The sequence below is a fragment of the Moschus berezovskii genome, chromosome 21, assembly GCF_049115385.1.
Source record: "Moschus berezovskii isolate FMDL1 chromosome 21, NW_MosBer_1.0, whole genome shotgun sequence".
Taxonomy (NCBI): Eukaryota; Metazoa; Chordata; class Mammalia; order Artiodactyla; family Moschidae; genus Moschus; species Moschus berezovskii.
The window spans coordinates 50,303,431-50,410,859 of record NC_142480.1 but is presented as its reverse complement, the minus strand read 5'-3'; the positions used below and the strand labels follow the sequence as shown (position 1 = coordinate 50,410,859).

At 47.9% G+C, this 107,429-nt stretch overlaps 3 protein-coding genes and 1 pseudogene across 6 annotated transcripts; 3 read left to right on the top strand and 1 right to left on the bottom strand.

Moving 5' to 3' along the window:
- Positions 1-18,962: 18,962 nt before the first annotated feature.
- Positions 18,963-56,356, top strand: LOC129550050 (exonuclease 1-like). The gene is made up of 7 exons (XM_088829719.1): positions 18,963-20,083; positions 34,208-34,459; positions 34,574-34,731; positions 34,873-35,014; positions 35,430-35,506; positions 51,415-51,774; positions 56,299-56,356. The coding sequence occupies exons 1-7, from the start codon at positions 19,043-19,045 to the stop codon at positions 56,354-56,356; spliced, it is 2,088 nt and encodes a 695-aa protein (XP_088685845.1). The 5' UTR covers positions 18,963-19,042.
- On the top strand, positions 51,350-66,810 carry AEN (apoptosis enhancing nuclease). 4 transcript variants are annotated; one of them, XM_055417768.2, is made up of 5 exons: positions 51,397-51,472; positions 55,332-55,452; positions 56,299-56,902; positions 63,380-63,580; positions 64,417-66,810. In XM_055417768.2, the coding sequence occupies exons 3-5, from the start codon at positions 56,357-56,359 to the stop codon at positions 64,651-64,653; spliced, it is 984 nt and encodes a 327-aa protein (XP_055273743.1). In that variant the 5' UTR covers positions 51,397-51,472; positions 55,332-55,452; positions 56,299-56,356; the 3' UTR covers positions 64,654-66,810. The 4 variants fall into 4 exon arrangements, with proteins under 4 accessions (XP_055273742.1, XP_055273743.1, XP_055273741.1 ...); XM_055417766.2 differs by having other exon boundaries at positions 63,314-63,580; XM_088829666.1 differs by lacking the exon at positions 51,397-51,472 and adding an exon at positions 51,600-52,565 and having other exon boundaries at positions 63,314-63,580.
- A 6,676-nt stretch (positions 66,811-73,486) lies between these two features.
- On the top strand, positions 73,487-91,113 carry ISG20 (interferon stimulated exonuclease gene 20). Its single transcript, XM_055417769.2, has 4 exons — positions 73,487-73,728; positions 74,026-74,277; positions 89,481-89,681; positions 90,900-91,113. Exons 2-4 carry the CDS (start codon positions 74,050-74,052, stop codon positions 90,984-90,986), a joined length of 516 nt encoding a protein of 171 aa, XP_055273744.2. The 5' UTR covers positions 73,487-73,728; positions 74,026-74,049; the 3' UTR covers positions 90,987-91,113.
- Positions 91,114-98,632: 7,519 nt separating this feature from the next.
- On the bottom strand, positions 98,633-99,569 carry LOC129550262 (myeloid-associated differentiation marker-like; annotated as a pseudogene).
- Positions 99,570-107,429: the final 7,860 nt, after the last annotated feature.

Genomic DNA, 107,429 nt, shown 5'->3' with positions numbered 1-107,429 from the left:
CCCTAAACTGGGCAACTGAGTAATATCCTATGGCAATGTCTCTGCACCCTCTGGGCACATTTGCAAAAATATGAATTAAAAATTGTCACCTCTTGATTATATGCACCATTTCATCAGCTGAGAAACTATCAGTTTTCTGTTGTTTCCTCCTCAATAATGAGTGCTTTACAGACTGGGGCTGTACTGATCTCTATGCCTAAGATACTTACTCGCACACAGCAGATGTATAGTAAAAATGTCTTGCGCTAAATTAACCCTGTAACCTTTACTTGACTTTCATTTAGGTTATCTCATTATCTCTTTGGAGAAGGAAATGGTAGTCCACTCCAGTATTCTTGCCTGGAAAATCCCATGGACAAAGGAGCCTGGTGGGCTACAGTCCATGGATTCGCAAAAGAGTCGGACACCACTGAAGGACTGTCTCCCCAGAAGCCTCTGCTTTGTCCTATTTATGGAGAGTCTACCCCTGAACTTCCTGGTGTCAGCCTCTTCCAGACAATTCAGATCTCAGAGCAAATGCCACCCCCTCAGAAGGCTTGTCTGACCGTTCTCATTTCACTTCCATCGTGCTATTTCTTAATAGCACTCATCTCTATCTGATAGTACCCTTTTTGGTTTTTTGTTTTGTTTTCTTTCTTTGTTCTGTTTTCTTTGCCCCCACTAGAATGTAAATTCCATGACAGCAGGGGTTTAGTTCTGTATTCTCATCTACCTTCACCTTGGCATCTTGCTGGCACTCAAGGAAGATTCAGTCCATGAAAGAATGGCTCTGTCCACAAGGCTTACAGCATCTCAGTGAGTAAGGAATGTTTATTGGTTTTTACAGATGAGGAACATCCCCCACCAGGAAACCAATCCATGCCCTCTGCAGTGGAATCTTAACCACTGAACCACCAGGGAAGTCAGGCATTTAAAAAGTTTTTTTTTTTCTATTTTAAATAACTATTTATTTATTTGTTGGCTGCGCTGGGTCTTCGTTGCTATGCGGGATTTTCTCTAGTTGTGGCAAGCAGGGCTGCTGTCTTAACTGTAGTGCGTGGGCTCCTCATTTCAGTTGCTTCTCTTGTTGCAGAACCTGGGCCCTGGAGCTCAGCTTCAGTAGTTACGGCACCAGCCTTAGTTGCTCTGTGGCATGTGGGACCTTCCTGGATCAGGAATTGAACCCGTGACTGCTGCATTGGCAGGCGGATTCTTTACAACTGAGCCACCAGGGAAGCCTTTAAAAAGTTCTGAGATAGAGAATGCTCATTACAGAAAGGTTGTACTAATTTGCACTCTTATTTCTTCACACCCTTGCTCGTATCATCAATCTTTCTTATTTATGCCAGGTATTTCCTTGTTCTAACTTGAGTTTTCCTGATTATGATGAGGTTGACTATTTTTTCAGGTGTTTATTGGCCATTTACAGTTTTACTATGAGTTGTCTTTACATATCCTTTGCCCATTTTCCTACTGGGATATTATTTCTTATTGATATATAGAAACTATCTCTATATTCTGGATATTGATCCTTTGTTAGGACTGTAAGTATTTTCTCCCTGTGTGAGACTTGTCTTTAATTTTTAACTTTACTCACAGCAATGCCTTGAAAATACCCTGACCTTCCATGACTTTTCTTGCTATTTGTCTATTTACTGCAGAGTCTCATGTGGGGAGGGCATGACACTGTGCTTCCTGGAAAATCTGCCAGTGCCAGAGGAGGCCTAAGGTTATCTTTTCTCCCTGCCTTTTCTAGGAAGTGGATTCTGTTTCATTTTTCCAGCTACTGTTGCTATCGGAGTTTGTGGTTAAAGAAGCAACTGGAAGCAGGACCATACCTACTTTGTAGGTCTTTGCAAGGACTTTGTCTTCAATTCTGAATGAAATCAAGAGCACAAAAGGATTTGAACAGAGGACTAGCGTAACTAGACTTATGTTTTAGAAATTTCACCCTGACTGCCACAGGGAAAGGAGGGCTATTAAGAGACCAGCCAGGAGTCTACTGTCAGTCTGGACAAGAGATGTCAATGGTAATCTGGACTGATGTCAGAGAGGTGGAGGTGGTGATATACATATGCAGATGGAGTCAATAGAACTTGCCAATGTATCGGTGTGAAAGGCAGAGAAAAGGCAAAAATATGCCAAGGTATTGGGCCTAAGTAACTGAATGCTTTTGCTCAGAAAGGAACAGAATATTTAGACTGGGCTACATTTGAAGCCAGCTCAGAAGAGCCTGGCGGGCTAGAGTTCATGGGGTCACAAAGAGTCAGACCGGACTGCACGCACATGCAACGGGAGGACCATTTCTGATTTGTATCTCCTGTTTTGCAGGGCTGCGCCTCAGTGCTGCAGTCTTCAAGCTCAGTGGATGCCACTCTCTGTTTCCACAGGTCTTCAGAACTGCCTCTTCCAGACGTTCTAACTTCTGATTCCCCTCCACTCCCCCCCTTCACTGTCCTCTCACCCCGGGAAGAACAGGAAGACCTGTGCCCCCACTGCAGCCCAGGTCCCTGCCTCCTTTGTCCTTCTCTGGAGTCTCCATACACACAGGGTCCCCGGGGGGTGGGATGCTGGAGTGAGGGGGGTGCTGAAGGGCTGGAGAGCCTCTCTCCTTTCACTCCGTCCTCCCGTGGCCCTTCTGCCAAGGCTTTTAGCAGCTCTGCTTGCTTTCTGCATTAGCCATGAGAGTAAAAGGGAACAAAAAGCAGGACAAGAGGCTCTTGTTCTTTCTCCCTTTCTAGCGGAGGCTGGTGAACTCTCTTCACTTCTGTTTTCAGTGGCAGACATTTCTTATCCTGAGAATTACATCACCACCACCACCACCCCCATCACCATCATCATCATCATTGTCATCATCAATCTTTAATCAAAATAATTGAAACTGTGGAACTTCCCTGGTGGTCTAGTGGTTAAGACTTTGTGCTTTCACTGCAGAGGGGGTAGGCGGGCTGTGCAGGTTCCACCCATGGTCTGGGAACTAAGATCCCACATGCCACGTGGCGGGGCCAAAAAACAATTGAAATTGTCATTTAGTGCATATTTACTGTACACCAGACCACATGATTGTCATTTTGCTTAGGTGATCTCGTCTACTCCCCTGGGTAACCTTGTGTGTTTGGTATTATCCCCACTTTACAGGCACAGAAACCGAGACTAAGCCTCACTCCACCCTCTTGTGGAAACCTCACCCTACTCTTGCTTTATGAGGCTCACTTCTTCATAAGTCTTACTTTATTGTAAGGCCTTTATTTTACCTTACTTTATTGATATTTGCAAGAAATGTTCAGTTTCTGCCTGCAGTTCCTCAGCTTTCAGATTTCAAACCCAAACTCTTGTCAACTGTGTGAAGACGTACCTTCCCCCACGCTCTTGGTTAAATGCTTCCTGCCCCAGGAAGCTTTTTTTTTTCCTTAACCTTCAGTGAGTCTGCAACCTTCAGTCTTTCTCAGTCATTTTCCCACCGCCTCTTACACTTAAGACTCGGTGCTCAGACAGCTGGATGAGTTTTGTTCTGTTCGGTTCCGAGGTGGAGTCGGGGGATAATAGCTTTCCAAATTGGGGTCAAGAGGAACATGGCAGCAGCTGTTTGAGCTTTTACTGTTTTACTCCTTTCTTACCAAAAATCTCTCTGTGTGTCTCTTACACACACACACACAGAGCTTTCTCTTGACTTGAACATGTTTGGGGAGGATTGCTCTTGTCTGAGTGGCAGAAAAGAAAAATACAGTTTTCGGAATGCAGCTGATATGGGTTTAAACAGGCCATCCCTCACTCTGCCCAGGCTGGAAACCATTGGGAGCGAGAAGGGGCTAAAATCTAGCTCTTCTGCCTCAGCCAAGCCCTGAGACCCTGGGACCCAGGGACCCTGGCACAGGGCTGCATCTACTAGGAAAGGAGTATCTTTTTCTCGCTGGTCCAGAGGTCTTGCCTTTTTTGCAGACAATCCCCTTAGAAAGAGAGCCTTGTCCTAATTCACACAAAGGTGCCTTCTGGTAGCAGAAACCCATGGTTCACATCTCATTTTTATCCTATGCTCAAAGTGTGACTTTAGACAAGTGACTTCACCAATCTCTTCTTGTTTAGCTAATCTTTCTGGAACACTGGCTCTGTACTAGGTGCTGTGATGAGTGTGGCAGAACCAAGATGAATAAGCCATGCTTCCTGCTTCAAAGAAGCCTGCTGTCTAATTGGAAGGATGTGTGTGTGCTCAGTGGTTTCTGACTCTGTGAGCCTATAGACTATAGCCCACCAGGTTCCTCTGCCCGTGGAAATACTAAAGTGGGTTGCCATTTCCTCCTGCAGGCGATCTTCCCAACCCAGGGATCAAACCCAGGTCTCTTGCCTCTCCTGCACTGCAGGCAGATTCTTTACCGTCTGAGCCACCAGGGAAGCTGAGAGCAGAGTCTGTGTTAAATAAGAAGTTTTTGACTGTCTGGTGCCTTGCACATATTAGAATCTTAATGAGTAGGGGTTGAATGAGTGAGTGAATGGGTGGATGAGTTAAGCCAAAGTTGAAGTCCTGGGTGTTCCTGAGATGGGAGGTTTGAGGACGGTCTCTGGAGAGGAGGAGAAAATGGGAAATACATCAGCCCCTCCCTTTCACTGTGCATGTAGCTGCTTCGACCACAGAGCAGAGCCCTGTGGAGCGTGTCCCTTAAACCAGGGGTCCCCAGAGGGCCTCCCGGCCACCCTGTTCCACCTTCTCAGGAGCAGGACAGGGGAGGATGGCTGGGGTGTGAGTGGGGGTGGGGGGGTACAGGAAGAGATCCCAGAAGAGGATTTCTCATGTTACTTGCTGGAAATGAAAGGAAGAATCTGGGTCCCCGCCTCCCCCCAGGAGGCAAAAAACATTTAAAAAAAACAAACAAAAAAAGGGAACATAAAAAAAACTTAGCTGCAAGGAAAACACTCTTCTTCCCATGAAGGCAATGAAATTAGAGGCAATTGTGAGACACAGAGATTCGATCAAACCTAGAGAGGCTTTCAGGTCAGGGGACCAGGACTAGCTTTGGAGATGAAACAGCTGGTCCTCCCCTCCAGCACCCAGTAATAGCCCCTCTGTTGTGACAATTGAGCAAACAGTCCTTCCTGGCCCCACACCGGGCTGCCCTGTAATGGGGGCACCTGGAACAGGAGGAGGAGAGAGGTGGCCTGGCCACCCACAAGGCACGAGCCTCTCCGTAGCCACCATCCCCTGTCTGGGGTCCTGGAGCCCATGAACTGTGGGGTTGCGAGGGCAGAGGTGAATAAAGGTGCCTAAGCCAGGGCTCTGATCAGCTTAATAGACCAAGGGCCACTAGAGGAGCTGGGAGGAGCCAGGGAGCAATCTGTTGGGGAGGGGCTGGCACCCCTTCCCTCGCGTTCCCTGTTGCACCCGTGGAGGATCCAGATAAGTAACTCACACAGGAAAACAGGAAGTGGACCAGTGATGGTGCTGCTTTAGGGCAGCACCAGGCCAGGAGGATACACACAGCAGGTGACAGCCATTCCTGCTGTTCCTTAGCCGGGAAAGAGGAAGGGATCTCTAACCAGGTCTGGAGCACGGCTATCCAGGGAGCGGGCAGCAGAGGGGACAGTAGGTGAGAAAGCACAAGACAAGACATACCTTCTAATGTCTTTCATTTTTCACATTTTACACTTTATGTTTTCACTACTAAAAATGTTATAGGTAAAACTGGGAACAGCGACCAAGAGAATGCTGGTTATAAAAAAAGAAGGCTGGAAGATCAGGCAGTGATTAAAAGGTCTCGGACGAGTCTGTGTTGACTGGAAAGAATGTTCATTACTGTCCTTAGGCGAGGGAATTCTACACTTTTCCTCTATTTCTTTGTATTGTTCACTTAAGAACAGTAGAATTCCTCACTTAAGAACAAAAGAAGGTATTTTACTGGAAAAGCCCCTGATGCTGGGAAAGATTAAGGGCTGGAGGAGAAGGGGGAGACAGAGGATGGGATGCTGGGATGGCATCAGCGACTCAGTGGACATGAATTTGAGCAAACTCTGGGAGATAGTGAAGGACAGGGAAGCCTGGCATGTCAGGGAAGCCTTCCCTAACAGGGAAACCATGGGGTCGCAAAGAGTCAGACATGACTGAGCGACTGACGCTTTCACTTTCAGGATTAATACATACACATTACTAAGTATAAAATAATCAGCAAGGTCCTACCATACGGTACAGGGAACTCTACTCCATATCTTTTAATAACTATAATGGTAAGGAATCTGAAAAGGTATATATATATGTATATAAAACCAAATCACTTTGCCATACACCTGAAACTAACACAACATTGTAAATCAACTATATTTAATAATTTTTAAAAAATTCAGCTTGACAAGCTCTTTATTCGAGCATCTCTCTGCATGGTGCCTGGCTAGGCATTGAGGGTGGGGGAAGCAACACAAGAATAAGATGAACTCGCTCCTCAGTGTGATTAGAGCACAGGGCTGGTGGAAGAATGGAAGGAAAAGCATGGGGATCTTTGAAGGGTCTCCACTGCCTGGACTTGTTCTGTAGGAAGAAGGGAAAGCAGGTGACAGAATTAGCATTGATCCTTAGGAAGATCACTCAAAGGGCCATGAGACAAAGAGGGTGGGAACAGGGACCAGAGTGACGGGAGATTCTGGGCCATCCTTCCAGGTGATGAGGGCCCAGGCCAGGAGGTGTGTTCAGGGACCGCCTCTTATGAATCAGCAGCCAGGGAGCAAGATGAATCATTCCCTTCTCAATGCCCTGAAAGAAGAGTGTCCCCTGGACCAATAGTTCTCAACCATGGCTGCCTGATAAACACAACCAGGGAACTTCAGAAATGCTGAACTCTGGGTACCCTCCCGTAAATATTCTCTTTTGTTTTGCTTTGTTTTTGGCCACACTGCATGCATGCGGGATCATATTTCCCTCAGTTCAGTTCAATCACTCTGTCGTGTCCAAATCTTTGCAGTGTGGACTGCAGCACGCCAGGCCTCCCTGTCCATCACCAACTCCCGGAGTTTACTCAAACTCATGTCCATCGAGTCAGTGATGTCATCCAACCATCTCATCCTCTGTCAACCCTTCTCCTCCTGACTTCAATCTTTCCCAGCATCAGGGTCTTTTCCAGTGAGTCAGTTCGCATCAGATGGCCAAAGTATTGGAACTTCAGCTTCAGCATCAGTTCTTCCAAAGAATATTCAGGGTTGATTTCCTTTAGGATGGACTAGTTGGAACTTCTTGCAGTCCAAGGGACTCTCAAGAGTCTTCTCCAACACCACAGTTCAAAAGCGTCAGTTCTTCAGTGCTCAGCCTTCTTTATGGTCCAACTCTCACATCCATACATGACTAATGGAAAAACCATAGCTTTGACTAGACAGACCTTTGTCGGCAAAGTAATGTCTCTGCTCTTGAATATGCTGTCTAGGTTGGTCATAGCGTTTCTTCCAAGAGCAAGTGTCTTTTAATTTCATGGCTGCAGTCAGCATCTGCAGTGATTTTGGAGCCCAAGAAAATAAACTATCAGGGACCAAACCTGCACCCCCTGCTGGGAAAGCGCAGAGTCGAGTCTCAACCATGGGACTGCCAGCAAAGTGCCGGTTTGCAAGCATTCTGATTTAACTGATCTGCTATGCAGCCTGGGCTTGGGGATATTTCAGAGTTTTGGAGGCATTTTAAAGTGCAGTAGAGTTTGAGAGCAACTGTTCTAAGCATCATCCAACACAGCAGGAGACAAAGGGGTCTGTGCCCAGACAAGTGCTCCCACCTCCTCCTGGAATAGATGCTAAGTAACCACACTGATGCTAAGTAATTTCCCTGTTGACTCAGAAGATAAAACGTCTGCCTGCAATTCGAGAGACCTGGGTTCTATCGCTGGGTCAGGAAGATCCCCTGGAGAAGGAAATGGCAACCCACTCCAGTACTCTTGCTTGGAAAATTCCATGGATGTAGCAGCCTGGTAGGCTACAGTCCACGGGGCCGCAAAGAATCAGACACGACTGAGCGACTTCACTCTCTTTCTCTTTCTTTAACCACACCGACCACTCTCTTTATCAGACTCTTAATTTGGCAGTTTTCTTGGGAAAGTGACAACTGTGTCCTATGAGAGATGAGAGTATTCAGCTGTTTGGGCTCAGTATTGCCCACTACTTTCTGCCTTCCAGAAACTTGTCAATCTCTTAATCTATTGTGGGTCCCTCTTCCTGTTCTCCTCATCATTATGGCGAGAAGAAAACATAAGCATGCAAGGAGCCACGCTGACCTGGAGGCTCCTTTCTGTCATTTACAGGAGCAGAGGTTCTGGGAAAGATTGTGGCCCTGCAGACATTCACCCTCCCTGGTCCCCAGAGGTTGAATGTAAGAAAAGGACCACTTTAGGTATATTCATAAAGAAGCTGGGTTCTGTCCCAAGATGCTGGGCTGGGCATTCAGAATTGGAAATTGATATTTGCGATCTGTAACCAAAACCACAGAGTTTCCCAGGTGGTACACTGGCTAAAAAAAAAAAAAAAACTTGCCTCCCAATGCAGGAGATGTAGGCTCGATCCCTGGTTGGGGAAGATCTCCTAGGGAAGGGCTACCCACTCCAGTATTCTTGCCTGGGAAATCCCATGGACAGAGGAGCCTGGTGGGCTACAGTCCACGGGGTCACAAAGAGTCAGAAAAAACCGAGCCACTGAACACACACACACACACATGGCCAATAACCACAGTAGTTGGATGTGAGGCTGGCCACCCCATCCATGGGTGAGGCCACCCAGAGTTACACTCTTCTTCCTTCCACCCCATTGATGAAAACTAAAGACTAGAAGTCTTGGCTCAGCTCAGGCAGGCAGAGGAGATAGAGGATGACCTCTGCAGATGTCCAATCCCCCCATCGTGACCGCAGTAAGACCAATCACCCTCTACTCCAACTGGAATCTCCCCTATAGGCAGCCAGGGAGGGAGTTTTATAGCCCATCCCCCTGGCAGTCTACAAATGGTGTTTCGGAGGCAGCCAATGTCCTTCTAGGGACCTAGCCAGCAGCCTCTGTCAGGGATCTGGTTCAATGGGGACCGAATGACAGCCAGCAGCTAAGGACTAGTGGACGGCCTTCTGACCAAATGGGGCAGGTTGAAGAGATGGGAGGAGGAGATGGTGGAATGGGGACGCCTTCTCCTGCCACCTTCCGAAAACATTACTGTCCATTGGGGGCTGGACCCCTCGGGGCATCTGATAAGTGGTTAAGTCCGCTGGAGCACCTGCCCTGCCATCTGGCACTTGCGTCCTCCAGACAGGGTCACCCGGGCCTCCTTGATCACTTTCTCGAGGCCAGTGGGCTGCAGGGGTCCTGAACAACTGCCAGGGGGGAATGAAAACCCCCAAAGCCCCCAGAGCTGTAAGGCAGAGTTCTGGGTTCTCAGGTAACACTTCAGGAACACCGCTTTAATTTCATTAAGAGATGGATTTTTAGCAATGATGCGCCCTCCCTGAGGCTCCTGGGAGTTTAAACACAGGTTAATTCTAGCCTCAGTGGGATAACAGGGCAGCATGGTTGGATAACAGGGGCTGGAACAGGGAGAGTTTAAACAAAACTGTCCTCTCTCCATTATCAGACAAAATGGGAACTGCTGCCCAGAGACGATCAATCATCTCAGATGCTGGGCTTGAGGATCTTATCTATTGACTGATAGCCTCATTTCCACCTCTCCTGGGCTCTGGGAACCGTAGCATTTGGGGAGAAAACAGTGCTTGTGTTAGCAAACCTTGTTAGGCTCTGTCTAGTAGCGTATGACCCATTGATGTATATGCTTAGCTGTTCCAATAGAGTTCCGATTTGTGTTAAGAAAAACACAAGTGGAGCTGCTGGAAATATCCTGTATCTTGCCTTGTTGTTATTTAGTCACTCAGTCGTGTCCGACTCTTTTGCGACCCCATGGACTGTAGCTCGCTACATTCCTCTGTCCTTGGGATTTCCCAGGCAAGAATACTGGACTGGGTTGTTGTTTCCTTCTCCAGGGGATCTTTCCGCCCCAGGGATTGAAACTACGTCCCCTGCTGGACAGTCAGATTATTATTCACTGAGCCACCAGAAAAGTCCCTGGATGATTGGATGTTTTACAAATGCATAGTCTGTATCCTGCCTTGGTGATGATTATACAGACGTATGCATTTGTAAAACATCATCCAGCTGTATGCCTAAATGTCTCTTATACACGTGCTGTCTCTGTGTTATCCTTCTACTTTAGAATGTAAAAGAAAAGGATCTATTTAAAAAAAGGAATGCACAACTGCATGTTGCTGAGCTCTTAGGTTTAACACATACCCCCATCCCACAATCAAGGAGCCCAGGCTCTGTGTACACAACTGGAGCCTTAATGCTTGGATCTCTGCTTGCTGATGGGGGCCGCGGGGGTGGGTTGCGGGTCGATCAGTAGCAAAGATGACATTGGGAGGAGGCGTATCTGTATTTGCATCTTGACTCCTCTCCTTGTAAGTCACTCTGGGCAAGTCACTTGGCCCCTCCATGCCTCAGTTTCCACACCTGTAAAGTGGGGATATTATTGCCTGCCTTGCCAGTTGTAACTGATCAAAGACAGTTCAATGCAAAGACCCTGGCACGTGGCAGATATGTGGGAAATGGGAGCGCTGGTCAGGGTGTAGCAGCTTGCGCCTCGGGAGCCTGCTTTTCCTGCTTCCCTGTTCTTATCTCAGTTTGACACACCCAGCATCTGAAGTGAATTTTGATGTTGCGTGGCACCCACTTCTCTCTCTCTCCACCTCCTCTCTTGCACTCCATGGTTTTCTGGTTCTGACTCCAACTTTACAAGTCCTTCTCACAACCTTTGACCTGTCCCCTGTTCTTACAGCCACCTGCTCCAGCAAGAGTGTGTCAATCTTTTTACCATCCAATCCACAAGATCACCCAAACCCCACTGCCACGCTCAGTGTTCCCAGCAGCAGCCCTGGTCACACCAGCCTTGGTCCCCACCCCATCTGTGCGTTCAGGAGCCCCTGGGCTGGCATTTCCATGGTGTATGAGGAGGAGGTCAACAGCATACCCAGCACTTGCCAATGGAGACTAGAGGGTGTCTGGTTCTTAGGACCCAGGATATGGATGAGACAGACTCAGTGCCTACAGGCTGAGCTACTTGCAACCATTCAGGAATGCTGACCTGTCCAAGATGAGGTGCTGTGGATGTACATGGACACATCAAGGGCATCAGTGTCCATCTGAGCACATCCTTCCCCAGCAAGCACGCCTGTGCTGCAGAGAATTCACCAACTCCCCAAGACTAGCCCCTTCCTCTAGGAAACATGTAGTTTTCAAAACCACTCCATCGTGTATGTACTGCTATATTTAAAATGTATAACCAACAAGGTCCTACTGTATGGCACAGGGAACTCTGCTCAGTGTTATGTGGCAACCTGGCTAGAGGGGAGTTTGGGGGAGAATGGATACATGTGTATGTGTGACTGAGTCCCTTTGTAGTCCACCTGAAACTATCACAACATTGTTAATTGGCTATATTACAATAGAAAATATAAAGTGAAAAAAAACACTACCTCATAATGGGCCCACATTTGCTTCTCCCTCTTGCTACACCCAGGACCAGACTAATCCCTTTTTTACACTCTCAGATTCCAAATATTTAAAGACAACCACGTCTCCAGTTCTCTAAAGGAATCTTCTCCAGATTAAAGATTCCTTCAATTCCTTCAATAGTAGCTCAGACACAAGTCTGGCTACCATCCACCTTGCTATGCCCCGTCCTGGTTCCATCATGCAGACAGCAAGGGGTAAAATTAAGATACGATGGCTATTTTCACACCAGCTCCCAGGCGCCCATCACAGACCCTCCTCTGTGCTCTTTACACCCTTTTACAGCCCCCACCCCCCCATGATTGATTCCCGGTTCACACTAATTAGGCCTTGCTGGGTCTGCGTCAGGAGCAAGTGCTTTGCCATTTTCTTTAAGGAAACCATGTGATAGGCCAATGGGCTTGTGGTTGCTAGGCAACCTTGATGATCCTACAGAAAAGACCAAGAGAGCAGCACGGTCAGAGAGCCTAGTTAGCAGCTATTGAATGTGAGTCTCTGCTCCACTGAGAGGTACAAGAAAGGCCTGGCTGGCATTGACTCACATTGCTCCAGCTGTCTTTTTAAATGGAGTATGTGTGTTTGTGTGTGTGTGTGTGTTGGGGGTACATACGCAAAGCGAGCTGGGAAAGAAGAAAGGAGTATTAAGCTTTAAGATGGAATCACCATGAAAGGATATTGTGCCAGGATTATTTATGAAATATCACACTTTATCTGTTTACACTTTAATTTTCTTTTCTGTCTCCTTAATTCTAGTAACTGAGCAGGATTTGAAATTCCTTAATCAGAACAGGACAGAAAGCAGAAACAGCCTATTGGCAAAGGCCTTTCCCCTCTAGGAAAGTATTAAGCTACAGAACAAGGGATAATGTGAGGAGTCCTGGAAGGGGCGGGGTGGGGGTAGAGTCTGTCCCTGGGAGAGTCCCTCAGGGTCCTGCTTAGATTTAATTTCAGGTGGGTTGAGGCACCTGGGCTCCCAACCTACCAAAGGGTTCCTTAAGCCATGTGGTGAGAAGTAACCACGTGGGCGACCAGTGATCCTTGGCTTCAGGGAAACCTAGGTGAGCTGGGGAGCTACAGAGGCGCCACCCAATGCCTTAGCATCTCCAGCAACCCAGAACCTTTACAAAAGCCTGATGGTAGGAGGGGAAACAATGATTTTTATAGGATTTCCCTCACTGAAGCCAGATGGGGATTTGGCAGAGTGGGTTTGATGTTAAGTGGGTAAAGCTCTTTAGGTGGACAACTTGGTGGTATCACACTTAGTAATTTCACTTGTCACAAGAGGTCACATTCACTGTACATTTAACACATGCCAGGCAATGCTATAAGGACTCTCCTAGTTACACGCTAACCAGCAATACGAGACTGTGCATATGTTCTACATGCTTGCCATCAGAGAATGTTAACAGTCTTTAAAAGTTTTGCCAATCTATTATTGGGAAAATGGTATCTCATTGTTGTTTTCATGTATATAATACTGAGTAGTGATCTTTCACTTCCATTTCTGTATTGTTTGCATTTTAAAAATGAGGATGCATTTGTGTACTAACTTGTGTATGTGAAACTGAAAGTTGCTCAGTCATGTCCGACTCTTTGTGACCCCATGGACTTTAGTCTGCCAGGCTCCTCTGTCCATGGAATTCTCCAGGGCAGAATACTGGAGTGGGTAGCCTATCCCTTCTCCAGCGGATCTTCCCCACCCAGGAATCAAACCAGGGCCTCCTGCATTGCAGGCAGATTCTTTACCAGTTTAGCTACAAACGTAAATAAAAATCATGATTCTTTATGCACTTAAGAGCATGACTGAAATATAAGACCAAAAAATGGATAGAAAAATAAAGTAAAATCAATAAACCCACATGGTAGAAGGTTTTGACCATATTTATTAGATACTATGTAAAAATAAGAGACCTGATAACACAATTACTTAGGGAATAGCTCAGATGATAAAGAATTCACCTGCAGTGCAGGAGACACGGTTTCAGTCCTGTGTTGGGAAAATCCTCTGGAGAAGGGAATGGCAATCCACTCCAGTGTTCTTGCCTGGAGAATTCCATAGACAGATGAGCCTGGTGGGCTACAGTCCATGAGATCACAGAGTCAGACATGACTGAGAGACTAATACTTTCACTTAACATAATTAAATTTGATAATATATAAGTATATTTCATTTATATGTACATGCATATATACACACAAAGACATACAAAATGTAATAAAATGATGTATATATACACAGCATGTAGGGAGCAGTCTCAAAATATTGACTCTGCCTTAGGCTACAAAGGAAAACTGGACAAATTCTAAAATTCAAAAATCAAACAGAGTACAAAACCTCTGAACAAAATGAAATAATATTCAAGATTAATAATTTTAAAGGGATAACCAAAATATTATCTGCCTAGAAAAATTAAATATTCCCTTAAATAATTCTTTCCTGGTGGCTCAGCAGTAAAGAATCCATCTGCCATGCAAGAGACTCAGGTTCAATCCCTAGGTCGGGAAGAGTCCCTGGAGAAGGGCATGGCAACCCACTCCAGTATTCTCGCCTGGAGAATCCCCATGGACAGAGGAGCCTGGAGGGGTACATGGGGTCGCAAAGGGTCGAACATGCCTGAGCGACTTTCACTTCACTTCAAATAATTCTTAGGTTAAGAAAAAAAATCAAATGATGATTTATACAGGAATGAAAGATAACAAATTAGTTTGAAGATTTAAATGTAAACAAAACTAGACAAACTATGGATAATTAAAAAATAATCTTAGCATAGGAAAGGCCTTTCTAAATATGACATAAACCTCAGATATCCCAAAAGACTAATTTTTTAAAAAATTCTATGTGACAAAGACCACAATAAGCAAAAGCAAATGATAAACTGGAAAAAAAAATTTGCAACTTATATCACAGACAAAGTGATTATTTCTTTATGTGTGAAGATCTCCTGGACTTCCATGGTGGTCCAGTGGTTAAGAATACAACTGCCAATGCAGGGGACACGGGTTCTATCCCTGGTCTGGGGAGATTCCACATGCTGCAGGGCAGTTAAGCCTGTGCACTACAATTACTGAGCCCAACCTCTGGGATCTGCCCGCCACAACCAAGAATAGCCCCTGCTCTCTGCAGCTAGTGAAAGCCCATGCACTGCAGTGAAGACCCAGTACAGTCATAAAAAGCTAACATCACCAGCCGTAAGATGATACCACTGGGGTCCCCCCGATAGGATGCAATCAGAACACAGGATCTCCTCTGTCTGGAGAGTCACAGAAGTCCCCACTTGTTTTTGTAGGCCAACTAAGAGGGTGTGTGTGTGTTTGACATAAATTGCAAACCTCCAGTTCACCTCTGGGTCCCCTGGAGTCAAAAGCTCAGGAAGGCCATTGAGCCGCAGAGCCTGGAGCAATAAAACATTCTTTACCAAAAGGAAATGTTATTTTAGAATGAAATCCTAGCCAAGGCTGCCAGGGGCTGTGGAGCACAAACCTATAAAACCAAGGTCCTTGGAGCACTTAATGAGATTTCCTACCTGATGAGAGGACAGCAATAATTTTACTGAAATTTCCCCAGGAAACTGGTTTCTCCCAATCCAGCTGAAGGGCTGAGCTCATTTTAGCAATAACAGTAAGGATCAGCAGTAGTCCGTCAGCCACGGTGCATCTCCTGTGCATATTAATTAATTCATCAATTTCCTTCCCAAGGGCAAGAGAAGACAGAGGCCCAGAGGCAAGTCTCCCGAGCTTTCCTGCCTCAAGGATGCCGGGAACTCACTAGTATTCTCTCTGGAACAGTCTGCCTCCTAAACAAACTAACTGATCACTTCTACCTGCTTCTTTCTGTTGCAGCCTCTGGCATTTTCCACTAAAAGGCTCCCCTGATGGATAACACAGAAGACTGCCAAAGGAGTGATTTATGGCCACTGTTAAACCCAGGACCTTCTCACCCACCTCCTTAGGCAAAGCACCTTTATCTGCACTGCTTGGAACACCCTGGGGACACATGAAGGGGGAAATTAAGTGTGGTCTCTTTGTCTATAACCTAATTTAAAATTAGTGTATGTTCTAGTTGTAAATCTTAGATTAAGCTGTTCTTAGCTCATTATATTTTTGCCATTTCATTTTATGTGATAACAATAGTATCAGCATTAAGCAGAATTTATAGTTTTCAAAGTGCTCTCTTGTGTGTAAGTGTATTTGATGCTCAGTGAAGAAAGCTGATCACCAAAGAATTGATGCTGTGGTGCTGGAGAAGACTCTTGAGAGTCCCTTGGACTGCAAGGAAATCCAACCAGTCCATTCTAAAGGAGATCAATCCTGGGTGTTCATTGGAAGGACTGATGCTAAAGCTGAAACTCCAATACTTTGGCCACCTCATGCGACGAGCTGACTCTCTGGAAAAGACTCTGATGCTGGGAGGTATTGGGGGTGGGAGGAGACAGGGACGACAGAGAATGAGATGGCTGGATGGCATCACCGACTCGATGGACATGAGTTTGAGTGAACTCCGGGAGTTGGTGATGGACAGGGAGGCCTGGCATGCTGTGATTCATGGGGTCGCAAAGAGTTGGACACGACTGAGCGACTGAACTGAACTGAACTGAACTGAAAATGCTATTAGAGAGAAAAGGAAGGGTTGTCAGTCCTATTTGAGTAAAGAGAACCTGTGACACAGAGGTTAAAGGGCTCTCCAAGGTCAAATATCAATTTCTACCATGAAGCAACCTTGTGCAAGGATTGTGTCTACTTGTAAAAATACATTATTAAGTATTTCAAAGGAATGTAAAATATAGAAAATGTAAAAGCCACGTTATCTATCTTCCAGCTGTTAGCATATTTCCTTCAGAGTCTTTTAAAAAAGTAGATTAAAGGATACAGATAACAGTTTTTACCAGCCCATTTCCTCTCTTCCTTGCTAGAGGTGATTGCTGTCTTAAAGTTTCTATCTATCTGTCCTTGTTATTAACCATTTACTACTCTGTATACTCATGAAACATATATTAAGAGTATGTGTGCAGTCTTTTTATTATTCATGTTATAGTTTTTTAATCTTTTTGTAACTTGCTTTTCTCACTAACAGATGCCCAAGTTAATGAATGCAGAGCTGCAAGTTGATTGATCTATGTATTCTTCCCCTGAACTACAGTATTTAATTGCATTAATAGACTACAGTTTATTTATCTATTCATCTGTGCTGTGCTGTGCTTAGTCACTCAGTCGTATCCGACTCTTATGCAACTTCATGGATTGTAGCCCGCCAGGCTCCTCTGTCCATGGGATTCTCCAGGAAAGAATACTGGAGTGAGTAGCCTATCCCTTCTCCACGGGATCTTCCTGACCCAGGGATCAAACCTGGGTCTCCTGCATTGCAGGCAGATTCTTTCCCAGCTGAGCTGCCAGGGAAGCCCTATCTATTCTCCTACTGATGGTTATTTAAGCTGTTTCCATGTCTTTCTACTTTCAAACACTGCTGCAGTGAATATTTTCCCCATGCTTCCTGGTGACCACCTATAAGAACTTCTTCAGAGTATGTACCTGGTGTTCCAGTGGCTAAGGTTCAACACTCCCAATGCAAGGGAATGGGGTTCAACCCTTGGTAAGGGAACCAGATTCCACATGCCCCAGTGTTTAAATTGATTTCTGCAAGTTCCTTAGGGATTCTAGATATTAATTCTTTGTTGATGAGATGCTTTCCAAATATCTTTTCCCAGTTTTTATCTTGATTTTAGCTTAGTTTATGTCAGTTGCTTCCACTGAAGTCTTAAAGTTTAGTGTTATTGAATTTATCTTTTTATTTTGCATCTTGTTTAATAAATCACTCACTGTTCTAAGATCGTCCTCCTGTATATTTTCCTTTTCTTTCTATAAGTTTTTCACATTTTTGTTTTAATCCTAAATGTAAATTATTTTTGGATATGATATAAGGTTAGAAACTAATTTTATTTGATTTTCCTTATAAATGTTTCCATATAAATGTTTCAGTTGTCAAACATTCACATATCAGTTTCCTGTATTATCCATGGGTCTGTTTCTGAGCTCTCTACTTAAGTTTGTCAGCATTTTAATATCTCTATGGCTTTTTCATCTCGTAGTAATTAGTATAGCTTTATGATAAACTTAGATACTTCATAGGGAAGTCTCCCTCCCTAATACTCATAATTCTTTTTCATATTCTTGGCTCTTTGTCTTCATATAAATTTTAAGATCAGTTTTTTAAGTTCATGCAAGAAACCTTTTTATTAGAATTGTCATAAATTTATAAACTAACTTAGGAAAGTTTAACATTATAACGTTCTGTCATAATCCACAAATATGCTATGTCTCTCCATTTATTAGGTCTTCTTTTAAGACTTTCAATAACATTTTAGAATATCTTCAATGAGTAACACATCATGATTAGATTTATCCCTAGGTATCTAAGAATTTTTCTTGTTATTCTGCATAAGTTAATTTATTAAATTATCTTTTAAAATAAGCTGTTATGCCAGAATGCTATTGATTCTTTAAAATTGAGAAATAGGATCTTCCCTGGTGGTGCTGTGGATAGGAATCTGCCTGCCAATGGAGGAGACAGGCGTTTGATCCCTGATCTGGGGAGATCCCATACACTACAGAGCAACTAAGCCTGTGCACCGCAACTACTCAGCCTGTGCTGTAGAGCCGGGGACCGCAGCTACTGAGCCCACACGCTGCAACTACTGAAGCTGTGCGCCTGGAGCCGGGGCCCCATAACAAGAGGAACCACTGCAATGAGGAGCCCAAGCACTGCAGCAAAAAGTAGCCCCGGCCCGCTACATCTAGAGAAAGCCCACACATAGCAACGAAGACCCAGCGTGGCCAAAAATAAATAAATAAATATTTTTTTAAAATTGAGAACTATTTCACATGAAGTGAAATTCACCCTTTTAGGGTATACAATTCAGTGGTTTTAGAATATTCACAATGTTTGTAATTCCAGAATATTTTCATCACAACAAAAGGAAACACTGTACCCAATGTGATGGCTGATAGTCACATTGATTGATTCCTAGATTTTAAATCAATCTTGCATTCCTGGAATCAATCCCTCTTGATCATGGTGTATAATTCTTTTAAAATGCTTCTGATTGCCGGCGCGCTGCGGCCCAGGTGAGTGGGGGCCGTGGCCTTGGGCTTCTGAGTCCGCACCTGGTTGCCATCGGACTGACGAGCGAGGAGGGACCTCCCCGGGAAGCAAGCGGAGCCGGCTGTACGGAGCACGCGGTGGATCCGGGCTGGTCCCCGCCCCTGCCCTGGGGATCCCGGGTCTTAGGGGCAGAAGAGGAGGATCTGGCCAAAGGAACGTGTCTTCTGGAAAGGGCGTGTGGGCCCCCCTTCCAGTCCGTGAGAGAGGGGATGGAGCGATGACGCTGTGCTGTCAGTACTACCTGGTGCCGCCGGCGGTCCCCTGAGGACGCTTTGTGCCGAAAACCCCCGACCCCCTCCATTGTTTCATTGTGCTAAAAAGGAAACATTTAGGAGAAACTTTTAACTTGGCCCTATGAGGATACACGGATTGCTGCAATTTATCAAAGAAGCTTCTGAACCCATCCACATGAGGAAGTATAAAGGGCAGGTGGTAGCTGTGGATACATATTGCTGGCTTCACAAAGGAGCTGTTCCTTGTGCAGAAAAGCTAGCCAAAGGTGAACCTACTGAGAAGTATGTAGGATTTTGTATTAAATTTGTAAATATGTTACTATCTCATGGGATCAAGCCTATCCTGGTATTTGATGGATGTACTTTACCTTCTAAAAAGGAAGAGGAAAAGTCTAGAAGAGAAAGACGACAAGCCAATCTCCTTAAGGGAAAGCAGCTTCTTCGTGAAGGGAAGGTCTCAGAAGCCAGAGAATGTTTCACACGTTCTATCAATATCACACATATTATGGCCCACAACGTAATTAAAGCTGCTCGGTCTCAGGGAGTAGATTGTCTTGTGGCTCCATATGAAGCAGATGCGCAGCTGGCCTATCTTAACAAGGCTGGCATTGTACAAGCTGTAATTACGGAGGACTCTGATCTCCTCGCTTTTGGCTGTAAAAAGGTTATTTTAAAAATGGACCAGTTTGGAAATGGACTAGAAGTTGATCAGGCTCGTCTGGGAATGTGCAAACAGCTTGGGGATGTATTCACAGAAGAGAAGTTCCGTTATATGTGCATTCTTTCAGGCTGTGACTATCTTTCATCACTGCGTGGGATTGGATTAGCCAAGGCCTGCAAACTACTAAGACTAGCCAACAATCCAGATATTTTAAAGGTCATCAGGAAAATTGGACATTATCTCAAGATGAACATAACAGTACCAGAAGATTACATCAAAGGATTTATTCGGGCCAACAATACCTTCCTCTATCAGCTAGTTTTTGATCCCATCAAAAGGAAGCTCATCCCTCTGAATGCCTATGAAAATGACGTTGATCCCAAAACACTAAGCTATGCTGGGCAGTATGTTGATGATTCTATAGCTCTTCATATAGCACTTGGGAATAAAGATATAAATACTCTCAAGCAGATCGATGACTATAATCCAGACACTGCCATGGTAACATATTAAAGACTTCTTTATAAAAGCAAAAAAAAATAATAAAAAATAAAATGCTTCTGATTTTGATTTTCCAATATTTTGTTGAGGATTTTTGCTTCTGTACTCACAAGGACTGTTAATGTGTAGTTTTCTTTTCTTAGGGTGTCTGTGTCTGTTTTGATAGGAGGGTAATATTGGCTTCAGAGAATGACTTTGAAAGTGTTCCCTCTTCTTCCATTTTTTTGGAAGAATTTGCAAAGGATTGGTGCTAATTCTTCTTCAAACAGCAGAACTCAAAAATGAAGCCACTTGGTTCTGGTCTTATCTTTGTAAGAAGTTTTTTGATTACTGATTTGATCTCTTCACTTGTTGGGGTCTATTCAGATTTTCTATTTCTTCTTGAGTCAATTTTTAAACATTTGTGTATTCTTAGGAATTTTCCATTCCATTTATGTTATCTAATTTTTTGGCATGCAATTGTTCATAGAATTCTCTTATAATGTTTTCTATTTCTGTAAGATTAGTAGTAATGTCTCCTCTTTCACTCCTGATTTTAGTCATTTGAGTCTTCTCTTTTTCTTGGTAACCTACTGAGAGAATTGTTAATTTCTATGATCTTTTAAAATAACCGCTTTCAGTTTCACTGATTTTTCTCAGTTATCCTACTGATTTTTGATATTGATATTTTATCAAATAGTCTTATTAGTTCATAGCATTTGTCTGTAGACTCTCTTACATTTACTACAAAGATGATCCTGTATTCTGAAATGAGGAAAATTTGGCATCCTCATGGTTCAATCTAGTACCATATTGATTACAAATAGTCACATTCCTGACTTTAAAGAGAATGCTTCTTTAATTTCAATATTAAATGTGATGTTAGCTATGAATAGATACCCTTTATTAAGGAGTAGCAATTTCCTTTCATTCCAGATTGATCGGCTAAAATGCTTTATCTTAAATCAATATTTAATTTTATCAGATGTTTCAAGATACATTCAGTTGCTCGTAAGAGTTTTTCCTTTACTCTATTAAAAATGAATTAATTTACGTAGATTTTCCCAAATGTTAAAAATTATAACTCTCCTTGAATAAGCTTGACTTATATGAATTTGGCTTACTAAAAATTTATTTAGGATCCTCTACACTTGTGTTTATGGATTTGGAGGGCCTCTACCTTTATTCCCCATATATCTTGTGGTTTGTTGTTGGTTTCTTTCTGTCTTTCCTTCCTTCCTTTGGTTCTCTCTCTTCCTTGTTTTCTTTCTCCTTCTTTCTTTCCTTCCTTCCTTCCTATTTCCTTTCCTTCCTTCCTTCCTTACTTTCTTTTCTGGTAAGAGTGGTTCTATAATACAGAGATATCCTGTTCCTCCATGTTATGGTAGAATTTGGTATAAAACCACCTGAAGCTGATGGTTTATGTGTTTTAGGGCAGAGCATGCTGGATTTTTGTTAAAGATTCACCAATTCAATTATATCTTCCTGGCCAATTACTTAATCATTAAAATCATTGTCATGCCTCATTTAGTGCTTTTTGCTTTAAATTCTACGGTAGTTATTACACCAGGCTTGTTTCGGCTGCTGCTGCTAAGTCACTTCAGTCGTGTCTGACTCTGTGCGACCCCATAGACGGCAGCCCACCAGGCTCCCCTGTCCCTGGGATTCTCCAGGCAAGAACACTGGAGTGGATTGCCATTTCCTTCTCCATTGTTTTGTTTTTTTTTTTTTTTTTCCAGCTGGATTTATTTATTTATTTTTTTTTTTAAAAAAAGAATTTTATTAAAAAAGCACAAATGCAAAGAAATGAACAGAGGAAAATTTATGCGTCGAACCTGGACTGGTCACTTATGATAATATACATGCTACAATTCCATTCTCTCCAATCATTCCACCTTCACCCTCTCCCACAGAGTCCCAAAGACTGTTCTAAATGCCTATGTTTCTTTTGCAGTCTCTTATACAGGGTTCAGGTTACCATTTTTCTAAATTCCATATATATGCGTTAATATACGGTATTGATGTTCTTCTTTCTGGCTTACTTCACTCTGTATAATTGGCTCCAATTTCATCCACCTCATTAAAACTGATTCAAATGCATTCTTTTTGATGGCTGAGAAATACTCCATTGTGTATATGTACCAAAGCTTTCTTATCCATTCATCTGCAGATGGACATCTAGGTTGCTTCCATGTCCTGGCTATTATAAACAGTGCTGCAATGAACATTGGAGTACATGTGTCTCTTTCAATTCTGGTTTCCTCGGTGTGTATGCCCAGGAGTGCGATCGCTGGATCATATGGCAGTTCTATTTCCAGTTTTCTGAGGAATCTCCACACTGTTCTCCATAGTGGCTGTACTAGTTTGCATTCCCACCAACAGTGTAAGAGGGTTCCCTTCTCTCCACACCCTCTCCAGCACTTATTGCATGTAGACTTTTGGATAGCAGCCATTCTGACTGGTGTGAAATGGTATCTCATTGTGGTTTTGATTTGCATTTCTCTGATGATGAGGGATGTTGAGCATTTTTTCATGTGTTTATTAGCCATCTTTATGTCTTCTTTGGAGAAATGTCTGTTTAGTTCTTTGGCCCATTTTTTGATTGGGTCACTTAGTTTTCTGGAATTAAGCTGCAGGAGCTGCTTGTATAATTTGGAGATTAATCCTTTATCAGTTGCTTCATTTGCTATTATTGTCTTCCATTCTGAAGGTTGTCTTCTCACCTTGCTTAGAGTTTCCTTTGCTGTGCAGAAGCTTTTGATTTTAATTAGGTCCCATTTGTTTATTTTTGCTTTTATTTCCAATATTCTGGGAGGTGGGTCTTGGAGGATCCTGCTGTGATTTATGTCGGAGAGTGTTTTGCCTACGTTCTCCTCTAGGAGTTTTATAGTTTCTGGTCTTACATTTAGATCTTTAATCCATTTTGAGTTTATTTTGGTGTATGGTGTTAGGAAGTGTTCTAGTTTCATTCTTTTACAAGTGGCTGACCAGTTTTCCCAGCACCACTTGTTAAAGAGACTGTCTTTTCTCCATTTTATATTCTTGCCTCCTTTGTCGAAGATAAGGTGTCCATAGGAGCGTGGGTTTATATCTGGGCTTTCTATTTTGTTCCATTGATCTATATTTCTGTCTTTATGCCAGTACCATACTGTCTTGATGACTGTGGCTTTGTAATAGAGCCTGAAGTCCGGCAGGTTAATTCCCCCAGTTCCATTCTTCTTCCTCAAGATTGCTTTGGCTATTCGAGGTTTTTTGTATTTCCATTGCCATTTCCTTCTCCATTGTTTTGGTTAGTATTGTCCAAATATACTTTTTCTTAACTCTTGATGTTCAAAGTTTCTATATCCTTGTGATTATGAATGTCTCATAATTTGATTATAGCTGGAATTTTTAGAAGCTGTCTGAAAGTTTCTGTCTCTTAATAGGAGGATATAATAGGAAGATATAATACATTTATTGTGGTTAAAAATATTAAAATTACTTCTACCATCTTATTTATTGTTTTTGATTCATCTTGGATTTTTTCTTCTTCTTTTCTTTTTCTAACTTTCTACTGATCAATCTAATTTTCTTCATTCTTTCTTTTCCCTCCACTAGTTTGGAAGTTAAACTTATCATTTCTATAATTTAAGGTGTTTTCTTAACATACCTGATTTAGCACAATACAAAGTTAATAAATAAGATATACTGAAATAAAACAAGAAATTTGAGCTCTTAAACTCTATAAGCACCCTCCTGTTTTTCATGTGGTCTGTATGATACTTATTTTTCATAATTTCTTGAGCTATTCTCATATTTTGGTCCCACCCATTTGAAATTAGAAATTTTTATTGTTATATTTTATATGTAATGTTGGATTTATGAACACACTTTCTAATTTCTTTTTCTTTTTGGCTGCCATGAGGCAGGCAGGATCTTAGTTTCCTGACCAGGGATCAAACCTGTGCACCATGAAATGAAAGCTCACAGGCTTAACCACTGAAAGTCTTAACCAAGGAAGTCCTCATACTTTCTAATTCCTATTGTCATTATTACAACTTTCATCTCATTCCTTCTTTTGACCCTCAATAGTTTCATTATCAAAGCCCATCCTTCGACTTCCCTGGTGGTTCAGTAGTAGAGACTACTTCTGCCAATTCCAGGACACAGGTTCGATCCATGGTCTGAGAAGACACCACATGCCTCAGGGCCCCACAGCTACTAAGCCGGTGTTCTATAGCCCACGGACCATATCAAGAAAAGCCACTGCAATGAGAAGTCCATGCACCCGAGCTAGAGAGTAGCCCCTGCTTGCTGCAACTAGAGAAAGCCCACACACAGAAACAAGGACATAGCACAGCCCAAAGTCAAAAAACAAAAGAGCCCATCCTTTTGTGGCTCTTGTAATGAAGAAAGTCTATTAAGCTCTATAGTTTCAGGTTCTTTAAAATATTCTTTATTTCAAATTTACTCTTGAATAATTGTTTAGTTGCGTATTGATTTCTAGATGACATTTATTTTTCTCCAGCACTTTGAAAATGTCATTTTGACCTCAATTATAAGCACTAGTTAAAAATACTAACAATTCACACACTGTTGTTTATTATTAATGTGTCTTTCATCTTTAATTACCCTTACGATTTTCTTTTTGTGTTTGATGTTCTATGGGCTTACAATTAAGTGTCTCTGTGTGAATTTATTTTTTATTTATTATTCTCAGGACTTGGGGATTCTTTAACTTGAAGAGTCATATTTTTTGTTGTTGTTTTTAAAATCAATTCTGGAACAGTCTTAGCTATTGTCCCTCTAATATTGTTTCTCTTTCTCTATTTTCTTCTCCTGGAATAGCTAATAGAAATACTTTAGGCTTTCTCATTTATTCATTCTTACCCCTTAATATTTCTTTCCTATTTTGTATCAATTTATTCCTCGGCTAAATTCAAAATAATTTCTTTCACTATCATTCGGTTCACTAATTCTCTCTCTCCAGCACAAACTAATCTGCTGCTTAATCTATCCATTAAAGAAGTTTCATTTATTCAAATTCTGTTTCTCTGTAATATATTTCTTCATTTAAAAAATGATTGCCCACCCTTTCAGCATGGTTTCTATTCCTTCTTTTTAAGACCTTAAAAACTGTATATTTTTACACCTCATTTTATATTTTAATTTTTTAAAGCTTACCGATTGTCCCACTATCTTTGAATGCGGTGACTGGCTTATTACACTTGGCATAATGTCCTCAAGGTTTATCCATGTTACAGCGTGTGTCAGAATTTTCTTCATTTTTAAGGCTGACTAATATTCCATTGATGTATATGCCACATTTTTTATTCATTCATGTATTGAAGGATACTTAGGCTGCTCCATTGGTAGCTCAGACAGTAAAGAATCTACCTGCAATGTGGGAGACCCGGGTTCGACACCTGAGTCAGGAAGATTCCCCTGTAGGAGGGAATGGCTACCCACTCCAGTATTCTTGCCTGGACAATCCCATGGGCAGAGGCTATAGTCCATGGAGTATCAAAGAGATGGACAGGACTGAGCAGCTAATACTTTGGGTTGCTTCTACCTCTTGGCTTTTATGAGTAATGCTGCCATAAACATGGGCATATCAGTATATAATCACTTCCTTTTCAATTAAAAAATAAACACCTGGTCTTGCACAGTTTTCCACACTTGGGGAAAATGATTAATTTTTCATTCTTTACAGTGTCTCTGTGGTACTTTTAGAATTGCCCAGATTAGCTGAACCATCAAATTATAACATATATTTATTAATATATTTATAATTCTCCATTATTGGATTTGAATGTCCCACAGGTAAGTATAATCTACATTTTAGAACTGCCTTTCAAAGGACCAGTGTTCATTGCCAATGTTATATTCATTTTCTCTTTATAGAATAATGGTCTGTCATCTTTAGATATGATGCCATCCCACTAAGTGTTGGGTTAATCCTTGAAATTAAATTTTCACTCTTTTGGGATCTGGGAAGTGTTGAGAAATACTTGCTACTCATTTGGGATGAACACTGAGAGAGCCTAGTTCACTGTGACGCCCACCGTGTGTGTACAGCTGAGATAACTGTGTTTGTTGCACTTGTTCTCTGATTCCGCATTTGAGATGTGTGGTTTCTGTCATGGAACGGGGGCCTTCTTAGTTACCAACAGCAGGTGAGCCTCTCAGATGCTGAAATCTAATTTCATTAGCTTACAAGGTAGAAAAGCTTCATTCTGAAATGTTAACCCACCTAGAAACTCAGTAACACCTTCAGAATGCCTGACCTTTCCATAATCTTTTTTTTTTTCCCCACCACGGAATGTGGCACTTCTGGACCAGGGTTTGAACCTGCATCCCCCGCGCCCCCTCCAGCAGAGGAAGTGCTGAGTCTTAACACTTGGGCTGCCAGGAGAGTCCGCCCATAATATTTTGACTTTTGGGCTAAGATTTGTATGGTGGCTCAGATGGCAAAGAACCTGCCTGCAGTGCAGAAGACCCGGGTTTGATCCCTGGGTCAAGAAGATCCCCTGGAGTAGGGAAAGGCTACCCACTCCAGTATTCTTGCCTGGAGAAGTCTATGAGCAGAAAAGCCTGGCAGGTTACAATCCATGGAGCTGAAAAGAGTTGGACACGACTGAGCGACTAACACAGACGCAGACACACACACAGACACACACACACACACACAAACACACTAAGGTTGCAAATTCCAAGGAATAAATGGATGAGGACGTTGAGGAAACTAGCAGTACCCAAGGTTATCTTTATTCGGCTAGAGGTGATGGAACTCAACTCAGCTGAGCTTCCAATCTGTCCTCCGGTTAAAATTTACTCTAAAGAAGAATTTTTATCCAAAGCAAAGATGTATATTTCCTATGAAGAGGGAATGTCTAAAAGTCATGTTGTAGATGGAACCATCACTAATCAGCTGTGTGGTTCCTGGCAAGTTACTTAAACAGAGGTTCAACAAAACTAGAGAACAGAATACCTAATCTAAGAGGGTTATTGTGATAATTAAATATTGCAATATTTAAGTTTGTTTTTTATTAATAGCTATTCTAAAGGAGATCAATCCTGGGTGTTCATTGGAAGGACTGATGCTGAAGCTGAAACTCCAATACTTTGGCCACCTCATGCGATGAGTTGACTCACTGGAAGAGTCTGATGCTAGGAGGGATTGGGGGTGGGAGGAGACAGGGACGACAGAGAATGAGATGATTGGATGGCATCACCGACTTGATGGACATGAGTTTGAGTGAACTCCCGGAGTTGGTGATGGACAGGGAGGCCTGGTGTGCTGTGATTCATGGGGTCGCAAAGAGTCGGACACGACTCAGCAACTGAACTTAACTGAACTGAATTTTAAATTTATGTAAAATATTAAATGTGAGAGCACTAAAAATTGTGAGTTCAGTTCAGTTCAGTCGCTCAGTTGTGTCCGACTCTCCGCGACCCCATGAATCACAGCACGCCAGACCTCCCTGTCCATCACCAACGCCCGGAGCTCACTCAAACTCATGTCCACAGAGTCAGTGATGCCATCCAGCCATCTCATTCTCGGTCGTCCCCTTCTCCTCCTGCCCCCAACCTTTCCCATCATCAGAGTCTTTTCCAGTGAGTCAACTCTTCGCATGAGGTGGCCAAAGTATTGCAGTTTCAGCTTTAGCATCAGTCCTTCCAATGAACACCCAGGATTGATCTCCTTTAGAATGGACTGGTTGGATCTCCTTGCAGTATAAAGGACTCTCAAGAGTCTTCTCCAACACCACAGTTCAAAAGCATCGATTCTTCGGCGATCAGCTTTCTTCACAGTCCAACTCTCACATCCATACATGACCATGGGAAAAACCATTGCCTTGACTAGACAGACCTTTGTTGGCAAAGTAATGTCTCTGCTTTTTAATATACTATCAAGGTTGGTCATAACTTTGCTTCCAAGGAGCAAGCGTCTTTTAATTTCATGGCTGCAATCAGCATCTGCAGTGATTTTGGAGCCCAAAAAAATAAAGTCTGACACTGTTTCCACTGTTTTTCCATCTATTTCCCATGAAGTGATGGGACCAGATGCCATGATCTTTGTTTTCTGAATGTTGAGCTTCAAGCCAACCTTTTCACTCTCCTCTTTCACTTTCATCAAGAGGCTTTTGAGTTCCTCTTCACTTTCTGCCATAAGGGTAGTGTCATCTGCATATCTGAGGTTATTGATAGTTCTCCCAGCAATCTTGATTCCAGCTTCTGCTTCTTCCAGCCCAGCGTTCCTCATGATGTACTCTCCATATAAGTTAAATAAGCAAGGTGACAATATACAACCTTGACGTACTCCTTTTCCTATTTGGAACCAGTCTGTTCCATGTACAGTTCTGACTGTTGCTTCCTGACCTGCATACAGGTTTCTCAAGAGGCAGGTCAGGTGGTCTGGGATTCCCATCTCTTTCAGAATGTTCCACAGTTTATTGTGATCCACACAGTCAAAGGCTTTGGCATAGTCAATGAAGCAGAAATAGATGTTTTTCTGAAACTCTCTTGCTTTCTCCATGATCCAGCGGACGTTGGCAATTTGATCTCTGGTGCCTCTGCCTTTTCTAAAACCTGCTTGAACATCTGGGAGTTCACGGTTCACATACTGCTGAAGCCTGGCTTGGAGAATTTTGAGCATGACTTTACCAGCGTGTGAGATGAGTGCAATTGTGCGGTAGTTTGAGCATTCTTTGGCATTGCCTTTCTTTGGGATTGGAATGAAGACTGACCTCTTTCAGTCCTGTGGCCACTGCTGAGTTTTCCAAATCTGCTGGCATATTGAGTGCAGCACTTTCACAGCATCATCTTTCAAGACTTGAAATAGCTCAACTGGAATTCCATCACCTCCACTAGCTTTGTTAGTAGTGATGCTTTCTAAGGCCCACTTGACTTCACATTCCAAGATGTCTGGCTCTAGGTCAGTGATCACGTTATCATGACTATCTTGGTTGTGAAGATCTTTTTTGTACAGTTCTTCTGTGTATTCTTGCCACCTCTTCTTAATATCTTCTGCTTCTGTTAGGTCCATACCATTTCTGTCCTTTATCGAGCCCATCTTTGCATGAAATGTTCCCTTGGAATCTCTAATTTTCTTGAAGAGGTCTCTTGTTTTTCCTATTCTGTTGTTTTCCTCTATTTCTTTGCACTGATCACTGAGGAAGTCTTTCTTATCTCTCCTTGCTATTCTTTGGAACTCTGCATTCAGACGCTTATATCTTTCCTTTTCTCCTTTGCTTTTCGCTTCTCTTCGTTTCACAGCTATTTGTAAGGCCTCCTCAGACAGCCATTTCGCTCTTTTGCATTTCTTTTCCATGGGGATGGTCTTGGTCCCTGTCTCCTGTACAATGTCACGAACCTCTGTCCAGAGTTCATCAGGCACTCTATCAATCAGATCGAGTCCCTTAAATCTATTTCTCACTTCCACTGTATAATCATAAGGGATTTGATTGAGGTCATATCTGAATGGTCTAGTGGTTTTCCCTACTTTCTTCGATTTAAGTCTGAACTTCGCAATAAGAAGTTCATGATCTGAGCCACAGTCAGCTCCTGGTCTTGTTTTTGCTAACTGTATAGCGTTTCTCCATCTTTGGTTGCAAAGAATATAATCAATCTGATTTCGGTGTTGACCATCTGGTGATGTCCATGTGTAGAGTCTTCTCTTGTGTTGTTGGAAGAGGGTGTTTGCTATGACCAGGGCATTCTCTTGGCAAAACTCTATTAGGCTTTGCCCTGCTTCATTCCGTGCTCCAAGGCCAAATTTGCCTGTTACTCCAGGTGTTTCTTGACTTCCTACTTTTGCATTCCAGTCCCCTATAATGAAAAGGACATCTTTTTTGGGTGTTCTAAAAGGTCTTGTAGGTCTTCATAGAACCGATTAACTTCGGCTTTTTCAGCATTACTGGTTGGGGCAGTGAAGTACAGCTTAAAATATAAGGAAAATGTAATTATCATCATCACTATTACTTCAGGTTTGGAAGGATGCATAGTCAAGAAGTAGATACTAGGAGCAGAACCAAGCTTACTGGGAAGGAGTATGAGACCAGTCTGCTGGGCTGATGACACATCTGAATCTACTAACAACCAAATGTCCAGTATCAGCACTTGAATGATAAGGTCAGACCCTCTTGTGGTCACCAAATAACCTGGGCAAACTCTGAAGTGACCTACAGAATCTGAGATCCAGTCTCCACACTTGTCCCAACTAGGCCCACCTGGAACAGTGCTAGATAAGTAACAGATCCCAAAGAAATGTCATCTATTCCTATATTTGTATCATATTACATTTTAATTATAGAAACTACATAGTCACACTTTAGATAATTTAGAAAAAATGATAAAAGAAAAAAAATTCTAAAGCCACCTACAGTCTCTTCACTTTAGCAGAAACTTTACCACACTTTGATGTACTCTGTTCCATATTTTCTGAATGTAGGAAGCCATGAGTTTAATCATAACCGTAAAGGCAGTTTTACATTCTACTTACTTCCCTCCTTAAAATTATATCATGAGCATTTTCTTTGCTTATGTTTCAACATTAGCATAGGTTTTTAGAATTCTAAAACATTCTATCCATTCTATAGACAACTGCCAGTCTCCCACTGTTGGATATCTATGTTCCTTCCATTTTTAAAAAATTACATAATGCTATAATGGACAATTTTATGCATTTAGATTACCTTATAGTTAAGATTATTTTATTAGAATTGATTCACAGAAAAATTCCTGATCCAAAGGGAATCAAGATGTTTATGGATCTTAATACAACTTGCGAAATTACCTTCCTATGAATTCAAGCAACTTAAAACCTCCAAAAGTTATTAGTGCTCATTTCACCTTACCCTCTCCAGCACTGGGAAGTAGATATCTTTATTTTTTGTTAACATTATATGTGAAAAATGGTATCCCATATTGTCATAATTTATATTTCTATTTTAGATAAAGCAGAAAAAAATTTCCCAACTATTGGTATATTCATTGTTTTTCCACTTTTGTACATTGTCTGTTTAATCCTCTTAACTGTTGAATAAATAATTTTAATGATGCATATAAGGGAGACAATTGGTTCTGTCCAGAAAAAAAGAGTACTGATAACTCAGGGTGAATTCAGTGATTTGACCTCTGTTTCTTCATCTATAAAACAAGCGGTTTCTACATATATACTACCATATGTAAAATAGATAGCCAATAGGCATTTACTGTATGACTCAGGAACTCAAACCAGGTCTCTGTAACAACGTAGAGGGATAGGAAGGGGTGGGAGGTGGGAAGGAGGTTCCAGAGGGAGAGGACATATGTATACCTATGACTGATTTGTGTTGATATATGGCAGAGACCAACGTGATATTGTAAAGCAATTATCGTTCAATTAAAATTAATAAATTTAATTAAGAAAACAAGAAGTTTCTAGAATCAACAGAGATACACCATGTGAAATGGTTGGTGAACTCTCAAGTGGTTTAGAAAAACAATGAATGGAACATTAATATTGTTACTCTAAATGCTTCGACAGCCTAGAGTTCTAAAATTCACAGAGAATGGCTCTAAGAAAAATATGCTGGGTGAAGGAACAAAATCAGGCCAGATGATGAGATGCTGGAGGACTCCACGTACTAACCAGCAACCTACCAGTTTCCCACCAAGACAGTGACGCAGAATCTATTCCGGCCCTCTTTTTCCTGAATAAGCTAGAAGTAATCCATATTGGGCAAGACTGGGAGTTGACCTAGTACAAAGTTACCTTTGCTTTCAACTAGAATTGCCTGGATAGTAAGTACATATAAATAAAAACTTCTTTCTCCTTTGGGGGGGAAAAGATAATTGATTCCCAATTGTTGCATATATTCAAAATGCACATTAAATGGTTGTCCCAATAAGTGTGGCTGTGTGAGAACGAATATGTGAGACTCGACTATATGGCTGTATTGTTGATGGTGGCGGGTTTTGTTCATTTGTTTGCAGATTAGTTGGTTGGTTGTATTCACAATTTTTTTTATAGTTATATTTAAACTGCCAATCAGAAAATGTAAAACATTGCTTAGGGGATGAGTGATAAAATTTTTTTCTTCTATTTTTCTCTATTTTTATTAATGAGATGTTATTCCTGCAATACGGAAATGCAAATAATGTCTTATGTAAACAAATCTCTAGGTGTTCAATGAAAAAGGTTTTTTAAATGTTTCCAAAAGCTGCATAATTGAAATGTGCAAATGGAAGGTGGGGAGAAAAGACAGCTTTACTAGCAGGAAATATCATGCTCTGTGTTATCTGACAGATGTCCAAGTGTCAGCCAAAGGTTGGACCTGCAGGGCAGGTAGTGAAGCAAAAATTTCAGCTTGAGTGAAGCCATTACCAGTTCCTGTCAGACATGGGGGTGGGAGCTGGGGACTAGGTGGGCAGAAAACTCATGACTTCAGGGCCTGACGGGTAACATTAACTGAGCAGGTCAGACACCTTGACTACAACCAGCTAAGAACCACCCAGTTTAGGCTCTCCCCAACCCTTGAGCCTCAGAAACATAGGACAATTGACTGTTATTTTAAGCTGCTAAATTTGAGGGTAATTTATTAGGCAGTAATAGATAACTAAATGGTTACTGACCAAATTGTACAGAATCATTCATGATAATAAGTGATAATAACTAAATCCGTTTTTTAAAAAGTGAGCAGGTGAGGTGGGGACAAAAATATTTCACTTTCCTCTCTACTGTTAAAAAAAAAAAGAAGAAGAAGATAACATTGGTGACACTGACAAGAAGAGGTGGGAACTTCTGGCCCAGTGGTTGGGTGTCTGCTTGCCAGTGCAGGGGAGTACTCCCTGGCCTGGGAGTATTCCACATGCCTCCGGGAAATTAAGCCGGTGCACCACACCTACAGAGTAGCCTGTGTGCAGCAGTGAAGACTCAGCACAGCCAAAATTATTTAATTAACTATGTTTTTTGTTTTTTTTTTTAAAGGAGAGATGGGCCTAGGCTGGATTGGATTTCAGCCCTTACTACAGGGTCAGTGTTTTTTCATGGCATGCACCATGCCAGCTCCCCTGTTCAAGAGACAGAAATCCCAGATTTCTGTATGAACCTTTTCAATCTTGAAGACAAGTACTTCACATTTTAAAAAATTCTGAGAGCCCAGTAAACACTTCTGTGCCCCCATTTGCCCCCCTGGCCACCAGTTTGCGAACCCTAGATCCGTGGCTGTTTTCTCGTGGGTTTGGTTGTTTTCCGGACCAATAAGGTAAGCTCGGAGCCTCGGTTTACCCGCATACACAGGCGGTGATTGGGGCAGATGGTTCCGTGCGGCCGCTGCCTGGGTGTGCTGGCTCGGGCACAGCGCATCCCCGAAGAGTGAATACGAAGGGTAAGCGTTTGCATATTTGAATTCAGGGAGAAGTAGTCCAGTACTCTTGCCTGGAGAATCCCATGGATGGAGGAGCCTGGTAGGCTGCAGTCTGTGGGGTCGCTAAGGGTCGGACACGACTGAGCGACTTCACTTTCACTTTTCACTTTCACACATTGGAGAAGGAAATGGCAACCCACTCCAGTGTTCTTGCCTGGAGAATCCCAGGGACGGGGGAGCCTGGTGGGCTGCCGTCTATGGGGTCACACAGAGTCGGACACGACTGGAGTGACTTAGCAGCAGCAGCAGCAGCAGTCTCTGTGTGTGGTGAGGTGACCCGGGTCTGATCTGCTCAGGCGCGGGCGATTTGGGGGAAGTGAAGCTATAGGAGATGCCCCTGTGGAAATGCAAGTTTCTGCGTTATCCCCCTTCCAGCGTATCCTGGGGGTTAGGCAGCCCTTCTGCTGTCCTCACCCGGGGCCAGGACAGAGAGGTACACCCGAGTCTAGCTCTAGTGCCTGTCCTGTTGGGGGAAAGTTGGCTTGGAACCCTCCTCTAGCATTCAGGCATACAGGGGCTTGGAATCCCGGAGCCCAGACGCGCTACAGAAGAGAGAAAAGGCGGCGAGCTGCTGGCCCGCGAACTCCGCGAGCTGTTGCCATGGCCACAGGGGACTTTTGATGTGAAGTGCGGGGACCAACCCCTCCTCCACTTCCCTTCTCCGCTCGCCTTCTGGATGACGTCATGGGCGTCCTCGGCGCTGACTGGCTGCCTGTAGGTCGGTCTCGCCTTTAAAGCAGCTGTTCTCCCCCAGCCCCCGCCGCTGCAGCGAAGGTGTCGGCACCGAGGGCACCCTGCCGGGACACTGAATCCGCCTCTCACCCGGTCGGAGCGGCCACTGCTCCGGACGGAACCGATTACCGAAGAGAGGCAAGTATTCAAGGATGCTTCACAGGTTTTCTTCCTTAAGCTCCAGCTCCCTCCCGAGTTCTCCCCACTCCTACCCGCATCCCCGCCCCCAGATCTGCAGCTCTTAGGGGAGAAGCGAGGAGCCGGCGGCGGGGTGGTGAGGGGATTTCTTCCAGAGAGGAGTGGGGAGCAGCGATCTTTCTTCCAGGCCGTGGCGACCCAAGCCAGGTAAAATCCCCACCGGGATCACCGGTCCAGTTCTCTGCCTCAGGGCAAGAGCGTGGGGTTGGAGGAACAGCAGAGCGGAACTGAGGTTCCCCAGGATGAGTCTGGGGCTGCCTTGGGGGGCCGAAAGGGGGCAACCGGGCTTGGCATCTGCCAAAGGTACCGCGGCTGCCGCCAGATTCACGAAGCGGGACGGGGAAGACGGTAAGAACGCTTGGAAAGCAGGAAGCGGCTCCTAAACCTGGCACCCCAGCGCTCCAAAGGGGGTGCTCGACCCGCTCGGAGCTGTGGGGGCGTTTAGTTCTCGTACCCACTCGCGGGGCGACGCTGAAACCCGGTCTGCAGTCTGTTTGGCTGGGCCCGGCGCCCCATCCGAGATGCGCAGCACCCCCAGACCCCGGAGTGCGCGGTCTCCGGCCACAACCTTCCCAAGCCCACCGTGGCCGCCGCTCGGTCTCCCACGCTCCTCGCTTTTCAGAATCCGGAAGCAAGCCGACTTGTTGCATGCAGAAAAGCGACGGGGTGAGGTGTTCCAGGCCTCTCCTCCCCGCCTTGCCGGCCTCCGCCCGCCACGAGATCTGAGAGCCAGGAGCCCCCGGGACCTTGCGTGGAGACGCCGAGAGCCTAGTGCCGAAAGAGAAAATGTGTAAGTGCTGGGAGGCCATCAGGTAATCATCCTACTGCAAATTGCCGCACTGTGATTGTGGCAAATCACCTTGCTAACCCGGGGAAGGAAAAGGAGAGGCGCGGGGGATTGAACCGGGCAGGGAGTCGGGTCTACTGCAAAAAGCGCATCCGGTGCAGACAAGTCCTAGTCTCGCCTTTTACCCTGGCGGCGGACGGAGCACCTGCACTTTAGGTCCCTACCTCGGAGTTAAAACGGGTCGGCCGATGGTCCCCAGAGCCCCTCCACAGCGAGTCCGGGACTTCAGCTTCAGCACCAGAGGGTGGACAGCGCCCTGCCGGTCTTCGCCCAAAGGTGGGTTCCCGCCGGTACTCTGCTTCCTAGCCCAGTTCACCAGATCCCTCGCGAGGGAGGCCAAGAGGCGAGACAGGGTTCACCGAGAAAAGGAGGGGAAGGGTTTCATCTGCCTTATTTTCAGGAGTTTAAGTATCACATTCTGGGAGGGCATTCTATCGTCCCTCCTCTAAAAGCATTTGGAATAACTTGGTGCCAAGCACAGGCAGGATGTCGAAGAGGAAAGATGCGCTCCTGTGAGTGGTGAGCTTAGGCACAAGTGGGACAGTGGTTTACCGGGGACTCCAGCACTGGTATCCTGTGGAAAGTCGCCACATCCAAGTCACATTCTCTCTACTGCGAACCCCTCTTCTCTCCCACTCTCCCCGAAGTCTCCATAGACCTTAACGCCGGTAAATGAAGAGAAAAGCGTGGGATGGTGGAAGAAGATATCGAGATATGGAGGCCAAGGTAAAAACCACATTTTGTCAGGGCTGCAACAACTTAGTGAAGATGAAATCTGTCCAAATGGCACGTTGAGGTCCGTTTAGCCAAAGGAGCACAGAGTGCCCTTTGTGTTAGGAGGTGAATGACTATTTTGCCAAGAAGGAAAAAAGCCACCCAGGGGAAGATGTTATCACAAAAGGGCTAACAGAGGTGGGGGAGGAAGAGAGAGGGACAGGACCCCCCAAATTAGAGTGTGGTTACCAGGCAACCAGCCCCAGCCTCTTGTTTCCATGGTTACAGTGAGTGGAGGGGCTTTGGCTATTGATTTATCTGTAAGCACCTTTATTCTTGAAAATATCTGCTTTGGTGCTCCTGCCTTCCCTGGTCTGGATGTGAGTCAGCCATTGCTTCCTCAAAATTCCTGGGGGTTAAGAGTAAATCCTGGAAGATAATTTTTTTTCTTTTAAATCAAGTTGCCTGGCGAAGCACCTCAGTCCTTCCTTTCCTCTCTCCCACCTCCTTCAGAAAGGTAATCATATCCTACCCTGTCCTTTCTCTGGGGTTTACTGGGGCTTTTCTTTTTCTCCTGTGATCCTTTAGACAGAAGGGCTCATCCCCTGCTACCCCAGCCCTGTGTGCTTTGCTTTTTTCCCTTTACATGAGAAAGACACATTTGGTCTTCATGAACTGGAGGGCGAGAGGAAACTGTCCTACAGTGTCTCCAGTAGAGAGAGGCTTTTTCCTCCTAAACATACCGTATTCTGGACAGGGTGAATTCTTGATCACCCCCCTCTTTTCACGTCTTCCCACAGACCACACAGGAAGCACAGGTGGTAAAAAATGGGACTCGCTTAGCAAAAGCCATTTGCATCACCAGCATCAGATTCCTCAAAATTCTATTTTCTTTCTCTTCAGCTCTGCCTTCATAATTAGGAAATGAAGCACTTAAAGCTTCTAATCTTCTGAGCTTTTCCTTTTCCCTGATTGAAAAACACTGATTCTGCTTTTCACCTATCAGACTAGTCTGCCTGCATTCATTAGCAGTATCCGGGTAGAAAATCACTTTACCCATAATTTCTCAAAGGCAGAGGTAACATTCTCAGGATGACTTAAGGGGAAATTGCCAGTAAGTTAACAGACAATCTGAGCTCTGTGCATTACTTTACTCAGAATACTTCTTAAGAGCCATGAACTTTCTTTTTCTACAACAAAACCTTGTTTTAAACTGAGCTATCACTTGACAACAGAGGAATAGAGGAACTCTCTCTTCTAGGCAGTAACTCATTTTTATCTTTGTTGCTCTGCATTACAGACACACATATCTTTTACTTTTCACCTTTTCTTTCACTCATTGCTAATGTAAAAAAAATTTTAAAAAGATCATTATAATTCCAGACTAAGTTGAACACCAAAATTATCCTCCATTGGCTGGCTAGATATAATTTTGGGGACATTTACATTAAAATGCTTTCCCCTCACACGTTACTATAGAAACTTCTTTTTCGTTCAGACCAGACAGCTGGTCTGCTTTTTGTACTTTTCTTCCCAAAGAAGTGCCTTCCTTTATGAATTCTCTGGGGCATCTATCATTGATCACATCAATAAGGTCCCATAGCAACAGTGGTTTTTTTTTTTTTAATTATTATTCCCTTTCTGCTCATTTTCTTTATGGACAAAGCGTCTACTTTCCTTTCAAGAAGAGAACTGAGATCTTACTGGCCAGAAGGGAAGAAGTGTTCTTTCATTGGTTGGTGTATGTTGCCTTGTCAACCAATCAGAGGATGCCATTTATCCTTTTCTGACTAGCTAAGTGAGCAGGGTACCCAGAATGATTGAATCTGTTTTAGTACCATCCAGTAGCAAAGGATGGAACTCAGAGTTCTGAGACCCAGGATGTGCTATTTGCTTTGGTCAATTCAGATTCATTTGACTTGCAAAGATGAATTTTGCTACCTAGTTATTTGTAGCTTACTCGAACACATCTGGATTACATATTATTCTTTTTAAAAATTTTTATTTATTTTATTTTTGGTTGAGCTGGGTCTTCATTGCTGCCTGGGCTTTCTCTAGTTGTGATGAGCAGAGGCCACTCTCTAGTTGCGATTTGGACGCAGCTCAGTATGTCGGCTTCTCTTGTTGCGGGGCATGGGCTCTAGAGCTCAGGCTTAGTTGCTCCACAGCACGCGGAATCTTCCCGGACTGAGGATCAAACCCCTGTTCCCTGCATTGGACAAGCAGATTCTTAACCACTGGACCATGAGGAAGTCCTGAATTACATTATTCTGTGAAGTTTTTTCATTTTAAAGTATATTACGATCATTCTTCCAAGTTCATGCAGATTATGAGTATCAGCACACCAATGGTCCAGGGATCTTTGTGATTTCCCTTAGAAGTATAGAATTGGTCCTCACCCTAAGGGATTTGGTGAATATTTGGGGAGTTGAGGTTGGGAAGCTAGAAGAGGAAAGAGCTTTGTTCCTTATGATGAACATATATCTCAGCATTTGGATTCATTCTGTCCAACTTTGATGTCCCTGGTAGTTTTATTTGTTTTTCTATTTTAATTCTTCACAGCTGTCTTCTGGCCTGCATTTTCAGTGATGAAAAGGTAGATAGATGGAAACAATGACCCTCTAATTTGGTGTAAGAGAAGACATAAATTTCCAGGAAGGCTGTGACAGGTATGTGGTAGAGATCCCTGGGACTGGAGATTACTCAAATCTCTCACAGTGCTAGAGTTGGGCAGGTCTTTTTTTTTTTTTCTTTCACCCTCTTCCAAATAGTCTTGCTTAGGGATGCTTACATTAGTCTCCACTTCTCAAAAAGGAAGGGCGTGTCAAAGTTCCTTCTCTTCCAAAACAGAAATCATCTGACAACAGCCTGAGAAACATTAATGTAAGTACAGAACCCATTGGCCAGTCTTTTCTTGTTCTTGGCTGGAGGGGATACTGGGAGTGGACAGAATCTCGACCATGATGGTGCTATCAAGAGCCACCTCCTTTAGCGACTCCATCTATGCCAGAGTCTGACTGGGGCAATGACGACCAAACTCTAAGCCCTTCAATAATAGGGGCTATGTCACGTATACCTTTGATTCCCTGGAGCTTAGTCACGATTAAAGTAGGGACTCAGCAAGTATTTGAACTGAATCCTACAGGCTAGTGTCAGGACAAGTCCCTCAACTTCATATTTATGACAATGGCAGCAGGAGCCTGCACCCTCCCCCGCCCCTCTCTTCCCATATTCCTTAGCTCCCTTCACAAAAAGATAAATGAAGACTCAGTTAATTGTTTCCATGGTTACGTGGAATGGCCACCCTGAGGATCCCTATCACCCCTCACCGTCTGAAGGAAAAAGAGAGGAGGGGTTTGGGGATCTTTGTCAAGGAGGAAACCATGGAAACAAGCGTTGCTAAGGGGATGGCTCTAAATTCAGAGGAAAGAAACTGAAAGTGGGGAGAGGGAGTTGATGGGCTCAAGGGCAGGTCAGTTTTTCAAGGTACATTCCTCTGAGGCTTCAGCAGCCTCTTTCACTTCTTGCATCTTCCCCCCAACCCAGACGGAGCCCAGAGTTTAAAGATTTTAGAAAACTGGGGTCACTGTCAGGTTCAAATCCATCTCCATTGGTCCTGCAAGGAAAAAGCCAATGACAGTGGATTTATTGTGTTCACAACTCATGATTATACTCTTATCTCTGAACTCTGCTTCACTGCTGATCAGTTTCATCTAATATGAGCCAGGCTCTTGCTAGGCTTTGGAAAATAATCATCAGCAAAATAGTCCCTGCTTGAATGGTGAGCTGATAGCAGGACAGTCCCTTGGTGGCTTTAGGGCCAGGATTTGCTCACATGCGCTGGACTGGACAGTGCTGCATAGCAGGACATGGCAGTGTCCAGGAGTCTCTCCAAACTCTCTTTGTAATACCTTTTAGCTTATCTGTTACTATCTGAAGTTTACCTGAGAGCTTGCTGGGAAAGGCCAGTTTTTCCTGAGAATACCTAGGGCTCTAGCCCCTCCAGTGAACCTTCACCTTAGTTAGCCTTGCCCTCTGATATTAGCACTCTTGTCTCTGAAACTGTACACCAAGGATAATGAACTAGTCCTCTCTCAACAGTGCTAAAGCGACTTAGGTTTTTTGTTTTTAAACTTTTTGGCTGCATTACTCAGCATGCAGGATCTTAGTTGCTCCATCAGAGATTGAAACTGCATCCTCCTCAGTGAAAGCTTGGAGTCTTAACCATCCTGGTGACTCAGAAGGTAAAGAATCTGCCTGCAATGCAGAAGACCTGGGAAGATGCCCTAGAGAAGGAAATGGCAACCCACTCCAGTATTCTTGCCTGGAGAATACCATGGACAGAGGAGCCTGGAGGGCTACAGTCCCTGGGGTCGGACATGACTTAGCGACTAAAACACACACACGGTTATTTTTTTTTTTTTACAAGAAGTTAACAGCAATAAATCCCTCTTTCTTCCTTGATGACTTAGCTGGGGTGGGGAGTCCTCAAGACCCTGCAGCTTGGAGTTGCAGAGTTAGCACCTTGCTGGGGAGTGGAGGGGCGGTCTTCGCCTCCTGGGGAGGGACACCCCTCTCCCCCTCTTATATCAGGCTGACTGCTGGAAGGGGCCGGGCCTCCCAGCTGGGTGCTGCTGGTCTCCTCCACATTGCCTCCTCTTCAGTTGCTCTGGGCCAGTCCTTCCCCACTCCGGGCAGAGAGAACCAGCCCAGAAATGGAGGGTTGGGCTACAGAAGAAGAGCCTGTAATTAAGAAGAGAAAGAATTAAAAGCAGCACCGAAAGGGAAGGGTAATTATCCTTCAGCTGCTGCAGAAATACAATTAGGGCCATGCTCTCGGAGCCACCAGGATATTGTGGCTTTGGCTAATTAAGAAGCGGATATCCCCTGCCAGGACAATTAGTGGCCTGCCTGGCCGGCCCTTTCCCTCCCCTCCATCCGGGTCCAGGCCTGGGGAAATGAAGCGGAGCCCAGCTGGGGGGATGGGGGGGCATGGGGTGGAGGTGGGGGAGCAGGACTAGAACCCCTTCTACCCTGTCCCCTGCACCGCTTCCCCTTTTTCCTCCCCTTTCTAGTCTGTGAGGCCCAGCACCCGTACTCCCACTTCATTCAGAGCTGTGGCTCTGTGGGTACAGAGGGGATAGCCACCCAAGGCCTTGACTATAGGCTTGGGTGGAGATGGGGGTTCCTGGTAGAGGCAGGTCACCATAACCTGCAGCTCTTCGTTTTTCCCTTCTCCATAATAACAGAGCTTTGTGATTACCCAAGCAAGGCTGAGAGATGAGCTGCCTGCTGCAACCCTTTAAAAACTACACTCCCCTATCATTATTAAGGAAGTATGCTCATTATAGAACATGGAGCCCTCCAAAGAAAAAGAAAATAGGGAAACAATCCCTACTCCCCACAACTGATTAGAGGCTCTGGAGAATTCTGGGGTGGGGGAGGGGACGGGTTTGGACACAAGCTGGTGTGGCTGCAGGGTCAGGCTGGCTGACGCCGGGAAGGGCCAACGTCGGGATGGGTCATGTGCGCTACTGCCATGGAGCAGCCAGCCCCATCTGGAAGACTAGTGATTTTGTTGTTGTCTCCTGCGCTCAACAACAAGTCCCAGTCTGCCGCATGGTGCTGGCCACCACAGCCGGGGAGGGGGCGGGGGCCGGGCACGCCCTTTGCGGCTGTCCTTCCGTTATGTTCTTTCTGTGCCTTCTCTGTCTCCTAGCAAGCGTCTCTGAAACTACCCTGAGCACCCCTCTGGGCGACATGCTTCAGGCAGACTCTTCCAGAAACAAGAACTGACTATATTGTGGGGCAAGGGGTGGCCAGGGTCTCCATCCTCCACAAGGGAGGATGACCTTGGTGCCTGCAGTCACCTGGAGGACACGCCTGGCCCTGGCCTGCCTGGACCTTGCCTTGCCTACCTAGGGGGAGAGAGTGGACCTGTGTGGACAGACCTTCTTCTCTACCCTGGAATCTGCCTCTGTGCTGCTGAGTCCGGATGCATCACCAGGGGAAAACTGAGGTGAGGACGCTCACGACTCCAACTGAGCCTGGACAGCAGTCCCCCACTATGGCAGAAGTAGTGGTTATCAAACCATTTCCCAGCCTGTGTCTATGTCTCTGTGGGTGGGGGGAGGTGTTGCCTTGCCCTGGGATGGTCGCCAAGCTCCAGTGATGATTCTCTCCATGAGGACAAATTTTTCAGCCAGCAAACTCAAACGTCCTCCTCAGTCCTTTCTATGATTGGAGGTAAAAGGAGAAGGGGGTGGCAGAGGATGAGATGGTTAGATAGCAGCACTGACTCAGTGGACATGAATTTGAGCTAACTCTGGGGGATAGTGAAGGACAGAGGAGCCTGGCATGCTGCAGTCCATAGGGTTGCAAAGAGTTGGACATGAGACTTAGTGACTGAGCAATAACAACAAAGTCCTTTCTAAATATATTCCCTGCCTCCTCTCCACCCTGGAGGAGGCATTCCTGGGATCCTTGGGTCAGAAAAGGGAAGTGTTGGTCAGCAGCCTTGGGAGGCAAAACGACTCTTGGAAAGTCTTTTTTTTTTTTTAGGAATACTAACACATCTTGCCTGTTTAATTGGTGGGTTGGAAGTTGTACTCCTTTCAGTTCAGTTCAGTCACTCAGTTGTGACCGACTCTTTGCGACCCCATGAATCACAGCACGCCAGGCCCCCCTGTCCATCACCAACTCCCGGAGTTCACTCAAACTCATGTCCATCGAGTTGGTTATGCCATCTAGCCATCTCATTCTCTGTCGTCCCCGTCTCCTCCTGCCCCCAATCCCTCCCAGCATCAGAGTCTTTTCCAGTGAGTCAACTGAGGTGGCCAAAATATTGGAGTTTCAGCTTTAGCATCAGTCCTTCCAATGAACACCCAGGATTGATCTCCTCTAGAAAGGTACTCCTTTCAGTTCAGTTCAGTTCAGTCGCTCAGTCATGTCTGACTCTTTACGACCCCATCAATCACAGCACGCCAGGCCTCCCTGTCCATCACCAACTCCCGGAGTTCACTCAAACTCATGTCCATCGAGTCAGTGATGCCATCCAGCCATCTCACTCTCTGTCGTCCCCTTCTCCTGCCCCCAATCCTTCCCAGCATCAGAGTCGGAACCCTAAAATTGCAACCACTGCTGAGCTCATGTTTGCCTTAGCCACATGTCAGCTGTGTAACTTTTGGCTAGGCACTTGACCTCTCTGAACCAATTAGACATTCACGTCCATCTAGTGGTTGCTGTGGTCACTGTCTCCGCTCCTTTGAACTGGCTCTCCTAGTGCCCATTTCCTGCTTCTTAAATTCTCTTTATTCCAATCCTGCCTGAAGCAGGTGGGCAGACAGTCCTATTAGAAATCTCATTCACACTTGGGAAGGCTGCAAATTGTTGTCACTCAGCAGGTGCATGTCCTTCACTGGAGGAAAGGGGGCTGGACTGGGTAGAAGCGGGCAGAAGTGGAGAACTGGGAGAGAGGGGGATCAAATCTCTCCCAGGCAGTCTTCAGTATCCAGGGCTGCTGTGGAGACAGATGGGAAGAGATCCTGCTTCTGAAACAAACATCTGGCAAGGTGGGTCGTGGATGATTTGAGAGATGGACAAGAGTGTTGCTGTTGCTACGGGGCAAGGTGCAAAACAGAGGGAGCGAGGCATTTCCTAGGCGGGTGGGTAGGGATGCCTGCCTTCCAAGTTAGACACACCCCACCTCCAATCCTGGATACATCGCTTAGTAGCTGTGTGACTTTGAGGCTTCAAAGAGATGTTGTGTGACTTAACATCTCTGAGCCTCAGATGCCTTAATTATAAAATGGAACTGATCATATCCACCTTGCTAAGTTATGATAATTAATCAAGAGAGGTGTCATAATATATAACGGCACATGTAAATACTCAACAATAGTCTCTTTGCCTCTTTTTTCACAATTTTTCTCTTCTGGTATCTGAGGGTACCCACAGGTCCCTTTCCTTGAACTAGGAACAAATGAGATACACCATGTATTGAAGGTATAAGTCGCATCTGACTCTGTGACCCCATGGACTGTAACCCGCCAGGCCTCTCTGTCTGTGGGATTTCCCAGGCAAGAATACTGGAGTGGGTTGCCATTTCCTTCTCCAGGGTATCTTCCCAACCCAGGGATCCCATTCAAATGTTTATCCTTCCCCCCAGATCAGTATTTTGCCCAATTTAGGAGGCTTAGTATATATCTAAAGAATGACTATAGACCAAGTCTCCCACCTCCCCTTCCCCTTCCCTCATTTTCCCATTTTAAAAATGGAGAAACCAAGACGGGTTGTCTGACTTACCTCTAAGTTATTCAGAAAAACAGACAGCTTATTACTTCTTAAGGTAATACTTAATACTTAAGCTTATTACTTCTTAAGGTTTCTAGGAGTCTCAGAACACAAAATGGTTCTTGATCCAAGGATCAGGTATCTAGGGTCCCTTACCTTAACTGCTTAAGCATCAGTCCTTCCAATGAACACCCAGGATTGATCTCCTTTAGAATGGACTGGTTGGATCTCCTTGCAGTCCAAGGGACTCTCAAGAGTCTTCTCCAGCACCACAGTTTAAAAGCATCAATTCTTCGGCGATCAGCTTTCTTCACAGTCCAACTCTCACATCCATACATGACCACTGGAAGAGTTGGTGATGGATAGGGAGGCCTGGCGTGCTGTGATTCACGGGGTCGCCAAGAGTCGGACACGACTGAGCGACTGAACTGAACCTTAACTGCATCGCCCGGGTGTTTTGTAGGTAGCAGTCCGATGTGCGCGCGCGTTTCCAAGGATGAGCAGGGAGGCAGCGCCCTCTTCTGGTCCCTTCAGGTATCTGCGCTTTGGCGCCCATTCTCAGTCTTGGCTGCTAACTAGAACCTAGATTTAAAAAATCTCCAAAGTTCAGTTCACATTGTGGGCTAGTCACATCGGAATCTCGGGGTGTCACCCGAGTGTCAACATTTTTTAAAACTCCGCAGGCAATTCCAATGTTCAGCCAAAACTGAGGAATAATTACAGATGAATTTTGTAAATGAAGAAAATGTAGTCGAGAATGGAAAAACTAATGGTGGAGAATAAAATTCCCCTGGATCAAACCTTGCCAGTTTTCTATTAAAAATCAGTCGTGTGTGGCTTCCCTGGGGACTGAGTGGTAAAGAATCCGCCTGCCAATGCAGGAGACAGAGGTTCAATCCCCGATTCTGGAAGATCCCACATGCCATGGAACAACTAAGGCCCTGGGCCACAACTACTGAGCCTGTGCTCTAGAGCCCAAGAGCCGCAGCTACTGAAGCCCGAAAACCCTAGAGCCTGTGCTCCCCACGAAGGAAGCCACTGCAACAAGAGGCCTGCTCATTTCAGCCAGAGAGTAGCCCCCACCTGCTGCAAGTAGAGGAAAGCCCTCCCAGCAGCAAAGACGCAGCACTGCCAAAGGTAAATAAATAAATGAAAAATCAGTCATGTGAGACTTGACATGGTTCTAAAAATAGTGGAAAATCTCAGGAGTTCGGGGTGAGATAGGAGATAAATGGGCTCCAGGTTGGGAAATTCCGAATCAGCCAGCCTCCTCTTTTCATTTCCTGAGATAGGTGGGCTCCAGGGGAGGAATTTACAATCAGCTCCCTGTTTGCTCTCAGCAATGAAATTAGCAGCAGAAACAGGGTAAATAGCCAGTCCTTGACTCTTGTAAACACCTCAAGGGAATACTCGTGGCAAGGACAAAGAGAGGCAAGAACTCTGAGTAAAGGATAGAGGAAATACTACACATGGGCAGAAAGGTTCCTTGGAGTCAAAAGTCGAGGATAAATCCAGGCCATCATGAGTCTTGCTCCTCCCAGAAGCCTTCACTTTGAGATCCATCTTAGTGAGGTGTGTGCGCGTACCCCAGGGGAGGGTCCTGAGCCACATTAGCCAGAGCGGGGCGGCCTGAGGGAAGACAAAGGCCCAGAAAACTGTCCCCTTATTTATTTATGAAGGATTCAGACTTCAAAGGTGTGGCTGTCTCTCTGAGCTCACCCAGGTATCTTTCCACACATACTTTTCTTTTCAATAAACTTTTTACTTTACTCTTTACCTTCTGTCTCCTCGCCTGAATTCGTTCTTGAGTAGACAGGCAAGACTAGGGAACTTAGCCCTAACTGCTGGCTCCTGTGGTCCAGTGGTTAGGACTCCCCATCTGGAAAACAGACCTTGCTTCCAGTTACCACTTGCTGCCGCTTACTGCTGCCTGCGTCTGAAATCAGGGGAAGATATAAAGGTACTACAGTTGTTTTGGTGACAAGCTGTGTCCAGATAGGTCCAAAGTCACTGTTGGATCAAAAATGCTAGTAGAGCAGGAGTGTGCTTGAATAGGATGAGTAAGTTACTTACACTGGCTCCCAGAGTTGTGCCAGCTTCATAGCCTCTAACACATTGGATTTTAAACTTAAGGATGCATCAGGAAGCTGTTAATCAGGTTGTTAAAACACAGACTGCCTGGGCCCCACCCAACCCTGAATTTCTAAGTCAGTGGGTCCAACCTGTTTCCCGGCGATGCCTAGGCTGCTGGTTGAGGACAGCCCTTAGAGAACCACTGCTGCAACAATGGCCGGAGGGACAACCCTCCTCCTGTCTGCACCAGGTCTAGCCACATGGGAATCCCCATTGCTGCTGCTAAGTCACGTCAGTCGTGTCCGACTCTGTGCAGCCCCATAGATGGCAACCCACCAGGCTCCCCCGTCCCTGGGATTCTCCAGGCAAGAACACTGGAGTGGGTTGCCATTTCCTTCTCCAATGCATGAAACAGAAAAGTGAAAGTGAAGTCGCTCAGCTGTGTCTGACTCCTAGCAACCCCGTGGACTGCCTACCAGGTTCCCCCGGCCATGGGATTTTCCAGGGAATTCCCATAGCATCCTGGATAGTCCTCAAAACAGGCATGAGGGATTTCCCTGGTGGTCCAGTGATTAAGACTTTGCCTTCCAACGCGGCGGGTGTGGGTTCAATCCCTGATCGGGGAACTGAGATCCCCAATGTCTTGCAGCCAAAAAACCAATACATAAAATAGAAGCAGTATTGTAACAAATTCAATAAAGACTCTAAAGATGGTCCACATAAAAAAAGAAAGAAGGTCTTAAAAACACAAATAGTCACACAAGGAAGGCAGAATGGTGCTTCGAGAGTGTGGCTTGATGGTTTGTAAGGGCAAAACAAAAGTCAGGTCATACTTGTCAAGTGCTGCTTGATTGACAAGGTAGAGGGAGAAAGGGCAGGACTTGGATCATGGGCTTTCCCGTATCAAGCCCAGCTCAAAGGGGTCTGCTGTAGAGGAGCCCCACTCTTTGTGGAAGGAAGAGGTAGTTTCATTTAAGGAACGGGAGGGTGAGGTCCCGAAAGTTTGGAGTTCACAGACAAGATATGCCAGTATTGGGCCATCCATGTTGTATCCTTGTGGACTTCCAACATTTTTGCTTGATAATGTTTTGTCATAACCTTTGGTAGTTACAAAAGATGTATTGGAAATGTTGACATCTTTTTTTTTTTAATGTGTTCATTGGAATGACTGATGCTGAAACAGAAGCTCTAATACTTTGGCCACCTGATGTGAAGAGCTGACTCATAGGAAAAGACCCTGATACTGGGAAAGAGATTGAAGGCAAAAGGAGAAGAGGGAGGTAGAGGATGAGATGGTTGGATGGCATCACCGACTCAGTGGATGAGTTTGAGCAGACTCCAAGAGACAGTGGAAGACAGGGACGCTTGGAATGCTTCCACGGGGTCCCAAAGAGTCGGATATGACTGAAACACTGAACAACAACAGGGACTTCCCTGGAGGCCCAGTGGTTAAGACTTCGTCTTCCCATGCAGGAGGTTTGGGTCTGGTCCCTGGCTGGGGAGCTAAAATCCCACATGCCTAGTGGCCAAAAACCCAGAACATAAACCACAGAAGCAATATTGTAACAAACTTAATAAGAATTTTCAAATGATCTATGTTAAAAAATAAATCTTTAAAAATTTTTAAAGTTTTCAAACTGCTATATACATCATAGCAGTTTGATACCAACATTAACCATTTTTTTTAAATACATGGAAAAAACTCTTACTGACAATGTTAAATTGTATCTGAGCCCTGTGCTCCTGGAAAACATCAATGGTGAAGAAATTTCCCGTATCCTTTTGTGTTCCAGAAAATAGTTACTGCAAAGAAATACGGTGCCCCATATGACTGTGGTAAGACTCCTGGATTGAGTTCTGGCACCGCCACTCCAAATTCCTATTCTTTGCCTCATTGGTGATTAACTAAACTGTTGGACCTATGGATCAATTGGAATAAAACGCTTATAAACATTGCTTAAGCTTCTTTTCTTCCCTCAGGTCCCTTGAACTTTGGCCCACCCAGAGCCAGTTTATGATCCCTCTGGACCCCTCCAGAGAATAGGCTGGCCTCAGGGTAAAACACAGAAGGCAATGGCACCCCACTCCCACTCTTGCCTGGAAAATCCCATGGACGGAGGAATCTGGTGGGCTACAGTCCATGGAGTTGTGAAGGGTCTGACACGACTGAGCGACTTCACTTTCACTTTTAACTTTCATGCATTGGAGAAGGAAATGGCAACCCACTCCAGTGTTCTTGCCTAGAGAATCCCAGGGACGGAGGAGCCTGGTGGGTTGCCATCTATGGGGCTGCACAGAGTTGGACACGACTGATGCAACTTAGCAGCAGCAGCAGCAAGCACTGATAAACACTGTTCAGATAAAAGACAGAAGTGGAGGGAAGTTTTCCTAGCAATGTCTCTCAATTCTTTTGATTCCTGATAATTATCCAACCTCAAAACAATATTTTTAATGACCTATTAGCTGATAACATGATTAAATCCTCCTTGGATCACAGCGAAAGCAAAGAATCAGAAACCAGCAGACTTGTAGAAGGGTTTCTTGCCAGCCCTCAATAATAACCCATTGTTGTTGCTGTTCAGTCGCTAAGTCGTGTCCAGCTCTCTTGTGACCCCATGTAGCCTACCAGGCTCCTCTGTCTATAACATTTCCCAGCAAGAATACTGAAGTGGGTTGCCATTTCTTTCTCCAGGGGATCTTCCTGACCCAGGGATAGAACCCATGTCTTCTGCTTGGCAGATGATTTCTTACTGCTGAGCCACCTGGGAAACCCAATTCATATTCAGAGTTGGGAGACTCCTTTATTTCCCAGGGTAATGTTACAGAGCAAAGTTTAGACTGGGTGTGTGTGTACTTCCCTTTGTAAAGTGGGAGACAGCTGGTTATACAAGGGGAGAGCGAAGCTGGACTTTAAAGACTGCAGTTCCATTCCCAGGTCTAGTCCCATGGGAGTTGAGGATCTGGTAACTGACTCTCTTAAAACACTTCCTGTCCCCAGAGTTGCCTCTGACAAAGTCACCGTGTCTGAAAACAGCTGCTCTGCATTCCTTGCCTTATTCTGTCTGTCCTCTCAATGTTGCCTCCTAAGGAGCTCAGGAATCTGTCCCAAGCTCTTCATCCTCTCTACCTAGAATTCTGGCTGGTCTTCCCACATGGTGCAGTAGTAAAGAATCTGCCTGCCAAGGCAGGAGACCCAAGAGATGCAGGTTTGATCCTTGTGTCGGGAAGATCTCTGCAGAAGGAAATGGCACCCCACTCCAGTATTCTTGCCTGGGAAACCCCATGGACAGAGGAGCTGGTGGGTTACAGTCTATGGGGTTGCAAAGAGTCAAACACAACTGAGCAGGCACACACACATGCACCACTCTGGCCATTAGGATCTTATCCTCCTTAGAGTCCACAGTCACCCTGCTTCCACTCTTCTTTCTCCAGGCATGGTCCATTCCTCTCATACTGCAGCCAGAATGAGCTCCCTCAAATGTAAATCTGCTGGTGAAACAGCTCTGGCTGAAACTCTTTCCAGCTCCCCGAAACCGTCAGGAATCTGAGTAGGAATGCTTATCTCTCTAGTGGCCTTATCCTTTGTCCTGCTTCCCTTAAATCTGCATTCTGGTCAGAAATAGGCCCATGTACCACATGAGTTTGAGTGTACTCCGAGAGTTGGTGATGGACAGGGAGGCCTGGCGTGCTGTGATTCATGGGGTCGCGGAGAGTCGGACACGACTGAGCGACTGAACTGAACTGAACCCCTGAGCCTCTGGTTACCTTGCGCTGCCACTGCTGCTTGCAAAATGAAGCTAGAAGGAATCGGACTTCTTCGGTAAGGGTCTTGGTTTGGATTCCAGCTGTTTTTCCTTAATTTCTTTAAATGTCAATCTCCTTAATTGTAAAACAGAAATAATATCTCAAAGAGTTCGTCAGACTAAGTGGGTGTATTGCCTGGCATATTGTTAACGCTCAATAATAAATGCAAGCTCTTTATTATTGTTTTTGTTATTTACTTTGCAGTAAGTTAGCTGGTAGCTCAGAGGTTAAAGCGTCTGCCTGCAATGAAAGAGACTTAGGTTTGATCCCTGGGTCGGGAAGATCCCCTGGAGAAGGAAATGGTAACCCACTCCAGTATTCTTGCCTGGAGAATCCTGTGGACAGAGGAGCCTGGTGGGCTACAGTCCACGGGGTCGCAAAAAGTCAGACACGACTGAGCGACTTCACACACAAGTTAGCTTTTAACCTGTTACTGTGCCGAACTGTGAGTAACTAGAATCTCCACCAATGGCGCTTATTCTATGTATCCCATTGCGGAGCCCATGGTAGGAACTTATTAATAAAGTACTGCAAAAGGATCACGGAGAAGGCAATGGCAAGCCACTCCAGTACTCTTGTCTAGATAATCCCATGGATGGAGGAGCCTAGTGGGCTGCAGTCCGTGGGGTCGCTAAGGGTCGGACACGACTGAGCGACTTCACTTTCACTTTTCACTTTCACACATTGGAGAAGGAAATGGCAGCCCGCTCCGTTCTTCTTGCTGGAGAATCTCAGGGACGGGGGAGCCTGGTGGGCTTCCGTCTATGGGGTCACACAGAGTCGGACACGACTGAACTGACTTAGCAGCAGCAGCAGGAAAAGGATCAATGAAAAAAATAGCGCCGAAGAAGCAATCCTAATTTTTAAAAATCTTTCTTTAGTGCTTATCAGGTATATTATTATTTCACCCAGTCTCCTCAACACCGGAGGAGGTAGGGGCCACCTTCTTCAAATATGGGCGTGTACTCCGTAAGTCATTCTGCCTTCACTGGCACGGAGCTCATAAGAGTCCACATCCTCACTCAAGAAGGGGGATGAATTGGAGCCTGGGGACCTAGGTGGGAGCGGACCCTGGCGAGAAAAAAGGCCACAGTCCCCCCGAGCCGGCTTTAAAATTTTCCGCGGGCGGGACCCGCCTGGGCACAAACCACGCCCCTCTAGGAGTCCCCGCCCCTTATGCTCCCAAGTGCCAACCGGCAGCGAGCCAGGCTCCCGACCAATCAGAAGAGGCCTTAGGCGGGAGCTGCCGTCCAACTAGCCAATAGGCAGTCGGCCGCAGCGGGGCTTGCCCGGGCGTGTAGCTGCTGCCGGCTGCCTGGACGCCACGTGCTGGCGGGAGGAGACTCGCGGGGCTCTCAGGTAATCTCGGGGACCCTGCCGGGGATCGCGGCGTGGGGCGGGCTGGCGCGACACGTCCAGGCCGCGGAGGGGCCCCGCGAGGTGTGTCCGCCCCCGACTTGTGGCCGGGGAGTCCCGGCCGGGCCGGCTCCGCTCCCGGGGCCACAGGAGTGCAGGCCTGGCCCGGGGCGCCTCCTGGCCCGCATCGCGCCCTGCTCTGGGGCCTCCGGTCTGAGTGGGCGGCGCTGGGCAGTGGGGCCCGGCCTGGTGGGCGTTGGCCGGGCAGCCGCGACCCGAGTGACCAGTGCCTCAGTCCCTCCCTGGTGAGGCCGGGCCTCCCGCACGTCACTCCCCGGGAAGGCCGGAGGCCGGGGGAGACTGGGCAGGCTCTCCTCGGACTTTCTTGTCTCGTTTTAACTTTTCAGTAGCACAGGGGATCTCATCGAGCCGGCTTGAGTCGGCTTTTCTCAAATTCGGGCGATTATCGGTGTCCTGTTGCGGGGGGCGGGGCCGCGCAGTCTTTGAAATACAGATTCCAGGCCCCTTTCCCCAAATGGCAGTTAAGAAGGTGTGGGGGTAGGCCTGGAGATCAGCTTTTTAAACAGACGTCTTAATTGTTTCCGATAATGAACTGCTTTTTGGAGGTCCCTAACCTAGTTCGCGGAGAAGGCAATGGCAAGCCACTCCAGTACTCTTGCCTAAAAAATCCCATGGATGGAGGAGCCTGGTAGGCTGCAGTCCGTGGGGTCGCTAAGGGTCGGACACGACTGAGCGACTTCACTTTCACTTTTCACTTTCACACATTGGAGAAGGAAATGGCAACCCACTCCAGTGTTCTTGCCTGGAGAATCCTAGGGAGGTGGGAGCCTGCTGGGCTTCCGTCTATGGGGTCACACAGAGTCGGACACGACTGAAGTGACTTAGCAGCAGCAGCAGCAGCAACCTAGTTCGACGCTGGGTTTAATAAACCCTAGTTTTAAGTTGAGAAGGAAATGGCAACACACTTCATTGTTCTTGCCTGGAGAATCCCAGGAACAGCGGAGCCCGGTGGGCTGCCGTCTATGGGGTCGCACAGAGTCGGACACGACTGAAGCGACTTAGCAGCAGCAGTTTGGTAAGTTGGGTCAGCCATCCCCAGCTTTTTTTTTGGCACCAGGGACCGGTTTCGTGGAAAACAAATTTTCCCATGAACTGGGACGGCAGGGCGGATGGTTTCTGGATGATTCAAGTGCCTTTTGTTTCTTTCTAATCTAATGGGGCTGCTGATCTGACAGGAGGTACCGGTCTTGGGCCCAGAGGTTGGAGACCCCTGAGTTAGGAGACAGTGTCTTGGTCCTGTTCATCCAGCTCGTTAGTTCCAGAGCAGGGTCTAGAACTGCCCATTTTCCTGATAGCCAGCAAGTTGGTGGCCCTGAGGCCACTGGAGATTCTGACTTTGCATTTCCTTTGCCCAAAGGCCTGGTGGCTGCTGATTCAGATGTTGGTTCTGGGTGGGAGAGAGATTTTGTTTGCTTCACTGAAACAGTTTGAGCGAAGCTTCTCCCTAGCTTCACTGAGCTCCATGTGGCAACCCAAGATGAGGACTGTGTGCCCTTGATGATTAATTGTTGGTTCTGATGTGTCAGCTAAGTCAGGACATGTAGAAGAGGACTGCTTTCATTTCTTGGAACAAAGAGCCCCTGAGACCTTTTTTTTTTTCCCCTCCTTCATGGGACTCTGCGACCCCCTGCAGGCTCCTCTGACCATGGGATTTCCCAGGCAAGAATACTGGAGTGGGTTGCCATTTCCTTCTCCAGGAGATCTTCCCGACCAAGGAATGCATTGGCATTGGCAGGTGCATTCTTTACCACCATGCCACCAATTTCTGGCTTCTTCGAAACCTTGTCAACAGGTTTAGGGAGGTCATCGACACTAGTCCAGGCCTCGGCTCCTGACCTTGCAAGGTCCTGAGTTGTCTCAGAGAAGGACAAGTTCCCTCCTCCCTACAGAAGACACTTTTAGCGGGTTTCTGTCTTCTTATAACTCGTTCTCCCCTTTACTGGGCCGAGGCTGTATCTGTCAGCCTCAGTAGCTGACTTTTGAGTATGAAGAAGTTGATTATAGTTGAGAGCCCCTTTAAAAAGGAGAAGAGTTCTTGGGGGACGGGATCAGGAAGCAGAGGGAGGATGGGTCACGGGGCCTCCCTCTGGCCCAGGCATCACCAAGTGGCAGTTCATCTCTCCTGTTTCTCTTAATCTCTGCTGCCCTTGCGCAGACGCCTGTGTTCTTTGTCCAGGTCTCTTCCTTTAAGGCGGTTGTGATCCTGTCCCCCTCTCCCTAAAACTCTGGAGATCGGTGGTTCCCACGCACCTTTGCGTGAAGCCCCAACTCTGACTCTCCTCCGGGGACAGCCTCTCTTACTGGCCCCCTCTCCTCGCCCCTGCCTCCTTTCTGTCCAGTTGCTGCACCCAGCTCCTTGCTTTCCCACCATGAATCTGCCCTGCCTCTTGGACTTTGTGTCCATGTTTTTCTCTGTCAGCATGCCGTTCCCTTCCTGGGCTGACTGTTAGACCTTTCTGAAACCCCTCAAAGTGTCTCCTCCACTACTAGGCATTCTCTAACTTAGCACTTCTGCTTTTTAAATACCTGGCCTGGTGACAGTCACGGGTCCTTTCATATATTTGTGTGTGGGTGTATGCAGGCAGTTTATAATATATACATATAATAAATGTAAATGTGTAGCGTAATGGGGACTTGGCCACAATACAAATATATGCTAACCAGGGGAAAGCCTAGGATATGACACTGTGCTGACTCCACAGAAAATCCCTTTGATACTATGAAGAATAGTTGATTCAGGAGATCAGGTGTACTAGGAAATAGCATTTTCATGACTACAGTTGCAACTAACATTGGTCACCTATAAAGATTTTAAAGGCTACATCAAAGTGCATAGTTTAGATGAAAGATGGATTAATGAACCAAGAGGCTGAAATAATGGGGTAGGGGAGGGAAGGATTGGGAGTTTGGGATTAGCAAATACAAATTATTACATATAGGATGGATGAACAAGCAAAGGACTGCTGCTGCTGCTCAGCTGCTCAAGTCATGTACAACTGTTTGTGACCCCGTGAACTACAGCATGCCAGGTTCCTCTGTCCATGGGATTTTCCTGGCAATAATACTGGAGTGGGTTGCCATGCCCTCTCCAGGGGATCTTCACGACCCAGGGATCAAACCCTTGCCTCCTGCATTGCAGGTGGATTATTTTTTATCACTGACCCACTGGGGAAGCACCCTGTATAGCACAGGGAACTATATTCAATATCCTGTGATAAACCATAATGGAAAAGCACATGAAAAGGGATATATGTGTGTGTGTATCACTGATCACTTTGTTATGCATCTGAAATTAATACAACAAACATTGTAAATCAATTATACTTCAGTAACATTTTTTTAAAATGATAATAATTTTTAAAAATGCATGCAAATCCTAGCACACATGGGTTTTACCATTTCCTCTTCACGTGGGAAGGGTAGGTTCTTTTCATTTTACATACAAAGAACCTGAATTGGTTAGGTACTTCTTCCGAGCTGAGTTGGTCCCTTCTCTGCCTGCTTCAACGTGCTGGTTTTTTGGTCTATTCAGAATATGCCGGCTGACTTAGTACAGCAAACAAGATGAGGCTTCCCAAGCTACATCCTTGACCATTGGGAAGATGCCGGTCTTACTGCAGGGGGTTTGTAAACCCACGTGAACAAACAACTATTTCCTGTGACCGTGGTGTGTGACAGCATCTCCTGTCAACCCCGTGTTCAGGCATGGAGAGCTTGGGGGAGGTACCACGGAAGTCTCCAGCAGTGTAAATCAGGGTTTTTTTCTGTTTTTCCTTTCTAGATTTGAGCTGGTTTACCAGCACACCAATGCCTGTAGGCCTCCATGATTAAACTACATCTCCAACAATGTTAAATGTTTGTAGACAGCGTTATGATGAGTGAATTAGAAAGTCATATCATAGGTATGTCATTTTGGTTAACACATACCAAAAATACAAGTGTTGTGGGCTTCCTGTGAAATAGTTTCTCTAGGTTCTGCTGTGGGTCTGTACCTTTACATTGCATAAAGCTTTTGTTTGTTTATCTAAAATGGGATTTCCTATATATGTAAGATCTCTGTAATCTTTATTTTCTCACTTTGTTTATTTTCTCTTACACCTCTCTAAAAGTTTTTCATAATTTTTAGTTTAAGCTAACAATGTTGGAGGTAGGCTATGGCATGGAATTTGAAAGCTTGGGTTCTGGTTTCACATCAGCCTTTGACTGTTTATTAATTGGATGAATTACGGGCTTCCCTGGTGGCTCAGAGGTTAAAGCGTCTGCCTCCAATGCGGGACACCCGAGTTCGATCCCTGGGTCGCGAAGATCCCCTGGAGAAGGAAATGGTAACCCACTCCAGTATTCTTGCCTGGAGAATCCCATGGATGGAGAAGCCTGGTAGGCTACAGTCCACGGGGTCGCAAAGAGTCGGACACGACTGAGCGACTGAACGGAACGGAAGGCTTTGGCATAGTCAATGAAGCAGAAAATAGAATAGATGCCTCAGTTTTTGCACCTATAATGCGTGGATAATAATACCTTTTTGAGTTGTTGGAAAGATTGATTCCATGTAAAGTACTTAAGTCAGTGATTTTGCAGGTGATATTGACTCTATGAGTGCAGTTATCATTAAAACAGGTCCTAGGCTTTGTCTGGGATCTTGAGACACTGTGCAGCAGTTGAGCCCTGGCTGGAGGGAGGGGGTGTGGAGGGGCAGGGCTGGCCGGGCCTACTCCTCACCCCGCCCCTCTGCCCTGTTTCTCTCCCAGGCAGCTGCCCTGTTGGCAGATCACCTCCCAGGCCTTCCTGGCCCTGAGCTGTGCATAGATGGGGATGGTACCCCGGGAAGCTCCTGAGTCAGCGCAGTGCCCGAGCCCTTCCCTGGCCAGCCCAAATGCCAAGGATGTGCTTCGAAGGAAGCACAAGAGGAAGAGCCGACAGCACCAGCGCTTCATGGCCCTGAAAGCCTTGCTGCAGGAGCAGGGGCTGCTGAGCCCACGCCGGGAGCCAGGACCCTCCCCTCTGCCTACGCTGCCCGGGGCTGCGCCGGGCACAGAAGCCACCAGCAGTGCCAGGCAGTGTCTGCAGGCTGAATCTGGAGGTGCTGGGTGCAGCAGAAAGCCAGCCCCCAGGGACTCTGCTGGCCCCTTGCCCAGCAAGTGCGTGGCCATTGACTGCGAGATGGTGGGCACGGGACCCCGAGGGCGGGTGAGCGAGCTGGCCCGCTGCTCCGTGGTGAGTTACTACGGCGAGGTCCTCTATGACAAGTATGTCCGGCCTGAGATGCCCATCGTGGACTACCGCACGCGCTGGAGCGGCATCACCCGGCAGCACATGCGCAAAGCCATCCCCTTCCAGGTGGCCCAGAAAGAGGTGAGAGCCGGGCGGGGGGCTTAGCCCGGGTCTGAGTTAACAAGTAGCCACTGGAAGTAGAGAGACCTTGGGAATCAAGCTTCTTCAAACAGTAGGTTTCCTCTCCATAGGAAAGGGTGAGTAGAAATCCTGCTTACCTGCATGGAGTGATTGCTGGCCGTCCCACGTGGTAGTGTGTGTGGAAAGGCTGTGCCTTTCCCACGAGATGGGAAACAGCTTACACTCCACATTTTCTTCTTCTGTTATAAATGTACTACATGTCTGCATAAAATGTGTAAGGTCCATAGCGCTGTCACCTTCAGGTGTTAATATTTTGGTATTTTTTAATGTTAGTTTTTCATTGCTTTGTTGTTGTTCAGTCACTAAGTCGTATCCCACTCTTTGTGGCGCCATGGACTGCAGCACGCCAGACTTCCCTGTCCTTCACCGGAGTTTGCTCAAACTCATGTCCATTGAGTCGGTGATGCCATCCAGCCATCTTATCCTCTGTTGTCCCCTTCTCCTCCTGCTTTCCATCTTTCCCAGCATCAGGGTCTGTTCCAGTGAGTCTGTTCTTTGCATCAGGTGTCCAAAGTTTTGGAGTTTCAGCTTCAGCATCAGTCCGTCCAGTGAATATTCAAGGTTGATTTCCTTTAGGATCGACTGGTTTGCTCTCCTTACTGTCCAAGGGACTCATTGCTTTGAGGAAAATTAATTTGTGGTTCAGTTCAGTTCAGTTCAGTCGCTCAGTCGTGTCCGACTCTCCGCGACCCCACGAATCACAGCACGCCAGGCCTCCCTGTCCATCACCAACTCCCGGAGTACACTCAAACTCATGTCCACAGAGTTGGTGATGCCATCCAGCCATCTCATTCTCCGTCGTCCCCTTCTCCTCCCGCCCCCAACCTTTCCCAGCATCAGAGTCTTTTCCAGTGAGTCAACTCGCTGCATGAGGTGGCCAAAGTATTGCAGTTTCAGCTCTAGCATCAGTCCTTCCAATGAACACTCAGGACTGATCTCCTTTAGAAGGGACTGGTTGGATCTCCTTGCAGTACAAGGGACTCTCAAGAGTCTTCTCCAACACCACAGTTCAAAAGCATCGATTCTTCGGCGATCAGCTTTCTTCACAGTCCAACTCTCACATCCATACATGACCACGGGAAAAACCATAGCCTTGACTAGACGGACCTTGGTTGGCAAAGTAATGTCTCTGCTTTTTAATATACTATCAAGGTTGGTCATAACTTTCCTTCCAAGGAGCAAGCGTCTTTTAATTTCATGGCTGCAATCAACATCTGCAGTGATTTGGAGCCCCAAAAAATAAAGTCTGACACTGTTTCCACTGTTTCCCCATCTATTTCCCATGAAGTGATGGGACCAGATGCCATGATCTTTGTTTTCTGAATGTTGAGCTTCAAGCCAACCTTTTCACTCTCCTCTTTCACTTTCATCAAGAGCCTTTTGAGTTCCTCTTCACTTTCTGCCATAAGGGTAGTGTCATCTGCATATCTGAGGTTATTGATATTTCTCCCAGCAATCTTGATTCCAGCTTGTGCTTCTTCCAGCCCAGCGTTCCTCATGATGTACTCTGCATATAAGTTAAATAAGCAGGGTGACAATATACAACCGTGACGTACACCTTTTCCTATTTGGAACCAGTCTGTTGTTCCATGTCCAGTTCTGACTGTTGCTTCCTGACCTGCATACAGGTTTCTCAAGAGGCAGGTCAGGTGGTCTGGGATTCCCATCTCTTTCAGAATGTTCCACAGTTTATTGTGATCCACACAGTCAAAGGCTTTGGCATAGTCAATGAAGCAGAAATAGATGTTTTTCTGAAACTCTCTTGCTTTCTCCATGATCCAGCGGATGTTGGCAATTTGATCTCTGGTGCCTCTGCCTTTTCTAAAACCTGCTTGAACATCTGGGAGTTCACGGTTCACATACTGCTGAAGCCTGGCTTGGAGAATTTTGAGCATGACTTTACTAGCGTGTGAGATGAGTGCAATTGTGCGGTAGTTTGAGCATTCTTTGGCATTGCCTTTCTTTGGGATTGGAATGAAGACTGACCTCTTCCAGTCCTGTGGCCACTGCTGAGTTTTCCAAATCTGCTGGCATATTGAGTGCAGCACTTTCACAGCATCATCTTTCAAGACTTGAAATAGCTCCACTGGAATTCCATCATCTCCACTAGCTTTGTTCGTAGTGATGCTTTCTAAGGCCCACTTGACTTCACATTCCAAGATGTCTGGCTCTAGGTCAGTGATCACGTTATTGTGACTATCTTGGTCGTGAAGATCTTTTTTGTACAGTTCTTTTGTGTATTCCTGCCACCTCTTCTTAATATCTTCTGCTTCTGTTAGGTCCATACCATTTCTGTCCTTTATCGAGCCCATCTTTGCATGAAATGTTCCCTTGGAATCTCTAATTTTCTTGAAGAGGTCTCTTGTTTTTCCTGTTCTGTTGTTTTCCTCTATTTCTTTGCATTGATCACTGAGGAAGTCTTTCTTATCTCTCCTTGCTATTCTTTGGAACTCTGCATTCAGATGCTTATATCTTTCCTTTTCTCCTTTGCTTTTCGCCTCTCTTCTTTTCACAGCTATTTGTAAGGCCTCCTCAGACAGCCATTTCACTCTTTTGCATTTCTTTTCCATGGGGATGGTCTTGGTCCTTGTCTCCTGTACAATGTCACGAACCTCTGTCCAGAGTTCATCAGGCAGTCTATCAATCAGATCTAGTCCCTTAAATCTATTTCTCACTTCCACTGTATAATCATAAGGGATTTGATTGAGGTCATATCTGAATGGTCTAGTGGTTTTCCCTACTTTCTTCAATTTAAGTCTGAATTTGGCAATAAGAAGTTCATGATCTGAGCCACAGTCAGCTCCTGGTCTTGTTTTCGCTAACTGTATACAGCTTCTCCATCTTTGGTTGCAAAGAATATAATCAATCTGATTTCGGTGTTGACCATCTGGTGATGTCCATGTGTAGAGTCTTCTCTTGTGTTGTTGGAAGAGGGTGTTTGCTATGACCAGTGCATTCTCTTGGCAAAACTCTATTAGGCTTTGCCCTGCTTCATTCCGTGCTCCAAGGCCAAATTTGCCTGTTACTCCAGGTGTTTCTTGACTTCCTACTTTTGCATTCCAGTCCCCTATAATGAAAAGGACATCTTTTTTGGGTGTTAGTTCTAAAAGGTCTTGTAGGTCTTCATAGAACTGATTAACTTCGGCTTCTTCAGCATTACTGGTTGGGGCATAGGCCTGGATTACTGTAATATTGAATGGTTTGCCTTGGAAACGAACAGAAATCATTCTGTCATTTTTTAGATTGCATCCAAGTACTGCATTTCGGACTCTTTTGTTGACCATCATGGCTACTCCATTTCTTCTAAGGGATTCCTGCCCACAGTAGTAGATATAATGGTCATCCGAGTTAAATTCACCCATTCCAGTCCATTTTAATTCACTGATTCCTAGAATGTCTATGTTCACTCTTGCCATCTCCTGTTTGACCACTTCCAATTTGCCTTGATTCATGGACCTAACATTCCAGGTTCCTATGCAATATTGCTCTTTACAGCACCGGACCTTGCTTCTATCACTGGTCACATCCACAACTGGGTATTGGTTTTGCTTTTGCTCCATCCCTTTATTCCTTCTATAGTTATTTCTCCACTGATCTCCAGTAGCATATTGGGCACCTACCGACCTGGGGAATTCCTCTTTCAGTATCCTATCATTTTGCCTTTTCATACTGTTCATGGGGTTCTCAAGGCAAGCATACTGAAGTGGTTTGCCATTCCTTTCTCCAGTGGACCACATTCGGCTGTGGTCCATGTGATTAGATCGGCTAGTATCCTGTGATTATGATTTCAGTTTGTCTGCCCTCTGATGCCCGCTAGCAATACCTACCGTCTTATTTGGGTTTCTCTTACCTTGGTCGTGGAAAATCTCTTCACAGCCTCTCCAGCAACGTGCAGCCGCTGTACCTTACCTTGGAGGAGGGGTATCTCCTCAAGGCCGCCCCTCCTGACCTTGAAGGCGGAGTAGCTCCTCTCGGCCCTTCTGCGCCCGCGCAGCCACCGCCTGTTGGCCGTGGGGTAGCTCCTCTCGGCCGCCGGCCCTGGCCTCAGGCGTGGGGTAGCTCCTCACGGCCGCACCTCTTTGCGTGGTTCGTTGCGCCGGGGCCGGCGTCTCTCGCGTCGCGTCTGCGCCGCCGGCCCCGGCGTCTCTCGCGTCGCGTCTGCGCCGCCGGCCCCGGCGTCTCTCGCGTCGCGTCTGCGCCGCCGGCCCCGGCGTCTCTCGCGTCGCGTCTGCGCCGCCGGCCCCGGCGTCTCTCGCGTCGCGTCTGCGCCGCCGGCCCCGGCGTGTCTCGCGTGGTTAGGACCACACTAACATGCCAGGAACTCCCAAACATCCTTGAGCATAGGAAATATACCTAAATTCTTATTAACAATCTTGGATTCTTGTCCCAGATCCTCTCCGTAGAGATTCTGATCCTGCAAGTCTTGGGAGGGATCTGACGTGTGTTTCTAAAAACCATCATGCTGTACAAACCTGCACAATAAATACCCCAGAGCTGATGGGGAAAATGGGGTTAGAGACACAACACTTAAACTTTATCAATGACCCCCCCAGATAAAAAGATAGAAACCTAATAACAGTGGAAACTCAGTTTTGCACCGGTTCAGTGGTTAAGGGAAGTATAAATACACTGATACGGTGCTTTGTGAGCAAACTCTGGAAGATAGTGAAGGACAGGGAATCCTAATGTGCTGCAGTCCCTGGGGTCACCAAGAGTGGGACATGACTTGGCGACTGAACTGAACTGAACTTGCCTTGAAAAGACCCAATCACGACTTATTAACTGAACTGAACTTGCCTTGGTAAGACCTGGAGCACTCAGGGAAGTAGCTGTTGGGAGGATAGTGGCTTGTGCTGTGGTGGAGCAGTTAAGGGTGTTACCTGAAGTCAGGAAGTGGGAAGCCAGGTGTGGGCAGCATGCAGGTGAGCTAAGCTGGCTGGTAGACTTCCGAGGTATGGGCACTTTGTGATTCCCCCATGGCTTTGCTAAACTGGGTATGGTTTCTGTATTCACTCAGTGTTTATCAAGGGCAGAATTTGCCTTATTCTCAAGTCACATCAACCACGTTGGACCATTCTGCATTTTTAACCAAGCATTGTAGTAAAGCTATACTTAACATTTCTGGTTTATTCTTGGGATGAGGTATTTAGGATTAGGATTTAGGGAATACTGATACAAGTCATCTTGTATCTTTCTTTTTCACAGCAGATACAGTGTAAGCATTTCTTTTTAAAGGATATTTCAAGTGAGCTGATTAGGAATAGAGGCAGCAGAAAGGCAGACAGGTGGTGACCCCCAGCTCCTTGGGACGTCTCTTGGCCTGCCAAGAGCAGGCCCGTGCTGGATCAGCCCACACTCTGAGCCAGTATGAATGGGGTGTGCCGGGTCCCTTCCCAGCGTGTGGCTTGTGTATATGTGTGGGGTGGTGGCCCATCCCTACTACTGAAGTCTAAATGTGCCTTATCCATATGCTATGAAAGCTGAGTTTAGTGATAAACCATGCCTCGCCAGCAGAGGTGGCTGTGGGAGGCTGGCAGCGGGTGATAAGGAGATGCGAGCCCAGGGAAGAGGGCTCAAGGGGTTTGCATGCCCGTGGCCCTGGATGTGGCTTCCCTCGGAAGGCAGGAAGGAGAGGCTCACCCTGTGCAGATGGTCTGAGCTGAGCCACAGAGCAGGTTCTGAGGGTGAGAGGCGGGAGTCCTGGACAGCAGAGGGGCAAAGGGACAGAATCCAGAAGACAGGGACTGCTGCGTAGTGCTGAAAGAGCTGTCCTTGGTCGCGTGTCTCCAGTGCCTGGCACAGTTCTGTGACTTCACCTGGAACGTCTCCCCAGACCTCCTCCTGTAAGCTGAGCTGTCACTGGGCACCGCTAGTCTAGGCACACATGTCCCTGCATTTTACAATGAGCTTACATTGAGGGGCAGCTCAACAGGCCATGCGGAGCTGAATGTGTACTTAGACAACATGGTTAATCCCCCACAGGACAGAACAGCAGGGGTCCTGGTGGCAGCCGGGGAGGCCTCCTGATGTTTAAAGCTGAGACCTGCCGTGAGAGGAGCTGGTGGAAGTTGGGAGTGGGAGTGGGTCGGGGGTAGCTAAGTCTTCCAGGCTGAGAAGAGGCTGGGCCAGGAGGAAATATGCTTGTCTGGGGTAACCTACTCATCTAAGAGCTCCTTAGTGTTCACAGCCACCCCACCAATGCGGTTGCCAGCTTTCCCATTTTGCAGGTGCCGGGGAAGCTTAAACACGCCCCTGGTGATAGTAGTGAGTCAAGGGTCTACATTCAGACTTTGAGCAGCCTGATTAACTGTGGGGCCCATGGTTACCCCTGTCTACGCTGCCTCCCCACAGGGGTTCCTGGACCACTGCTCAGGGTGTCAGGATGTGGCCCTTCCTGACTCCTCCTCCTGTTCACAGATCCTCAAGCTCCTGAAGGGCAAGGTGGTGGTGGGCCACGCCCTGCACAACGATTTCCAGGCCCTCAAGTACACCCACCCTCGGGGCCAGACCCGGGATACCACTTCCGTCCCCAGCCTCCTCAGCCAGCCAGGGCTCCACATCCGGAATCGTGTCTCTCTTAAGGACCTGGCCCTGCAGCTGCTGCACAAGAAGATCCAGGTGCGTGGGGCTGGAGGGGAGCGGAAGTGGGGAGCCAGGGGCCTTGGGCAGGCAGTGCGGGGCCTGCCGCTTCCCCAGCCTGGTCCTGGGACTCCCGGGTGTACACGCAGCCCCGGGTGTTTTCTCTCCACCCTCCTCCTCTCCAGTAGGTTGTGACCGGCAGCCACCCGCTCCCAGGCTGCTCTTTAGATCCATCGCCCACCCAATTTCTCCTTCTATCCTCTCGTTCACGTGTAGAATTCCATCTCTTACAACCAGGAGTGGTCAGGGGTACCTGGTCACTCTTGCTCCTCCTGTGTTTCACATTCGTTATTTCATCTGCTCCACAAGCCTTTGAATTGAATTGGGTTTAATGTATTTATTTTTTCCATATGACTGCATTGAGTAGATCTTCGAGGCTGCCTGCATACCTTCTCCAGTTGCGATGAGTGGAGGCTGCTCTCTGGTTGCGATACTCGGGCTTCTCAATGGAGTGATTTCTCTTGTTGAAGGGCGTGGGCCAAGCCCGCAGCCTGTGGGATCTTCCCAGACTAGGGGATAAACCCACGTCCCCTGCATTGGCAGGCAGATTCTTTACCACTGAGTCACCCGGGAAGCCCAGAATCAGGGATTTTTAAACCAGTTTTTATATCTAAGGAAACAGGTGAAAGAGATGGCTTGTGGTACTGCTGGCGTTCCAGCGCTCTTCTGTGTGACTGGGACCCATGCCCTTCTCACTGAAACAGGCTGTGCACCCACGTTCTGACAGTACACATCCCTGGGCCTGGACCCAGAGCCCGGGGTGCCTGACTTCCCCCCAGGACCGCGGGCAGTGACACGTGGGCTCTCGTCCCCAGGTGGGCCAGCACGGGCACTCGTCGGTAGAAGATGCTGTGACAGCCATGGAGCTCTACCGGCTGGTGGAGGTGCAGTGGGAACAGCGGGTGGCCAGCAGCCTCCGGGCGCCCCCTGAGGACAGAGAGCCTGACAGCAGCACGGACATGGAGCAGTACATGGAGGACCAGTACTGGCCGGAGGACCTGGCCCAGGGCACCAGCGGAGACTCGGGGGAGGCGCCGGGCAGACGGGAGTGAAGGAGGAGAAGCTCCCTTGGGGAGCAGGGCCAGGAGAGTGCCTGGGGCAGGATGCTTGGCTTCCCCCAGGGTCTGAAGAGTCGGGACCACCTGCCCACAGCACAGCCCTCCCCTCTCCAGGGCTGTTGTCAGCCCTTCCTCCCCAACTCCTGTGGTTTTGCTAATGGCACTTTAGAGACGCTGTGAAAATGGCAGGCGGGCTGGAACCCAGCAGAAGTAGGGAATGAGCCAATAGATGACATCACCCCACCCTTGTGCTGTGCTCTCTGAAGACCTCGTGTCTCCCTCCTTGGGGGTGGTGGGTGGGGGTGTCAATATTCCAGAGTTCCCTTATCTCCACCCAGTGACCCGGGACAAAGTTTTCTTCCTGTTGTCACCAGCTACCTCTTCCTCCAGAGTCACTTTCAAGAGAATAAATATGCCCTGAGGCTATACAGGTAAGGCCACTCCAAGGCCATTTTGTCCCTTTCTCAACTGGAACTCTGGCAGCAATGGAACAGCAGAGACCTCAGATCATGGGGAGCTGGGTCCTCGCCTGCTTGCGGGCAGGAGTCACCAGGTACTCTTCTGGGAGGAGGGAAGGCAGATAAGCTCTGGGTGGAGACTGGCATATGTATCTTGACCCAAGTCAGGCATTCCTCCTGACCACTCAGCACTAGGCTCTCAAGCAGAAGTCTGAGAAACAGTAGAGCGGTTTAAATTCTGGGACCCTCTGCAGAATTGCGCACTGGGATCTTTATTTATTGATAGCAAGACCATAGGTCTCTAGGGGTGCAGAGTCAGGTCAGAGTCAGGTCTGCCAGGGTTAGACTGGGCATTGACAGCTGTGTAGTTGTGCCTGCACTTGGGTGGGTGCCCCCAGCCACTTGTGGTTGCTGAGTAGGTGGGTTTTCTCTAAATTGCTAAAAATATTCTCTGTCAGGATTCACCCCCCACCCCTCTGTCCTTTTTCCCTAAGGACCAGTTTTGTGGTATTGGGGTACCCGAGAGCTCAAGTCACACAGAAATGTTGAGCCCCATCTTAGCTCACCACTTAATAGCTTTGAGACCTAGGCAAGCGTGCGACTTCACTCAAGTCTGATCCCTCATCTGTAAAATGGGGATAAGAGTACCACCTACCTCACAGGGTTGTTAGGCTCTGAGAGGCTGGAGGCTGGCTGTGTTTTTTTAAGGATTAGTGTTAGGTTCTTCCAAGTAACACCTGAACACACCCTGGGGCTGTTTGAGGGCTTTGGCCCTGAGAAATGAAATATTTCCAGCCCTATCGGTAAACAAAGGAAGTCACAGTCAGCAGCAACTGCAGATTGCAGCCCTTGAACAGTGAACTGGTGAACCCTGAGGAAACTCAGGGCTGAAAAGAATACCTGCCACCTAGCAGTCGTCAGACTAGCCACTCCCTACAGGAGAGCCCTGAGAACTCAGGATGTAAAACACAGGATACTGGCCCCAGAGAGCTGAGGCGCAAATCACGGGAATGATTTCAGCTTGAGCCCAGACTCTTGCATCTTCCCATACATAGAAAAGCACTAAACTCCTTAACCTGAGATTTCTGGTTTTCTTTAGCATCCTATTTTGATGTTCAGACCACTTGCCCTTTATAACCTGACTCCACTCCTCGCCTGCTCAGAGCAGTTTCTCAGAGCTCTGAATGCTGTCTCCTGGGCTGCAGTCCTCATTTTGCACCCAAATAAAACTTAACTAGCATCTCTCACATTGTGCATTTTTTGCCCAGACAGGACTTGACCTTGTGGCTATTCCATTAGGTGGGACACGTGCCACCGAGCACAGCTCAGAGGTTGTGGACCCTCCCTCTTCCCTGTGCTGCATGGGTTTTGTATCAGTCTGAGCAAAGCAGCAGGGCCAGGGAGTGAAAGACACTCCTGAAAACATTACAGCAAACGTAGGGCCGCAGACTGTTCTGGGAGCTGGCTGAGTCACTGACCAGCCGCTGGTTGGCCTCCAGGATTTTGTTCTAGGTTCCTGAAGAGCCTAGCTGACGCCACACTCACAGCTGAGCAGTTGCTTGGGGTCTTTGGGCTGAGGGATGGAGCTGTCCGCATGTGGAGATGTACTGGGTTTAAAATCAGCTTTGTAAAACCGTTCTGAATAAAACTCAACTGGAAAACTGGGTGAAATGGCCTTTACTTTGAATCCTGCAGCCGAGGTGGGAGGGGGCTTGGTGGAGGGGTTGTGGGGACCCCGGGGCCCTGAGTCTTGCTAGGTGCTTTGGCCTTTGAGGTGGGTGGCTTTCAAGATGGTGCTTTGGGATGTGGCAAGAAAATATTAGAGCTACAGAATTTATGTAGTTTATTTTTTTTATGTAACTGCCCTATCATTTATAGAGCACAAGTTTATTAAACTTGTTTCTCTTTGAAGCTATGTACTCACTTTTTATCTTAAATTTTTAAATATAGAATACAAGCTTAAAATTTACCATCTTAACCATTTTTAAGTATAAAGTTAATAGAGTTAAACATATCCACATTGTCATGCAACTCATCTCCAGAACTGTTATTATCTTACAAACCTGAGACTATGCTCATTAAGCAATAACACCTCGGACCCTCCTCCTTTCAGCTCCTGGCAACTACCATTCCACTTTGTTTTTGTGTATTTGATTAGGTACCTCGTATAAGTGAAATCTGAATTAATGGACATGAGTTTGAACAAACTCCAGGAGATAGTGAAGCACAGGGAAACCTGGTGTGCTGCAGTCCATGGGCCTGCAAAGAGTCGAACATGACTGAACAGTGATAAGTAGAATCCTACAGCATTTGCCTTTTTGTGTCTGGCTTACTTCACTTAACAAAATGTCCCCAGAGTTTATCTCTGAGGTTGTAGGATGTGTCAGAATTTCCTTCCATTTTAAGGCTGAGTAACATTCATTCTAAAGGAGATTAATCCTGGGTGTTCATTGGAAGGACTGATGCTAAAGCTGAAACTCCAATACTTTGGCCACTTCATGCAACGAGTTGACTCACTGGAAAAGTGATGCTGGGAGGGATTGGGGGCGGGAGGAGAAGGGGACGACAGAGAACAAGATGGCTGGATGGCATCACCGACTCTGTGGACATGAGTTTTAACTCCGGGAGTTGGTGATGGACAGGGAGGCCTGGTGTGCTGTGATTCATGGGGTCACAAAGAGTCGGACACGACTGAGCGACTGAACTGAACTGAACATCATTTGTATGTATATGCCATCATTTGTTTATCCATCCATCCATGGACAAGCATTTTTATTGTTAATAATGCTGCTGTATCTCTCCAGGACTCTGCTTTCAATTCTTCTGGATATATACCCAGAAAAACGGGATTGTTGGCTCATGGTAGTTCTGCATTTAATTTTTTAAGGGATGTCATATTGTTTTACACAGTGACTACACCATTTTACATTCCCAATGGCTACCCAAGGGTCCCAATTTCTCCACATCCTCATCAGTATATGTTACTGATCTTTTTGGTAATAGCCATTTTGACAGGTGTGAGGTGGTTACTCGTGGTTTTGATTTACACTTCCCTGATTTAATGTTGAACATCTTTTTCACATGTTTATTGGTATATGGTTTATTTTTAATTCATTCTTTTTGTGTCTGTGTATTTAAAAATGTATTCATTCCACTAGTACAGTTTGATGTGTTTTAAGTTGAACCACATGGAATTGCTATATCTGACTGTTTGAGGTGGTTCCATCTGTGGTATGTAATTTTGGAATTCACATACATATTTACGGGTTTGTGACAGCTGGATTTCAAAGGGCAGGTTGCCTGTAGGGAGAGGTATGTGACCTACCAATGGGCCAACTTCGGCAGGGTACGTGTCAGCTAAGGTTGAGAGGTTTGCCAGGAATGACTCACCTTCCTGCTGTTGCAGGACCCAGAGAGATCTGGGGACTTGCTCTGGTCGATGAGTGACACTAGTTAAACCTGGGAAGCATCACCACTAGGAACCCTGCAGCCCATTCCCTGGCTGGAGTCAGGCACTCCTCCCCTAGGCTGTTAGCTGTTCCTGTGTCCAACGTCAGCACACACTTGTTGTTCAGTCACTCAGTCATGTCCGACTCGGCAACCCCATGGACTGCAGCACACCAGGCTTCCCTGTCCATCATCACCTGGAAGTTGCTCAAATTCATGTCCATTGAGTCAGTGATGCTAACCAACCAGTTCATCCTCTGCCGCCCCCTTCTCCTTTTGCCATGAGTCTTTCCCAGAATCAGGATCTTTTCCAATGAGTTGTCTCTTTGCATCAGGTGGCCAAAGCATTGGAGCTTCAGCATCAGTCCTTCCAATGAATATTCAGGGTTGATGTCTTTTAGGATTGACTAGTTTGATCTCCTTGCTATCCAAGGGACTCTCAGGAGTCTTCTCCAGCACCACAATTCGAAAGTGTTCTTCAGGGCTCAGCCTTCTTCAGGGAGTTACTTTTTCAATGTAGCAAGAATTTTGCATTTCCTCCTAAATCAGGGTAACAATCCTTTATGCATTTGAGGAACAAGAAATCCCCAGACAGTCTGAATTCAAGGAAAAGTTGCTCATTCAGAATGGGAACCAAAACCTCTAACTCAAATTTCAGCCAAGAACAACACACAGGAACAATGCCGTACCCTTTAAACATATTTCAGTATCTGGTTTTCTTTTTGAGGTCTGTTAAATGAAGCTGGCTGTCTCTTGGTGAATACATTAAGAACCTGGGGAAATTCCTTTCCAAGCCACAAATCTTTGTGACAATTTGGAGGTAGTCAGATTTAACAGCTCAAATCTTGTTCTGTGTGGATCTGGGGTAGGAAGTAAGAGGCAGGTGATCAACTCAGCCCAGTACCTACAGACAATTTCCTCATTAAAGCTGATTCTGTTTTTGTCCCAGTTGTAACTCATTTATTCAGTAGGTCCTGAGTGCTCCTTATGTACTAGACATTGTTGTAAAGGGTCAGAGTTCTAGCCTGGGAGAGCTGTCGACTTAAAAAAATATTCACAACCTTAAAGTTGAGAGTTATGTTTTGTTCAGTGGGATTTTTAGGACTTCTACAAAGGCTAATAGAGTTTTGTCAAGAGAACGCACTGGTCATAGCAAACACCCTCTTCCAACAACACAAGAGAAGACTCTACACATGGACATCACCAGATGCTCAACACCGAAAACAGATTGATTATATTCTTTGCAGCCAAAGATGGAGAAGCTCTATACAGTCAGCAAAAACAAGACCAGGAGCTGACTGTGGCTCAGATCATGAACTCCTTATTGCCAAATTCAGACTCAAATTGAAGAAAGTAGGGAAAACCACAAGACCATTCAGATATGACCTAAGTCAAATCCCTTATGATTATACAGTGGAAGTGAGAAATAGAGTTAAGGGACTAGATCTGATAGAGTGCCTGATGAACTCTGGATGGAGGTTCGTGACATTGTACAGGAGACAGGGACCAAGACCATCCCCATGGAAAAGAAATGCAAAAAAGCAAAATGGCTGTCTGAGGAGGCCTTACAAATAGCTGTGAAAAGAAGAGAGGCGAAAAGCAAAGGAGGAAAGGAAAGATATAAGCATCTGAATGCAGAGTTCCAAAGAATAGCAAGGGGAGATAAGAAAGCCTTCCTCAGCGATCAATGCAAAGAAATAGAGGAAAACAACAGAATAGGAAAAACAAGAGATCTCTTCAAGAAAATTAGAGATTCCAAAGGAACATTTCATGCAAAGATCGGCTCAATAAAGGACAGAAATGGTATGGACCTAACAGAGGCAGAAGATATTAAGAAGAGGTGGCAAAAATACACAGAAGAACTGTACAAAAAAGATCTTCACGACCAAGATAGTCACGATAACATGATCACTGACCTAGAGCCAGACATCTTGGAATGTGAAGTCAAGTGGGCCTTAGAAAGCATCACTACGAACAAAGCTAGTGGAGGTGATGGAATTCCAGTGGAGCTATTTCAAATCTTGAAAGATGATGCTGTGAAAGTGCTGCACTCAATATGCCAGCAAATGTGGAAAACTCAGCAGTGGCCACAGGACTGGAAAAGGTCAGTGTTCATTCCAATCCCAAAGAAAGTCTATGCCAAAGAGTGCTCAAACTACCGCACAATTGCACTCATCTCACAGGCTAGTAAAGTCATGCTCAAAATTCTCCAAGCCAGGTTTCAGCAATATGTGAACCGTGAACTCCCAGATGTTCAAGCAGGTTTTAGAAAAGGCAGAGGCACCAGAGATCAAATTGCCAACATCCGCTGGATCATGGAGAAAGCAAGAGAGTTCCAGAAAAACATCTATTTCTGCTTCATTGACTATGCCAAAGCCTTTGACTGTGTGGATCACAACCAACTGGAAAATTCTGAAAGAGATGGGAATACCAGACCACCTGACCTGCCTCTTGAGAAACCTGTATGCAGGTCAGGAAGCAACAGTTAGAACTGGACATGGAACAACAGACTGGTTCCAAATAGGAAAAGGAGTACGTCAAGGCTGTATATTGTCACCTTGCTTATTTAACTTGTATGCAGAGTACATCATGAGGAACGCTGGGCTGGAAGAAGCACAAGCTGGAATCAAGATTGCTGGGAGAACTATCAATAACCTCAGATATGCAGATGACAGTACCCTTATGGTAGAAAGTGAAGAGGAACTCAAAAGCCTCTTGATGAAAGTGAAAGAGGAGAGTGAAAAGGCTGGCTTGAAGCTCAACATTCAGAAAACAAAGATCATGGCATCTGGTCCCATCACTTCATGGGAAATAGAAAAACAGTGGAAACAGTGTCAGACTTTATTTTTTGGGGCTCTAAAATCACTGCGGATGCTGATTGCAGCCATGAAATTAAAAGACGCTTACTCCTTGGAAGGAAAGTTATGACCAACCTTGATAATATATTAAAAAGCAGAGACATTACTTTGCCAACAAAGGTCTGTCTAGTCAAGGCTATGGTTTTTCCAATGGTCATGTATGGATGTGAGAGTTGGACTGTGAAGAAAGCTGATCGCCGAAGAATTGATGCTTTTAAACTGTGGTGTTGGAGAAGACTCTTGAGAGTCCCTTGGACTGCAAGGAGATCCAAGCAGTCCATTCTAAAGGAGATCAGTCCTGGGTGTTCATTAGAAGGACTGATGCTAAAGCTGAAACTGCAGTACTTTGGCCACCTCATGCGACGAGTTGACTCACTGGAAAAGACTGTGATGCTGGGAAAGGTTGGGGGTGGGAGGAGAAGGGGACGACAGAGAATGTGATGGCTGGATGGCATCACCAACTCGATGGACATGAGTTTGAGTTGGTGATGGACAGGGAGGCCTGGCGTGCTGTGATTCATGGGGTCGCGGAGAGTTGGACACGACTGAGCGACTGAACTGAACTGAACTGAACTGAACCCACTCCACTATTCTTGGGCTTCCCTTGTGTCTCAGCTGATAATCTTTCGGCAACGAGGGTGACCTGGGTTCGATCCCTGGGTTGGGAAGATCCCCTTTAGAAGGGAAAGGCTACCCACTCCAGTATTCTGGTCTAGAGAATTCCATAGACTGTATAGTCCATGGGGTTGCAAAGGGTTGGACACAACCAAGTGACTTTCATTTCAGGCCGAGGAGACGGCATCTGAAGTGACCCTGAGAGAGGTGAGGGGAGGAGCCAGGTTATACAGAGGTTTTGAAACAAAATTTTGCAAAAAAAAACAAAAGGAAAGTTTTTAACTTTTGTAACAAAAGTTTTGCAAAAGTTTTGGGTAGTCTGAACATCAAAAGATTATTGTTAATAAAGAAAACCAGATATCCCAAAGGCTTCCCAGGTGGTGCTAGTGGTAAAGAACCTGCCTGCCAATGCAGGTAGACGTAAGAGATGTGGGTTCGATCCCTGGGTTGGGAAGATCCCCTGGAGAAGGGCATGACAACCCACTCCAGTATTCTTGCCTGGAGAATCCCATGGCCAGAGGAGCCTGGCTGGCTGCGGTCCATAGGGATGCAAACAGTCTGACATAGCGTGCATGCATGCACAGGTATCTCCAGTTAAGGAATTTAGTGCTTTTCTATGCATGGGAAGGTGCAATAATCTGGGTTCACTGGAGACATTCCTTTCATATGCATCTCAGCTATCCCAGGCCAGTATCCTGTGTTCTTTTCACATCCTGAGCTCCCTTGGGCTCACCATATGGAGGTGGCTGCAGTCTGATGACTGTTAGATTGCAGGTACTCTTACGTTCCTGAGTGCCCTTAGGGTTCACCAGTTCACACTGGAGGGCTACCCTGCTGATGATGGTGACATCCTTGTCTACGGATATGGCAGGAGATACTCCATTTCTCAGAGCATCAATCCAGTTCAGTTCAGTTGCTCAGTTGTGTCTGAATCTTTGCAACCCCATAGGCTGCAGCACACCAGGCTTATAGCCCCTAGGTAGTACAGCCAGGCTGGTGGGGGCTCCCCGCAGGCCTGCTTCTCCTTGTCCTCAGTGTCAGCATAGCCGGAGGCAGAGCCCTTCAAAGGCAGACATGACTGTTCTGAGACACTCCTGAGCCAGTGGAGGCCCTAGAGCTCCCTCACTGCCTACTTGCCTCTGCTGGGTCAGTGGTGGGGGCTAGCCCCCCTTGTGTCCCAACCTTCTGCCCTTCCCAGAGAATAACCTCAGTGTCCCAAAAGCCGGTTCTCCCAGGCCCCTGTGAAAGACCTCACAGAGCATCAAATTTGGTGGTGGCTCCGGAAGTTGTGGGACCGTCCGCGGGCTCCAGTCCCGGGGATGTTTATTCTCTGAGCAGAGGGTGAGAGAGAAAGAGACAGATGTTGCAATCTTTCACATCAGCCGCATCACCTGAGGAGGGGCGGGCCTGAGGGATTACGTGGAGGGGCAGGGGCAAAGAAAGATGGGACACCCAGACACGGAGCCGGCGGCCAGCTTCGTCAGTCCTGACTCGGGCTACTGAGCTCCCCACAGGCCGGCAGCCCTAGGAGATGAGGCAGCCCAGCCCACGTGCCTGGCCTCCGCCCCTGACTTCACTTGATAACAAACCAGAAACTGAAACAGGGTCAGATTCCCGGCTTGAAGTCAGAGATGAGTCACTGCTAAGTGCAACTGCAGTAGTCGAGAAAGGGGCATCAGAGAGGCAGGCAGGTGAGAGTGGGAGACAGGATGGGGGCTTCCAGACACTTCTCCGGGGCGGTGGCCAGGGGTGGTGGTGGGAGGGGGGCATCTTGATCCCGAGGCTGCCTGGCAGGATCTGGGAGAGGCCGTGGGATCACCGGGTGAAGAGGCCGGTTGGGGTGGCAAGCAGCCAGCTTCTCTCTGTGCCAGGTGGTGTTTGTGACAAAGGGCAGGGCAGAGGGTGTTGGCTGCCTGGGAGGTGGCTGAGGACGCCTGGGACCTCAGCCAGCCTTTCGAGTGATGGCTCTCCTGCTGCCCCCTGTCCAGCACATCTGAGGGTCCCAGTGGAACATGGCAAGGAGTGCGGACGTGGTGGCCATGGACTGCGAGATGGTGGGGCTGGGGCCCTTCCGGGAGAGTGGCTTGGCTCGCTGCAGCCTTGTGGACTACCACGGCTCTGTGCTGTACGACAAGTTCATCCGGCCCGAGGGTGACATCACTGACTACAGGACCCCGGTCAGCGGAATCACAGCTCGGAACATGGAGGGGGCCACCCCGTTTGCCGTGGCCAGGCTGGAGGTAAGTGAAGGGCCAGATGCCAGCCGGGCCAACATACACACACACCCCCACACATACACGCTCCTCTGGCGCTTCCCCTGGGTGCTGATCCGCGACCTGTAACTCCAGCCATGTCCAACTCCCGGCCACCCCTGCACCAGGGCGTGAGACACCCATTGGTGTGGCCATCGCATCCCCAAGGATCAGGCATCAGACAACCTTAGGCTCGTCTCTGGGAGCAGCCTTCACGGCATCTGGTCCACCTTGCTGGTCTCATGATGGGGACACAGTCCCGCCTGATGCTCCCTGCACACGGATTTGGGGGCTAGATTCCCCATTCTCTCCCCTACACCAGCTGCCTCTGGGGAGCCTGGCAGAGGAAATGGGGGATGGATGGGTCTTGGAGGCCCTCACTGGCAGGGGGCCCCTCCCTGAGCCGTGGGAGAGCTTGCTCCCAGACCCCCACAGGCCATCCATCCTTCCAGGTGGGTGGGGCGTGCCAAAGTCTCCCAGTCCTCTTGCCCTCCAAATTGCGACACCTCCAGTTTACTTTCTGTTTCTCTGAATCACTCAATGAAAAGGAAACTCAACCCCTCTAGAAGTGGCACCAGGGTTTAGTCATTTCTGGGAAGGTGAGCTCAATTTGGGGAAGTTCACGAAGAACATCAAGACCCAGGGTTCACGTTAGTCCCACGTACTGCGCATGTGTGCGGCTCCCTGTGCCAGAGAGGAGGCCACAACAATAGCCACTGTTTTCTGAGCACTGGCTACTCACTGGATGCTCCCCAAGTTTCATCCGGGAGCTCATTCACGCCTCACAAAGCAGCCTGCCAGGAGCGTCCTCTGGAGCTGTTAGGTCAGGGCTAAGAGGGCCAGGTTTGAATCCTGGCTTTGCCTCTTACCTGCTGAGTGACCTTGTGTATGTTCCTTGAACTCTCTGTATCCCATTTCCCCGATGGGAGTGATAACAGTAGCAATCTCACAGGATTATTGTGAGGATTGAGAAAGGGCTTGGAAAGAGTGCCTATAGAAGTATTAAAAACCCATTATTAACTAGGGACTTCCCTGGAGGTCTGGTGGTTAAAATTCTGCACTTCCAGTGTAGGGGGTGCAGGTTCGATCCCTGGTCGAGGAACAAAGATCCCACATGCTGTGTGGCATGCCCCCCGCCCAAAAAAACCCACACATACACACAGAGAACAGAATAAACCTGTTACTTGTTAGGATTCTTCCCTTGTTCCCATATTACAGATGAGGAAACTGAGAGGCACTTGAACAAATGTTGGTTTGCTAGGGCTGCAGAAACAAAGTACCACAAACTGGTGGCTTAGACAAGAGAAAAGTCTGTCCTCACAATTCTAGAGGATAGAAGTCCCCGGTCAAGGTGTCAGAAGGCTCCTTCTGAGGACGGAAAGCCTGACCTGTGTCCCTCTCTCAGACTCAGGCGGTTTGCTGGCCGTCTGTTTGTTTGTTCATGTATTCTGGGCTGCACTGAGTCTTCGTCGCGGCGCACAGGCTTCTCACTGGCTTGGAGCGCAGGCTCTAGGCGCACAGGCTTCAGTAGTTGCAGCACGCTGGCTTGGTAGTTGCGGGCTCAATAGTTGTGGTGAAATGGCTTAGTTGCTCTGTGGCGTGTGGACCCTTCCCCGAGCAGGGATCGAACCCACATCCCGTGCACTGGCAGGCAGATTCTTATCCACTGCACCCCCAGGGAAGTCCTGCTGGCCATCTTTGATGTTCCTTGGTCTGGAGAAACGTCACCCCAATCTCCACCTTCACGCTCACACGGCTCTGTGTATGCCTCTGTACCCAGATTTCCCCTCTTTATAAGGACCCCAGTCGTATTTGCTAGGGCAGCAGTACCAACCTTTTTGGTATTAGGGACTGGTTTCATGAAAGACAGTGTTTCCATGGATGGGGCCTGGGGGGTGGTTTCAGGATGATTCAAGCTCAGTGGGGTTTGTGCTCCTCTGAAAATCTAAGGTTAGCGCTGATCCTAGAGGAGGCAGAGCTCAGGTGGTGATGTGAGTGGTGGAGAGCAGCTGGAAATACAGGGGAGGCTTTGCTCGTGCCTCCTCTCACCTCCTGCTGTGTGGCCTGGTTCCTAACAGGCAATGCACTGGTAGTTGGGGACCCCTGTGTTACGGAACCAACATACTCCATTATGACATCCTAACAATAACATCTGCCGTGACCCTATTTCCAAAAAGGTCACATTTTGAGATGGTTGGGACTAGGGTTTCAACAAGTGGATTTGAGGGGGAACGTATTCAACCCATATCACTGAGTGTCTCTTACAAGTTCAGATAAATAGAATGTAGAAGGCTCAAAACCTCTAGACCTGTGTGTACAATAGAGCATCACCTGTGACTAGTGAGCGCCTGAAAAGTGGCTAGTCTGAACTGAGATGTCAATATAAAATACGCGCTGGATTACAAAGACCTGAAGTTAAAAAAGAACTGTAAAATGCCTCAATAATGTTTAGCATGGATTATATGTTAAAATGATAATATTTTGGTATGTTAGGTTAAATAAAACATATTGAAGGTAATTTAACCTATTTCTTTTAACTTTTAAAATATGGCTGCTGCTGATTTAAAATTAACACGTGGCTCATGTTATGTTTCTTTCTATTGGACAGCACTGTGCTAGAGGTGCTAACAGGATAGTCAGGAGCCCAGAGGAGGGGGCACAGTATGTCAGGGTGGCTCTGGAAAGGCTGCACGAGGCTGGCACTGCTTGCCAAAGGGGTGGGAGGATTCAGGGCCTGCAACTCAGTGTGTCATAGGGAGCCACTGAAGGTTCTTGAGTGACAGCATGTCAGGATCAAAACCACTGTCAAGAAAACCTGAACTGGGGTGCTGGGGAGACTGGGTGGCAGTGAGGAAGGAGATGACAGTAGAGAGGAGAGTCAGACTGAGGAGCCGTTGCAAGGATCTTAGTCCTCGGCAGCATCTGGAGGATGGGCACGACGGAAACGTTAGGACAGAGAGCAGCAAGGGGAGGGCGACACGTGGAGAGGTGGGGCTGTTCAGGCGCCAATGGGAGGCCCAGGGAGCTCCCTGCATGGAGCTGCCCACGCTCAGATCCCCACGAAGCAAGCAGGTGGGTGGCATGGCATCTTTTCACCTCCTTCCCTGTCCCTCCCCACCCCAAGGTGGAAGAAAGGGCAGAAGAGTCCAGAGCAGGGGAGAGGAGGCGGCAGAGAAATGCAATTCCCTGGACGCCCTCAGGCCCCAGCCTAGGAATCAGGACACCTCGGTCCTCATCCATGCTTGGTGCCGAAATGCTTTTGTTTCTCAGCTGGAGATGATGCCAGGCCTTTCCGGTGTGTAACACGGAGTGCTGCCAACAGTAGGCGCTTAAGAGCCATTCAAGAGGGCTCCCCAGGTGTCTCCAGTGGTAAAGAATCCGCCCACCAATGCAGGAGATGCAACAGACACAGGTTCAATCCCTGAGTCGGGAAGATCCCCTGGAGAAGGAAATGGCTACCCTCTCCAGTATTCTTGCCTGGAAAATCCCAAGGACAGAGGAGCCTGGGGACTATAGTCCACGGGGTCGCAAAGAGTTGGACACAACTGAGCGCGTGCACACACACGCGCGCACACACACACGCGCGCACACACACACACTCACACACACAATCACAGCCGTACAAGGAGGGAGGCGGGGATCCAAAGACAGGGCAGCTCTTTGGAACCACCTTGTGGTTCACATTTCCTGCTGTCACTAACTGGTTGGTGTGATGTTTGGCAAGTTATTATTGACGCTTTCTGAGTCTCTGTTGTCTCATCAGTGAAGGAGGAGCTAATGCGTCCTCCCTGGCCTTGTGAACGCTGGGTGTGGTGATGTGGTCTGTAGCTCTAAGCACAGTGGCTTGTTCAGGGTTGACAGTCTCTCCATGTGCCCCTGGAGAGGGCAGGGCAGAAACTCAACTTTTACACCCAGTCCCCTCTCCAAATTCCCCTGAGAACCGCGGGCTTAGATTCTGGTCCTCGTTTTCTGCACAGGGTAAGCTCCCTGCTCATCTCTCCCACCCGGCTGTCAGAGAAACCTCCCCAGGCCTGGCTCAGATCACAGTCCCCACTCTCATCCCCACCCCCTGGTTCAAATACCTGCAAAGGCTACCCGTTGCCTAGAGTCCCCCTAACGTCCATGGTCCCCCAAACCCCACCTACCTACCTTTCCTGGCATCTCTCTCACCTCAGCCATCACCGCCCAGTGCTTCAGCCCCATCCCGTCCCCCTCCCACTCCCCATTCCTTCCCCTAGAAATACTGCCATCTTGGCAGACTCAGGCCAGGGGTGTCCTGTGTGATGCTCTTCCTCACCCCCCACCCTCCCCACTCCCACTCTATCCACTTGGGAGTCTCATCCTCCTTGCTATAGCCCACACACTTGGCATGCAGGATCTCAACTCCCGACCAGGGGTCGAACCCGTGCCCCCTGCAGTAGAAGTGCAGAGCCCTAACACCTGGACCGAAGTCCCATAGACCACACACTTTAGAGCTTGCCTACCCACACACATGGGTCTGCATAGCTCTGCAGCTCTTGCAGGGTATTTTATCTACCCCAGGTTGGAGACTGTGCTTTGAACATAACAGGTGCCCTGAGAATGTTTGTGGGACTGGAGTTGAATTGATTTTCTTAATAGTACAGGAGTCCTGGGGATTGCCAGGTGGCACTAGTGGTAAAGAACCTGCTTGCCAATGTAGGAGACCTAAGAGATGCAGGTTCAGTCCCTGGGTTGGGAGGAAGGGTCCCTGGAGGAGGGCACGGCAACCCACTCCAGCATTCTTGCCTGGTGGGCTACAGTCCATGGGGTCACAAAGAGTTGGACACGACTGAAGTGACTTAGCATGCACAGGAGTCCTGGCAGCTGCGTGGACCAGAACTGCCTCTGCCCTCATGTTGGTCTTTGCTGTCAAGATGCAGTAATTCATGCAGGGGGCAGGGGGCAAGCACACTGTCTTCAGACCTGGATGGATGTGGGTCCAGTCCCAGCCCTGCCTCCTGATTGCCCCATGTCCTCCAGCTTGTTGCTAACCCTCTCTGTGCCCCTTGCTCCTCTGTGACATAGGAGTTATATGACAAAGTAGCACAGGTGTATCCAGCAACATGTCCAGGCCCTGTTCTAAGCGGGTTCAACACCCCACCACAGCCTGGAAGGTAGTCTCATCACTCCATTTTATAGATGAGCAAACTAAAGCACAAGGCTGAGCAGACTGTCCAAGGAAGGGGAGGAGCAGAGACTCAACTTCTGTCCCCAGGACTTCCTCTGCGATGTACCCATCCTGCGATCAGTGTGTGAACCCTGTGAATTCACTTAACTGTGAATGCTAAGAGCCTGGTGGTATTTTTCAGTCATCAAGTCGTGTTCGACTCTTTGTGACCCCATGGACTGCAGGACACCAGGCTTCCCTGTCCCTCACTATCTCCAGGAGTTTGCCCAAGTTCATGTCTACTGAATCGGTGATGGCATCCAACCATCTCATCCTCTGTCGCCCTCTTCTCCTTCTACCTTCAATCTTTCCCAACATCAGGGTCTTTTCCAATGAGTCGTCTGTTTGCCACAGGTGGCCAAAATATTGGACCTTCAGCTTCAGCATCAGTCCTTCCAGTGACATTCAGGGTTGGTTTCCTTTAGAACTGACTGGTTTGATCTCCTTGCAGTCCAAGGGACTCTCAAGAGTCTTCTCTATGCCTGGCGTACACACGGACAGCGTCAGTGTGGCATGAGAGTGAAGCCGAGGGATGAGGCAGCTGCCATCATTTTCTTTTTTTAAAAATATCTATATTAAAATTTTATTTATTTATTTACTTTTGACTGTGCTGGATAATCACTGTTGCAGGAGTTCTTCTCCAGTTGCGGCGAGTGGGGTTCCTCTTTAGTTGCAGGGCTCGAGGTGGGCTCTAGGGTGAGAGGGCTTCCGTAGTGGCAGCTCCCGGACTCTAGAGCACAGTCTCAATAGATGTGGCATACGGGCTTAGTTGCTCTGCTGCCTGTGAGATCTTCCCGGATCAGGGACCGAACCTGTCTCCCCTGCACTCGTAGGCAATTCTTCGCCACCGAGTCACCAGAGAAACCCCCGACGTTTGTTTTCATGAACAAAGACATCGAGACACATTGACCCCACTTGTCATCCTCAGTATTTTAATCCCAAAGGCCAGGTTCATAGAACCCGAGATGTACGGGGGGACTCGACCAAAGGGCAGAAGTCTACTAGCCATTTCTTAGACCCACAAGGCCAGGTGACACCTCTCAGGTGACACCTCTCAGGTGAGTCGAGGTTTCTTGCAGGCATTTTCCAAAGGCGGCTCACCAACCTGTCTCTTCCTCCCATGGGAATGGCGAGTGGACCAGGCTAGCAGTGAGCCATCGAACAGGTCGTAGGAGCCAGGCAGGCTCCGAGGAGCCACTAAGCCCGCTAGTCCACCCGGGACACCCAGGAGCACTGTGGCCACAGGGCACTGAAGCTTCAAGTGGTCTCCCCACACCCTGTTCTCTTTTTTATTTTTTGTAATGGCGTTATATTGCTTTTATTTATTTATCTTAAATTTATTTGGCTGTGTTGGGTCGTAGTTGCTGCACTCAGGATCTTTGCTGTCACACGTGGTATTCTTTTTTGGTACGGGCACACAGAGTCTAGAGCGTTTGGGGTCTGTAGTGGAGGTGTCTGGGCTCAGTGGTTGTGGCACATGGGCTTGGTAGCCTCACAGCATGTGGGATCTTAGTTCCCTGACCAGGGATCGAACCCATGTCCCCTGCCTTGGAAGGCAGATTCTTAACCACTGAACCACCAGGGAAGTTCCGACTCTGCTTTAATTATGCAAGGTAATTGCCTTATTATCTTCTGACACCTGTAGGTCTGACTGTCATCTAACACAATGGTTCTCAGTGCACCATGATTCTGCCCCCAAGGGGACAGTTTTAGCAACATCTGGAGGTATTTCTGATTGGCATACGTAAAGCGGGGAGGCTGTCACTGATATCCAATGGCTTGAGGCTAGAGATGATGTTAGATATCCTACAATGCACAGAACATACACTCACAGCAAAGAAGTATCAGGCCCCAAATGTTAGTAGTTCCAAGGTTGAGAACCCTGGTCTACATTGAGCTCCATCAACCAGGCTGTCAGCACAGGAGGGAACCCCTGTGAGGAGACCGAGATCCAGAGAGGGGCAGCGACTTGCTAAGGACACACAGCAGGCTGGGCTACAACTCAGTGCCCAGATTCAGAGCTCTCACCTGACAGGTCAATGCTCTTTTTTAAAAAAATATTTATTTATTTGGCTGCCTTGGCTCTGAGTCGAGACACACAGACTCTTCATTGTGGTGCCTGGACGTCTGTCTGGTTGTGGCTGCAGGCTTGGTTGCCCCCCAGCACGTGGAATCTTAGCTGCCCAGCCAAGGATGGAACCCACGTCGCCTGCACTAGAAGGCAGATTCTTAACCACTGGACCAGCATGGAAACCCCTCAACACTCTTTTAATTCATGTTTTAATCTAATGATGATGGTCAATAACTTGTAACTCACTTTAAAAAAAAACCCTAAGTTTTCTATTTATTTGTTTTATTTTTGGTTGCGCTGTGTCTTCGTTGCTGTGTGTGGGCTTCTCACGGCAGTGGCTTCTCTTTTGTGGAGCGCAGGCTCTAGGCGTGTGGGCTCAGGATGTGGCACGCGGGCTTAGTTGCTCCACGACACGTGGGATCTTCCTGGAGTGAGGATTGAACCTGTGTCCCCTGCATTGGCGGGCAGATTCTTATCTACTGCACCACCAGGGAAAGTCCGTAACATACTTTTGTAAATAAATGCTCTTCTAATGTTAACCTGGTCTAGTGAATAGCATCCACCCCATGCCTGGGACTGGAGAATGCTAATGATGCTGTTAGTTCGCACATAGAGAAACTGAACCTTGTGAGTCGTCATAGTTTAGGTGGGAAACAGAAATGAAGCCACAGTAGCTTGTGAACAGGGAGTGGTTTCAGCTGTACCAGTGCCACAGCCCTTGCCTGGGTCAAGGACCCCCTTGGGGTCCCGAAACCTGGCATGTCTTTCTGGGGCTCAGCCAGGTGAAGGAGGACAACTTTGTCATCCAGGTTTTCCGTGGGTTAAGCAGCCTTGTGGGAAGCAGACGCAAGCTAGGGGCCAGGACACCCGGAGAGCCTGGCAGGGGACAGGAGGGAAGAGGGGGTCCAGGGCCACTCCTGACGATGGCAGTCGGGGACCTCCACAAGGGCAGCATTCTTCAGAGTGCCTTATAATCACCTCTCCTGGCACCCAGGCATGAATGCATGGACAGATGGAAAGACGGATGCATGATGGGAGCAGCGGGCTCTGAGGGGCTGGACAGAGCTCAGAGCCGGCATTTCCAAACCCGGTGGATGGGAGGGATACCCTGGAACATTCGCTAATGCCCCTCCCTGGTGATGATGCTTCAGTTGGTCTGGAGTGGGGCCTCGCCCTCTGGTCTTTTAACAAGGGCCCCTGTGATTTTTCGATCAGGCCCATCCGGGAAATACTTGGACCAGAGGGGAAACACAGTGGAAAGAGGATGCAGGCAGATTCCACACCTGGGCCTGTCATTCCCCTAATGAGTGACATGGTACACCCCACCCGGCACCCCCTTTGGTAAGATGTTATGACAATCCCCGCCTTATAGGGCCCATATTCTGGAATCAGAAATCTTTACTGAGGGCTGTCATGGGTTCAGCAGTGAAAATTATTAATTAATGAATTTTTTTCTGTTAGATAATATTTTATTTAAGGTTATTCCGTCCGTCTGTCCATTCCGTCGCTCAGTCGTGTCCAACTCTATGTGACCCCGTGGACTGTAGCCTCCCAGGCTTCTCCGTCCATGGGATTCTCCAGGCAAGAATACTGGAGTGGGTTACCGTTTCCTTCTCCAGGGATCGAACCTGGGTCTCCTGCATTGGAGGCAGACGCTTTAACCTCTGAGCCACCAGGGAAGCCCCATTTAAGGTTATTACATCACTGTTTTTTCTTAAGTTTTTATTTTGCATTGTTTAGTTCAGTTCAGTTGCTCAGTTGTGTCTGACTCTGCGACCCCAGGAACTGCAGCACTCCAGGCTTCCCTATCCATCACCAACTCCTGGAGTTTGCTTAAACTTATCTCCATCAACTTGGCGATGCCATCCAGCCATCTTATCGCTTTAGTCATTTATTTTTTTCTCTTCAGTCAGTTCAGTTCAGTTGCTCAGTTGTGTTAGACTCTTTGCGACCCCATGGACCGCAGCACGGCAGGCCTCCCTGTCCATCACCAACTCCTAGAGTTTACCCAAACTCATGTCCATTCAGTTGGTGATGCCATCCAACCATCTCATCCTCTGTCGTCCCCTTCTCCTCCTGCCTTCAGTCTTTCCCAGCATCAGGGTCTTTTCCAATGAGTCAGCTCTTTGCATCAGGTGGCCAAAGTATTGGAGTTTCAGCTTCAGCATCAGTCCTTCCAATGAACACTCAGGATTGATCTCCTTTAGGATGGACTGGTTGGATCTCCTTGCTGTCCAAGGGACTCTCAAGAGTCTTCTCCAGCACCACAGTTCAAAAGCATCAATTCTTTGGCACTCAGCTTTCTTTATAGTCCAACTCTCACATCCATACATGACTACTGGAAAAACCATAGCCTTGACTAGATGGACCTTTGTTGACAAAGTGATGTCTCTGCTTTTCAATATGCTGTCTAGGTTGGTCATAACTTTCCTTCCAAGGAGTTAAGTGTCTTTTAATTTCATGGCTGCAATCACCAAGTGCAGTGATTTTGGAGTGACCCAAAATAAAATCAGCCACTGTTTCCACTGTTTCCCCATCTATTTCCCATGAAGTGATGGGACCGGATGCCATGATCTTTGTTTTCTGAATGTTGAGCTTTAAGCCAACTTTTTCACTCTCCTCTTTCACTTTCATCAAGAGGCTTTTTAGTTCCTCTTCACTTTCTGCCATAAGGGTGGTGTCATCTGCATATCTGAAGTTATTGATATTTCTCCCGGCAATCTTGATTCCAGCTTGTGCTTCTTCCAGCCTGGCATTCCTCATGATGTACTCTGCATAGAAGTTAAATAAGCAGGGTGACAATATACAGCCTCGACGTACTCCTTTTCCTATTTGGAACCAGTCTGTTGTTCCATGTCCACTTCTAACTTTTGCTTCCTGACCTGCATATAGATTTCTCAAGAGGCAGGTCAGGTGGTCAGGTATTCCCATCTCTTTCAGAATTTTCCACAGATTTTGTATTGGGGTATAGCCAATTAATAGGGCTTCCTCAGTGGCTCAGTTGGTGAAGAATCCGCCTGTAATGCAGGAGACCAGGGTTTGATCCCTGGATAGGGAAGATCTCCTGGAAGAGGGCATGGCAACGCACTCCAGTACTCTTGCCTGGAGAATCCCATGGACTGAAGTGTCTGGCAGGCTACAGTCCATAGGGTCACAAAGAGTCAGACACGACTGAGCACGCACACAGCCAATTAACAAACAATGCTGTGACAGTTTCAGGTGAACAGTGAAGGGTCTCAGTCACACATGTGTGTATGTGCCCCAGTCACACCTGACTCTTTGCGGCCTTATAGATCATAGCCCTCCAGATGCCTCTGTCTGTGGAATTTTCCAGGCAAGAATACTGGCGTGGGTTGCCATTTCCTCATCCGGGGGACCTTCCCAACCCAAGGATGGAGCATGCATCTCTTGTGTCTCCTTGCAGATTCTTTACCACTGAGCCACCTGGGGCTAGGAAGCCCCAGCCGTTCATATATCTATTCTATTCCCCAAACAGACATTATTAATCTCAACTCTGAAATTAATAATGCTACTACAACCCCTAGAGTCTCAATAGATGGTAATAATAACAACTGTAATAATAGTGACAGGTTCAGGCAGGTCTGGACATGGCATTTCAGCAGTCAACTCACCCGCTGTGTGACCTGGGCAAGCCTCTTACCCTCTCTAATCCTCAGCCCCTTCCACTGTAAAATGACATTAGGAACACTCTTGTTGTGAGGCCTCATGATGAGGTGTGGAAAGTACCTGACCCAGAGCCAAGCAGTGAGAACGGATGGATGAATGTCCCTTTCCCCCACCCCTTCCGGTTCTTTCCAGGAGCCTGAGCCTCCACCCAGTGCATTGGGCACATTTGCCTCACGACACTGATTCAGGGCAGGTTGGCAGCCAGCAGGTCACACAGCCCGGAGGCCCTGCCAGCTGGCATCTCCACACCACGCTGGATTTCCCTCTCTGCCTTGCCTCAAAAAGTCCGTGGAGTTCACCTCTCCAGGCTGTCCCTTTACAAAGAGGGAACTGAAACCCAGAGATGGTCCTTGGCCTCCCTGAGACCACACAGCAAGATCCAGAATCTTTGTCCTGAAGAGCTGACATCTCTCTGCTGAAGAGACAGGCCTCCTCCTTTTCCTGCTTCATCATCCTTCTACTTCTGGTCCACTTCGTCTCATTTTATTTGTCTCATGATGAGTCTCATGGTCCTGAATGTAACCGTGCCCGCCCCCTCCGTGGGGACCATGGGCTCAGGAAGTGATGAATTTCCCGGGAAGCCATCCCATGATGACTTGGCCCTCTTAGCCTGGGACCAGCTACTGCAGTTGACTCTGGGATGTCACAGCCCCCTCAGGGCTTGTGTGATCTAGACCTGAGTCATCTCCTAGACAAGAAAACAGGCTCCACTGTTCAGGAACATAAAAGACCTCAGCAAGGAAAGGTATGTGACCCCCAGCCTCCCAGCAGAGCCACAGGGTTCTCCTCCAGCCTCTGCTCAGAGGTCGTGTGCTCTCATCGCTCAGGGGCCCCCTAGACCTCCAGCATCCGCACCACCTGTTAGAAAGGCAGAATCATGCACTCAAATCCAGATTTTGGTGAGGTTGACTAGCTGATCCCTAAGCCCAAGTGTGACAAGCACTGGTGTCTCTCAGGAGTGGCCCGGCTTAATTCTTGGAACTTTTTCTCCAGTCCCTAGGTTGGGCAGGAGTCTGTCTGGAGGGAAGTGTTAGTTGCTCAGTTGTATCTGACTCTGTGTGATCCCCTGGATTGTCTCCTTTATCCAGGGGATTCTCCCAGGCAAGAATACAGGAGCGGGTTGCCATTCCCTTCTCCAGGGGATCTTCCCAACCCAGGGATCAAACCCAGGTCTCCTGCATTGCAGGCAGACTCTTTACCGCCTGAACCACCATTCCTAACAAAACCTCAGTAATGGAGGGGCTGATGGTAGGATGGACCCACCCTGTCTCCAGTGCTGTGACTGTGGACAGGTCCCCTCACTTTTTAAAAAAATTTACTTATTTGCCTGCATCATGTCTTAGTAGCAGCATGCAGGATTTTTGTTGCATCATCCAGGATCTATCCTTGCAGGGCATGGTTTCTCTAGTTGACACACGCTGGCTTATTTGCTCCATAGTGTGTGAGATCTTAGCTCCCCAAGTAGGGATCGAACCCACTTCCCCTGCATTGCAAGGTGGATTCTTCACTGGACCACCAGGGAAGTCTCTCACCTCACTTCTGGGAGACTCGGCTTCTCTTCTGCAAAGTGGCCACAAAGGGGAGCAAGTCAAAGGTCCCACTTGACGTCTGGGGAAGCAACTAGAAGCAGAAGCAGGACACAGGAGGGTGTTAGCCACCTAGAGGTTCCTTCCTGGGCACAGAGGAAGAGACAAAGGCTGCTGAAGAGCTGTCCGAGGTGGGCCTGAGACGGCTACAAGCTGCTGCCCAGACGGCACCTGGGACAGCTTGCCCCAAGCACCCCCCAACCCCGTCCTCCCCAGGGGCAGCCAAGGGAAGGAAAGGTGACCCCTCTGTGTGGCCAGTGACTGAGGCTCTCCATTTGGCCACCGTGGGAAAGGAGGTGAGACTAGAAGCAAGAGGGGTGGCCTGGGCACACGGGCAGGGCACCTGGCTGGGGCGCTCTCAGGGTCGCTCCCTGCAGCTTGCCCGGGGGGCTGGCAGGGGCTGGGAGCAGGATGCTCTTCCATATAACAGCTGGCATGGCCAGCAGGCACTGGAACCATGCCCGCTGGCTTTGAGGGCTGGCCCTGCCGTGAAATAACTGTGTGACTGTCCCAGTTATCAGACGATGCTTAGCAAGTCACCCCAAAACCAGGGGCTCCAAACAATGTCAATATTCATGTCACCAGGGCTCGGACAGGGACAGCTGATCGGCTGAGGCACCTGGCAGGCCCGGGGTTGGAATCACGGGATGGTTCGTTCACACACCTGTCTTGTGGCTGGGGCTCCTTGGGCACAACTCCCTAACTCGGAGTGGTTTCCCCAGCATGGTGGTTTCAGAGTGACTCAGGGATCCTGGGACACTGGCTCCATTGAGAGGTGAGACATCACATAGCCTGGCTCATATGCAAGGTGAAGGGATCAGATGGCATGTTTTCTTTTCTTTTAAAAATTTGATTTACTTTTGGCTGAGCTGGATCTTCTTCATTCCTGCATCCCAAGTGGGCTTTCTCTAGTTGTGGGGCACGGGCTTCTCATTGTGGTGGCTTCTCTTGTTGCGGAGCACGGGCTCTACACTCAGGCTTCAGCAGTTGGGGCACCTGGGCTTAGCTGCTCTGCGGCATGTGGGATCTTCCCAGACCAGGGATCAAACCCATGTCCGCTGCATTGGCAGGGAGATTCTTAATCGCTAGACTTCCAAGGAAGTCCTAGGCTCCATCTGTTCTGAGAGGAGTGTCAGGAATCTGCAAATATTTAAAAATCATCAGAATCACCTTGAGTAAATCACTCCACTTCTTGATAGTTCAGCGTTTTTCAACTGCAAACTTCAGTTAAACATAGCCCTCCCTCCCTCATAGCTGTACTGGTTTTCTACAGCTGCTATAACAAAACCATAGACTGTGGTTTAAAAGAATGCACATTTATCAGCTTACAGTTCTGCGGTTCAGAAACCCAATGGGGGTCTCATTCTTCTGAGACTGAAGTGTCCACAGGGCTGTATTCATTTCTGGAGCCTCTGATGTGTGCTAGTCACTCAGTCACGTCCGACTCTTTGTGACCCCATAGGCTGTACTCCACCAGGCTCCTCTGTCCATAGAATTCTCCTGGCAAGGATACTGGAGTGGGTAGCCATTCTCTTCTCCAGGGGATCTTGCCGACCCAGGGCTCGAACCCGGGTCTCCCGCATTGCGGGTAGATTCTTTACCCCGTGAGCCACCCGGGAAACCCCGGAGGAGGCCTGGTGAAGGATTCATTTCCGTGTCTTTCCCAGCTCCTAGATTCTTGTGTTCCTGACTCTCGGCCCCTTCCTCCACTTCCACAGCCCGAGACAGACCGTCAAGTTCTCAAGTCAGAACTCTCTGACCTTCACATGTAAGGACCTTGGGATAATGCTGGGCCCCTCTGCATCATCCAAAAACTCTCCCTAGTTTTATTTTTGGTCGCTCTGGGTCTTTGTTGCTGCCTGTAAGCTTTCTCTTAGTACCTGGACTGGGGATCAAACCCGTGTCCCCTGCATTTGGCAGTTGAATTCTTAACCACTGGACTACCAGGGAAGTCTCAGAAACTCCCCCTCTTTTAAGGTCATCTGATTAGCAACCTGAAGTTCATTTGCAGCTTTATTTTCCCTTTGCCATGTAACATGTTTACAGGTCCTGGGGATTAGGAAGTGGGCATCTCTGGGAGGTTATTATTCCACCAGGCACAGGAAGGTTGTTGAAACGATTAAATAACATACTGTATGTGATGAGCACCAGTGAGTGCCTGGCTCATGGGATCACTGGCATTGCTATTCAAAGTAAACTATAAGTCGCTCAGTTGCGTTCCACTCTTTGTGACCCCACAGACTGTAGCCTGCCAGGCTGCTCTGTCCATGGGATTCTCCAGCAAGAACAGTAGAGTGGGTTGTCATTCACTTCTCTAGGGGATCTTCCCAACCCAGGGATCAAACCCGGTCTCCTACATTAGCAGGCAGATTCTTTACCATCTGAACCACCAGGGAAACCCCCAAGGCAACCACCAAAGAAGCTGGGATAGGCCTTCGGGCAGAGCTAAACTGTTGAAGGTGATAAAGGGCCTGCTCCAGTCTCTTTTTCTCCCTGATATACATGTCCCAAGCCCAGAGAGGGATGGTGGTTTGCTCATGCTCACACAGCAAGTCCAGGAGGGGCTGCTCCAGGCCCGCCCCCTTGATGGCATCGAGTTGTCCCAGACCCACGTGGAAGGGCCCTGGGTGACATGTGGGGCCCGTGTCTTCCTGGCCAGATCCTGCAGGTGCTGAAGGGCAAGCTGGTGGTGGGCCACGACCTGAAGCATGACTTCAAGGCGCTGAAGGAGAACATGAGCAACTACGCCATCTACGACACGGCCGGCGACCGGCTGCTGTGGCGCGAGGCGGGCCTGCAGTACTGCCGGCGGGTCTCCCTGCGCGTGCTGAGCCAGCGCCTCCTCGGGCGGCGCATCCAGGTGAGGGCCACCCCGTTACCTGGAGGGCGTGGGCGTGGGGGGCTGGCCTTCCCTGAAGGGCTCTAAAGTCCCCCAGTGCCTCCAGAGCAAATATGTGGCCCCAGAGATGCTCTGCTCACCCCAGCTCCCGCATGTAGTCCTGAGCGGCTGTGTGCTCTGAGAGGTGCCGGCTTCCCCCAGAAGGAGGGCAGGCACCGCGTCCATCTGAGAGCTGACTCGGGAAGCCTGTAGGGTGAGGCCGAGGGCCAGGGAAGGGAAGGCAGCCCCTCAAGGTGATTAAGTTTGTTTTCAGTCAGGCCAGCTTCCCTGTGGGTAACTGAGGCTTCACCCTCCAGCCCACCTCGGGGAACGGTGTAGAGTGCAGACCTTGGGTGTCCCCAGGAGCCGCACCTTTTACACACAGCGCCCATCAGGCTGCAGCTGATACTGCTCTCGGGCCCTAACTCCGAGCCCCAGGCGGGGGCAGGCGTGTGCTGGGGGCTCACCAGGGCAGAAGGGCCCAGGGAGGCGGGCTGGACACTAGGAGCTGCGGCCACTTGGGCTCAGCAGATGTTTAAGAAGCACCTGCTTGGGGTCAGGCTGGACCAGAGGCTGAGGACCTGAGTGAGCAAGGTCCCGCTGGTCCTTGAGAAACTCTTGGTTGAAGGCCCATGACCTGACCATCACACATCTGAGGGGAGTGTCCCTAGAGGGGAGGGCAGGTGTCCTGAGCAGAGATGGAGGGCGGGGGCAGACAGGACACCAAGTCTGAGTGGAGGGTGAAGGGTGTGTCTTAGTGGAGGAGGCGGGAGAGAGGGCCGAGGGAGGGGAGAGCCCGAGCCGCGGTCTGAGGAGTGGGGGGCAGGCAGCTTGTCTGGGGAGCAGGACTGTGCAGGAAGCAGGGGATGGGAGTGAGTTTGGGGCCCTCTGCAGGGCTTGTGGCACCAGGGACCCAGGACAGAGTGTCAGCTCCTAGATTCACTGAAGAGCCCTGTTCTCAACGTGCTGAGCAAGAAGCACTCTGGAAACATGTGTCCATGTTCCCCGGGCCCTGGGCTCCCTGTGAGAACTGCTTGAAGTCAGGCCTGCTCCAGCCACCAGCTGAGTCTGTTGTATCAGAGGCTTTGGAGACTCACCCTGACCCACTTCAGTCCTGGACTCAGGGTGTGAGCAGGGAAGGCCCGGATCCCACGGCACCTGGATTCAGCCCCCAGTCCCTTCTCTGTCCTGTGTCTGCAGGACAGCGTGCTGGGACACAACTCGGTGGAAGACGCCAGGGCAGCCATGGAGCTCTACCGCATCTCCAGGAGAATTCGAGAGCAGTGAGGGCTGCACGCCTGGTGGAGTTCTGCCCCTCCGCAAGGACTAGAGGCCTTTTGTCTCTTCAGAACAAAAACTCTGTTGCTTTTGTAAAATGCATTTTTAGCAATAAAATAGCTCTATATTTTCTCTACTCCCTTGGATCCTCCTCTTTTTCTTCCTTCTCTCTGAGCCAGGTGTTTGTGGATCCCAGCCAGCACTTGAGAGGGCTGCTGCTGCTGCTGCTAAGTCACTTCAGTCGTGTCCGACTCTGTGTGACCCCATAGACGGAAGCCCACCAGGCTCCCCTGTCCCTGGGATTCTCCAGGCAAGAACACTGGAGTGGGTTGCCATTTCCTTCTCCAATGTGTGAAAGTGAAAAGTGAAAGTGAAGTCGCTCAGTCGTGTCCGACCCTTAGCGACCCCACGGACTGCAGCCTACCAGGCTCCTCCATCCATGGGATATTCTAGGCAAGAGTACTGGAGTGGCTTGCCATTGCCTTCTCCGACTTGAGAGGGCAGCCAACATGAACTGGGACGGGCGCTCAAGTGTTCCCATCGCTTAAGGGATGTCAGCGTCAAGGAGTGTCAGTTTCCTTAACGTCTTGAATCTGTGAGTCTAGAGAGAAATCCATGTGACAATTAATACAATTAATTACCTCCACCTGCCTTTCTAGCAGCATTTATGCCCAGAAGGGGGAACTGTTTCCTGAGGATGACACCAAACGTTGTGCAGTAGAATCACCTGCAGAGTTGTTATTTTAATCCCTGACAGGGCCCCTCTTCAGCTTCACTGAACCAGAATCCCTGGATGTGGGGGTGGGGGGTGGGGGGTGGGGGGTGGGGTAGGTACCTGTTAGTATTTTGACTTCCAGAGGTGATTCTGATGCGTAAGACATTCAAGTCACAGAAGGTACCTTTCCATCACTTGAGCATCACATGGGGGCCGCTGGGCCCCATCCCAGAGTTTCTGATTCAGCAGGTCTGGGTGGAGGAAACCCAGGAATCTGCATTCCCGACAAATACCCACTTGATGTCTTGTGCTGATCCAGGCACCATGCTTTGAGAAGCGCTTCCCACATCAGGCGTCTGTGCTGTGCAGCCAAGGATGAGCCACTGGCCTAAGGGCTGAGTACCACCAGGGGGACTATGGTCACTGGTCCAGCTTCACCGCCTCCAAGTCCCTTGGCTGCCTGTTCATGCAGAGAGAGGGCACAGCCCTGTTGGGTGTGTCCTCAATAGCCCACTGAGGGACGAGGGGCTCCAAGTGAGGTTAAATCCAAGGGATTCAAACCCATCCGACTCCAAACTCCAGGGCTTTACACTCAGACTGTTTTATGATGGCAGCCTCCCATTTGTACCACTGACCTCTAAAAGCCTGGCTAGGGAAGGGGAGAGGGAAGTACAGTTTGATCTCTCTGGATTCTCCCCTACCTTATCTTTCACCTTTTGGAGTCCAACCTCTGCTGATTGTTAACTTAGGAACCTGTTGTGTTCAGCTGCTTGTCTGGCTGTGAGTGGCCACCAGGTGGAGCCCTTGGACCATTTCACTGACTTGCAGGTAGAGCCAGCCTGAGGGACACTCTGGCAGGCAGTGTGAGGGGCTGGGTCTTTAACGTGGATGCAGGGCGGCTCCAGGGACCCTCTAGATGCCCTCATCAGCTGCTGAGCTGAAGCTCAGGAAAGCCGGGGCAGTGGTGCTGCCTGGCCTGGAAGGTGACCCCCAGGCTCCGTGACTCCCAGCCCAAGAGTCCTTCCAGGGCTTCAGGCTTCCTGGAAAGAAGAGGAGCCAGGGTTCCCAGAGGAAAAGCTTTCCCAAAGGAAATCTCTAACCTGATGTCCTGCTTCTGGCTCTGGGGCTTGGATACCCCAGGGGAGGGAAAAGCTGGGGAGGGTGGGAAGGGCCCTCCCTTATCTCCTAGGTGGCCCCGAGGTGAGGATCAAGACCCCAGAGGACAGCATGTGCTGTGGCCCCACCCCCACCCTGGGCCCCTGCCTCCTGCTCAGCCAGCTCTCAGTGGAGGAAGCCCAGGCATGGGGAAGGACAGGCTGATGCTCTAGAGAGACCCCAGCTTCAGTCAACCCACCTGGCTCCATGTCTCCCTCTATGAGATCAGGGTCCAGTCCATCAAAGGGCTGAGAAGGGGGACTGAGATCCCAAGGACAGGGTGCCCAGCATTGGGCTGGGGGAGGTGGGGACCCATGAACAGCACCATCACCACTGGTCCTAATAAAGAAAGAGCCGCTCCTGATGGCCCTCTGGACCCCTGACCTACCTGAGTCCCCACACACCTGCGGTCGCGCTGGCTGGATTTCTCTCTCCTCTTCCTCACTCTCCTATGAGACCCTTGAGGTCAGGGCTGCTCCCCTGTGATCTCATTATTCCCAGAGCTTGCCGCAGGCCCTGGTGTCTGCCAGTGAGCGAGGAAACGGATGGAGTGATGGAAGGAAGGAAGGACGGAGGGATGAATCCGTTCTTACCCAATGCTGGATAAGATGTCTCATGTCTGACCTCAGCATCCTCCTCCTTGAGCTTCCCCACCTGACAGAGCTCCTCTCCTTCCCTGAGTGAGTGATGGTCCTGGGCCCGTCACACAGCCCAGGACCACGACCAAGTGACACAGTGGCCGGCATTTATCAGGGCTCTTGGGGCACCAGGCACAGTTCTAGGTGCTTCATATGTGTGATCTTGTGTGTAGTAGGGGCTGTTACTCTGCTCACTTTGTGATAAGGAAGTTGAGGTACAGGGAGGTTGAATAACTTGGCCAAAGTCCTACAGGGATTAAGTGACAGGTCCAAGGCTTGAATACTATTAGAAGAAAAGATGCTTGCAAATTTCTAATCATGTAGGCAACTGACAAATCAAATCGCTTCTCATTCTGTGGCAGCACAAGTCCCACCCCAGGTTTGACTGGCTGGTCGGCTGAGGAGGGAACCTCTGGCCTCTGCCTCGAGAAACAGGGAGCCCAGACCAGGCAGACAGCAAGGGAAGGGCCTGAGGCTTGGGCACTGGGGGCTTCTCCATTAAATGTGTGTGCTGAAGGGCTGGGGAAGGCCCTGGTCACCAAGTAAGTTGGCTTGGAGGCCAAAGCACCCCTCACTGCCCCAGACCCCTGGACCCAAATCGCCTCCCTTCCCTTTGCCTTTGGAGACAGGCCTGTGTGGGCATCTCTCAGCTCCTCCCCTAGTCTGTCCATCAAAGCTGCAGAGAACATGGAGACCGTCTGCCAACCATCCTTCCCCTGACCCTTCTTCTCTACTTGGTACATTTTTTCAAACTTCAGTTTTGTTTTCTTAAAAATATAATATATTGGAATGTTTCAAAATAAAGATATTCTAAAAAAGCCACACATTGAGAAACCTGGTTTTACCTGTGGCTTTATCCACTCTCCCCTCATCTCCCCTACCCCTCCAGAACCGCTGCTCCACTGAACTCCCCAGAGTCCTTCTCAAGCTTCTTAATACAAATCAAGCAAATTCAATTGTATTTATTTTTATCTTTTCCTTTTTTATTACATAAAAAATAGCATACTGCACGTAGATTTGTATCTTACTCCTTTTACTTAACATATCCTGGAGATATTTACGATCCTTATTTGAGAGCATCCTTATATTTTTCCAGCTGTAGAGTATTCCCTTCTCCTGTCTGTACCTTGGCTTACTAAACAGCATCCTAAAGATGAGTACATGGGTTGTTTTCAACCTTTCCAATCTTTTTCTCAAATGAGATCTTGAGTAGGAGATTGATTCAGGCAAGTCTACTCTGGTTAGAGAAAGTGCTAGGTGAGGTCAACACCTCCTTGAAACCCCACTGCCTCATCAGAAACCTAGGGCTCCAGAGAACACAGCTTAAAAACTACCACTTTAGTTCAGTTTTCTCATTTTACAAATGGGAAACTGAGGTTCAGATCGGGGACAAGACTCATCTGTGGTCGTGACTTGTCCTGTGGAAGAATTGAAACTAGATACCAGATTTCTTGGGCTCTCCAGCTACTCAAGGTTCATCCCTGGGGGACCAGACCAGCGCTGTGGGGCCACTTAACAGGAGGCAGGACCACATGTGACTGTGGATCCATCCGCGGACGTAGAATCCTCCTCCCTCTCATTCTGGGCTTCCTCTTCCTCTTCCTCTGCTTAGGGTCAGCCTCTCTGTACATCCAGCAGAAAGGATTTTGCATTCTCTAAAGGAAACACAAGCTCTCCAAACAGGACACAACTACTCGGGCTGCTGAGCTGGACTCTGAAGAAGTGGAAAGTCAAGGAATGTGCAGGAACAAGGGAGTCTGGGAGATCTCAGACTGTGGGGGCACCTGGAAGCAGTTCAGGTGTTTCTTTTTTTTAAATTAATTTATTTTAATTGGAGGCTAATTACTTTACAATATTGTAGTGTTTTTGGCCATACATTGACATGAATCAGCCATGGGTGTACATGGGTCCCCCATCCTGAACCGCCCTCCCACCTCCCTCCCTATCCCATCCTTCAGGGTTTTTTAAAATTCTTTTTATTTATTTATGTATTTTATTTTTGGCTGTGGTGGGTCTTTGTTGCTGTGTGGGCTTTTCTAGTTGAGCTGAGCAGGGGCTACTCGCTAGTTGCTGTGTGCTGGCTACTTGCCACGGTGGCTTCTCTGGTTGCTGAGCACAGGCTCAGTAGTTGTGGCCCGTGGTCTTAGCTGCCCAGAGGCATGTGGAATCTTCCTGAACCAGGGATTGAACATGTGACTGCAGGCAGATTCTTAACCACTGGACCACAAGGGAAGTCTGAAATTTGTTTTTCTGACAAGCATCACTGGAGACTTGGACCACAGGCCAGTTTCGGCAGAAACACGTTGTGACAAGAAACATGTTCACAACCAAGCATATGTGGCAGAGGTCATGGGGATGGAGGGGTTCCCTTCTCCAGGGGATCTTCCTGACCCAGGGATTGAACCTGGATCTCCTGCATCGCAGGCAGATTCTTTACCATCTGAGCCACTAGGGAAATCCAGTTCAGTTCAGTTCAGTTCAGTCGCTCAGTCGTGTCCGACTCTCCGCGACCCCATGAATCACAGCACGCCAGGCCTCCCTGTCCATCACCAACTCCCGGAGTACACCCAAACTCATGTCCACAGAGTCGGTGATGCCATCCAGCCATCTCATTCTCCGTCGTCCCCTTCTCCTCCCGCCCCCAACCTTTCCCAGCATCAGAGTCTTTTCCAGTGAGTCAACTCGTCGCATGAGGTGGCCAAAGTATTGGAGTTTCAGCTTTAGCATCAGTCCCTCCAATGAACATCCAGGATTGATCTCCTTTAGAATGGACTGGTTGGATCTCCTTGCAGTATAAGGGACTCTCAAGAGTCTTCTCCAACACCACAGTTCAAAAGCATCGATTCTTCGGCAATCCAACGTGAGCCTTAATCCTCTGACCCATCTGTCTTACTAGCCTCTTCAGCCTATAGGAAATGGTTCCCTCCTGTTGCTTCTTCCTGTATCTAGAGTCACACTATTACAATCATGGATTTTATAAAACTATATGTTATATGAATCTTCTGGAGGAATCTAGTCACCGTTATTTTTTATCACAGACTCAATCCTAGATCTGTTAAAGAGAAACAAGAGTCTTGTAAAATACGCAGAATACTGGTGATATGGTTACTGACACTAACCAGGTCCTCAGTAAGTAAGTAGTGCTATCTTCTGAGGACTTACATGGCTTACACAAGGGAAATTCGTCTTCATGGTGGTTCAGGTGTTTCTGCCCCTGGGGAGTGTTGCCTAACACAGGCTGCAGATGCGCAATGCACAGCAGAGGGGAGGGGGGAGGCCAAAGGGCAGAGAACAATTTTATGTTGAAATTTTTCTTGCCTTGCTTTAATATATGAGTTTTATTTCATTCCTTCTTAAGTTTTTCCTGAGGGCTCCTGGGAGCCCCACCTGCTTCTGGGTGAAGATCACATGCTTCATCTCAGTACAGGAGTGAGGGGCAGCTCTGGGTGCGGGGGGGGGGGGTGTCCTTCCCCTCCCCTCCCCCACAGCTCTGCTTGCCTGGAGCCCCTCTGTCCCTTTGACACCAGGATGCTGGACTCTCAGGCTTTGTGGCTGAGACCGGGAGATTTGTGGGGCCTTCACTGCCACCAGTTACTGTAAAGGGTTTTTGGTCTCAAGGCAGGGGAGCACACAGGCACACACACATGTACACACACACACACATGCACGCACTGAGCATGCAAACAGGAACATACCTTTCTAGAGAGGCATCCAGGTGCTGTCATGGCCCCTTTAAGAGTTACGGGACAGGAAGTTGGCACTAGGGTGGGGCTCAATGTCTTGTGTCACAGGCTGGCTCACACATATAGGCTCTGGTTCAGGGGTGGGTGGGAGTCAGTGGGAGGGGCTCCCAGAGACCCAAGTTTGGGTGAGGGTGGAAATTGGCTAGGACTGTTCTGAGCTCTGGGCAAATCTGGAGCAATTAGAATATGCAGATTTTGTTTTGGGGGGCTTATATTTTCTTTCACTTTTATGTTGAGGTTAAAAAGGACATTGTAAATGGAGACGGGAAGATGGTTTTCTCTATAATTGACAATAGGATCTTTGGGAACCAGAAGCTCCAGAAAAAATTTTAAATTATATGTATTTTATAGATCACATTGTGGCTGAGTCCCAGAGAATCAAGAAGTTGCAGCAGGAAGCGGTCAGTACACAGAAACACACGTGTGTGCCCCCTCAGATGATGCAGTTTCTTTGACAATGGAAGCAGCAACCCCCACTCCCTACAAAGAAACCTGCCCAAGAGAACTTTAAGTTCTTAAATTTCCCCTTTAAGAACAGAGTCACCCAGTAATTTTTGCCGTTCTGATCAGAAGATAGGAAAAAAAGAAAATAAAAAAAATCACAGGCTAACACACCTTAAGGCTGCAGTGGCCATGCTCTTCTCCCTGCAGAGGCAGGACCTGCTGTTTTGATCACTGAGGCAGGAGGTTCACATCGCTTCCCCTCACCAACACTGCAGACAGCTGTCTTAAAGTTTTTGTGTTGCTTCACCAGCTCCTACTTTGATTCCCCAGAGAGTAGCTGGGATGGACAGTATCTACCCCTGGATTCCTCTAAGATGGCCTCTAGGCAGCAGGTGTTTAGTGAGTCTGCAAAAATTCTGGAGCCAATCTCCGATGGGGCTGGAACACCCTACCTGGAGCACCAGGTGGGGACCAGGGACCCAGGGTCTCTGCTTCAAGACTCCTGCCACCGAAGATTTTAGACCTCCAGAGATTTTAGTTTAAATTAAAGTGCAGGTGCCCTGTACACTCCCCTCCCATGGGAAATGGGGGACCAAATCATACAGAGGGCTGTGTGCTGTGGAGTCAGTACCTTTGGAGGCGGGAGGGGGCAGTGGGCAGAGAAGGAGGATCAGAAGAAGGAAGATGGGGAGAGGTGGTCAGGACACAGGAGAAAACCAAGAATGCCCAGAAAAGAGGCAAAAAAGCAGAAAGTGTGGGAAAGATGAGAGAAGCAAGAGAAAGAAGCAAAACAGGACTTGGGCAATCAAGGAAAACAGGAAGGGGACAGAGCAGATGGAGGGAAGGGAACAGAAAAGAGAGTGAGATGAATAGGAAGGATGTGAGGAGGGAGAGAGGGGGCCAGGAAGGGGACATCAGAGAAGGCAGCGCTCAGTGAAGAGACCTCCTGTGAGCAGAGCATCAGGAGTCCCTGGGCTGGTCCTCAGTCCCTACAGAAACCTGGCGGGCCCAGTCCCCCAAGTCGGCCACATAAACCAGCAGGTTGACGGCTGTCAGGACGGCCACAGCCCGGCGCTGGTCCCAGGTGCACATGTCGTAGGTGAGCTCGTCCCTGCAGCCCCATCACTGGACCTCTGGGGCTGCCCGCCGAGCTCCTCGCTGAACTGGTAGAGCGGCCAGAGGACCAGAGCGCTGATGTAAAGGAGGACGGAGAGCAGGGTGAGCACAAGCTGGAAAATGGGGAAGGGGACCGGCAGCCTGCATTCCCATTCAGACAGGTTCAACAGGATGGCCAGGGCTGCTGGGATGAAGCAGATGGAACACACGGCCACACACCACTCCAGGGCCGGCTGGTGCAGGCACAGGGAGGTGTTGATGATAAGGTGAAGATGATGCCGGCCTCTAAGGTCTCCAGCACCTTCAGCAGGCCTGGCATGGTGTGCACACAGCAGGGGATCTCGTTGAATCCACGGGCGCCCCATGTGCAGGCCGCATCTATGGCATACAGCACTGACGCGGCACAGGAGAAGGCAGAGGCGGCGATGGCCCGGTCCCGGTAAGGACCGTCAGGCAGGAACTGGACGTAGGTGATGGAGTAGATGATGGAGGCTGAGAGGCAGAGGAGGGCAGCATAGCAGGCATAGGTCATGGGGAAGTTGAACCAGAAAAACGGAAAGTGGGAATGGAACCCATAGAACTCAACCATGAATACCATGAGGGTCATGGCGAAACAGGAGCACCAGATGGACAGGGACCAGTTTCCTACGGCTCCCCGCTCAGTGGCCCTGCTGGCCACCAGGGAGATGGCCACACACATGGGGAACAGCTGCGGCAGGCGGAGGCAGAGGCGCATGATGGCCATGATGTCCGGACCCGGGGATGTCCACCGGGTGGACATGGTGTTGTGATGGTCAGGCAAGTCACAGTCACCAGTAAGACAGTGGTCTTCACTGAGGACCCATCAGAGAAAGATCCAGCTCTGGAGGTGGAAAAAGGCAGACGCCTGGAAAAGGTTCAGGGCCCTGTGACGGCTGAGGCTCTGGATCTGTGACATTCAAACCAGTGGCCCAGACACTCGGTTAACAGCCTGATGGGTCAGTGGTAAAGCATCCACCCACCAGCACAGGGGACAGAAGAAACGTGGGTTCGATCCCTGGGTCGGAAAGATCCCCAGGAGAATGAAATGGCAACCTGTTCCAGTATTCTTGCCTGGGAAATCCCACGGACAAAGGAGCTGGCGGGCAGCCGTCCATGGTGTCTCAAGAGTTGGACACGACTGAGCGACTGAACCGCCACCACCACCAAAGCCACTCCAGAATGGTCCTCCCCACCCATCACCCTTGACCTCATCAGAAGACTCGTCTCATCCCAAACCTCACAGCTGGGCTGTGGCCGGCCTCAAACATGAACCTTCGTATCTCTCTGGGCTGTGTGTGCCGTTATCTATGGAGACACAGGGTAGTATGGTCCTCATCTTTAATCCCAACCCTTCAAGTCTCAACCCTCAATATTTCAAAACTGAAAAGAAATATTTAAAAATCCCAACCTTCAATATTTCAAAATTGAAAACAAATATCTGAAAATTTGTTTTTTTAACAAAATCTTACCTGAAGACACATGCGACAAGTTATGATCTTTGTTATTTCACTTGTGACAAAAGTTATTTCACTTGTGACTATTCAAAAGTTCAGTTGTAGAAACACTAGTGTGTCTGATTACAAGGTGCTTTCAGACCCCAGTGGCGTCCGATGTCATAGAGAGTAGATGTATCATGTCCCCTGTCTGAAGCTGAAAAATTCTGGATTCTAAAGAGTATCTGACCCCAAGGGTTTCAGAAAAGGGACTGTGGATTGTGCTGCTAACTCCATTTGACAGCAGAGAAAACTAAGGCTTGGTGAATCAAGTGCCTTCCCTAAGGTCAAAAGATTGGAAGTGGGAACCCCGTATGGAAATGCCAAAGCTGTGGGTTTGAACACTTGGCTCTCCAGCCCACATGTCGGCAGGGCCCGAGGGTGGGACCCCAGGACCAAAGCTGGGATGCAGGCTCTGGGATGCAGGACATGCCTTCAGGGCCACGGCCTCCTTACATAGCACCTGAAGACACACGTGTCCCGGCCCCACCTCCCTGCAGCCGTCACTAGAAGGAGCTGCCATCTGAGGGGACACAGCCCCACCCAGAGGAGGGCAGCTCCAGGGTGCACGGGGAGGAGTCCTGGGCTGAGAGCGAGGTGCGGGGACAGGATGACGTGGGAGTGGGGGCTGCTGAGAATCCCCTCTCCCCATTTTTGCCTTCACATGCGATGCTTCCTCGTTGAGGAAGGAGACCCCAACCCAGTGTGACTCCAAGGTGGGGCAACATTGAGGAACCACAGAATAGATCAACATAGTGTTGGGCTCCAAAGCTGCCATCCAGGTGGGAGTCTGGAAAGATCTAGGAGAAGTTCTACCTGAGTGAGGATTTTCCTGGCCTGGGAGACTGGTCAGCAGCTTCCAAGCCAGGAAGAAGGGATTGGAAATGAACAAGGATTCTGGGTCTGATGCTGATGTGGGAACTTTCAGGCATCCCAGGGAGGAGGTGGGGATGGACGGATGGCTGGCCCCCTTTAAAGAAGCTGAAAGAGGAGGTCCCTGCTGGACCCCTGAGAGGTGACAACCCTGAGGAGGCACCCGGGACTGGGGAGGGGTGGGGGGCAGAGTGGATATGACTGGAGTGGGGGCGGGGGGCAGAGTGGAGATGACTGGGGAGGGGGTGGGGGCAGAGTGGAGATGATTGGGGTGGGGGTGGGGGCAGAGTGGGGATGACTGGGGGGATCCTAGGGTCCCAGTGGCCCTGAGGCAGCCCAGTAGAGGTCTTCTGACCCAGAAGGGATGCAGGCACGGAGCCAGCCTTCCGTGGAGGAGGGGCCTGGACTGGCGCTGAGGCAGGAGGACGGGGCCTGCAGGGGTTGGGGTGTGATGGGGATCCTTAGGCTGCATCCGTATCTTGGCTGCTGTAAACAGTGCAGCATGAATACTCAGTTCAGTCATTCCATCGTGTCCGACTCTTTGCAACCCCGTGGTCTGCGGCACACCAGGCTTCGCTCTCTATCACCGACGCCCAGAGCTTGCCCAAACTCATGTCCATTGAGTTGGTGGTGCCATCCAACCATCTCATCCTCTGTGGTCCCTTTCTCTTCCTGCCTTAAATCTTTCCCAGCATCAGGGTCTTTTCCAATGAGTCAGTTCTGCATATGTGCCCAGGAGTGGGATTGCAGGGTCATTGTTATTGTTCAGTTACTAAGTCATGTCCAACTCTTTGCGACCCCATGGACTGCAGCATGTCAGGCTTTCCTGGGCTTCACCAGGGAGTGTTGAAGGTCAGCAGCTGCAGCAGCACAGGATTCAGCCTCCCCAGAGGCAGATGCCAAATGCCCTTGAGTTGTTGTTCAGTAGCTCAGTTATATCCAACTCTTCCCAACCCCATGAATTGCAGCACGCCAGGCCTCCCTGTCCTTCACCACGTCCCAGAGCTTGCTCTAACTCATGTCCATTGAGTCAGTGATGCCATCCAACCATCTCAACCTCTGTCTCCTCCTCCTCCTGCCGTCAGTCTTTCAGAGTTTTTTCCAATGAGTCAGTTCTTCACATCAGGTGGCCAATGTATTGGAGCTTCAGCCTCAGCATCAGTCCTTCCAATGAATATTCAGCGTTGATTTTTTTTAGGATTTACTGGTCACATTCCTCTGTCCAAGGGACTCTAAAGGGTCTTCTCCGGCACCACAATTTGAAAGCATCGATTCTTTGGCACTCAACCTTCTTATGGGCCAACTCTCACAGCCATACAGGACTACTGGAAAAACCGTAGCTTTAACTATATGGACCTCAGTAGAAAACCATTGTTGAGATGTACCCAGGGGACTAGCAGTCACTTAGAGAGAAGCCTCTGGAATTTCCCTCAGACAGGAAAGTGGCAGATATCCAATTGGAAACATTTCAAAACAATGAGAGAAGGACCTTGAACTCAAACCCACAGGCCCAACAGCAGCCCCCTTTTCCACTGCCCCACAGAAGGAGCAAGCATGTGCTGGGGCTGGGAGCTCACCAGAGTGGAGGAGCCCCAGGAGGTGGGCTGGACACTAGAAGCTGCAGCCACACATGGGCACTTCCAGCTCAGCGGATGTTTATGAAGCACCTGCTCGGGGCCAGGCTGGACCAGAGGCTGAGGACCCAGGTGAGCAATGCTGGGCGGGTCCTTAAGAAACTCTTGGTTGAAGGGAGGTAGGGCCATGACCCGACCATCAGCACATCTGTGGGATGTGTCCCCAGAGGGAGGGCAGGTGTCTGGAACAAAGATGGAGGATGGGGAGCAGGTAGGACACCAGGTCTGAGTGGAGGATGAAGGGTGTGTCTTAGCGGAAAAGGACACAAGATGGGAGCCAGGGAGGGGAGACCTGGAGCCCCAGCCCAAAGAGTGGGCTTGTCTGGGGAGTAGGAATGTGCAGGAGGTGGCGGATGGGGCTGAGTTTGGGCCCCTCTGTAGGGATTGGGGCACCAGCGATTGAGGACAGGATGTCAGCTCCGAGACTCACTGAAGAGCCCTGTTCTCAACGTGCTGAGCAAAGAGCATTCTAGAAACATCTCTGTCCCCATTGCCCAGCCCCTGGGCTCCTGTGAGAACTGCTCCAGCCCCTCTGGGTCTGAGGCCAAGTCTTCAGTGCCCAAACCCCACACGGCAGATGGGAGCCCCTGGAGGGCACGCCTGGCCTCAAGATCTGGATTCTGTGCCTGGCCCTGCCTGGGCCCGGGCTCATGGGTGAAGCCAGGCCTGCTCCAGACACCTGCCGAGTACAGGGTGTAAGGGGCCTGGGAGACTCACCCCTGACCCACTTCAGTCCTGGATGTCAGGGTGTGAGCAGGGAAGGCCCGGGTCACCTGACGCCTGGATTCAGCCCCCAGTCCCCTCTCTGTGCCGTGTGTGCGGTACAGCGTCCTGGGACACAACTCGGTGGAAGACTCCAGGGCATCCATGGACCTCTACCACATCTCCAGGAGATTTCAATTGCAGCCTAAGAATCTTAGTTGCAGCATGTGGGATCTAGTTCCCTGACAGGGATCGAACCTGGGTCCTTGCATTGGGTGTTTGGAGTCTTAGCCGCTGGACCACCGGGGAAGTCCCTACCCCTTATCTTTACATTTCATAGGAAAGAATCAGTAAAAAATATTCCAAATAAGAAAAGAAACAAGCACCAATATAAGCATGCTATATTGAAATATACTGGTGACAACCATAAAAGAGAACTAAGTGAGCTGAAACTGCCTACATTTGGGTAACAATTGTTAAGGACAGGGGGATTTGGCCAGGGGAACAATGGTTTTCTATTATAAGCTTTGGTACATTATTTACTTTAAAAAAATTGTTTGGGTGTTATTTTTAGAAGGACTGAAAGTGCAATGGGGCAGATAGGTAAACTGCATTGGAGAGAGATACACAGGGAGCTTCACCTTTGTCAGGTGACAGGTACACAAGTGATTGTTATATATATGCTTCTGAATATCTAAAATATTTCATAATTATTATGAAACAGCAACAGCAAAGCGATGCTGTTCAGAGAGGGTAGCTGACGGTCCAGGGTTATGGAGTGTAGGAGACAGGGCAGAGCGTAAGAATACAGAAGTCAGTCATGGACAGAAGGAAGGACGGTTATGACCACACCTGAAGAAGAGGAGTTAGAAAAGGTGGAGATGCAGAGATGGTTTGAATTATAGTTGGGAGAAGTTGAGAAATTACAAACCCCGCTGCAGGAATACAGCTGGAGTTCTGGGTTTCAGCAGAAGAGAGGAGAGTTATGGGAATGTGTTATAGGAAGTCCCCTAGGTATGAAGCTTTATGTTGTTTACTCAAAGATACGAATGTACGTTTACAAAAGTTAGTTCATTGTCTGGTGTACACCGTCACATCTTGCCTCCTCTCCAAGGGCTTGTGCTTTTGTGTGCTTTGCTGTACAATACTGCACAGGGTACAGGAGTGGTGTCAGTGGTGGTTTAGTAGCTACGTCGTGTCAGCTCTTGTGACCCCAGGGACCGTAGCCTGCCAGACTCCTCTGTCCACGGGGTTTCCCAGGCAAGAATACTGAAGTGGGTTGCCATTTCCTTCTCCAGGGGATTTACCCAACCCAGGGATAGGATCTGAGTCTCCAGCATTGCAGGTGGACTCTTTGTTGCTGAGCCACCAGGGAAGCCCAAGGTCCAGTAGTACCTTATCTTTATTTCAAGTCCAGGATGTCCAAAAGCAAGCGTAAATGCAGCAAAGATGTAGCTGGTACTTGACCAGTCAATGCCAGCCTCTCTAATGCCAGCTGTTGTACTGAACTTGTCAAGTTTTACAGTACTTTTCAAGACACTGTACTGTTAGATTAAAAATGTTTATTTTTATGTTTGCTTTTTATGTATGATTGTGTGGCAAGTATTATAAACCTGTTACAGTACAATACTATATAGCCGATTGTGTTAGTTGGGTACCTAGGTCAACTTTGCTGGACTCACAAACAAACTGGACTTACAAATGTGCTCTCAGAACAGAGTTCATTTATATGTTGGGGACTTACTGTAGTCTCCTAGGGCTGCTGAAACATGTTCCCATAACCCTGATGGCTTAAAATGGCAGAAAGTTATTCTCTCACCATTCAGGAAGCCAGATATCTGAACTCAAGATATCATCAGGGCCACACTCTTCTGGAAAACCTGAGGAAGGATCTATTCCTTGCCCTTCCAGCTGCTGGCAGCTGCTGGTCTTCCATGGTGCTCCAGGGCTTCTGGCAACATCACTCCTATGTCTGCCTCCATCTTCACACCACCATCTCCTCCATGTGTGTTGGGCTATGACCTCCATCTTTATTGGCCACACCTTGAGGCTTGCGGGATCTTAACTCACCAATCAGGGATTGAACCCGCACCTCCTGAAGTGGAGGTGCAGAGTCTTAACCACTGGACCACCAGAGAGAGTCCTGCATCTCTTTGAAAAGAACACTTATTATCTCATTCAGGGCTCACCCAGAAATCCAGGATTAGCTTCTTAGCTCAAGATCTTTATCTTAATCAGATCTGCAATGTTCTTTTCCCCAAATAAAGTAACTTTCACAAGGTACAGGAATTTGACATGGAAATCTCTCTAGAGAATATTTTCTTTTTTCAGTCTACAAGAGGGACTGAAGGGATTTAAGAAAATAGTATATTATCTCACTATTCACCAGTGGACGGGGACATTCAGTAAGAAACTGACAAAAGCAGAAAAGAAACTGCTGAATAAATCTGGAAGTGAAAATGACTTGAATCAGCAAGCATGAATTTCTTAGTGGACTTGTTCAACAAAGTTGAATGGCTCCATTTGGTGTGAAAAAACCCTTCATTTTCTGTGATTCTCTTATCACTTCAATTGGTCAGAAACCTGGAACATTTGTGTAGATTATGAAAATTTCACATGTGGCAGGGAATAAAGCAATGTAGAGAAGATTCTTTCAGTTCAGTTCAGTTCAGTTCAGTCGCTCAGTCGTGTCCGACTCTCCGCGACCCCATGAATCACAGCACGCCAGGCCTCCCTGTCCATAACAAATCAACTAAAACCTGGGTTACAAATTTAAATTTTGACAAATAGAATTGAAGGTCACAAACATCATAAGGAATAAGGAAATATTTTACGAAGTGATGAAATGAACAGATGAAGAAGATATGACAAAAACAAATATATATGCAACTAACAATATCAGTTCAGTTCAGCTCAGTTCAGTTGCTCAGTCGTGTCCGACTCTTTGCAACCCCATGAATCACAGCACGCCAGGCCTCCCTGTCCATCACCAACTCCCGGAGTTCACTCAAACTCATATCCATTGTGTCGGTGATGCCATCCAGCCATCTCATTCTCTGTTGTCCCCTTCTCCTCCCACTCCCAATCCCTCCCAGCATCAGAGTCTTTTCCAGTGAGTCAACTCTTCGCATGAGGTGGCCAAAGTATTGCAGTTTCAGCTTTAGCATCAGTCCTTCCAATGAACACCCTGGACTGATCTCCCTTAAAATGGACTGGTTGGATCTCCTTGCAGTCCAAGGGACTCTCAAGAGTCTTCTCCAACACCACAGTTCAAAAGCATCAATTCTTTGGCGCTCAGCTTTCTTCACAGTCCAACTCTCACATCCATACGTGACCAGAGGAAAAACCATAACCTTGACTAGATGGACCTTTGTTGGCAAAGTAATGTCTCTGCTTTTTAATATACTGTCTAGGTTGGTCATAACTTTCCTTCCAAGGAGTAAGCGTCTTTTAATTTCATGGCTGCAATCAGCATCTGCAGTGATTTTAGAGCCCAAAAAGATGAAGTCTGACACTGTTTCCACTGTTTCTCCATCTATTTCCCATGAAGTGACAGGACCAGATGCCATGATCTTTGTTTTCTGAATGTTGAGCTTCAAGCCAACCTTTTCACTCTCCTCTTTCACTTTCATCAAGAGGCTTTTTACTTCCTCTTCACTTTCTGCCATAAAAGTGGTGTGATCTGCATATCTGAGGTTATTGATATTTCTCCCAGCAATCTTGATTCCAGCTTGTGCTTCTTCCAGCCCAGCGTTCCTCATGATGTACTCTGCATATAAGTTAAATAAGCAGGGTGACAATATACAGCCTTGACGTACTCCTTTTCCTATTTGGAACCAGTCTGTTGTTCCATGTACAGTTCTAACTGTTGCTTCCTGACCTGCATATAGGTCTCTCAAGAGGCAGGTCAGGTGGTCT

What these genes read in the sequence shown, in the direction of transcription:
- LOC129550050 (XM_088829719.1), top strand. Translation starts at nt 19,043, where the DNA reads ATGAGGATACACGGATTGCTGCAATTTATCAAAGAAGCTTCTGAACCC. An exon ending in GAGGAGCCGGCGGCGGGGTG is followed by an intron (nt 34,460 to 34,573) that starts GTGAGGGGATTT and finishes TCTCTGCCTCAG; the next exon opens with GGCAAGAGCGTGGGGTTGGA. An exon ending in TCGCTTTTCAGAATCCGGAA is followed by an intron (nt 35,015 to 35,429) that starts GCAAGCCGACTT and finishes GATGGTCCCCAG; the next exon opens with AGCCCCTCCACAGCGAGTCC.
- AEN (XM_055417767.2), top strand. Translation starts at nt 56,357, where the DNA reads ATGGGGATGGTACCCCGGGAAGCTCCTGAGTCAGCGCAGTGCCCGAGC. An exon ending in TCCAGGTGGCCCAGAAAGAG is followed by an intron (nt 56,903 to 63,313) that starts GTGAGAGCCGGG and finishes GCCTCCCCACAG; the next exon opens with GGGTTCCTGGACCACTGCTC. An exon ending in TGCTGCACAAGAAGATCCAG is followed by an intron (nt 63,581 to 64,416) that starts GTGCGTGGGGCT and finishes TCTCGTCCCCAG; the next exon opens with GTGGGCCAGCACGGGCACTC.
- ISG20 (XM_055417769.2), top strand. Translation starts at nt 74,050, where the DNA reads ATGGCAAGGAGTGCGGACGTGGTGGCCATGGACTGCGAGATGGTGGGG. An exon ending in TTGCCGTGGCCAGGCTGGAG is followed by an intron (nt 74,278 to 89,480) that starts GTAAGTGAAGGG and finishes CTTCCTGGCCAG; the next exon opens with ATCCTGCAGGTGCTGAAGGG. An exon ending in TCCTCGGGCGGCGCATCCAG is followed by an intron (nt 89,682 to 90,899) that starts GTGAGGGCCACC and finishes CTGTGTCTGCAG; the next exon opens with GACAGCGTGCTGGGACACAA.